The sequence below is a fragment of the Geotrypetes seraphini genome, chromosome 9 (genome assembly GCF_902459505.1).
Source record: "Geotrypetes seraphini chromosome 9, aGeoSer1.1, whole genome shotgun sequence".
In the NCBI taxonomy this organism is placed as follows: domain Eukaryota; kingdom Metazoa; phylum Chordata; class Amphibia; order Gymnophiona; family Dermophiidae; genus Geotrypetes; species Geotrypetes seraphini.
In genome coordinates, this window is record NC_047092.1 from 15,090,413 (window position 1) to 15,193,015 (window position 102,603).

A 102,603-nucleotide genomic window follows, 5' to 3' on the forward strand; every position below is an offset into this window, starting at 1 on the left:
GGTTTACAGAAAATATACATTAAGATTAGAAATAAGGTACTTGAAAAATTCCCTTACTGTCCCGAAGGCTCACAATCTAACTAAAGTACCTGGAGGGTAATAGAGAAGTGAAAAGTAGAGTTAGAGGAAAAATAAAAATAAAATAAACATTTTAACAAGACAGCATTGATCTAAATACTTTGGAAGGTAGAAGAGAGGAGAGAAAGGAATAGAAGCAGAAGGGGGAGCCGTTGAACAGTAGAATTCTGGAGAAATTTAAATGATAGAAATAGAACAAAACAAAGACAAAAGGCAAAACAATAGATAAGATTAAAGATAAATCATAAGAAAAATAAAATAAAACTTTGTCTTCAATCCACGGTTTCAGCGTCAGTGATGAAGTGGAGCAAGTAAGTTTAGGAGGAGCGATTGACGTTTCCAGAAAGGTACTGAGAACATGGGACAGTCGCAATGGAGACATGAGTTGCCATTCTATCCACAACCAATCTGGGAGTTTTCCCATGAGTTCTGGGAGGATCCAATACATACCATGACGCAAAATATAGGCTTGATGGTACCTATAAAAGTTTGGAAAATTTACCCCTCCCTCTGAAATTGATCTTTGTAAAGATACCAAAGCTACTCTCGGAGTTTTACCCAGCCAAATAAATTTTAATAGAATGCTATTTAACTTTTTATAAAAGGACCCTTGAAAATATACCGGCAACATACCCATCTGATAACAAGTCACAGGCAAAATCATCATCTTAATAGTTTGGACTCTCCCCCACCATGAAAGGTGTAACTTGAAACTTCTAAGACATTAGCAGAGAAAATAAGTTCACAATTCCAACAGAAAAATAAAAATTTTAAATGCCATGATTTATATAGGTTAAAACATCTCCTGTCCAATTGACCTGTTAAGAAATGCATCCCATAACTGCTGTGCACATCTCATTAAACCTCTATCCATTTATTGACAACAACGATCATTATGGAATACATGATGTTTAGTAATCAACATAAGTGTAAATAGAAAAAGCAGCATCTTACTTACTGCATTGAGCAGTAATGTATCTCCTCCGCATCCGTCTTCCCTAACATATGTGATGTATGACTGCATTAATATATTAGGAGTGGAAAATGATGTGTAATCATTAAAATCATTTGCTCATGACTCCCTGATCTTTTTAAAACTAATATCATTTTATAGTTCAATACTGGTCGCCATACCTCAAGAAGGACATGGCAATACTCGAGAGGGTCCAGAGGAGAGCAACGAGGATGATAAAGGGTATGGAGAACCTCTCATATGCCGAACGGTTAGACAGGCTGGGGCTCTTTACCCTGGAAAAGCGGAGACTGGGAGGGGACATGATACAGACTTATAAAATCATGAAAGGCATAGAGAAGGTGGAGAGGGACAGATTCTTTAGACTAGCAGGGACAACTAAAACAAGAGGTCATTCAGAAAAACTGAGAGGAGACAGATTCATAACGAATGCAAGAAAGTTCTTCTTCACTCAACGGGTGGTAGACACCTGGAACGCGCTTCCCGGAGAGGTGATAAGCCAGAGTACAATTCTGGGGTTCAAAAAAGGACTGGATGACTTCCTGGAAGCGAAGGGGATAACAGGGTACAGATAGAGGTTTACCTCACAGGACACTGAGCAAATAGGATATGGACTTTTTAGGTTAGGTAGGGAACATTTTCAGGTCATGGACCTGGAGGGCCGCCGCGGGAGCGGACTGCCGGGCGCGATGGGCCCCTGGTCTGACCCGGCGGAGGCAACGCTTATGTTCTTATGTTTCCCATATGCAAACACTGTCATAGCTGCGCATGCGCGGATGCGTCAATCTCTCACGCATTTGACTTGCACCCAATCCTTTTGCGCATACAATAAATAAAAGATTATTGCCAGTATTTGATAAAGCCTTTTCTCATGTACGCTGCACTCTCATATCGGCGCGACTCACATCTGGATATTTAGGATCCATAGGTCAGCACATGCATATATTGAACAACATATGCGCATGCGCAATTAAGCCCCCCCCCCACCCGCATTTACAAATGTCAGCATTTATTCAGATTTCCCATTAACTCTGTTCGTCCGCGCGGTTTTCACGTGCCCTCATTATACTAAAACCCGTCAATGGCGCGCTGGGAAACTAACCCGTCAATTGCGCGGAAAAAGTACTATAACTTTAATATGATGACACACGTCATCATTATGCACTAATGGAGACATGCAGATGTCATCACGCGTTTCAACACATATGCGCGCCATGCTAACGCTAATTGTGTTTCAATCAGAAAGATCTAAATCAGCTGGAAACGTGGGCGATAAAGTGGCAGATGAGTTTTAACATAGACAAATGCGCGGGAGGAATACAAGATGGCGGACGCTGTGTAGCTGTGCTCGGCAGGCTTAGCGTTTTTTCTTTATCTTAATAACTGGAAATAGATACTTACTTTGACGGAATGCCTCATACGAAGAGGAAGGGGAGTGTGAGAGCGGGGCACTTGCCGCTGCTCACATCGTCTCCTTCCCAGCATACAATTCAGCGGTTTTTGCAGCCGCTGAGACCAGCCGACGCCCAGATATCCCCGCGGCGGGAGAGTTCCGCGTCGGACCTGAGTGAGGGAGCACTCGGGTCTCTGGATCTGATGACATCGTTGTCTCCACCGCATCTCTCTGCGCCCCCATGTCCAGCAGAGGCGCAGAGTGTCGAGCTTGACCCCGAGGGAGAGGAGTTGGAGACCCCGGAGCAGGCAATGGGAGGAGCTACTGCCCTAGCTGGAACGCTGGGAGGAAGGGCTGCTGAAGGAGAAGGAGTACCAACAAGCACCCCAGCAGTGACACTGGAAATACTTTTGGAGGCTATCAAGAGACTGGATGTGAAGGTGGAGAAGACTGCCTCAGATGTTGAGGTAATGGTTAAGAAAATGGATAATTTTTCTGAAAGTTTGCTGAAAGTCAAGCAAGAGTGCATGGACAAAATACAAACTGAGTCAGCTTCATTGAAAAATTCAATTACCACTATTGTTAAAGAACAAAATTCCACTGCCCGTAAAATAGAAATGATCGAGAACTTTAACAGAAGATTGAACCTGAGAATTTTAAATTGCCCAAGGATTTTGGCAATATCACCTATTGAGATTTTTAAAAAATTTCTGGTAGAATGTTTGAATTATCCGCAAGATCAGATTCCGCCTCTAAATAAAGTATACTTTTTACCTACTTCAAAAAGAAATTCAGATATACCTAAAGGTGAGAATTTGGTCACTGATAAAGACTTGCAAAACCTTACGGCAATATTAGAGGAATCATCTACGGAAGTTAAAGAGAGAGGAACTTTAATTGTTAACTTTATCTTTGAACAAGATCTTAATGGAGTTATGAGGTTGTTCTTTAAAAAGTCTGGATCACTTTTTTGTGGTCAACGTTTATGGTTATATCATGATGTAACTAGAATAACCCAGGAAAGACGGAAAATATTTTTGGGCATGAGAGAAGAAACAAGGAAGCTAGGTGCTACTTTTTTGCTAGCTTATCCATGCAAATGTGTTATTAAGTTTAAAGGTCTGAAATATGTGTATTTTACACCAGATCATCTACGTTCCTTTTTAGATCTCAAAGGTTTATCTAGTGGAGGGAGTGTAGCTTAAAGGAATTGCTGGGTTGTAGCGTTTAAGCCTTTACTTTTTTGTTATATTATTGTAATATTACTCCCTATAATATCTTTGTTTTCTTTTCCTCCTCCTGATTTGAGGTCTAAGGAAGAGTTAAGTTTCATATATATATTTATTTTAAATATTGTAATGTTTAATGATGCTTTTCTTTTGGAACATGATTCTGTATTTCTAAACCAAGTAGTTATACTTGTAAAGTATGTTAAATTCAATAAAAATAAAGTTAAAAAAAAAAAAAAAAAAAACATAGACAAATGCAAGGTGATGCATCTGGGAAAGAAAAACAAAGAACGTGAATCCAAGATGTCAGGGGTGACATTAGCCAAATGCGAACAAGAAAGGGATTTGGGGGTACTGATAGACAGAACCCTAAAACCATCGGCTCAATGCGCGGTGGCGGCGAAGAAAGCAAATAGGATGTTAGGCATGATTAAGAAGGGGATCACGAGGAGGTCGGAAGATGTTATAATGCCACTTTACAGAACAATGGTCAGACCACACTTAGAATACTGTGTCCAACACTGTACTGTCTCCATACCTTATGAAGGATAAAATTCTGTTGGAGAGGGTGCAGAGGCGAGCCACGAAACTAGTCAAAGGCATGGAGAATTTAAGCTACAAGGAACGCCTCGGAAAACTGGGACTGTTCACCCTCGAAAAGAGAAGACTGCGTGGGGATCTGATAGAGACTTTTAAAATATTAAAGGGATTTGATCAAATTGACCAGGAAGCAGCATTACTGACATTTTCAGATGTGACGCGGACAAGAGGTCATAGCCTGAAACTGAGTGGCAGCAGGTTCAGGACAAATGTCAGGAAGTTCTGTTTCACATAAAGACTGGTGGGCGCTTGGAATGCTCTCCCGGAGGAGGTGGTGGCGGAGAATACTGTGCTGGGTTTCAAACGCAAGTTGGATGCACACCTCTGTGCAAATCATATCGAGGGATAAGGGAAATCCGGGTCTCCAACAAGGAGCACCTAAATGGGCCTCCGCGTGTGCGGATCGCCGGACTAGATGGACCTTGGTCTGATCCGGTGAAGGCGTTTCTTATGTTCTTAATCAAGTACTACAAAACTATATACTATAAAATTCACACGTGCTCAATTAATATGCACTACAGTGAAGTAAAATCTGTTTGACGATTAACCATATAACACGTGTTTTAGATAACCAATAGCAGCGCTGAAAAGGGGAAATCTCACGATATTAACACACCATCGGTCATGGGACTGGTATATAAGCTTTGCAAAAACGTCATAGATTCACAGAGAAGATGGCATCCTATGCGGGTTTCCGTGGGCGGAAGCCCAACTTCTCCGAGCGTGAAGTACTCATATTAACTGAGTGCTTCACGCTCAATGCGAAACTGCTTTTCCCCGTTAAGGGGAAAAGAAGAAATATTGGTGAAATGGACAGGGCCTGGGGTAAACTGGCGCACCTTTTCAACGCCCACGCTATAACACCGCGCTCCGTAAGTATTTATCAAATACATGTTGTTCATAGACAATTGCGCGCTGACAAATTGGCGCGGAGAAATTTTTATTTTTTTTTTTTTTGCGCGGAAGGCAAAAATGGATACGCATCTCATGAAATCGCCCACTGCGTCATCATGCATCTGCTGAAAAATTGCGCAGTTGATAATGGTGTCTCTCATTTACTTATTTGAGTTAAATAGCTGTATTCCAGTCGTGTTTTCAGAATTTACACAATGAATATGCTTGGAATCTATTTCCATGCACTGCTTTCAATGCATATTCATTGGTGAAATCGTGAAACCCAGATGACTGAAGTTGCCTACCCTTGCTTTAACATATCCCATATATATATACAAAGTAATACATGGAACAGCCCCCAGCTACCTAAACAACAGACTACACCGTAACCTCTCACACAGACTAAGGAGAACTCAGAGCCTATTCATTCACCCCCCTCTCAAAGGAACACGACGAAAGAAACTATACGACAGCCTTTTAGCGACACAGGCAGCAAAGATCGATACTACCATCACCAATCTACTGACCAAATCAACAGACATTAAAGTATTCCGAAAAGAAATCAAAACTCATCTCTTCAAAAAACACTTCCCATCATCATAACCTCACAAAAGTATTAGAAAATGCTCTCATGACCACCTCCATCACCACCACTAGCAACACCCTGAATCCGGACAGTATTATCTCTATTCGTCTAAACAACCTATCACTATCTACTACCTGCTATCAATTTCTCCTGGAAAAGTCCAGACTAACAATTGTAACTGGACACATTCCTGATTACATGTACTGCAATGCTACTGGAAATGTCCAGTCCTCTAACTTGTAATCCGCTTAGAACCGCAAGGCACAAGCGGAATAGAAATCACTAATGTAATGTAATGTAATATATCATGGCTCACTCGTGTCTCTCCATTATATAATAGGTTGAGGATTTGAAGAAAAAGGCCCGAGAGCTCAGGCTACATCACTCTGCATGGGTGCGGCCTGTCCGGCGCAATCTGGACAACAGGTATGTTACAGTACAATATCGGGTGGGTATAAGGTGTGCAGTCATAATATCTGTGTTGACTAATCATGTATTTTAAACATTAACAATTCTTCATATACTTCTGACACTACATGCATTTATGTCTTCAGATGCGCGTGAGGAGGAAGAGGAGGAGGAGGATCAGGAGGAGGAAGAGGAAGATACCCCTATCCCTGACCGGCCGTTCCTTATCCCCCGCAGACGCCCCACCTCCCAATCCCCTTCCACCTCTGCCCAGCCCCGTCCAACGTCCCAACCCCCTTCCACCTCCACCCAGTCTCATCCCACTTCCCCCCACCGACGCCCTAGACCACCCTCTAGGATCCCCCTAAGAAAACACCCCAAACCCTGCCCTGCCCCTTCATTCCCAATGCCGAGTTCCCCCTCCCTCCCACCCCCTAAACCCCAGTTCTGCCTTCAACTTTTCCCTGAAATTCGACCCTCTGTTATCACCTCTCCCCCAGCCCTCCCACGTACCTCCATGAGTACTGCCTCAACCCCCATCCTGGACAGATTTAGTGACCTCTCTGTCCAGTCCGGTAAGTGTTCTGATATTTTGATTCTGTAATTTTTTTATTTTAAAATCTTTTATTCATTTTTACAACGTACATCAAGTGTACAATTAATAAACACATTTAAGATTTAAGACATCACTTGAATTTTCTTAATATAATATCAAATGCTTAGGTTTATTCATATGTAGCAAAAAGAACCAAGTTTGTCTCATAGATGCTTCCACTGTACACTTTATCTGCCAAGACCATGCTGACTACGTAATTGTCTTTTCAATGTCCACCTGCTTTTCATGCTCTTTTTCATTGCAGATATATTGGCATCCCCCTCCTCTTCCCCGCCTATGTCAACATCCCCCCTCCCCATTCAAAGCCCCAACCGTTGTTCCACCTGTTTTGCCCCCCTCCGACCCTCCACCAGAGATTGTGGGACCAACCCTGCACCGGCCACCACCCCTGTTGCAGCGACCACTATTGTGGCTCACGCTGCCACAAACACAGATCCTCCGCCCAGTTCTGTAACAGCGAAGGACATTTACAAGGCGGTGGTTACCATCTTAGCAGGGGTGGAGCACATGAACAACTATGCTGAGGAGTCCGTCCGACACATCCGTGACGTGACAGGGGCACTACAGGTCTTGCTTGAAGCACTTCGTGGTGCCCCTCCCACCCCGCCCACCCCGTGAATGGCTCCCGCTGTTACCGAGGGAGCTGCACCCTCTTGTCACCACTCCTCCCTCCCCTTCTTCCCCCGCCTCACTCCCTCCCCCTCCTGCCCTCCCAGAAAAAATACAAAAAAATGACAAAAACAACTCCCTCCCCTTCTTCCCCCCCCCGCCTCACGCCCTCCCCCTCCTGCCCTCAGCCCTCCCAGAAAAAATACAAAAAAATGACAAAAACAACTCTCTTCCCTTCTTCCCCCCTTTTCATCCACCCCCCTCCACACTCCCACCCCTTCACATCCATTCCCAAGTTACCCACCCCACTCCACCTACAGTCTCCAGCATCATGACTTGCCTGCCTCCTACCGTCTCGTGGGATCTTCAGTCCTCCTGTGAGTGGCTCTCTCTCCCTCACCCTCCCTTACCCTCCCTCTCTCTCTCCTCCCTGACCGCAGTGTTTTCTTTGCCCTCCAGCCTCCTGAGTCGCAGCAGCTGTGACTACAACTTCACAATTGAATTCTCCAGCATCATGACTCGCCTGCCTCCTACCGTCTCAGCTCCCATGTCTGCACTTGGCTTGCCAGCTCTCCTTTGATGATCAGAAAAATGTGACATCATATCTATGATACTTTTAAAAAGACATTTTAATATACAGTTTATTGAAAATAAAGGACAACTGCGTCCAGGATAAATGCAAAACCTTATCATAGAAACATAGAAAGATGACGGCAGAAAAGGGCTACAGCCCATCAAGTCTGCCCACTCTACTGTCCCACCCCATTAAGTCAGAGTGCTGCTCGACCCACGTAGAGATCCCACGTGGATGTCCCATTTAGTCTTAAAGTCGAGCACGCTAGTGGCCTCGATCACCTGCACCGGTAGTTTGTTCCAGTGATCCACCACCCTTTCTGTAAAGAAATACTTCCTGGTGTCACCACCAAATCTCCCTCCTCTGAGTTTGAGCGGGTGCCCCCTTGTGACTGAAGGTCCCTTAGGAAAGAATATGTCGTTTTCCACCTGTGATGTACTTAAATGTCTCAATCATGTCACCCCTCTCCCTGCGCTCCTCCAGAGAGTAGAGCTGCAACTTGCCCAGTCTTTCCTGTGTCAACTAGGTATAATTTGTAATGCTACAAGATTGACAGCTTATCTTGTTTAGAGATGTTCTTAATAGAGTAGAACACTTATCATTCTTAATCCTTTAAGTATAAATGAAATGAAATGCATAGAGGTGATATGTTAACATCTTTCCTTTCGGGCACACACAATGTGATAGATGTATAAGGTGTACACCTGGCATAATTTTAGTCACCCATCTCCCTGTATGCCTCTTGTAAGGAGATGCGCATTTAGTTTGCTTTAAAGAAGGCTTCCTCCAAGGCAAGACAAATATTGGGATGTATCCGCAGAGGTTTCGTCAGCAGGAGACCTGAAGTTATGATGCCGTTGTACAGAGCCATGGTGAGGCCGCACTTGGAGTACTGTGTTCAGTTTTGGAGACCACACTACCGAAAGGACGTGCAAAGGATCGAGTCGGTTCAGCGAACGGCCACCAGGATGGTCATAGGGCTCAAGGATCTCCCATATGAAGAAAGACTACAGAAGTTGCGACTGTACTCACTCGAGGAAAGAAGAGAACGGGGAGATATGATCGAAACGTATAAATACATCACGGGACGCATCGAGCCAGAAGATGATATCTCCTGGCCCATGGGTCCCTCGACCACCAGAGGACATCCGCTGAAAATCAGGGGAGGGAAGTTTCACGGCGACTCCAGGAAGTACTTCTTCACCGAAAGAGTGGTAGATCATTGGAACAGACTACCACTCCAGGTGGTAAAGGCCAGCAGCGTGACGGATTTTAAGAATAAATGGGATACTCTTGTGGGATCTTTAAGGAAGTAAATTCAGGGGGGGGATACTTGGAATGGGCAGACTTGGTGGGCTGTAGCCCTTTTCTGCCGCTTTTTTCTATGTTTCTATGTTTCTAAATCCAGAAGTACTTACCATTAATAAAACAGGGGCACTGGTCTCCTGAAGTAATAGCATGTATTTAATACGTACTTCCTGAGTGCATTGAACAGGTGCGCCAGTTTGCCCCAGGCCCAGTCCATTTCACCTATATTTCTAACTTTCCTCTTGATGGGGAATAGCAGTTTAGCATTGAGCGACATGTACTCAGTTAATCAGAGTACTTCACGCTTGGAGAATTTGTGTTTGTGCACACAAAATCCATAATAGGAAGCCATCTTCTCTGTGAATCTATGACATTTTTGCAAAGGACTCGGTTAATCTAAGTACCTCCCCACCAACCACCCCTGTTTCAGCGACCACTATTGTGGCTCACCCTGCACACAGACACACACACACTGACTGAATGAGAACCAAAGAGTCCGTTTTCTCCACACTATGTCCATTTTTCAAATGTTCCTGTGCTGGCAAACTCCTGAAGTTGTAGACATAGTGGAGTTGTGATAGGACAGAGGACATTAAGGGGATTCAAAGAGGGATTGGACAAGTTCCTGAAGGATACGGGGATTGAGGAATATAGGTAAAGGTAGAGATAGGTTCATAAAAGGGTATAGATAGAAGAATAATGAGGACTGAAAGGTTTTAGTCAAAGGATCACTTACAAGTCATGGACCTGATGGGCCGCCATGTGGGTGGACTGCTGGGCGTGATGGACCCCCGGTCTGACCCAGCAGAAGCAACTTCTTATGTTCTTATGATGGGGGAACAATACTTTAGCATTGAACAAAACGTACTCTATATGGACTAGATTTATGTATGTATCTCTATATATGATCTTTTAAAGTCCATAGCCTTTTACATCTTCCAGTTCAAACACTGAAGCTCAAGGCTTACAGGAAACTTCCCTTTCTGTGAATTTAGGCTTTCGCACTAGAGTTTCATCCGCTCCCTGTCCATTTCTACAATGTTCCTGTGCTTACCCTTGCAGTCATTATATCTCTGTTGACTAAGAATTTTTTTAAGCATTAACAGGTCTTCATATACTTCTGACACAACATTTATTTCTTCAGATGAGAGTGAGGATGTGGAACAATAATTGTCTTTTCAATTTACGACTGCTTTTAGTGTTCAATTCTCCAATATTCCTGTGCTTGCCCTTGATGAGGAAAAATACTTTCTCATTGACAGAAAAGTACTCTATATGTGTATATGGACTATATTTATGTATGTATATAATATTTTCCAAGTTTCCAAGTTTATTAATACATTTGATGAGTCGCCTATTAAAATTGCTAAGCGATGTACAAAATCCAAGTAAAGAATAATAAAGAGAGACTAACATTTTAACAATATAATTACATAAAATACAGACAGGAATCGGGAGGGAAAAAAAATTAAAAGTTACAATCTTAAATTTTTGGTAGAAAAAAGGATAAAACAAAAGGTAGGGGTAATTAATACGTAAGCACAGTTAGGAACATCTCTAAAAAGATATATAAAAGTTTCAGATATTAAAAGCATCATTAAATAAACACTGAATCTCAAGCATACAGAATACTTCCCTCTTCATCATCCTATTTTTAGACCATGTAATTGTCTTTTCAATTTCAAACTTCTTATAATGAGCTTTATCATTCAATGTTATTATTTGCTGTTCACATTATGTTTACTTGTGTTCAATAATACTTACTTTGCATTTAACTTTGCCCTGGGGGACCTATGCTCACTGTATTAGGCTTTCTTCAATAATACAGTTACCCAGAAATAAAAACATTATAATACAACGATTGATTCCAGAATTTATTGTACACTCACAAACTCCAATGACATTATGAACTTTTAATGACTTTCTTCCCACTTCTACCTCTAACCCTCTGTTGTAGTTCCTTCCTATTTCTCCTACTGTAAACCGCGTCGAGCTCTACGAACGTGGAGATGATGCGGTAGACAAACCTAAGGATTAGATTAGATTAGATTATAATGACAAAGGTTGCCATTAAACAAATTGGTTATTATTATCTTTTAACATATTAAGACACTTCATAAAATCAATAACTAGAGGGCTGCAAACAAATTGTGGACAGTTTTGTTTGGGTTTTATTCGGGGGGGGGGGTGCAGTGAAGCTTGTCTTGAATCTTTGAAATCTGTTGGGCCTGAAGACAACTGAGCGTGAAGACGACAGTGTGAAGGAACTCGTAAGTTTGAACATGAATAACGATTTAAACAAACAGAGAAAAAGAGATAATGATTGTCATAAACACTTTAAAAATATATTCTGTCATGTAAAGATTATTAAGCTTTACAAAAGTTTAACAATTCATACAACAAACATATCATGCAAGACAAACAGAAATAATGAAACTTAGCATTTGACAGATGGATCAGATGAATACACACTGCAGGCGTCAGACTATGGGCATTTCATTATGACCCCAATGCAAACACCGGGAAGGGGTAAAATGCGGACCATACGGATCTGACGGACCTCACGGATCTAAAACCGCACGTCCTTAAAAATCTGAGGTCCGTGTCGCTTGTAGTTTCTGTCTCTTACAGACCTCTATGACATTTTAGCTCCGACGATCCATCTCAGCATAGGGAGGGAAAAGTATTAGGATCTGTCAGAGCCAAATTCTATATCGGGCTTAAAGGATAAGCAGAGCGCAAAACGGTAATAAAAAGATCCGGCAGACTTAAACCTATACATAAGAAGGCTTCTGCTCTGCCGCTCCAGCACTAGTCTCTGGCTCTGACAGACCTCGAAGAGATTTTTAGCGCTGACGGATCCCAATACTTTTCCCTCCCTATGCTGAGACGGATCCGTCAGCGCTCAAATCTCAATCAAGGTCTGTCAGCGACAGAAACTACAAGCGCCACGGACACAGACCGACACGGACCTCAGATTTTTAAGGCCGTACGGGTTTAGATCTGCGAGGTCCGTGAGGTCCGCGTTTTACCCCTTCCCGCAAACACCCACTATGCCCATTTACCTTCCACTATTACAGGTCTCACAGTCCCCAATTAATGTGTCTGGTAACGGGACAAAAACACCTGGGTCAAAAACTGAGAACTATCCCAAAATCTGCAGCCTGGAACTGGGTAACCTGGCCACCCTGTTACTTTGATTTATTAAACTCTTTTTCAAATATGAGGGAGGCCAAACTTCGAGTGGAAGAAACTTTGGCAAAAAACATTAAAAGAGGGGACAAGTCTTTCTTCAGGTATATTAGTGATAGGAAAAGGAACACAGACAGCATAGTACGCCTTAGAAGACCGGACGGAAACTATGCGGTGGCAGATTCCGAAAAAGCTGAAATACTAAATGAATATTTCTGCTCAGTCTTCACCTGTGAGGCACCGGGACACGGACCACAGTTGAAGGCAAAACAAATTGCAGTAGACCCGTTTCAGAATTTTGAGTTCACACCTGAATACGTCTACAGCGAGCTGACAAGGCTCAAGGAGAACAAGGCCATGGGACCGGACAATTTACACCCAAGAGTGCTTAGAGAATTGAGAGATGTTCTGGCGGAACCGTTGGCCGTGCTCTTCAATCTCTCACTAAGCACGGGGAAAGTTCCTCTGGACTGGAAAACAGCTAACATCCTTCCTCTGCATAAAAAGGGATGCAAGGCTGAGGCTGCGAACTATAGACCGGTGAGTCTCACTTCAATAGTGTGTAAACTCATGGAAACACTAATTAAGCATAAATTAGATATGATCTTGAATGAGGGGAATCTCCGGGACCCCAGTCAACATGGATTCACCGAGGGTAGGTCCTGCCAGTCCAATCTTATCAGCTTCTTTGACTGGGTAACAAGAAGGCTGGACTTGGGAGAGTCCTTGGACGTTGTATACCTTGACTTCAGCAAAGCTTTTGACAGCATCCCACCGCAGACTGCTGAACAAAATGGAATTGATGGGGTTAGGAGTAACACTAACTACATGGGTTAAAGATTGGCTAAGTGGCAGACTTCAGAGGGTGATGGTTAACGGTACCCTCTCTAAAACATCGGAAGTGACCAGCGGAGTGCCGCAGGGCTCGGTCCTGGGTCCACTTCTCTTCAACATATTCATTAGGGATTTGACTCAAGGGCTTCAAGGTAAGGTAACCTTATTCGCTGATGACGCCAAACTATGCAATATCGTAAACTGCTACAATCTACAGGATACTATGGAACAGAACCTCCATACTTTAGAAAGTTGGTCCTCTATCTGGCAGCTGGGCTTCAACGCCAAGAAATGTAAGGTCATGCATCTCGGAAATGGAAATCCATGCAGAAATTACACCTTGAATGGAGAAACTTTGACCAAGACTATGGTAGAACGAGACTTGGGAGTGTTCATCAGTGCAGACATGAAGACTGCCAATCAAGTGGAGAAGGCTTCATCTAAGGCACGGCAGATGATGGGTTGTATCAAGAGAAGTTTCGTCAACAGGAAGCCTGAGGTCATGATGCCATTGTACAGAGCCATGGTGAGACCTCATCTAGAATACTGTGTGCAATTCTGAAGGCCACATTACCGTAAAGATGTGCTCAGAATTGAGTCGGTCCAGCGGATGGCCACCAGGATGGTCTCGGGGCTAAAAGGTCTCTCGTACGAAGAAAGACTGAACAAATTGCAGCTCTATACTCTCGAGGAGCGTAGGGAGAGGGGAGACATGATTGAGACATTTAAGTATATCACGGGACGGGTCAAGGTGGAAGATGATATCTTTCTTCTCAAAGGACCCTCGAACACAAGAGGACATCCGCTCAAACTCAGGGGAGGGAAGTTTCGTGGAGACGTCAGGAAGTACTTCTTCACGGAACGAGTGATAGAGCATTGGAACAAGCTTCCAGTACAGGTGATCGAGGCCCGCAGTATCCCAGACTTCAAGAATAAATGGGATACCTATGTGGGATCACTGCGAGGGTCATACCAATGAATAGGGTCGCTAGGATATTGACTTAATAGAGCAGGTCAGTAGAGTTAAGGGGGCCAGTAGAATTATAAGGGTGGGTCAATGGTGTGGGCAGACTTGATGGGCTGTAGCCTTTATCTGCCGTCATCTTTCTATGTTTCTATGTTTCTATGACACAGGGACACAGAAACTAAATTTCACCATCCTGTCCCTATGAGTTATGTTGCTGTCCTTGTCCCTCTCCCATTCCTATCATCTCTGCTTTAACAGTGTCAGGTCAAGACCACGCCAGGACAAAGGCCGCGCGCAGACAACTGAGCGCAGCGCAGTGGCACCTGCCTAACAAAATTAATAATGCATTTTTAAGGTCTCTGACGGGGGTGTCGAGGGGAGAAAACCCCCCACTTTACTTTTTACAGATGACGCCACGTTGTGGGGACATTGGGTTTGGGGGAATGTAACTCCACACATTTTACTGAAAACTTCACTTTTTCCGTAAAAAACAGGGAAACAGTTAAGTTTCCAATATAATGAGGGAACTTACAACCATCCAAACACCACACAACACCGCCGCGATATGTATTAACTGGTATCAGGTCAAAAGCGCGCCGCGACAAAGGCGCGCCCAGACAATTGAGCGCAGTGCAGAGGCGCGCGCCGCACAAAATTACAGTTTTTAGGGCTCCAATGGGGGTTTTTGTTGGGGAACCCCCCCCAGTTTACTTAATAGACATCGCGCCGGCGTTACGGGGGGTTTGGGGGGTTGTAACCCTCCACATTTTACTGTAAACTGAACTTTTTCCCTAAAAACAGGGAAAAAGTTAAGTTTTCAGTAAAATGTGGGGCGTTACAACCCCCCACCCCCCCACAACGACCCACTACGCGGCGCAATGTCTATTAAGTAAAGTGGGGGGGTTCCCCAACAAAACCCCCCGTTGGAGCCCTAAAAACCGTAATTTAGAGTGGCGCACGCCTCCGCGCTGCGCTCAATTGTCTGGGCGTGCCTTTGTCACGGTGCGCTTTTGACCCGACACCGTCTTGCGCTCAGTTGCTGGCCCTGAGTTGTCTTGCGCTGAATTGGGTGTCAGGTCTATGAACCAGTTGGGCGTCAGGTCAAAAGCGCGCCAGGACAAAGGCGCGCCCAGACAATTGAGCGCAGTGCGCGCCGCCACGCCGCTCTAAAATTACTGTTTTTAGCGCTCCGACGGGGGGCGTGGGGGGGAACCCCCACACTTTATGTAATAGACATCGCGCCGCGTTCTGGGGGCTTTGTGGGGGGGTGGGGGGTTGTAACGCCCCACATTTTACTGAAAACTTAACTTTTTCCCTGTTTTTAGGGAAAAAGTTCAGTTTACAGTAAAATGTGGAGGGTTACAACCCCCCAAACCCCCCGTAACGCCGGCGCGATGTCTATTAAGTAAACTGGGGGGGTTCCCCACACACACCCCCATCAGAGCCCCTAAAAACTGTAATTTAGAGCGGTGCGGCGGCGCGCGCTGCACTCAATTGTCTGCGCGCGCTTTTGTCTTTCGCGCCGTTGTCTATGAACTGCTGAGTTGTCTTGCGCTGAGTTGCCTTGCGCTGAGATGTCTTGCGCTCAGTTGCTGGCGCTGAGTTGTCCTGCGCTGAATTGTCTTGCTCTCAGTTGCTGGCGCTGAGTTGTCTTGCGCTGAGTTGTCCTGCGCTGAATTGTCTTGCGCTCAGTTGCTGGCGCTGAGTTGTCTTGCGCTGAGTTGTCCCGCTCGTGCACATTTCGGAAAATAAGTTGCGCTCAATTGTCTTGCACTCAAATGTCTCACGCTCAGTTGTCTATGCGCTCACTTGTCTTAACGCTCAATTGTCTTCCGCTCATTTGTCTGCGCGCAATTGTCTATGAACCCTCTCTATCTCAGGGGTAGGGAACTCCGGTCCTCAAGAGCCGTATTCCATTCGGGTTTTCAGGATTTCCCTAATGACTATGCATGAGATCTATTTGCATGCACTGCTTTCAATGCATAGTCATTGGGGAAATCCTGAAAACCCGACTGGAATACGGCTCTCGAGGACCGGAGTTCCCTACCCCTGCTCTATCTTAACAGCATGTAGTGTGCCTTTGCCAAGTGGGAAATATGATTTAACAAAAGAGTGCTGGAAAATAAAATGCACTCTTTAGCATGCAGGCTTCTTTTTTTTTTCCCCCCCAAAAAAAGCAACATCGCAGTTGACCTTTCCCCTTTCGTTTGAATGACATCACCTGCGATCAAAGACTCCATGTCTGGGACCTTGATTCAGAGCCTGTGCCATGTCTGCGGCTCACAGATTGTATTAACGGCAACAGTGCCTGGATCGAGGGCAGCGGGGTTAGAAATGACATTAATAAGATATTTCAAAAGCTATTTCAAAAAACGTCACTTGTACCCAGGAGGCCACAGGCCTTGAGAATGGAGCCACAGTGCAGAAGACTTTGGAGTTTCAGAAGTGGTCAGGAGTTCATCATACCCTGGAGTATTATAATAATTATATTTGGATACATTAATGTAATGTCAGTCTCACTCTTCTGCTCTCAGGGCTGATATGATAGAGGTTTATAAATTAATGAGTGGAGTGGAGAGGGTAGATGTGAATCACTTGTTCACTCGTTCCAAAAATACTAGGACTAGGGGGCCATGCGATGAAGCTACTAAGTAGTAGATTTAAAACAAACTGGAGAAAATATTTCTTCACACAACATGTAATTAAACTCTGGAATTTATTGCTGGAGAATGTGGTGAAATCAGCTTCACAGGGTTTTAAAAAGGCTTGGATAACTTCCTAAAAGAGAAGTCCATAGGCCATTATTGAGATGGGGTGGGGAAATCCACTGCTTATTCCTAGGATAAGCAGCATAAAATCTATTTTACTACTTGGGATCTAGCGAGGTACTTGTGACCTGGGTTGGCCACTGTTGGAAACAGGATACTGGGCTTGATGGAACTTTGGTCTTATGTGAGTCAAGTACAGGACAATCAGGCCATTGTGACATCACTGGTGAGGTTGGCTCTTAGGCATTGGTGGAATGAAGCATTATGACATCACAATCTCAGCTCTGGAATGTTGCTACTCTTTGGGTTTCTACCAGGTTCTTGGGACCTGGGTTGGCCACTGTTGGAAACAGAATACTGGACTGGATGGACCTTTGGTCTGTATCAGTGGCGTAGCGAGGGTGAGTGGCTCCCCTCTCCCTCCTTCTTATCTGCCCCCCCCACCTTCACACGCTCCGTCCTCACCCCCTCCTGCAGCACCCATGCCGCTTTCCTACCCCCGTACCTCTGTAATGTTCCTGGCACGAGCAGCAACCCCCCCGAACCTGCTGTCAGCTCTTCCTCTGATGTCCCTTCCTGGGAGCAGGTTCAAGAAGTGACATCAGACGATTAGTTTTTACAGCAAAGCCTTTTATTCAGTTCCTCATAGGAGGCTGTTGAACAAACTTGAAAGGCTGAAGTTAGGACCCAAAGTGGTGAACTGGGTTAGAAACTGGCTGTCGGACAGACGCCAGAGGGTGGTGGTTAATGGAAGTCGCTCGGAGGAAGGAAAGGTGAGTAGTGGAGTCCCTCAGGGTTCGGTGCTGGGGCCAATCCTGTTCAATATGTTTGTGAGTGACATTGCTGAAGGGTTAGAAGGAAAAGTGTGCCTTTTTGCAGATAATACCAAGGTTTGTAACAGAGTAGACACCGAAGAGGGAGTGGAGAATATGAAAAAGGATCTGCAAAAGTTAGAGGAATGGTCTAATGCCTGGCAACTAAAATTCAATGCAAAGAAATGCAGGGTAATGCATTTGGGAATTAATAATCGGAAGGAACCGTATATGCTGGGAGGAGAGAAGCTGATATGCACGGACGGGGAGAGGGACCTTGGGGTGATAGTGTCCGAAGATCTAAAGGCGAAAAAACAGTGTGACAAGGCAGTGGCTGCTGCCAGAAGGATGCTGGGCTGTATAAAGAGAGGCGTAGTCAGTAGAAGGAAGAAGGTGTTGATGCCCCTGTACAGGTCATTGGTGAGGTCCCACTTGGAGTATTGTGTTCAGTTTTGGAGACCGTATCTGGCGAAAGACGTAAGAAGACTTGAGGCGGTCCAGAAGAGGGCGACGAAAATGATAGGAGGCTTGCGCCAGAAGACGTATGAGGAGAGACTGGAAGCCCTGAATATGTATACCCTAGAGGAAAGGAGAGACAGGGGAGATATGTTTCAGACGTTCAAATACTTGAAGGGTATTAACGTAGAACAAAATCTTTTCCAGAGAAAGGAAAATGGTAAAACCAGAGGACATAATTTGAGGTTGAGGGGTGGTAGATTCAGGGGCAAAGTTAGGAAATTCTACTTTACGGAGAGGGTAGTGGACGCTTGGAATGCGCTCCCGAGAGAGGTGGTGGAGAGTAAAACTGTGACTGAGTTCAAAGAAGAGTGGGATGAACACAGAGGATTTAGAATCAGAAAATAATATTAAATATTGAACTAAGGCCAGTACTGGGCAGACTTGCACGGTCTGTGTCTGTATATGGCTGTTTGGTGGGGGATGGGCTGGGGAGGGCTTCAATGGCTGGGTGGGTGTAGATGGGCTGGAGTGGAGTAGGTTTTAACGGAGATTTCGGCAGTTGGAACCCAAGCACAGTACCGGGTAGAGCTTTGGATTCTTGCCCAGAAATAGCTAAGAAGAAAAAATTTAAAGAAATTTAAACTGAATCAGGTTGGGCAGACTGGATGGACCATTCGGGTCTTTATCTATCGTCATCTACTATGTTACTATATTACTAGGTACGGGGGAAGGGAAGCAGTGTGGGAGCAGAGAGGTGCCTGCGCCCTCACCACCACTCCACCACCCCTTACTACACCACTGGCTGGAGCTTTATGAGGTGCTCTTGAAGATTGCCTCTGCTACCATGTTCACAGCAGGAGTGTCAGTGGTGATGGTGGCCTCAAGAGGTCAAAAAGGATTAATGGAGCAACAGAGATGCCAAGTTACCCAGGTCCAGGCTAGAGATTTTGGGGCACTCCTGGATTTCGACCAATCGCATCCTGATGCATTATGGGACTTGCAGCACTAATTTCAATGGGTGGGATGAGATACTACAAAGCCCACACTGCTTTGGGATGTAAGTTCCAAACCAGAACTGTCCCAAAATGTCTAGCCTGGACCTGGGTAATTTGGCATCTCTGGAGCAGACTCCAGGGCAGAGTTTGTTGCCTAGGTAAATTGGGAGTGAGCGAAGAAAGCGGCAATGGTATTAAGTGAGGAAGAATATGGGAAATCTGATTATGCTGCTCATCATTCACGTTGGATGCCCGGGCAGGAGAAGGCCGCAAAGCAGCCTGTCTAGATTGCTGCCAATGTTACCGTTTGTTACAAGGTATTTTGATGTAGCAGTTGGCGGGGGAGAGATGGAAGGGTCAGCGGGAGAGGGGGTGCACAGCGGGGGGGGGGAGAAGCTGCAAGGGTTCTGCTGCACAAGGGATGGGAAGGAGGGATAGAAGCTGCAAGGCTTCTGCTGCACAAGGGATGGGGAGAGGGAGGGATAGAAGCTGCAAGGATTCTGCTGCACAAGGGATGGGGGAGGGAAGGATAGAAGCTGCAAGGGTTCTGTTGCACAAGAGATGGGAGGGAGGGATAGAAGCTGCAAGGGTTCTGCTGCCCAAGGGATGGGAGGGAGGGATAGAAGCTGCAAGGGTTCTGCTGCACAAGGGATGGGAGGGAGGGATAGAAGCTTCAAGGGTTCTGCTGCACAAGGGATGGGAGGGAGGGATAGAAGCTGCAAGGGTTCTGCTGCACAAGGGATGGGAGGGAGGGATAGAAGCTGCAAGGGTTCTGCTGCACAAGGGATGGGAGGGAGGGATAGAAGCTGCAAGGGTTCTGCTGCACAAGGGATGGGGGGAGGGAGGGATAGAAGCTGCAAGGGTTCTGCTGCACAAGGGATGGGGAGGGAGGGATAGAAGCTGCAAGGGTTCTGCTGCACAAGGGATGGGAAGGAGTGATAGAAGCTGCAAGGGTTCTGCTGCACAAGGAATGGGAGGGAGGGATAGAAAGATACTGTAGAAGGGGATGGGTGAGAGGGGAGGAAAGATGCTGCAAATGTGGGGGAGAGAAAGGAAAGAGGAAGAATTAGGGTGGAGGAAAGAAAGGGAGAGATGATCATTGTATATGAAAAAAAAGACATCCCCAAAAATAAGACTTTTTGCCTTTTTTGGGCCCAAAATTAATATGACAGTGTCTTATTTTCGGGGAAACATGGTAGGTTACAATATGCCATAATAACAGTACAAGTTTTTGGGGTACAAATTTTTATCCTAACTCGACACATACTAGCTAGACCAGCTTTAAAATGAGAGAAAATTATAGCACTCCAGCATTGTAGAAAGCAATGCAAACACCCAGATAAACTTGCAGATGCAAAAGGTCTTTCTGCAGTTTGGACTACTTCTGAGGAAATAGAATTCTCCAACCCCTAGGCTCTAAAGAGCAGAAACCAAAAATGCCCCAGCCTGGCAGCTGAGTGCAGGGGAGCACTGTGGGCCCCTCGCTGCTTCACTGCCTGGCATTACAGCTTCTCCACCTCCTCCTGGCACCCTCCATTTCTCTCAGTAAGTGGGTTGTGCACCCCCCCCCCCCCCCCGGTGACGTGCCCTGCCCCTTCTCATCCTGCCTTAATGAAATCCTGTCCAAATGAAGACTCCTTGTCTGGAATGAAGATCCCACCCCGTGATCAGTCACTTTTTATATAATGCACAAGGGAGCCAGGCGTTTCCATAGAGAAAGTATCCGGAGCCCACTTTGTAGCAGTCAGAGAGAGAGAGAAAAGCACTCCCCCTTGGAGCAGCCCAAAAGTCCTGTTTCTGATGGTGCTTCTCTGGTGAAGAGCAGGCAGATCCTCAGGTTAGACTCGACAGCAGAGGTTCCTTCAGGTGAGTGGTGTGCCTTGCTGTTCTCTCTTTTACAACCGGAGTGTTTGTGCATCTCCACACCTTACACATATATACTAAAGACCTTATTAGCACAACTCGGTGGACAGACAACTTTGCATGTGTCTGTGTGTGTATACATGTATACACACATATACTTTGCATTGGAGTATATATATATATATATATATATATATATTACACAGACAACTTTGCATGTGTCTATGTAATTTATTACATAGACACATGCAAAGTTGCCTGTGTAATATATATATCCCAATGCAAAGTTCTTCCTCCTATCAGTTATGCTAAGAAGGTTTACTTATAGTATAACATGCTCTATATAACTAGATTTTCTTTCAATGACAAGACTTGTTTCTTTTAATCAAGATTTTTATGTAGGAGATAGCTAGATCCTTAGAGAGAGACATTCATTGTGAATTAAATTTTAATTTCTGAGGGTTTTTTTTTTTTTTGTAATGAACAGTTTAATTATATTGCTTGTATAGGAGGGGGTGCTGAAATGTTCTCAGCCTAACCAACCAACTTTTAATTTTGCCACTGCAGTTAAAAGGTGTGTTGCACCTATTAGGATTTGGCTGCAGGTAGACTTGCATTTTTCAGATGGTTAAGGATCTACATTTTGCTTTTCAAGGTCTCCTCGGACTTTAATTTGAAGCCTGAATTAGTCTCTGACCAGCCTTCAAAGATAAGTGAACTATTTATTAATGAATGAATGAATGATTTATGACTGTCTTCACGGAGATATGCAAATGTTTTGGGAATATTTTTCTTGTTAAACATTAAGATATTCTTAAATGATTGCTTGAATCAATTGATATTACTATTTTGGATTAGTGGATCCTCTTGATTTAATCTTTAATTTTAAGTGCCAATTTGCAGAAACAAAATTCTCTCTTTTGACATTGTTTCAGATCATTGATTGAACCAGACCCACTAGTGAAAACAAGTGGAATTGTCCAATAAAAAGGTGCACCAAATAAAGATGTCTTTCAACTCATCTGGACAATCAGGTTATTCTTTATTTGGTGCACCTTTTTATTGGACAATTCCACTTGTTTTCACTATTCTATCCCTTGTGGATTTGTTTCCCCTGTGTTTTGCGTTGAACCAGACCCACCTCATTTTTTTTTTTTTATTGGTTGAGCTGAGAACTTTTCAGTACCCCATCGTATGCATTAATACATATTTCTATCGATATAAACAGATAGATTGATAGATATAACTGCTCTGCCTTTGCATTATACATACAGACACATATAGGGGTACATCTATATATCTAAATAAATAGCTAAGAAGAAAAAAATTTAAAAATTTAAATTGAATCAGGTTGGGCAGACTGGATGGACCATTCGGGTCTTTAATCTGCCGTCATCTACTATGTTACTATGTAAATAGACAGAGATGCACACGTGTATATACAAATATGCCCGTGTTCTATGTGTTTTGAGAGAGAGAAATGATGGACAGAGTTAAACAGTGCAGATATCTAGAGAAATCCGAGAACCCTGCAATAGGTAAGACAGACTAGACGTGGAATCGACGTCTAAAAACTGCTTCATAAATATTCCCCAAAGGACCTGTTTCCCAGGTGTTTGGGGGTTTTTTTTCTTAACTTTTGCGGGAGTATTCTTGTAAGAGAGACATGGCTTTTTTGTTAACTGCCTCTGTGCTAGATTAAAAAAAAGTATAAATATCCACCTATCTATAAAACGATCTCCTGGGGCAAAACTGAAAGCTAAATAGTGCCAGACGCTGCACAGTCCTTCCAAAAACGGGTCCCCCGAGAGTTGGAAAGAGACGTAAAAGGTTTAATGAAGCAAAACGGAAGCCAGCAATTTGTGAAAGGGTCACGAGAGAAGAGAGACGCTTCTGAAAAGGAGGATTTAAAAAAACGATTTTATGCTCCTCCAAAGAGCCCTTTGTTTATCTTCCAGGGGGGGGGGAAGTCTTCCTCAGGTTGATGGAATCCCGATCTCCCCCTTCTCGTTCTCTGTATTCCCGAAACGAAAGGAGAAACGTTCCGTGGAAAATATGAAGGTGGCACTAACTAGTAAAGGAATGGACTCAGAGACAGCGAGGCAGGACATTCGTTGGAAAAAAAAAAGACTCCTTTGATTGCGGGAAAAAAAAAATAATGCCAACAGAAAGGAGATTTTGGAAGAAGACGCAACAGGTTCCAAACCACTTGGAACAACTCGGTTAGCTGGAAGTGTAAGACGCGGATCCCTCCCTGAATCGTTGCCCTGGACTTCTACCCTCGCGCGTAACTCTCTCGGCTCTTTCGTCTTACACGGCACAAAGGGTGTGCTATGTTGCAGTGAAGCAGCCGCTCTTCCAGTGAATGAGCTGTCTCTGTTTTGGTAAAGCAGTACCTCCGTCACAGCAAAGGTGTCTGTTCAGCTGAAGAGGGGGAGGGGGGAGGGTTCTGCTCTAGGGAAGGTGTCTCTCTTCTACATTTGCCTGTCTCACAGTGGCACTGTCTCTGTTCTGGTGAAGGAGTACCCTCTGTCACAGTGAAGGTGTCTTTTCCCCTGAAGGTGTCACTCTCCTAGAGCTGTCTCCATGACAGTGGAGCTGTCTCTATTCTGGTGAAGCAGTACCTCGGTCACAGCGAAGGTGTCTGTTCCCCTGAAGGTGTCACTCTCCTAGAGCTGTCTCCATGACAGTGGAGCTGTCTCTATTCTGTTGAAGCAGTACCTCTGTCACAGTGAAGGTGTCTGTTCCCCTGAAGGTGTCACTCTCCTAGAGCTGTCTCCATGACAGTGGAGCTGTCTCTATTCTGGTGAAGCAGTACCTCTGTCACAGTGAAGGTGTCTGTTCCCCTGAAGGTGTCACTCTCCTAGAGCTGTCTCCATGACAGTGGAGCTGTCTCTATTCTGGTGAAGCAATACCTCTGTCACAGTGAAGGTGTCTGTTCCCCTGAAAGTGTCACTCTCCTAGAGCTGTCTCCATGACAGTGGAGCTGTCTTTATTCTGGTGTAGCAGTACCTCTGTCACAGCGAAGGTGTCTGTTCCCCTGAAGGTGTCACTCTCCTAGAGCTGTCTCCATGACAGTGGAGCTGTCTCTATTCTGGTGAAGCAGTACCTCTGTCACAGCGAAGGTGTCTGTTCCCCTGAAGGTGTCACTCTCCTAGAGCTGTCTCCATGACAGTGGAGCTGTCTCTATTCTGGTGAAGCAGTACCTCTGTCACAGCGAAGGTGTCTGTTCCCCTGAAGGTGTCACTCTTCTAGAGCTGTCTCCATGACAGTGGAGCTGTCACTATTCTGGTGAAGCAATACCTCTGTCACAGTGAAGGTGTCACACTCCTGGAAGTGTTGGAACAATTTCCTGGAGGAAAAGCCCACAGTCTGTTATTAAGACAGATATGGGGGAAGCCACTGCTTGCCCTGGATCAGTAGCGTGGGATGTTGCTAGTGAGGATAAGTGGCGCCCGGGGCACCCCGTACCTTTTTAATTTTCCAGGTGAGAGCAACAGCACAAACTTACTTCCTGCGTCGTGTCCCTCTGACGTCACTTCTTAGGCGCTTCACCCAGAAGTGACATCATAGAGAGGCGACACTGATGCGGGCAGCAGGAAAAATTAAAGAGGTATGAGGGGAGAGAAGGGGGGATGGAGTGGGCCGGAGATGAGTACGGGGGCCTACGCCCTTTACAAAAACTGTGCCCGGGGAGGACCACACCCTCCCTTACTACACAGGTGTCGCTACTCTCTGGGATTTGGCCAGGTACGAGTGACCTGGCTTGGCCACTGTGAGGACGGGCTAGTGGGCTTGACGGACCATTGATGTGACCCAGTAAAGCTATTCTTATGTTCTTATTGAGATGGCATGGGGGGAATCCATTGCATATTCCTAGAATAAGCAGCATAAAATCTGTTTTACTACTTGGGATCTAGCGAGGTACTTGGGACCTGGATTAGCCACTTTTGGAGACAAGATACTAGACTTGATGGACCTTTGGTCTGTCCAAGTGTGGCAATTCTTATGTTCTTATGTGAGCCAAGTGTACAACAATCAAGTCATTGTGACATCACTGGTGAGGTTAGCTCTTAGGCATTGCTGGAATGAAGTATTATGACATCACAATATGAGCTCTGGAATATTATTACTCCTTGGGATCTCGCCAGGCACTTGTGACCTGGGTTGGCCCCTGTTGGAAACAGGATACTGGGCTTGAGAGACCTTTGTTATGTCTCAGTGCGGCAATTCTTATGTTCTTATGGGAGCCAAGTATAGGACAATCAAGGCATTGTGACATCACTTGGCTCTTAGGCATTGGTGGAATGAGGCATTATGACATCACAATCTCAGCTCTGGAATGTTGCTACTCTTTGAGTTTCTGTCTGGTACTTGGGACCTGGGTTGGCCACTGTTGGAAACAGGATCTTGGGCTTGATGGACCTTCAGTCTTGTTCAAGTATGGCAATTCTTATGTTCTTATGTGAGCCAAGTATAGGACAATCAAGCCATTGTGACATCACTTGGCTCTTAGGCATTGGTGGAATGAGGCATTATGACATCACAATCTCAGCTCTGGAATGTTGCTACTCTTTGAGTTTCTGTCTGGTACTTGGGACCTGGGTTGGCCACTGTTGGAAACAGGATCCTGGGCTTGATGGACCTTCAGTCTTGTTCAAGTAAGGCTATTCTTGTGATCTTATGTGTCTCAGTTTTAGTGAAGGAGTCTCTCTGTTACAGTGGAGCATCTCTTAATTAAAATAGGATACCAAGGAAGCAGAGCATGCAATCTCTCTGGTGCATATTCATTTTGGATGCCATGAAAACCTGACCTGCCTGTGGACCTCGAAGACCAAAATTGAGAAGCCCTGACTTAATGTTAATGACGCAAAAAAATCTTGTGCAGATCTACAAGAATTGCCTATCTAAATACAGTGTCTTGCTTTCAACAGTGACCAAATGTCAGCTCACATGTGCCTGGCAGAATCAGTGATGTAATGAGGGGGGGCGGTCCGCCCCGGGCGCCGTGTTGGCACCCCTCCTCTCCACCCCTGCCTCTTCCCACTTCTCCCCTCGCCTCGTGTTTGCCCCTCCCTTCCGCTGAAAGCAACAACTTTAACGCGCTCCTCGCGACCACGGCGTTTCTCCCGCCGACGTCACTTCCGGGCGCCGCGCGCAGGAAGTGTTGTCAGCGGGAAAGATGATGGGGTTGCGTCCCTGTTGCTCGCGGCAGTGATCAACTGGCGGTACGCGGGAAGGGGGCGTGCGTGTGGCAGGGGGGATCGGGGGAAGGAGGGGGGGGCAGAGATGAGGACGTGGGAGGGGCACCACCTCCCCAGGTGCCTGTCACCTTCGTTACGCCACTGGGCAGAATCCCAAGAAGGTGTTACCGACCCCAGGGGTCAGCAGCGGCTTTCCCCGGGTGTACCTTAATAACGGTTTATGGGAGTTATCTCTAGGACAGTGGTCTTGGCTAATTCATCAGCGAGGGCCATTGTGCGTCTGAAAGGGCCAGAGAGCCGACAAATATCTTCCTGCTTGGGGCCCTGATGCCTCTTCTTGGCATTCATTCCTAGCAGAACACCCGGCCATGGTCACCCAATGCACCTTATGCAAATACAGGACCACAACGAAAAGTCCTACTATACACAACTTTAGAGAATCCCAATCAATACAGCTGACGGACGTGATCAAAATACAAATCTTCCCCTATTTTCTGTTTAACCACATACCATACATTTAGAAGAAGAGAAAAACCAATACATGTATGCACACACCATTAATAATTTATTCAATCAACCTTACTTTTTATATATTATATATATATTGAATATACCACCCACTAACTTACAACAAACACCTATTTCAACAGACAACCCAGGCAAATGCCCTTGTTGCCCTGAAATAGTGGAGCTGGGGTTTGAACTGGTTCCAGTCTGGGCTCGTGGAGACTATGGGGTGGGTGCTCTGACTGCTGAGCCATGACAGGGGTCCCCTTTAGAGAATGACACCGGGGGGGGGGGGTGAAAATTTGTCCCCCTCCTCATCCTGTCCCCGCGAGCTCTATACCGGTCTTTGCCCCGTCCCTGCAAGTTCTGTCCTCATCTGCACAAGTCTCGGACACTTATGATTTTAAAGTGTTTGAGGCTGAAACCCAGGATGCCAGATGCACCCCCAGAAAAAGAGAGAGAAATGTATTACAGTACTCCCCTGAAACTCGCAGGGGTTCTGTTCCAGGAAAACCCGCAAATTTTTCAAAAACCGCAAATACGGTTTTTCAGCTGATCGAAGGCAGGAGAGGGCTGCTGGGGTGCCGGCGGGTGCTTAAATTGTACTTACGAAGTCGGGCACATTTTCTGACCGCCTCTTCCTGGTACTAAAGTCACAGTTACACCAATCAGGAGCTGCTTTGATACACCAGATAGTGTGTCAAAGCAGCTCCTGATTGGTGTAACCATGACATTAGAACCAGGAAAAAGCGATCGGAAAATACTGCGAATTACTGAGTCCGCAATTTGCGAACCGCAAATTCGCAGGGGGGAGGGAGGGGGTGTACTGCACTTCCTGAACAGTGCAAAATATAGACAGCAGATTTAAATTTGACATATTTCAATCACTGAATTGAAAATAGAATCATTTTTCTTACCTCTGGTGATTTTATTTTTCTAATCACCTTTTCCCAGGCTCTGGCTCTTAAATGTTTCCAGGACCTTCTTATCCATTTGCTGGGTTTTCTCCTTCACTTTGTGTCCTACATCCTGGCATTAACATTCAACTTTCCTCCATTTTTTTTGCTTCCTTCTCAATCTGTCTACTTTTCCATGTCTTCCCCTTCTCTCCGTCCATGTGCACCATCTCCTCCCTCTCTCTGCCCTTCCCCTCCTCTCCATGTGCACCATCTCCTCCCTCTCTCTGTCCTTCCCCTCTTCTCCATGTACACCATCTCCTCCGTCTCTCTGCCCTTCCCCTCATCTCCATGTACACCATCTCCTCCCTCTCTCTGCCCTTCCCCTCCTCTCCATGTACACCATCTCCTCTCTCTCTCTGCCCTTCCACTCTTCTCCATGTGCACCATCTCCTCCCTCTCTCTGCTCTTCCCCTCCTCTCCATGTGCACCATCGCCTCCCTCTCTCTGCCCTCCCCTTCTTCTTCCCTCCCTCCTCCCCTCCCCCCCTCAGGATCCAGCACTTTTTGTTTCCAGTGTTGCAGTCCTGCACTCTTCAAGCCATGGGCAGTGTGAATGAAGTAAACATGCTACCTTCAGCGGCTCCAGAAGCTTTCCCTCTGCTAGAGCTTTCTATCGCGGGGACAGGAAGCCGTGGTAGAGAGAAAGCTTCTGGGCCGCTGAAAGCAGCCTGTTTACTTCATTCACGCTATTCTTTAGGATTCTGAATGGAATATTGCTACTCCTTGGGTTTTTGGCCAACGAGAGAAGACAGTGGAGAGGGGGCGGGATTGGAGGTAGAGCTTGGGGGCGTGGACTGGGTGGGCCTAATCTAGGCTGCCTAACCATGCCATACTCTCACTTAGAAATCCAACGTCCTTGTCCCAAGCTTTCTTGAATTCAAATATGCTTGGAAGGCTGTGGAAAAAAGTATTTTCTGAAGTTACTTCTGAATCTGTCCCCTTTCACCTTCATCCTATGCCGCCTCATTGCAGAGTTTCCTTTCAATCGAAAAAGACTCATCTCACGCGCATTTATGCCACCTAGGTATTTAAACATCTTTATCATATCTCTCCTCTCCCGCCTTTCCTCAAAAGTATACAGATTGAGTTCTTTAAGTCTGTCCCCATAAGATTTATGACAAAGACCACGCACCATTTTAGTAGCCTTCTTCTGGACCAACTCCATCCTGTTTATATCTTTTTGAAGGTGCGACCTCCAGAATTGTACACAATATTCTAATTGAGGTCTCACCAGAGTCTTATACAGGGACATCAATACCTTCTTTTTCCTACTGGCCCTTCCTCTCCCTATGCACCCAAGCATCCTTCTAGCTTTTGTCTCAGCACCCTGAGGTTATGGGTTCATACCCTGCACTGCTCCCTGTGACCCTGGGCAAGTCACTTAATCCTTCACTGTCCCAGGTTCATTAGATAGATTGTGAGCCGAAAGGGACAGATAGGGAAAATGCTTGAAGTACCTGTATGTAAACTGCTTTGAGTGTGGATGTAAAACTATGAAAAGGCAGTATATAAGTCCCAGTCCCTTTCCTTACCCCCTTTTCAACCTGTTTGGCCACCTTAAGATCATCACATACTACCGCACCAAAGTCAAGCTCCTCTTTCATACATAAAAATTCTTCACCCCCCTAAACTGTATCATTCCCTCGTTTTTGCAGCCCAAATGCCTGGCCTTGCATTTCTTAGTACGCTCAGATTGCGGGCTCTCCAGGGACAGAAAACAGTGGCGTGGCAAGGGTTAGAGGCAAAAATAATAGGGAGTGAGGAAAATGCTCTCAAAAATATATACAGAAGTGAGAGGTCAAAGTCAATGAGAGGCAGCCAGGGCGTTATGAACTATTCTGTAAAACCCTGTAAACCCCATTCCCCTGCCACTCGCGCGTGCGGCCCGCTTCTCGTTCCCCTTACCTTTTTAACTTCTCCGCATGCAAGCAGCATGCCCGCGTCGGTGTCGGCTCGCTCGGTGTCGGCGCAGGACCCGGAAGTGACATCATAGAGAATGCTGATGCAGGCGGCCGTGTTGCTTTTGCCGGAGAAGTAAAAAAGGAACGGGGGTGCGTGCGCACGGCAGGGGGAGGGGCAGGGGGGTGGAGAGGAGGAGGAATGCTGGCGCTCCTAGCAAGATGGCACCCAGGGCGGGACACCCCGCCCCCCTTACAATGCCACTGGTAGAACAATATCTACTACACCTGTATGTCCACCTCTTTGGTGGCTTTCAGACAGTATATAAAAAAAGCATTACTGTGAATGGAAATGCTCAGTATTTTTATTCTGTCTTCATGTTCATCTCATACACTTTTGAATTCCATCATTGTTTTTGACCTCTTTACAGAATAGTTCATAATGCCGAGATCTGCACTTCACTTTAGGTCCGAGGCCAGCGCAAGCAGTGGGTGGAAGATGCTGTCTGCGCCACTGATCATTTCAAGAAATACCTATTAACTTCAAGAAGCCTTCAACTGCACTTATCCTTTTTTATCACCACATAATAAATATATTTATATCACACTGATTTAAGTAACAAATTACCAAACCACACACTCTGTGAACAGATCACACCACACAACTGTTTTCTTTCTAAAATAGCTCAACGGGAATACCCCCATTAGGCCAGAAAACCTGGACTGGAGCAAAGACTTTTCCCGTTTCAGTTCCTTTCAACATCACATTGTCCCGTTTTAAAAATGATCCCACGTTCTCTTGCTGTGTTGCAAATTGTTACCACCGTCTCATGTTGCTCGACTCCAACGATTATAGTTTGTGCTTTCTGGTATCACCGCTAGAGTCTACTATCATGTAGCTTGGTCGGCCCAACACAGAGCTGTGTTTTGCTGGATCAGCATCTTCAGGAGCTGCGACTGCTTCATAAGAACAGCCGCTGCTGGGTCAGACCAGTGGTCCATCATGCCTAGAAATCTGCTCCCGCGGCGCCCCTAAATCAAAGACCAGTGTCCTAACTGAGACCAGCCCTACCTACTTACGTTCCGGTTCAGCAGGAACTTGTCTAACTTTGTCTTGAATCCCTGGAGGATGTTTTCCCCTATAACAGCCTCCGGAAGGGCGTTCCAGTTTTCTACCACTCTCTGGGTGAAGAAGAACTTCCTTACGTTTGTACGGAATCTATCCCCTTTTAACTTTAGAGATTGGCCTCTCATTCTCCCTACCTTGGAGAAGGTGAACAACCTGTCTTTATCTACTAAGTCTATTCCCTTCATTATCTTGAATATTTCAATCATGTCCCCTCTTAGTCTCCTCTTTTCAAGGGAGAAGAGGCCCAGTTTCTCTAATCTCTCGCTCTACGCCAACTCCTCCAGCCCCTTAACCATTTTAGTCACTCTGCTCTGGACCCTATAGAGTAGTACAATGTCCTTCTTCATGTACGTTGACCAGTGCTGGACGCAGTACTCCAGGTGAAGGTGCACCATGGCCCGGTACAGCGGCATGATAACCTTCTCCGACTTGAATCCCTGGAGGGTGTTTTCCTCTATAACAGCCTCCGGAAGAGCGTTCCAGTTTTCTACCACTCTCTGGGTGAAGAAGAACTTCCTTATGTTCGCACGGAATCTATCCACTTTTAACTGAGTTATTTCACCACTTATCATAGTTCATTTTATCATTTCAAGAGGTATACAGGGCAGGGAGGGGGGGTGAAGGGGTGCACAAGTGACGGGAGAGAGTGGGGGGAGGCATCCAAGCAGCAGGAAAGAGTGGTGAGGCACACAGTACGGCAATGCAAGGTGCTCCTGTGCCAGACACCAACCTCTCGGTACGCCACTGAGTTCTAGAGTTCATAGATGAAAGTGCGCGGGACAGTCGCGTGCGCGGACAAACCCGCCAAAACAAATGTGCACAGGATATCAGCGCGCCAGATTAAAAGGTAAGTTTAAAGTGCTCGAGGGGGGCTGGGGGGAACCCCCCCAGTTTACTTAGAACAGTTGCCGCTGCCGTTGGGGAGTTGGGCCCCCACTCCCCATTACAGAGGAAAGTGTAATTTTTCCCAGTGTTTTAATGAAAAATTACAGTTTCCTCTCTAAGTGTGTGTGTGTGGGTTCCTCCCCCCCCCCCCCATGGCATCGGCAACTGTTCTAAGTAAAGTGGGGGTGGGGGGTCCCCCAGCCCCTCTCCCCCACGGAGCGCTTTAAACTTACCTTTTAATCCAGTGCGCTGATGTCCTGCACACATTTGTCTTAGCGGGTTTGTCGGCGCACAATTGTCCGGCACGCTTTATTCCCGTCTCCGAGTTCTACAGCCTCTCTGTTCTTGGAAGAGGTTTATTTTTTTATAGCAAGATAATAAATGAGGATAAAGAAATATGTATTTTGCCTTTTCCACTTTGAATTCAGCAAGGCCCTTTTAAACTAAAATGCCCAGATTTCTGTATAAGTGATAATTGGTAGCTAAGGAGTATTTTGCATTTATGTAGTATGTGAGGATCTTTCGAGGATTTTTGATTATTATATTTTGTATTATATTTATATTGCTTTGATCATTCAGTAATTAATAAATACTACTACTTTTCATTTCTATAGACGTACACAGCACTGTAAATTAAATAAGAGACAATCCCTTCTCAATAGAGCTTACAATCTAATAAATAAAATGTTACGTACCTTGAATAGATTTTTAGTCTTTAGACAAATGATCTAAAAATCTCAGATTAAACTGAAAAAAACCCTCTCCCCTTTTACAAAACCGCAATAGCGAGGTTTTTTTTTTTTAGCACAGGCTGGCACACTGAATGCTCTATGCCAGGGGTGTCCAACCTGCGGCCCAAGGGCTGCATGTGGCCCGGTGAAGTATTTTGTGCGGCCCCGGTCAAGGGCGATACAGTGTTTTCCTCTGCTGCTCCTGGGTGTTTACCGTCTTGCCGGCTCCCACTTCTGTCTTGTTGCAGCGTTTGCGCATTTGTGTGGCCCCAGAAATTTTTTTTCAGCCAATGCGGCCCAGTGAAGCCAAAAGGTTGGACACCCCTTCTCTACGCTGCTCCCAATGCTCATAGAGTTCCATGAGCGTCGGGAGTAGCGCAGAGCATTCAGCACGCCGGCCTGCACTAAAAATGAGGGTTGAGAGCAGCGCAGAACATTCAGTGTGCCGGCCTGCGCTAAAAAACACTATTGTGGTTTTGTAAAAAAAAAAAAAAAAAAAGGGGGGGGGGAGGGGTAAATGATTATTTCGTTGCATTTATAACATCATGCTGTGCTCAATGTTGCCCACTAGATGTCACCATCTAAACATAAAATACTATATTGGTAAGTTCATATCAGCTTTTATTAATTTGCATTTATTCAACTTTCAAACATCTATTGTATGTAAAAAGAGCAGCAGCGTAGTAAAATCTTGCACTGAGCATGGCCCTCAAGCAGCAGTGCCAAGTTACCCAGATCTACCAGGGGGGTTTTAAACTGGGATATTTGCATTGTGGGATTTGCGGTGTTAATTTCCATCAATTGAAAAGGTAGAATAAGTCCCTAATTGAAATGAGTTGAATTTCAGTGGGTCGAATCAGGAACGTCCAATACCGCACTGTGGTGGAGCAGAAGTTTCCAGAGGTGCCAAGTAACCCAGCTTCAGGCTGGAGACATGTTGGCTAGTCCTGGTTTTAAACTTCTATCCCAAAGCAGTGTGGGCTTTGTAATACTTTATCCTGCCTATTGAACATTGCTGAAAGTCCTATAATGTACCAGAATGGGTGGTCTGAAATCCAGGACTGTCCCCAAATCTCCAGTCTGGAACTGGGTATCTTAGAATCTCTGAGCTCCAAGTCAAAGACTGGAACCTAAATAAGATGGGAACTCTGCATGTGGGCCTTACTCAATAAAGAGTTTTCTCTCAGGTAATGAGAGGAGAAAAGAAGCACTTTCTGAATAAACCCTGCAGAATCCAGGATCTTCTCCTTTGCAGGAGTATTTCATAGGCAGTGCTTCCAAATGAGTTTCCTATCCCATGTTTACTTTCTCCCTTTCTCTTCCTGTTGTGAGGTGCAGCGTGGAAGCATGCCTCCTGTCAGACTCCTACTCTTCCTGCTCCTTCTGGCTACCGCTAGAGCCAGTCTCCCTTACAAGCTCTACAAAGCTCCATCTATCTTCAGTTGCATCAATGAGGCTCTGGCCGAGGCCAAGAAAAGGGTCCTGGAGGAGAATGCCCTACCTGCCAAGAGGAGCTTCGACTACCTGCCCAGCGAGGGCCTCCCTTCCAACGAGGAGGAGGAGGAGGAGGAAGAGGAAGAGGAGAAGGAGAAACGGACATTCCCCGCAGCCCGCTACAAGTACCTCTCGCAGGCCCAGCTGAAGGGGAAGGTGTACCAGAACAAGGCCAAAAGTGACCGGAGGACCAAATTCACGCTGTCCCTGGATGTGCCAACCAACCTCATGAACATCCTTTTCAACATCGCCAAGGCCAAGAACTTGAGGGCAAAGGCCGCCGCCAATGCCCATCTAATGGCACATATTGGCCGGAGGAAGTGAGGCGGGGAGGTAGTGGTACTGGTGGGCATGAGACTGGTGTACAGCAAAATGTCTTGTAATCCTTCTAGGTCAGGGAGTTCATTTTCTTGTACAATAAATAGCTGTTTGCTGAGTCCTTTAAAAGCTGCATAATATAAAATTTCTCTGCTGTCTGTCTGTCTGGCTAGCGCGCTCACTTGCTAAAAAGAAAACAGATTTCCCCTTCCACACCTATACAAATTCATATGTGAACACAAACGTGTGTGTACATACGCAGAGAAAGAAATGTCAGAATCTGTGCATATGAACACAGACATACTGAAATACCCACATACACTTAGTACATATGTACATAAGGAGAACCCGGGTTCAAAACAGTTTTATTGTGAACGTGAGAAAAAACAAAAGCGAGAAACAGAACAAGAACAAAGGAATCAACATCCAACAATACTCAATGTTCAGAAACAATACAAAGAGCTAATCCAACCGCCCCCCCCAAAAAAACAACTATCTTTCCGGGGTCCCCCACCAGCAAAATACAGAAACGACCAAAAGGTCTCTCAAAAGCCAAAGGCCCATACTCTTGTGGCCCATGGGCTACATCTAGAGGAAACCGCACCCCCCCCAAAAAAAAAAGGAGATAGGCAGTGACTGACCAGGGGAGCAAGCACAGTGAACACTAGGAAAGCTAAGCAAGAGAATTCAAAAGGAGGCTACGACCTCTAGGAGGTAGAGAATCCAAATAGGCTCCCCAAATTTGTAGGTAGGTGCGCCGCCGTCGAGGGCGACCAGACGCCTCACGAGCCGGTGTTAAAATGATTTCCAGAGCTGAAGAGAGTTGGATCCAGAAAATCTGTGGGTTGTTCGACAGTGAGGGTACATTTACCCCCACGGAGAAAAGGCGTTTCTGGGGGTCAAGGAAGGACATGGACCATAGGTAGTGGAATGCTTTTTTGTTTTGGGGGGGGGGGACCCAAAGGCTCCACCCAGCAGGACCTGCAGCACATCTCTCTACAGCTCCCAACTCCCCCCACCCATTTCCTCCAAGTCGCTGTGTTTAAGACTTCGGACAGCCAACGTGCAGCGTCAACAAGCAGACATGCCCTGGAAGTGTTCCTTCTGCAGTGACACTGGTTGATGCTGCGCGGTGGCTGTCCAAAGACTTAAAATTACAGCGACCGTCAGGAGGTAGGTGGGGGGAGTCGAGCCACCCATAACCAACTCCTCCAACCGCCAATTTTTGGGGAGGCCACAGCCCCCGGGGCCTCCCCCATTCCGACGCCCATGACGTGGACGTGCACAGATGGAGTCTTCAACATTTCAGTTACACACACCAGAGAAAGGGAACAGTAGAATACATGTCATCTCTCCTTACAATATCTGGATAAATCTGTAGCTAATATATTGTGTTGTAACTTCTCTGAACTCTGTTTAATGGCCAGTTGCACACATCTGATTTTATTTTAGTACACATTTAAAGGTAAGTAACTCAGAAATCTTAACAGATGTAGGGTCCCATATCTGTTGAAAGCTATCTTTCTTTTACTGCAAGGCATAGGTTAACTTTTCCATTGTATTAACAGTCCGAGACTCTGTTTAACCACTCTAGACAGGACTGGGACACAACTTCCTTCCAATATTTTGCTAAACCACACAGGGCTACTAACAAAAGGCACTGTACAAGCTTATCTGTATGTGTAGGAGATCACCACAACCCCTCTCCACCTACTATATGAGTGATATACGCCGGCAATTGTTAGAATTGTCCTTAGAGGAGATTATCAACCTAATGTGTCCTTTTCAAGCCAGATTCTACCTATATGAAAAGCATGTACCAAGTCTGTACCTTCTGCTTTGAAAGTTGGTAAGCAGTCTAGATCTGAAGCTCTGCCCCTTTGGTAGCACTTTGATGATGTTGTCTGGTCTTTCATCAGCTGGTTGATGGGATGAAGACACAACTTTGGTGTCAGGAGTGGTCATCTCTGGACCAATCTCTGCCTCAAAGTCAGGATCTGTTGTATCAAAAGAGTTCTTCATAACTGAAGATGTGTGGCTAGGGTTACAGACATCCAGATTTCTCCAGACATGTTCTCCTTTTGAGGACATGTCCAGGGGTACGGATGGCTTTTTAAAATCTGGCACTTTGTATGATGTATTGGGTGCCTCTCGCTTCATTACAAGGTGTTTAGTTGGGCACCAGATTCTGTGCTTGAAATGAAACATTTCTCTTAGTGAGCTTTCCTGGACTGAGACTTGGAGGCAGTGCTAGCACAGTATCTCTCAACTTGTAGTGTGCCATGAGACATTCCAGAATTTTACTTTAGTTTTTAAAATTCACTTCATAAGTATGTACTAGAACAGACAAGGGCAACTCTGGTTCTCGAGGGCCGTAATCCAATCGGGTTTTCAGGATTTCCTCAATGAATATGCATGAGATCTATTTACATGCACTGCTTTCAATGCATATTCATTAGGGAAATTCTGAAAAACTGATTGGAATACGGCCCTCGAGGACCGGAGTTGCCTACCCCTGTACTAGAATAAATGACATGCAGGTTGCATACACAAGAGTTTGTCAATGTTATGAGCAACTGCATACAGTAAAGATGCAACTGCCCATTCTTTGGCTGTGATTGGTCCTTGAAAACTAGCAGCGAGTCATTTTGGTTTTATTTTTTATACAGTAATTATCCTAACTTGAGCAATGAATTAATCAAGTCTTTGTTACCGTTTGGAATGGATCTTTTTATCTTGGCAAACTTTGACTTTCAGCTCTGACAGAAATTGAATCGAAAATAAGAGAACGGATGCAGATAGTGGCTGAGACTATGGCGCAGCATTTTAAGTTAATTTGCACTATTCAATCTACTTTAGTTTGACCTTTGTTACAATTACTCTTACATAGCTTAAAGAACTTCAAATAAATAACTCTCAATTTTAATTTTTTTGTTGGTTTTATGCAATTTTAGAATTTCAGTTATAATGTGCTGCAAAAAACATTTGCTCCATTTAGGGCTCCTTTTACAATGCTGCGATAGTGTTTTTTAGCCCGTGCGTAATTATAGCACGCACTAAACCCACGCTACCCGGCTAGAACTAACACCAGCTCAATGCTGGTGTTAGCGTCTAGCATGCGTGCTAAAACTGCTAACGCAGCTTTGTAAAAGGAGCCCTTAGTGTGGAGGAGCTAAAAAAAAAAAGTCTGAGACACTGCGCTAGCACTGTAACGGCATTTTGTTTCCACGGCGTGCTTCCTCTATATTGCACTCTACTGCAATGTCTGGTATTTATAGCCCACTGAAATGTAAGGAGATTTAATTTATTACTCTCTCTGTAGGGGGGAGTAGAGGAGGAGGAAGCAGAGGGGGGTCTAAGCCTGTGACGGGAACAGAAGCAAGTTTATTAGGTTTTTATATACCGCCTATCAAGGTTATCTAAGTGGTTTTGCAATCAGGTACTTGAGCATTTTCCCTATCTGTCCTGGTGGGCTCACAATCTATCTAGCCAGTTAATTTATTCACAATAATAGCCGAATTGGGTACATAAGCTCCCTATTCTGAGGCTCTTTACCCCCTACAGCAGGGGTGTCAAAGTTCCTCCTCGAGGGCCGCAATCCAGTCGGGTTTTCAGGATTTCCCCAATGAATATGCATGAGATCTATTTGCATGCACTGCTTTCATTGTATGCTAATAGATCTCATGCATATTCATTGGGGAAATCCTGAAAACCCGACTGGATTGCGGCCCTCGAGGAGGGACTTTGACACCCCTGCCCTAGAGATTAATAAATTAAATCTCCTTGCACTTAATTTCCTTCACCAGTAAGGGGGGGGGGTTGTGTAGTTTTTGACACTTTAAACGAGGTAAACAGTTGTTTGTGTGGTATTTATAGTCTCCATAGGCGTCTGTAGGTAGGATATGTGGCCCCATTATTCCACACCATAGAACAGTGGTTCCCAACCCTGTCCTGGAGGACCACCAGGCCAATCGGGTTTTCAGGATAGCCCTAATGAATATGCATGAGAGAGATTTGCATATAATGAAGGTGACAGGCATGCAAATCTGCTCCATGCTTCATTAGGGTTATCCTGAAAACCCGATTGGCCTGGTGGTCCTCCAGGACAGGGTTGGGAACCACTGCCATAGAAGTCGCATAAATGCACAGGATTTAGCCTCTTTATTGACTTTCATATTTCACTTCTGAGACCTCCTGGTTACCAATTGTCTCTCAGAGGTCTTTAAAACGCAGAGAAACATCAACCACTGACCACCTCAGCAATGGAACCGTTTTGCATTACTAAGAAATCATGAGCTGCTAAGTAACCTGCAGAAAGCCGAAGTGCGGTCATTGGCTGCGGTCATTGGTTGAGACCACGCCGATAGGCGTGGTTTTCGCCAGCGGCAGTCAATGATTGGACTGTGAGATGGAAGGGGGCGGGATCTCCACGAGGAAAGGCGTGGTTTTTGCCAGCGGCAGTCAATGGTTGGACTGTGAGATGAAGGGGGGCGGGATCTCCACGAGGAAAGGTGTGGTTTTCGCCAGCGGCAGTCAATGGTTGGACTGTGAGATGGAAGGGGGCGGGATCTCTAGGAGGAAAGGTGTGGTTTTCGCCAGCGGCAGTCAATGGTTGGACTGTGAGATGGATGGTTGGACTGTGAGATGGAAGGGGGCGGGATCTCCACGAGGAAAGGCGTGGTTTTTGCCAGCGGCAGTCAATGGTTGGACTGTGAGATGGAGGGGGGCGGGATCTCCACGAGGAAAGATGTGGTTTTCGCCTGCGGCAATCAACGACTGTGAGATGAAGGGGGGCGGGATCTCCAGGAGGAAAGGTGTGGTTTTCGCCAGCGGTAGTCAATGGTTGGACTGTGAGATGGAGGGGGCGGGATCTCCACGAGGAAAGGTGTGATTTTCGCCAGCGGCAGTCAATAGTTGGACTGTGAGATGGGGGCGGGGTCTCCTCGAGAAAAGGTGTGGTTTTCGCCTGCGGCATTCAATAGTTGGACTGTGAGATGGGGGCGGGGTCTCCACGAGAAAAGGTGTGGTTTTCGCTAGCGGCAGTCAATGGTTGGACTGTGAGAGGGGAAGGGGCGGCCTCCTCGTATGAGAAGATGAGGGCTTCCGCAAGTTCACACACAGTGATTGGGCCGTGTGGCGGAAAGGCGCTTGTTTCCGGTAAATGACTAAAGCCAGCGATTGGGCCGCGTGATGAAAGGGGTGGGATTTCCGGCGAGTGACGTTTGCGTCGCCGGAGTGGAGGAGGGGGGGTCTTCTCTTCCTTCTTGAGGCGCTGCGGGGTGGGAGCCAGAGATGATCAAGAAATTTGACAAGAAGGACGAGGAGTCCGGTAGGTCTGTGTTGGGGGGCGGGGCCCGAGTAGGCCGCCAAGCCTCGACCTGTCCTGCACGCGCAGCCCGACGGGGCAGGGAGGAATGCGGCGGCTGATGCCCGGAGGAGCTGGCCTGGGCTTGGCTGTTGCGCGGGTGGCCGAGGTTTGTGTAGAGCGGTGGGCTCAAACTCGCGGTACTATTTTGAGGCCCTCGGTACGTTTATAATAATAATAATTATTATTATTATTTATTTTCTTGTATACCGTCCTGACAATAGTTCCAGGCGGTTCACAACAGTATAATTAAAAAAACATTTCAGTTAATAAATTCCGTCACTTACACATTTCTATGGGCAGAATTATACATCATGGTTAAAATACAATTTCTGACATACAGTAATTAATATCTCAATTAATACAACCTAGTTAAAAGAAAAGGTTACAGGCACAACCTAATAAAAATCATTTAAAAAAAAAGCTTATGCTAAAAATCATCATTCTTGTTTATCAAATAAATGTGTTTTTAGTAATTTCCTAAATATAGGGTAAGAGTGAGCCTGAGCAATCAGTGGACTTATCCAAGAATTCACTTTCCCGGCCTGATTTTCTAACGTCCTATCAAAGAATATTTTATAGCGACATGCCCTTGGGGTAGGGAAAATGAACATCCCCGAATTTCTGGTATACTTCGTTGATTTAAACAATTTCAAATATGGTACTAAATATGGAGACTATGAGCTCCTTTTACGAAGGCGCGTTAGCGGGTTTAACACGCGTGACTTTTCATCACACGCTAACCCCTGCGCTAGCCGAAAAACTACCGCCAGCTTAAAAGGAGGCGGTAGCGGCTAGCGCGCGGTATTACGCGCATTAAACTGCTAACGTGCCTTCGTAAAAGGAGCCCTATGTTTATCAGAATCACAAAAGTAAAATAAAACAGTTTCTTGATCATCTGTCTCTTTAGCTATAAATTACAATATTATTATTAAGACTTAGCCAAAAGGAAAGATTTATAAACTACAGTATAAAGAGTTTTACCTCATGCAAAATTGTCATTTCTTTAATAAGACATTAAGGGCTCCTGTTACGAAGCCGCGTTAGCGGTTTAACGTGCGTAATAGCACATGCTAATTTGCCGGCCATGCTCCTCTTGAGCAGGCGGTAGTTTTTTGGCTAGCGCGGCTTTGTAAAAGGAGCCCTAACTCTTTTTTTTCTGAGGCCCTCCAAGTACCTAGAAATCCAAAATGTGGCCCTGCAAAGGGTTTGAGTTGGAGACCCCTGATCTAGAGGCACTCTGGGATCTTGTGGCTAATTTTGGTAAAGCCATAAATCCCCTTTTTCATTGTATAGAAGGGAAACTGATTGAGCACACAAGAGACTTGAAAGAAATTAAGACAGAATTGATTGGCTCTAAATCCAGCATTCAGAAAGTTGAATAAGATCTAATTTCCTCCAAACAGATTCAAGAGACCTTAATTAAAGACAATATAAATCTTAGGAGGAAAGTTGAAACTTTAGAAAACAAAGCATGGATTGGTAAAATTTTCCTAAGGTCGCTATGGTGACTCCTAGAGAAATGATCAAAAGATACTTAAAGGAAGTTTTGGGAGTCTCGGAGGAACTTTTACCTCCACTCTCTCAGGCTTACTACCTACCTTCTAGTAATCAAGCTCAACATCAAAGTCTAGCAATCATGAAGCAGATAAAGAAATTGCGACCCCAGCAACATTAATAATATCAGTAGCTCTTCAACCAGATAAGGCATGGATTCTGAGTTTATTCTTTAAGAATAGGCAAAAAATACAGATGTTTCCCGATTTATCACATGAGGCGCAGAAGCGTAAGCGTGATTTTCTTCTACTTAAGCCAGGAGTCTTAGCTTTGGGGGCTACTTTTTACTTGCAGCATCCCTTTAAGTGTATTGTGTATCACCAAGCGAATAAGTATGTCTTCTTTGAACTGTTTCAATTAACTACCTTCTTGTCACTCTCCCGGTTGGATAAAGAAAAATCTTAAGCTCACTAGATTGTTATACATTTTACTCTCGGCTTTAAGTCTTAATTTCTAATTGTATTTTCTTAGGTTTCTCGCCAAGTGTTTAAATCTTGGATCCAACTTGAGGACTTGAGTAAAATTAAACCTGTGCTATTGTTTTCTTTATTGTTAAATTGCCGACTTTATTGGAATGTTGGAGAATGTTCTAGGTTTAATTTCTTTCTGTACAAGTTTAATGCTTGATATTTAAGTTGAAAGCTATAAATACATTTAAAAAAAAAAAAAAAGTGTCATCTTTCATTGAGACTATGTGGAAAAATATGGACTATGTGGATATGTTCAGTTGCTCACAGTTACTTTTTTTAAAGCCGTTTTGCCTTTAATTTTTGATATACCCTCGTATCTCCTCTTGCATCCATGTCACCATTGAATAGGATTTCTTCCAGTGCTGGACATGAGTGTTTACATGCCTATCTGTCCTTGATATTCTCTGTTTTTGTGTTATATAGGTAGTGGCTCCAATCCGTTTCAGCACTTGGAGAAAAGCACGGTCCTTCAAGAGGTAGGAATTAAAATGCAGTGGCGGTTCATTGGTCTTCTAGAAATATTTGAATTGATTGGATGGTGTTCCATCTTTCTATTTTATGTTTATTCCGTCTTTCCAAAGTTTTGCGTTAAAGGCAGCTAACAGCATCTGTTCAGATTTGATTTTGAACCAGTCATAGATCTGAGCAAATTACATTTCTAAATACCATGTAGAAAATAACCTAATGCAAAACTGTACTAGGAAATTCTGGAAAAAAAAAAGAAAGTCGAGCAGTCTTGTGTGAAAAATGTATGTAATCCAATTGATGTTTGTTCAGAGTTAAAGTAAAAATCGTACAATTTACAACACAGTGCATGGTGTAGCTTTCCATGGACTGGTGCCACTGTGAAAAAAGACACTTCTTAATCTGCTTACAAAAAAAGATAGTATTTCAAATTACAATCAAGCAAACCTCCAGAACGGCAGCATTAAGGGGAAAAACAATTATTAGGAAACTAACATGATATGAATACAGCAAAAGCCCCTGGAATTGTAGACCCAAGACAGCAGAGAGAGAAACAGAATAGAAAGGAAATCTACTTGTAAGCTACATTTCAGGAAAAAAAAAACTAATACTATGTTCATAAGTTCACAATTACAACTTAATAGATCTCATCTAAATGGGCCAGAATGTCCGAGAAAGAGACAAAAATCATTCCATTGTTCAGCAGAAAGATAATGTCTAATATTTGACTCCCAGAGATTTTGTAACTTCTGTTTTTTTGCAATTGTTTATTTATGACAAGAAAAAAACAGCACAGCAAAACATCAGGAAAATCCAACAACAGTACAGGCAGGCAATCTGCAGAACAACAAAACCCCTGATGTCACCCCGCCCCACCCCCTCCCAACCCCAAAATCTGGAGGTAGCTTTACCAAGATGCAAGGCTTCTAATGTTGTTTTGAATAATTCAGGTGATAAAGAAGAACAGTTTATATATAATTCTTTCACTTATAAGAATTGAGTTGTAAAAATTGAAAATGCTGGGACGAAAGAAGAGAATATTTGTTGCACAACTTTTCAAGAACTAATTAAGTTGGTATTGGTGAGGTCTTCTAATTTACTTTATTCCGACAGGCCAATGAATAGTTTTACAACCAAACTAATAACCCACAAGGGTGCATGAATTGACTTAATAATAGGATAAGAGAGAACTTTATCTAACTAATGGACAGCCGCTAGGGAGTCATGTACAATATCAAAATAATCCAGAAGATATGACTTTATAGTGCCAATTTGTATTTGAGTGGGATAGGTTAATTAAGTTTTTGTTCTGATCATGATTCCACAACCTACCATGTTGCCGTGCGTAAAAGCAAAGCTTGACTGATTGAAAGTAGAAAATTTAGAGCAATGGTTCTTAAGCCTGTCCTGGGGGACTCCCAACCAGTCGGGTTTTCAAGATATCCCTAATGAATATGCATGAGGCAGATTTACATGCCTATCACCTCCTATTATATGTAAACCTGCCTCGTGCATATTCATTGGGAATATCTTGAAAATTCAACTGGCTGGGGATCCCTCAGGACAGGCTTAAGAACCACTGCTTTAGGGCATTTAACTTATGGAGTGCTAGGGTGGATTCGATTTAAATCAGTGTTTCTCAACTCGGTCCTGGAACACCCCCTTGCCAGTCAGGTATTCAGGATATCCACTATGAACATTCATAAACTTGATTTACATACATTGCCTCCATCACATGCAAATTTCTTTCATTTATATTCATTGTGGATATCCTGACTGGCAAGGAGGTACTAGTCCCCAGGACTATTTTGAGATACACTGGCCTAGTTTTTGGATATTTTAATATTCTAGTGAAACTGAATACCAGACCCATTTTTGACATCTGAAGATCCTGTCTTTCTCTGTATTAAATCTCCTCCCTCCAAACTACCTTCTCTTGTCCAGCAAGAGTACATGATGTAGAGGACATCGTATCATGTATAGAACAAGTCTTTGATTGGCTCAGCTAGGAACACAAATTCTGCTGGCATGAAAGATGGGCGCATGGACAGTGCATGAGGAATGGTCCTTACCAATAGGATCACTGAGCTGCCCAGATGGTAATTGTCATTAGCTTGGCATAGGAGTGCTTGTCCTGTAGATAACATAACGAGGCCTAAGGCCTTGTAGATGGCCCTCCTTATCAAAGCTGGTACTGCTGACAACTTAGAAGATGGTCAGCAAGATTACCACATACCAGTGTCAATGTGTAAATCTCACTCTAGGTTTCACACCAGAGAGAGAGACAACACAGATGTTCTAAGAATGTCCATGTTCAGTGATTTAAAGTGTGGATGTTTCAAAGGTTGTGGGTTACCTTCTCGTTATAATAAAGCCTGCATCGATAACATCAGACTTTGCAGACTTTTTTTGTTTTGGATTTTTATTCTTTTGTGGATTCAAGGGGTCAACTCTTTGGTTGCCGGAAGCCTTTTAATAGCCATTACAGTATTGTCCTTAAAAGATGGCTCCTGGTTTAGTCAGTTTGGTTCACAGGCCTCAGTTAAGCAATGCAGGCCTTATGCATACAAAGGCATGGGCGGTATATCCCACTATAATGCCAAGTTCATGGCTTTTGTAAGTTGGCACACCTAAGTAACACCAAGCACTGCATGCAATTTAGTATTCTATAAGGCAGGGTCTCTCAAACTGTGTGCCATGGCACAGTGCCCAATGAAATTCCAGGTGTGCCATGAGAGATTCCAGAATTTTACTTTATTTTTAAAAATTCCCTTCATAAGTATATACTGGAATAGATGACATGCAAAAGTCCATCAATGTTATGAGCATCTGAGTGCATAAGGATACAGTTGCCCAGACAAACATCATTCTTTGGTGTGATTGGTCCTTGAAAACTAACGGCAAGTCATTTTAAATTTTTCATGCAGAAGTTGTTCTAACTTGAGCAACAAAGTAATCAAGGCTTTGTTACCGTTTGGATCTTCTTATCTTTGCAAACTTGGATTTTCAGCTGACAGAAATTAAACCAAAAAAAAGAGAACTGCAGATGGTGGATGATGAAATGTGTGTTTTTTTTTGTTGACTATTGAGCCGCATTTTGAGTTAATTTGCACTCAAAAACAAGCACATCCATTGCATTGATTAGCAGTTCTATTCTGTCTACTTTAGTTTGACCATTGTTACAATTACCCATACATAGATTAAAGAACTTTAAATAACTCTCAAATTTAACTGTTTGTTGGTTTTCCAATTTTATCATTTCAATTATAATGTGCCGCAAAAAACATTTGCTCCGTTTAGTGTGCCAGAGTTAAAGTTTGAGAGACACTGCTATAGGTGATACATTCATATCCTTCCCCTGCTTCACTGACTTGTATACCCCTTGCAATGCTCTCTTATAGAACTACCGTGTTTTTCTGAAAATAAGACCTACCCCAAAAATAAGCCCTAGTCGAAGCACTGGATTCGCAGACAGCAGCACTTCCCTTCCCCCCGTGCACTCTCCCCCCGCTGACCCTTCCATCTCTCCCTCCCCACGCCGACTGCGAGATTGACATACCATTACCTTCTTCCAAACAATAGCGTCACAGCAGCAATCTAAATGTTCTGCTTCGTGCCTTCTCCCGGGGCATTTCTCTGCCGCATCACTGATGATGTCATCAGCAATGCCTTGGAGGTAGAAGGCCCGAAGCAGCCCATTTAGATTGCTGCCGTGACGCTGCCGTTTGGAAGAAGGTAATGGTATGTCGGTCTCGCGGTCGGCGTGGGGAGGGAGAGCTGGAAGGGTCGGCGGGAGATAGAAAGATGCTGTGGGTTTAGGATTGGTCATTGGTTCCCTAAAAATAAGATCTACAGTGTTCCCCCGGTCGTTCGCGGTCCCGGTCATTCGTGGTATTTTCCGACCGCGAACCGCCAACAAGAAGAGGGCAGCGGGAGAGGCAGGAGAGAGCAGCCGGAGTGCTGCAAGTGCAGGAAATCACTCACGGTATGCTCCGACCGCCTCTTCCTGCACTAAGTCGGGCCTTATCCAATCAGGAGCTGCTTTGACACGCAGCTCCTGATTGGATAAGGCCCGACTTAGTGCAGGAAGAGGCGGTCGGAGCATACCGCGAGTGATTTCCTGCACTCGTGGCGCTACGGCTGCTCTCCCGCTGCCCTCTTCAGTCTCCCCCATGAAAAACCGTATTCGTGGTTTTTCAAGATTCGCGGGGGTTCCTGGAATGGAAGAAGAGGTGGTGGAGACGGAGACTGTGTCTGAATTCAAGAAATTCTGTGATTCTAAAGTGTGAACCCAAGACCAGATGATTCATGAAGTATATACAACCTCAAAAGTTCTTAAGATCTTCATTCATCCCCTGTGACTTAATTATTACTTATATAGAAATTAATAACTTAGCTTTTTTTTCTTTTTCTTTATGTCTTTGTCTGTTTTTGTATATATATGTTTTTTTCAACTGCTTTCAGCTTTCTCTAGCGGTCAGCATAAATCGCTCCCCTGCCGACGCGTTTCGCCTATCTTTGTCAAAGCAAGGGGTCTGTTTCATTAAATGCTCCCTACTTTACTAGTAGTACTTTACTACTTTACTAGGCTTCTTAGAAGCCGCTGACTAGTAAAGTAGGGAGCATTTAATGAATCAGACCCCATGCCTTGACAAAGATAGGCGAAACGCGTCGGCAGGGGAGCGATTTATGCTGACCGCTAGAGAAACCTGAAAGCAGTTGAAAAAAACATATATATACAAAAACAGACAAAGACATAAAGAAAAAAAAGCTAAGTTATTAATTTCTATATAAGTAATAATTAAGTCACAGGGGATGAATGAAGATCTTAAGAACTTTTGAGGTTGTATATACTTCAAGAGATCTTTCTGACACCCCATAAAACAGTATATTTCACATCACTGGATTTTTGGTGTTTAGTGAATTCAAGAAAGCCTGGAATAGGCACATGGGATTACTTAGAGCAGGGGTGGGCAACTCCGGTCCTCGAGGGCCGGAATCCAGTCGGGTTTTCAGGATTTCCCCAATGAATATGCATTGAAAGCAGTGCATGCAAATAGATCTCATGCATATTCATTGGGGGAAATCCTGAAAACCTGATTGGATTCTGGCCCTCAAGGACCGGAGTTGCCCACCCCTGACTTAGAGAGAGGAAAAGATAATGGTTACTTCGGGTGGGCCATTTGGCCCTTATCTGCCATACTGTTCCTATATTTCTGTGTATTGATACCTAAATTCCTTACCGATTAGAAAAGAACAGTGGCTAATGTGATCTGCTTAGATCAGGGGTAGGGAACGCCGGTCCTCGAGAGCCGTATTCTAGTCGGGTTTTCAGGATTTCCCCAATGAATATGCATGAGATCTATTTGCATGCACTGCTTTCAATATTCATATTCATTGGGGGAAATCCTGAAAACCCGACTGGAATACGGCTCTCGAGGACCGGAGTTCCCTACCCCTGGCTTAGATCTAAGGAAGCGAACACTTGGGCTCACTGCAACAGTATTTCTCTTAGCCCTCTACTGGAGCCAGGCACCTGAAGTAGGTTGAACGCGATGGATTTCTGTTCTCCTGCCTTAACTTTCTCTAATATATGAAAACATTCAGTCAGTTGTGAAAAAACAGAAATGCAATTTGACTAATAAGATTGCCGAGCTGAATTTTCTTCTCAATTGCAGGTTAATGTTATGATTTCTGGATTGCAGCCCATCTCCGTGTTCCTAATGATTCCTGATAGTTTGCTTAAGTCCCAGTCTGTAGATGAAATGGTTAGTTAGTAATGGTCGGATTTTCATTGCAGGCTCGTATCTTCAACGAGACTCCCATTAATCCCAGGAGATGTCTACATATTCTGACAAAGATTCTGTACTTACTGAACCAGGTAATACCAGACACGTTCGAGATAAACGTGCTTGCGATTTATTATAATGTGATTTTTGAACAAAGCTGAAGAAACCAAGCGCAGGAGAATCAACATGGAGCCATAAAGGTTAAATAAGATAAGAGGTTTGCGATCTATTGTCACCTGTGTACTGATCCACCAGCCCTCATTGTCTGAAGATTAAGAAAGCGTGTTTATATTTTTAAAAAAAAGAAAAAAAGTCTAATATAATATGGCTACACCATTCTTTTTGTGGGTGGCCAAAAGTGCCTATCCGTGATCTTACCAGTTTAATGGTGAATAGACTAAATGGGTTTCTTGTAAATATACTACTATATATTAGATAGATTGTGAGCCCACTGCTTGAGTACCTGAATAAATGGTGACCCGTCAAAAGCGAACCGGACATTGGCGCATCGACAATCCCATGGTGACATTTGTGCGCTGCTTCTGCCGGTTTCAGGCCTTCAAGTTTGCACTCTGAGGGGGCAGTCCTGGCACACCCATTGCGGGGGGGGGGTGGGGGTTACCCCCCCCCCCCCACTACACTGAAAACTCCAGTTCTCCTTTCTTCGGGAGTTTTCAGTGTAGTGGGGGGGGGTTCCCCCAAACCACCCCCACCCCCATCAGGAGTGCCAAGACTTCTAAGTGTATTGGGGGGTTCCCCCACACCCCCCCCCCTCAGAGTGCAAACCCGAAGGCCTGAAGCCGGCAGAAGCGGCAGCGCGCATTAGTCCTGCACACAACTGCCGCCATGGGTTTCTCGACGCGCCAGTGTCCAGCGCGCTTCAGTTTTAGTACCCAATAAATTCATGTAAAATGTTCTGAGCTCCCCTGGGAGAATGGTATAGAACAGGGGTGTCAAAGTCCCTCCTCGAGGGCCGGAATCCAGTCGGGTTTTCTGGATTTCCCCAATGAATATGCATTGAAAGCAGTGCATGCAAATAGATCTCATGCAGATTCATTGGGGAAATCCTGAAAACCCGACTGGATTCTGGCCCTCGAGGACCGACTTTGACACCTGTGGTATAGAAAATTGAATGAATTAATATATGATTACATACTCTAGAGTCAAAAGGCATTTCATATCAATCTGCCCAATGCGTGAGTGCTGCAAGTGGTACCTCCTTTGGCTGAAAACCAAAAGGAATTGACCCCAAAATATCCACAAAGAAGAAAATCCAGAGAAAACCAAAAAAACTCTGGAGTGATGATGTTCCTAAATGGACTTTATTTGAAAGTGTCAAAGTTCCAAAGGTCCACTGAAATCATCCACATAAAATAATTTCATCCACATAAAAGCCTTAAAGGACTAGTCCGCTAGGGATACAGGACCCAACACGGTCCGCGTTTCGACAAAAAGTCTTCTTCAGTCTCACTTCCGGCTCACCCATGTATTCACCTTTATAGGACCCCCAGAGATCCCTGAAGAAGACTTTTTGTCGAAACACGGACCGTGTTAGGTCCTGTATCCCTAGCGGACTAGGTCCTTTAAGGCTTTATGTGGCTGATTTATTTTTATAGATGAATTTATTTTATGTGGATAATTTCAGTGTACCTTTGGAACTTTGACACTTTCAACTAAAGTCCATTTAGGAACATCGTCACTCCACAGAGTTTTTTTGGTTTTCTCTGGACCTCCTTTTGGTGTCAATAGCTGAACAACTTCTGTAATGCCAGTGGCTCTTTGAAGATGCATATGATGTTAACTGCAGTCATCATTCATGCCGAGTAGAATTATCTGTATCTCGCATTTAAGCTTCTTCAATTGATCTCTCGTATCCAAAAAATTGCTTACAATGAGCTAGCGTCTGCTTTTTGAGATCAGATACAAATAGCTTTAGCTCTGGCCGTCTGAAGGATTTCTGTTGATATCTGAGGTCTTGGGAACCATGCATTCTGTTTGTGATGCAACAGAGCCTGAATCTCGAAGGTACTTACTAGCAACCGGCCTGGCAGACACAGTATTAGTCCTTCAAAGAAGGTATTGGGATTTGCACCCTTAAACGCTTCTATTAAAGATTCTCATATTCTTGCTGCACTGTTTGGATGGTTTTCATAGTGCGGTGTTCAGCCTTCAGCTGTTACTCATGCATCTGTACTTTTCTCTCCTAAGATATCAGCTCAAGTTAGAGAGTAATTTGATTTCAATCTGGGCCATTTTAAGTTCCATACATGTGTCTGTATCTTTAGTGAGGTCCTTAGATTGAATTTCCAGAAGCAGGGTTTGGCATGGAGATATCCTATTTACCTGCCATCATCTTACAGAGAGACGAGGGGTTTGGCTTTGGTTTTTTTACCCCCTGGCTGGCAGAGATTTTAAAGTTCAGCTTAGTACGTAAACTTTGGCACAGCTGAATCAGAAAAGCAGGGTATGTTTAATTGATGGATACCAGCAAACCAGGCAACAGAAAATTAGATAAAATTGACTGGGGCTGGGAATGCTGAAGTCTAGGCCATCAAATGATCCCTCCCCCACCCTGGTTTTCCATTCATTTCAATTTGATGTGATTATATTCGTAGTATAATATTTGATGAATAGCACTGGAACCATGTTTTTCCCTAGAGATCCCCAGGTGTTTGATCTGGACCCGTCTCCTTTCCTAAGTGGGATTTAATTTATAGCAGGGGTGTCAAAGTCCCTCCTCGAGAGCCACAATCCAGTTGGGTTTTCAGGATTTCCCCAATGAATATGCATGAAATCTATTTGCATGCACTGCCTTCATTGTATGCTAATAGATCTCATACATATTCATTGTGGAAATATTGAAAACTCGACTGGATTGCGGCCCTGATTTATAGGGAAAAGTTTACTTTTGCTTTATTATAGAAATACTGAGGCGTAGATAACTAATGTAATGCACTATACTCCTAGATATGGCAGAGTTCAAAAAACCATTGTACTCGCTCTGTCTGCTTTTAGATGGGCATAACCCATGCATTCTTTGAGTTCTGCCAGAGTAGTCTGGAAAGAAAATGATCAGGTAAGACCAAATGTTTCCTTCTATAAAACTGAAAACGACTTCTTTGCATTATGATGATGATGTGAGCAGAGTGTGGGTTATATTTTGACTAGTTATGGAGGCTGCTGTGTTTTTACCCTCAGGGTGAACATTTTGGAACCACTGAAGCCACGGAGGCCTTCTTTGCAATGACTCGCTTATTCCAGTCTAATGACGTAAGCTTTCCATTGTAGCAGAAATTCTAGCTTTGTAGATGCCGTGTTGCTGATTAAGATGTCTGCTCTGGTTTTATAGGACTAGAAGCTCATGATGTGCTGTGTAAAACGAAGACAGAAGAACACTACGCCTTAGGGAACAGATAGTGAGAGAAAAAAGGCAAGGGAGGTGTCTTTATTTGAAATGGTGATTTTAAATGTTTTATGTGTTATACATTTCTCAATAGTGTCCCCTGAGGAAAGTGGGTTTTTTACATGCCGAGACAAGAATCATTGTTGGGACCACCGTTTCAAATAAAGACTTTATTATTTGGTTGAAAAGATACCTCCCTTGCCTTTTTTTGTCTGACCAAGTGTGTAAAAGAACAGATTTCCTACAAGAAGTGCCTTTGGGCCAAAAGTTAGTCTAGGCCAAAAGTTAGTCTATTGACTGCCCATCTGCAGATCTAGGGTTTTTCGGCACTGATTTTTCCTTACCATTTAATAGTGAAGGGTATCGGTCTTGCAGTGGGGATTTGGAAGGGCAGAAATTTTGAAAATGAAGTAAGTTTCAGCTGTAATGGAATACAAGCTTGCTAAGTCAGCTGACTGTGAAGTGATGATAGGCCACACGGAAAGCCTACGTAACACCTTTACCGAAGCTCATGTATTGTAACACCATTACAGTAGCTCATGTAAACCTCTCAGAATTGACTTTCCAGTCATTAGTAGCAGTGTAGAAGCTTTCAATAAACTAATCAAAAGAAACCTCAAAGCTCCCGGGAGGGTCAACTTGATTTTCACAAACCAATCCCAGTCCTATCAAGTTAGAAAAAAACTCCAAAAATCTGGATAAAAACCAACTGCTAAAAAAAAAATTAGAACTGTAAAATTTGTCCTCAGTATTTGATATTTCCAAAAATGGCAATGAATTCAATAAAGGATTAAATCATCTGTGGAGAGGAAGGACCTGAGACCATGTCTTTGTATCACGTACCAGCCAATGGCCGTTCAGTCGATACAGATTGTGGTTTTAATCACTGGTCCTCCTCCACCACCTCGTGCAAATCATCAATGTATTTAAATAATTGTGTAAAAATCACAATCTATCTATAATTTTCATATTTAAATACTGAAAAAATGTGCAAAAAGCCACTTATCTTGGTGGTAACAGATCATTTCAGGAAATGAATTCATTTCCATTTTTGGAAATATCAAATACTGAGGACACATTTTACATTTAAAATTGAAGTTTGAATTCCATTTTTGTTTTGGATTGTGGAATTTGGAACATTGCTTTTCTGTTCTGAAACCTATACTAGGACAGGACTAGTGTGTGAAAATTGCTCGACATTCTCAGGAGTTGTTTAGTTCTGGTATAGCAGTGTATCGCAAACTGTGTGCCGCGGCAGATTCCAAGTGTGCCGCGAGGCGCCGGCTGACTGCTTACGGGATGTGCCTCTTGTGGTGAGAGGCACCTCCTGTAGGCTGTCACACAGTGCTGGCATCTCTCGTCTGTCAGTAACCCGTACCGGCGTAGAAATAGGGTCGGGACCGCACCCGGAGGGCCTCCACGCACGTGTGAATGTCGACTTGATGTCACCCCGTCAACGTCCACACACTTCCAGATACCCTCTAGTGTTCCGCAGGATCAAAAGGTTTGCAGGACACGGCTATAGGCTTTCTGTGTATCACATCATCATTTCACAATTTGCTGACTTTTGTGTGAAGTTTGAAGTGACAGGTTGAAAAAGCTGGGGCTATTCTCCCTGGAAAAGCGGAGACTTAGAGGAGACATGATAGAAACCTTCAAAATCCTGAAGGGCATAGAAAAGATAGACAGGGACAGATTCTTCACACTGGGGAACCACAAGTACAAGGGGGCACTCGGAGAAATTAAAAGGGGGCAGGTTTAGAACAAACGCTAGGAAGTTCTTTTTCACCCAGAGGGTGGTGGACACATGGAACGCGCTTCCGGAGGCCGTGATAGGCCAGAGCACGTTACAGGGCTTCAAAGAAGGTTTGGATAGGTTCCTAGAGGATAAGGGGATTGAGGGGTACAGATAGGAGTTGAGGTAGGTTATAGGAATAGTCAGGGACCATTGCACAGGTGATGGGCCTGGAGGGCCACCGCGGGGGCGGACCGCTGGGCGGGATGGACCTCTGGTCTGACCCAGCGGAGGCAAATTCTTATGTTCTTATGTTTGTTTTTTGTATTGATTATATATTTTTTGTAGTACTAATGGCATAAAATGTGTTACAAAGATAGAACATATCACTGGCATTTTTCTGTGTGAGCCCTGCTGTACACAAAGGATGTATGAGATGAGGCTAGGTGATGTTGCTTAGAAGTCCATTTCCATTGTTTCCTATCCTTTCCACAGCAAACCCTGAGAAGAATGTGCTACCTGACCATCAAGGAAATGGCAAACATCTCTGAGGATGTCATTATTGTCACCAGCAGGTACTGCAACTGTCGTGAGGCGGGTTAAGAAGCAGGAAAGCAAACATTTATTGCTTATGGCAGCTTAATCTTACAGTATCATTCTTCTCCGGACACTAATGAAATTAACCTTCCACTAATTGAATTTTCAGCCTGACCAAAGACATGACTGGGAAAGAAGACGTTTATCGAGGCCCGGCCATCCGAGCGCTCTGCAGGATCACTGACGTAAGCTGGCAGTGCCCTTTCCGTTGTTTTGCAAGTTGCGCTTGCATTTTCAGGAGGCTTTGCTGCGTGCTAGACTAAGAGCTCTTTGTGGAGATGCTGCTCTTACGGTTGAGATGGGGAGAATCAGCAGTGCACTTGGAGGACGTGAGAAGTAATAAGGCACCCTAGTAAATGACAGCAGATAAAGACCCGAATGGTCCATCCAGTCTTCTGAATAGTTAACATGTATTTTAGATTCATGATTAAATGAAATTGTTTTTTATCTTTGATATTTTGGGGCCATAGACCGTAAAAGTCTGCCTGATACTGTCCTTAGGTTGCAACTAGAGAATGACACGGGGACAAATTTTTTTCTCGTCCCTGCCCCATTCCTGCAAGCTCCATCCTCGTCTGCACAAGCCTCAAACACTTTTTTAAGTTCAAAAAGTTTTATTGATTTTATAAAAGATGAAATACAAAGCCAACAATATGCGTGCTCCAACAAGGAGCACATTATAACAATGTCATTAACAAATGTGAAGTGCATCCACAGTGGAATAATGGTCATAAATGATTGAATGCATCAGAAATAAAATAGAAGTTGAGAAGACATTAGTTCAGGAAAAGGAAATAAGACATAATAGGTGCAAGTTCTAACAATGTACCAGAGTAATCAGTTTAAATGATCCAAGCATAAAATAAAGAAATTGACATAAACAATATTAAATGAAACATGGTAAAACCAGAGAGGTGCCTGAAATGAAAAGACTAAGGGTGAGGCAAGATACAAATTATACTAATGAGTGCAGTAGTCAAGGGTCTGATTTACAATATTCAAGCAAGGGGGACCAAATTTTTGCATAAGAGGACTTTAAAATCATAAGTGTTCAAGGCTTGTGCGGTTAAGGCAGAGCTTACAGGAATGAGACAGGGACCGTGATGAAACTCGCGGGGATGGGGAAATCGAGTTCCTGCAAGGACGGGAAAAATTTGTCCCCGTGTCATTCTCTAGTTGCAACTACTGGAGCTGCCATCGAAGATCACTCCAGCCCATCCAAACTTTCGCATGGTTTGCAGGATACAGACCCCCCACCCCCTAAAAGTCTGCCCAGCAAGTCTGTTTATTAGAACTTACTGTACCATTTTGGCTGCCAAGAAGAGCTAGGCGGTTTACAGACTCGCAATGTAAATGAAAACCAACTAGAGCAGGGGTCTCAAAGTCCCTCCTCAAGGGCCGCAATCCAATCGGGTTTTCAGGATTTCCCCAATGAATATGCATTGAAAGCGGTGCATGCACATAGATCTCATGCAGATTCATTGGGGAAATCCTGAAAACCCGACTGGATTGCGGCCCTCAAGGAGGGACTTTGAGACCCCTGATTTATAGGGACTAGACTGCAGACATGGGAAACTCCGGTCCTTGAGGGCCAAATCCAGTCTGGTTTTCAGGATTTCACCAATGAATATGCATTGAAAGCGGTGCATGCACATAGATCTCATGCATATTCATTGGGGAAATCCTGAAAACCCGACTGGATTGTGGCCCTCGAGGAGGGACTTTGAGGCCCCTGAACTAGAGTTATATTGATAGGAAAGATTAACCGACATTTCACCCTGGGGATGGGGTGTTATTTATGCTGAAAATATGGGTTAGAAATATAGAAGATGTCAGCATGAAGTTATCATGAGTCCACCTGGTGATGTGTCAAAACCGCACGAGACAATCGCATGCAGATAAAGCCGGGCCAACAATTGCGCCCAGGACATCAGCGCGCCAGATTTAAACTGAATTTGAAAGTGCTCCGAGGGGGGTTTTTTTTTTTAGGGGGGGAGGGGGTGTACATTACAGAGTGGGGGTGAGGGGGGTGGTGTACATTACAGAGGAAACTTAACTTTTTCCTTCCTCTATAATAGGGGTTCCCCCCCCCCAACGGCAGTGCCAACACTACTAAGTTAAGTATGGTGGTTCCCCTCAAAAAAACTTCCCTCGGAGTGCTTTCAAATTCAGTTTAAATCTGGCGCACTGAAGCCTGCGCGCGATTTTTGGCCCGGCTTTGTGTGCGATTGTCTGTGCCTGCTACTTTGCTGTCATAGATCTTATGAAATCTGTGGTTTTCTTTCTCCCTTCTCCACTAGTCTCTTCACACCCCATGCGCACTTTAATTATTTCACTGTTATGGTTTCTGTAATGAAGGGTATAAATAAATATTGAAATGTTTTAAGCTACTAAAAATGTAAATAGTTAAGCATTTGAATGTTAAGGGTGAAGATAAACGTGTCAAATCTCCCACTACTCTTCCCTCACCAATTTCCATAGGGGACCATGCTACAGGCCATTGAGAGGTACATGAAACAAGCCATTGTGGACAAAGTGCCCAGTGTGTCCAGCTCTGCTTTGGTGTCATCCCTGGTAAGTGAACACCTGGTCAGGGAGACTTCAACTAGTACAGCCTAACCCACGGGGACCCCCCTCTAGCCAACGGGACTCCCACGGGGATGGAAGGCTTTGGAAGCAGGGTTCGTCCATATAATATAATGGACACGTCAGCCTTAGTAAAAGAGGGAGTTTATAAGTTAATTACCTGAACAGAAAACAAAAAAAGGGTTCCACCAAAGAGATTCCACAAGGAAAACATCAGCGCAAACACAAAAGAAACTGTGGAATTGATGATCCTGACAGAAGTAATTGCTGCTTTTTTTTTTTTTTAAATATCATGTTTATTGAGACAAGAAACGCATGGACAGGTATTTACAGAAATGGTACTACTAGAAGGCAATACAGATGAGTAAGAAAACATATCAAGATGTCATTGTATCTATGTACATGATGAGCTGAGCCACAGAGCAGTAGGGCAATAGGTCTACCCAAACAAATGCTTTATAGGCAGGTCAGGGTCAAATTCAGAAAAATAACAGCGTTCAAGTAGCGTAGACAGTAGCATGAAAGTAATGCTCAACACCCCAGCTAAAAGCAAACAGTTAGCTGTATGGATAAACAGTGAGCCGTCCAGCTTTCCTCTCTCAAAATTTCCATTAGAGAACAACAACATCAGCAACAACAGGGATCCCCAAACGATCCACTACAGTCGTACATCAATCATACCCCACTCAAAGTAATTGCTGCTTTTTATGGGGACGGGCGGGGATGGAGGTAATTCCTTGCGGGGATGGGTAGGGATGAAGAGGATCCTGACGGGGACGGGTGGGGACAGAGAGGATCCTGGCGGGGATGGGTGGGATTTCTGTCCCCGCGCAACTCTACTCGACACTGGCAATGTTTCGGCGTCTGTGCCTTTTTCAAGAGTCTGACTTGAGTGATCTTGAATTTTGCTCCTGACACTAATCTTCATTTTTGCTCTCAACTGACATAATAATAATATAACAGTTTATATACCGCAGGACCGTGAAGTTCTATGCGGTTTACAATAATTAAAAGATGTTACAGATTGAGTGGATTTAACAATGTTCTGCCGGTTAACATTGATTGAAAGATGCTACAAACTGAGTGGATTTAACAAAGTTAAAAACTAGCGATTAACTGCTCTAGGATCAGTTATTGTGGAATGAGGTTAGTTGCCTAAGTACTCTTGAAAAAGGCACAGATGCTGAAACACTGCCAGTGTCGAGCCCATGCAGCATATTCATCAATAAAGTGATTTTTTGAACTGATCTATTCATATCCTGCCCTCATGACTCCCCCGTTGTGTGGTTTCATCTCGTTGTTGAGGCCTGTCCTTGGCTTCCGATCCAGTGAATGTGAGGCCATTAGTGCCACACTTGCTAAGATGGCTTCACCTGGGGACTCAGAATATTAAATTGATGTGATTTTTTTTTTTAATGGATACATCTCACAGCTTTTTTTAATATTATAAGAATCCTTTTTTTTATTATTATTATTATTATTTAGGATTCCTTTTACAAAGCTGTGGTAGCGATATTGCCATGGTAAATGCACCAAAGCCAATTAATTTCCTATGGACTTTGGCGTATTTACCGTGGCAGCATCACTACCACAGCTTTGTAAAAGGGGCCCTTAAAATTTTGTGCTGTCCTTGCAGAGTAGGACAATTGAATCACAGCCTTCAGGATCTCCATAACTCGAGCTGGAAGAATAGGTTCACTGTGTTTGCAGAATTCTTTAAATCAATTTGTTAATTCTAATGCTGAACTGATGCATATGGGTTAGTGTTTTGGTTTTGTTTTTTTAACACCAAGTACTGCTGTAAGTTTGAACAACATGGAATTAAAGGAGTTGGGGATTGGGGATTGAGCTCGTCTTTAAGTTTTCATGACTCTGTGTTAGCCTAATGGATTTCACATTCCCCTTGGGCTCAACTGATGCTTTCTTTACAGCATATGATGAAGATTAGTTATGATGTGGTGAAACGCTGGATCAATGAAGCCCAAGAAGCGGCGACTAGTGATAATATAATGGTTCAGGTATGCGTCTGGCCTTTTACACCTACCCAGGCCTGCAGGGAAAGAAAAGTGAAGCTTCCTCTTAATGTTTTCCAATTTCCCTTCATTTGCTTCTGTCCTTGCACACCAAGGGGGTAATTCTATAATGAGGGGGGCCAAGATTTAGACACCAAAAACATGTAAATAATTCAAATAACTGGTATTTACACACACACACATGTGCATATAATATCCCAGCGATGCTCTGGTCACGATACAGCTATTACATAACATACCATAACTTTATTCTTCTGTACCGCCATAACCAAGCGATTTCTGGGCGGTTTACACAGAAGAGGGCTGGACAATAAGCGAAATACAACAAGTTTCTTACATATACATAGTGTTAAAAGTTTGCTGACAATAGTACCCACAGTTAGGAAATAAATTTGTCAAACAGTGCTGACTTAATGCCTTTTCGAAATGCACCATAAGGCATAACTCCACCAATGCATTTGCCCAGCCAGGACTGTTGCTTACACATCAAATCCTAATGATAAATACAGTTTCCTTCCAAATATTTTTTTATGATAACTCGTAAGATCTTCAGATGTGCTTCTCACGAGCTGTGTGTGTTGTGCTACATAAGACTTTAAGTAGAGAATGACACGGTGACAAAATTCATCACCTTTCCCGTCCCCGCGAATAACCGCGGGAAATAATCCCATGTCATTTTTTAGTGTCTGTTTCAACCTCAGTCCTTCTACACCAGCGTTCTTCAAAGCAAAGCTTGAGGGTCAGTGGCTTTGCCCATTCATACTCTGATTTTCTTCGTTGCCCTCACCTCTACATCCAAACCAAAGAAATTGACCCTGAGATATCTACAGAGAAAAAATTCCAGAAGAAACCAAAAAAACACTATGGAGTGACAATGTTCCTGAAATGGACTTTATTGAAAATTTAAAAATTCCACAGGTCAATATAACCAATCCACATAAAAACCTTAAGGATCTAATCCGCCGAGAGCATGGGACCCAACACGGTCTGTGTTTCGACAAGATAGTCTTCTTCGGAGGCCCCTGATACGTGGAATAAACAGTCCAAAAAAAATACAAATGCGTGGAACTCTGCAGAGAATGCGCTGCATAAATCAAGAGCAATAAAGTCCATTTCAGGAACATTGTCACTCCACAGTGTTTTTTGGTTTCCTCACCCCTACATGCCATGTACGTGAACTTCAAGCTCCTGTGCCAGATCCTATCATGACAGCCCGTAGTGCTTCAAATTCATCCCAAATTCCTACTCTCGGAATTCCGCCTCAGCCAATCCATAGACTGCCTAAAGAAACAGCTCTTCACACCTTGGACTGCAAACGTGCTCTGGCATACTACCCGGCCCACACTAAACCACATAGGTTCTCACCTTTGATCCTAATAGGCTAGGAGTTGCTGTTTCCAAGAGAACCATCTCTACTTGGCTAGTGGACTGTATCTCCTTCATGTACCCTCAGCCTGGGCTGATACTGCAAGGCTGTGTTACAGCCCATAATAAATGGGCTATGGCTGCCTCAATAGCTCATTTTTTGGCTCTGCATCTATTGAAGAAATCTGCAAAACAGCTACTTAGGCCTCAATCCATACGTTTGCTTCTCATTACAGTTAGAACACAACTTCAGAAAAGACAGTCTGTTTAGGCAAGCAGTTCTGGAGAATTTATTTTCTACGTAAAGCTAATTTTCCCTCCAACCCTGTAGGGTTTCGTGAGGCTCCTATATATTCAATGTTTAATCTCTTCCAGAGACATGATCCTGGCTTCATGGGAGTCCCACATGTAAGAATATTATGCCTTCTTGTCCTTGGAGAAAACAAAAATACTTACTTATAGCAGGTGTTTTCCAAGAACCGCAGGCATATATTCTCACAACCTGCCCACCTCCTCTGGTTGGCTGCTTAGCTTTGTTACTGAACTGATGGTCTTGCGAGCTGACGTTGGTCAGGAAAGCGGTATGGGCACTGAGTTCCGTGGTTGATGTCACCCACATGTGAGGAATATATGTTGTCGGTTCTCGGAGAACACCTGCTACAATTAAGTATCTTTGCTTTAGCGATGTCTAAGGAAAACATTTGCCTGGCAGGTCCACAATAGTGTTGCTTGAGGCTATCAATCGAGCATTACCTGGAGATAAGTGACACGGTCATTAAATCTACATCAGGCTGGCTTAATTTTCTTGCCTTGTCTTTGGAACAGTATCACGCCTTGGGTCTGCTGTACTACCTACGTAAGAACGATCGACTGGCAGTTTCCAAGATGCTGAATAAATTCACTAAGTGTGGACTGAAGTCACCGTTTGCATACTGCATGTTGATCCGCATTGCTAGTCGACTTCTGGAAGAGGTTGATGAGGGGTAAGTAGCAGTAGGGAACGTTGCCTCCTCTGCTAGATTTCTCTTAGGTAAGCTTAGACTTATCTTGTTTTAACTAGCAAAGCTCTAAAAGTGTGTATCTGAAAACCTAGAGTTAGTAATAATCCTGAGGTAATGGACTCTGCTGATCTCCCTATTCCTGTTACCAGAACAAGTCCTAAAGGAACTATGAAACTTAGGGTTACTTAAGGTTTGGGGGAAATGTGCGCAGTCACTGGCAGGCCTATAAGAAAGCAAATGCAAGGCCTGAGTGGATTGCTCTGTATGTTGTCCCTTAAGGCCAGCATTTGTTTTTAGCCTGTTTACTAGTGACCTGGATTGGCCACCTTGAGAAAGGGCTACTGGGCTTGATGGCCCATTGGTCTGACCCAGTAAGGTTATTCTTATGTTCTTAAATCCCTGGCATGCTTGTAAATTCCATTCAAGGCAAGCAAAAAGTTTAGATGCCAACCCATTCTTGGAGGCCCATTGAACTTTATTTTTGTTGAGCTTGTAAATTCTATTCCTTATCTTCCCTTCCGTTTAGTGAGATATATATATATATGTGTGTATGTGTATATATGTATATATCTATATCTATATATATATATATATATATATATATATATATATCTATATCTATATATATATATATATATATTACATTCTTCTGAGAACCACTGGTTTGATGATGTCACCCTTGTATAGCTAACCTTGTATAGCTAACCAGCATTCTCAGTTTTCACCAGCTGTAGACAGTTAGACCTGTGCAGTTTGTGTCCGAGCCAACCACCAGATGGTTCTCCAGGCTAATCAAGAGTTCTAGCTGTTGGAGTATCCCTTTGTAGCAAGAGAACTTGGAATAGCTAAAGCTGGTCAGGAAGCTCAAATCATGCTTTTATGATGGAGGGTCACACTTTGTTTTGGGAGGGAAAGGGGTCCAGTTGACTGCTGTTCATCCTTTCCTCCTCTACTCTTGGGAGGGGACCAAGAATGGATGTGGTACAGGCAGCTATATACATATACTATACATAAATAAAGTTGGGGGGGAATAGCCAGGAGAACAGAAATGGGGAAGGGGGGATTCAGCATAACAGTGGTCAGTACCAAATCAAGAATACCATGGAAATCTGCTAAGGCTGAGCACATACTTTGGCAGTGAGTTCCCCGCTCAGCGTGACAGGCCACTGTTGCATTTGTGAGGAGGAAAGATTGGTTGACCTCTCGGGGGCTGCTGGTGAAGGACTTGGAAGTCCAAAGTGCTGAGACTTCCAGAAGCTACACTGTGAGAATTTGGTCATAACTCTTCCTCTTCTTCTAGAGGAATGCTTTTGAAAGAACCCAGAAATATCACCCAGGGAATTTGACTGTATCCCAGCAGAATGCATTCCTGTGTAGGGGACAGTCCTTTTAGAGAAGCTGAAGAAGAGGTAGAGAGAGCTTCTGGGTCTTTGGCAGGAGCCCACAGTGAGAATTTGGGGGCCCATACTTTGGAGCAGCCACTTGGAAAACACCTGATGCTTTTTTTACTAGAAGTGAGCACATATCAAGTTTCAAGTTTATTAATTCTTTTGATTAATCGCTTAATCATAGTTCTAAGCGATGAACAATTTAAAATACATTCAATGGGAAACAATACAATACAAACTTTGAACAATACAGTAAGGTTAAAAATTAACTTATCATATTCATAGCATAAGGTTAAATAGGGGATGTGAAATACAATTTAATATAGAAAAGCAGAACAAAAAAGGAAAGGTACACGAGGGAAAAAAATAAAAGCATATTAATAGAATAAAATCAATGGCCTGGGTGTTAAAAGATTAAATATCAAAGGCATCTTTAAAAAGAAATGTTTTTAAATTACTTTTGAATTTTCCCAGGTCCTGCTCCTTTCGTAAATAAATTGGAAGAGCGTTCCAAGTCTGTGGAGCGGTTACTGAAAAAATAAACTGTCGTCTTGTGTTGATAATTTTAAGTGAAGGAATAGTTAATAAATTTATCAACTTAGACCAATTTATCAACTTAGACCAATGGGTCTTGAGGCCATCTAAGAAGGATAGGCTCTAGAGTTAGTGTAACTTCTCTAGACGTTTTTATGTTAAAAATGGTGGCAGTTTAGGAGACTAGATTGCCTGGCATGTTCAGAAATGGTTGTCTTGGTCATTCCAAAAGAATGGGGAATCAAGAGAAACTCCATTTATTTTGTTCCAATTTATCCAGTTCCAGACAAAACAGATCAACAAAGCATTGCGGGTCCTGAGGTTTTGGATGGAAACCCTTTGGTCAGTGGTGATGGTAGTGGTATTTTGACTTCCTTAGATCCACCAGAAGCATATTTACATATCCCTAAATGGTCAGTTTACCAGAAGTTCCTGCTGATCGTAATTCTGGGACAGCACTTTCAGTTCTAAGCCCTGCCATTGAGGTTGGACACAGCATCGAGAGCATTCTTTAAAGTAAGAGCATAAGAATTGCCACTACTGGGTCAGACCAGTGGTCTATCGTGCCTAGCAGTCCGCTCCTGCGGCGGCCCCCAGGTCAAAGACTAGAGCCCTAATTGAGATCAACCCTACCTGCGTACGTTCTGGTTCAGGAGGAACTTGTCTAACTTTGTCTTGAATCCCTCCGGAAGAGCGTTCCAGTTTTCCATCACTCTCTATGGGTGAAAAAGAACTTTCTTACATTTGTACGGAATCTATCTTCTTTTAACTTTAGAGAGTGCCCTCTCGTTCTTCCTAGCTTGGAGAGGGTGAACAACCTGTCTTTATCTACAAGGTCTATTCCCTTCATTATCTTGAATGTTTCTATCATGTCCTCTCTCAGTCTGGCCCAGTTTCTCTAATCTCTCACTATACGGCAACTCCTACAGCCCCTTAACCATTTTAGTCGCTCTTCTCTGGACCCTTTCGAGTAGTACCATGACCTTCTTCATGTACGGCGACCAGTGCTGGACGCAGTATTCCAGGTGAGGGCGTACCATGGCCTGGTACAGAGGCATGAAAACCTTCTCTGATCTGTTTGTGATCCCGTTCTTAATTATTCTTAGCATTCTGTTCGCCCTCTTCGCTGCCGCCACGCATTGCACGGATGGCTTCATCGTTTTGTCAACCACTACTCCCAAGTCTCTTTCCTGGGGGGTCTCTCTCAAGTACCACCCCTGACATCCTTTATTCGTGTATAAGATTTTTGTTACCAACATGCATCACCTTACACTTATCCACGTTAAACCTCATTTGATAGTAGTGGTGGTTGCACTCTGGTAGAAAGGCAATTTGGTGTGCCCATATCTAGATAACTGGTTGATAAGTGCAAAGTCATACCAAGGTGTCAATGGCTCAAGGTAGTTCTACAGATTGGGTTGTGTCATCATTTTCGCCAAGAGCAAGCTGATTCTGACCCAGTCTCTAGAATACTTGGGAGCATTATTCAATACCTGAAATGGAAAGGCATTTTAAACCAAGGACATAATTACGAAGCTGAAGATGCCAATTTGAGATCTGCTGAAGGCAATTCAGCCCAGAGAATGGGATTACCTTCTGGTTCTGGAATTGATGGTGACAGCTTTGGATCTTGGTTCATGCATCCAGCGTGTGAGGAGCAATCTCTGTAGGAATCAGTTCAATCTCAAGATCTTTGGGAGAGGCTGCTCTTTCAGGGAGGAGGCAATGTCCAGCCTGCTATGGTTGAAGGAGGAAAATCTAATGAAGGGAGTGGAATTGGAGACTCCAGACTGGATTCAGGTCACTGAGCTTGAACAATTGGGGAGCCTATTGTCTGGTGGAAATGGCTCAGAGATAATGGTTCTCAGAGAAAGTGACATAGTTTGTCAATCAATTAGAAATGAAAGCAGTTCATCTAGCATTTCTACTTTGATTCCTTGCCTTATAGTAACTTCTAACAAATAACAAGAAGCAGACAAGTGGCAGAAGAAGGGAGTTCTCTATATGTCGGGTAGAAGGGCACCTGGCAGATCTGTCAGCAGTCCAATTAGCTGGAGTAGAAAACGTTCAGGCAGATTTTCTGAGCAGAAACACATAATCTTTATTTTGTTCAATGACTCCAGATAGGATGAAGCAGTTTCTAAAGCATTAGTAGCCTGGTGTTTTTAAGGAACCAATTATGTCGGCATACATTGCTCAGGGTCATGTGGCGTCCCTAAGTCTCCACCAGGGCCCAGTTGGCTTCCTGGAAAAACATAGTCTGGTTCCTCTGCAAGAAATGTATAAGGCAGCCACATGAAGCAAACCTTTGGAGCAAGAGTGCTGGAGGCTAACTTGTTAAGGTCCCTCCCTCATTGATCACTGCTTTGGTATTTCTCGCACATCAGAACTGAAGGAACAACAAAGAAAGAAAAATTGGAATTTAAGGTTCTTAATTTTCTTTGAGTCCCCCCCCCCCTCCAGTCCAGTCTAGAATCTACTTCTAGCAATTTCATTAACTGGCAGTTCAGAATGTTTTGCTGGAAGTTCTTCGAGTGACGAATCCAATAAGCTCCTGCTTCCCTAGTTCCTTTTGGGTTGGTTTTGTGAGTCGAGTTCCATCTCGGTTAGTAGTTATTCCAGTACTCTCTTGGTGCATATTAGGGGTTTTAGTTTTAGATACTTCAAATACTTGAAGGGTATTAACGTAGAACAAAATCTTTTCCAGAGAAATGAAAATAGTAAAACCAGAGGATATAATTTGAGGTTGAGGGGTGGTAGACTCAAGAGCAATGTTAGGAAATTCTACTTTATGGAGAGTGTGGTGGATGCCTGGAATGCGCTTCCGACAGAGGTGGTGGAGAGGAAAACGGTGACTGAGTACAAAGAAGCATGGAATGAACACAGAGGATCTAGAATCAGAAAATAATATTAAATATTGAACTAAGGCCAGTACTGGGCAGACTTGTACCGTCTGTGTCTGTATATGGCCGTTTGGGGGAGGATGGGCTGGAGAGGGCTTCAGTGGCTGGGAGGGTGTAGATGGGCTGGAGTAGGTTTTGACGGAGATTTCAGCAGTTGGAACCCAAGCACAGTACCGGATAGAGCTTTGGATTCTTGCCCAGAAATAGTTAAGAAGAAAAATTTAAATTGAATCAGGTTGGGCAGACTGGATGGACCCTTCGGGTCTTTATCTGCCATCATCTACTATGTTACAATAAGTTATTAGATCTTCTTTAATAGAAATACTAGTTAGCTGCTTATTTGTTAACTGCACAAGACTCTGTTTTGAAATGAAGTCATCAAACTAGTGGTTCTCAATTTCCATCTGATTGCGGAGGAGTGTAAACTTGTGCACCTGGACTGGACAGGAGGGACTCAAGGAAATAAAATTAGCAGGTAAGCCCTAATTTCTCCTTAGGGATGACAGAAATATCACCATGTGGCAGGGCAGAAATACTTGTTCAGTCTGCAATGTGCCAACTTGCTTCAAATACTCCTGTATCCCAAGACAACAAACAGGGGACCTCAATACTCCACTGTGCAATCAGAGAAACCACAAAACAAAGAACCAGCAAACAAAAACCGGTTAAGTGGAGTAGATATTCTGGAAACATCCAGATTTATTGCTATTTCTTAGATTTGTTAATCACTTTGTATTAAGATTAAGCGATTCATCAAAATAAAACTTGAAACATAAAATCATATACATAAAACATCTCATCTACTTGGGCACCAACTTGCTACACCATCTGCCAGCAGAATTGTCATATTGCATCTTTGGATTTTGTCTGCTACGATTTCAGACGCAAAAGTGGACTCGTATGTTCAGACATTTACGTCATTTTATAGACTGGAATCAACTTAGAACCCTTAGGTCGCCATTGTCAGGTGTATTTGCTTCTATTATTTTTATAGGCTTTTACTGTTTTATGTATTTGATTTTATGGTATCAATAAATCTGGGTGTTTCCAATACATCTACTCTACTTTACCGGTTTTTGTTTGCCGGTTCTTTGTTTTGTGGTTTCTCCGAGACACAAACACAATGGTGCTCTTCCTCAGGTGACTGCTAGGTGGCACAGTGAGCAGCAGTGGCAGGAATGGAATATAGAGCCAAACAATGGGCCATTGAACCGAGCCATAAAGCCACATGTGAGCTGATTGGTTTCCCCATTAAGCTTAAGTTCTATCTCAGGAGCTTTCCCAGTAGCATCTATCTTCTCCTCTTGAGATAAAGCAAACTCTTTCTTTGCCAGGCATGATAGTCCTTTATTTGACTTCATTGAGAGCTGCCTCCGAAATAAACACGAAATGGTCATCTATGAAGCTGCATCTGCCATCATCCACCTTCCAAATTGTACAGCTAGGGAACTGGCACCTGCTGTCTCAGGTCAGTGATAGGGGAGGGGGCTGTGGTAGCTTAGCTGCGGTTAATGAGGTGAAGGTGTAATGGGTGGTTGTGGGGGGAGGAGAAGCTGTAACATGACTTGTAATGGAGAGGGGGGAGAAGTTTGTACAGGATAAGATATCAAACTTCCAGAAGAATCAAGTGTTACTACTTATAACTCTTTACTTGGGCCATCTAAGAGAATTAGAGGTCTCATGAAGTTTCAAGCCATCTCCACCACCATTATGAAGCAAGACTGGGGTCTCTGAATCCATAGCCATAGTTTGTTTTTCTCTCGAGTACAGAACTTTCATAGGATGACCCAGCAGCATCATGGGTCAACCTTGAGAATTAGTAGAATTTATTAATACATTATAAGCCACTGGGATGCAAACACTGTGGCTTTCTATTTAGAGCTGATGAAGGTAGGATTAAAATTAGAATAATTTCTTCAGACTTGTTCACATTCATTAACCCGATAGAATGAACAATTGTGAGATATTTTATACCAATTTTATTTCTATGTATCATTACATTACATTAAAATACATTTCTAGACTGCAATACCTTTCAGATCTATGCGGTTTACATCATCAAGAGACAGTACATCACAGTGAAATACAAGAGAAATATCATCTTCCTTACTTTCCTAAGATATCTCGTTTTCCTACATGAAAGATTAAGAGAAAGATTTGTGGTTTGCCCATGTGTAATGTGAAGCACAGATCTCTCTTTGGATATCATGAATCACTGGCTGCCCTTGGAGGACTTGGAGAAAAAGATGACAAAGCTTAAAGGCTACCAGTGTCAATGGTGAAGGCTAGTACTTGAGTTTCTGGGGAATGATTTGGTGGCAAGGGAGTTGAAAGTTCAGGTAAAAAACAAACAAACATGGGTGGCTGAGGAACAGGAGATGAGTGGGTGTACAAATGTATACACGTATCTACTCAAAATGGAAGCCTCTCAACAGAGCAGAAGATGGGATGGGCCAAGTTGGTCGTCTTTCTGCCATCCGTTGCTAGATTATCTTGCATTTTTTCCTGTAAATATTTACTATAACTGATGAGTCCTTAAGAAACAGACAATCCTTGAAGGAAGGGCCCTCAGACAGAGCTACAGATTCTGGGATTTGAACCATGGTGCACTGGGAAAGGCTGTGTAGGCTATACATTAAGATGGTTTTCTCTGTAAGAGCTGACGTTATTTTTGCTCTTGTTTTGTTCTCAGTGTTGCAGCTTTTCTGTAGTTCTCCCAAACCTGCGTTGAGGTATGCAGCTGTAAGGACCCTAAACAAGGTGAGAGCTCTGTTTTATAAGCAAAGGTGATGAGGCTGATCATCAGAACCCATCAGAAAGGTTTTGCCATTGAGTTAAAATAGTGCAGTTGCCATGTTAGCTTTCTGGCATTGGAAAATTGTTTTTGGGGGGTTAATGAATGCGATCCACCTAAAACTCTGCAAAAATGTATTTCCTTGATGCAAATAGAACTGAAAACCCCTTATTTTTTGACCCTGGGGACAAATTTTTCCCCATCCCTGCGGGAACTCATTTTCCCATCCCGGCAAGTTCTTTCCAAGTTTTAGTTACTTGATATACCGTCTATCCAGAGTATCCTGTCCCCTGCCTGAGTTTTGTCGCTGCCCCATTCCTGTAAGCTCCATCTTCATCTGCGCAAGCCTCAAAACGCTTTAAAATCATAAGTATTTGAGGCTTGTGCGGTTAAGGCAGAGCTTACAGGAATGGGGCAGCGACAAAACTCACAGGGAGGGGGAAATTGAGTTCCTGTGGGGACGAGGAAAAATTTGTCCCCGTGTCATTCTCTATCCTGGGGAAGCACCAATTGTTTCAAAAATAACCTCCTAAAATTCCAAACTTTGAACACTTAAAATCTGAAGCCCTGTATGTGTATTGCTACAACAAAGGGAACTTTTAAGGATGAAAATGCCACTCTAGGATCGTTCCGTAGTTAACTAACACCCGTCTGATTCTCTCCCTCCAAGGTGGCAATGAAGCATCCGTCAGCAGTCACTGCTTGCAACCTGGATCTGGAAAATTTAATCACCGACTCTAACCGCAGTATCGCTACCCTGGCTATCACCACGCTGCTAAAGACAGGCAGCGAGAGCAGCGTGGACCGACTCATGAAACAGATTTCTTCCTTTGTATCAGAAATATCGGACGAGTTCAAAGTAAGAGCTGTGTCCTAGCAAAGCATTCTTTTCAGTAAGCGCCTTCCAAACACTGCCCCAATCCCGGTTCACTAACTGCAGTGACAAAATCCCGAAAAAACCCCCAAGATTTTCTTGGTAAGTCCCAATAACAAGATCGTGAACACCTCCTTGAGACTAAATGGATCAGACTACCCAATTAGTCACACAACCAAAATCCTTGGCATCACCCTGGACCGAAGCCTGACGTTTGAAGATCACACTAATGCTCAAGTCAAAAAATGCTTTCTCACTCTATGGAAACTTCATACCATTAAACAATACTTTGATTTATTTTCCTTTCGACTGCTGGTTCAATCCCTGATCTTAAGTACATTAGACCAGTGTTTTTCAACCTTTTTTGGGCAAAGGCACACTTGTTTCATGAAAAAAATCACGAGGCACACCACCATTAGAAAATGTTAAAAAATTTAACTCTGTGCCTATATTGACTACAGTATATATAAAGTAATTCTCTTGAATAGGAATCAAATAAACACAAAGAAAGTATTTTATAATGCTGCCACCGCCAACAACACCGTTGGCGGCGGTGGCACTCAAGTGGCTAAAGAGCCGCAGTTTGCCGGCCTAGGGACAACACTGGAGGGTGGCCAGCTGTGCACCCCCTTGGGACGTAAACCCGGGGTGGGGCAGACTGCCCCCCCCCCACCCTGGTATGCCACTATCTATACCTCACTCCCTCCCTATGACCAAAAATTCTCCTTTCTTCTATTCCCCTTGTACACAACCATCTCTTTCCCTCCCTTCCTCTCTCCAAAGTCCATGCCTTCTGTGTCCAAACACTCATTCCCTCCCTTCCTCTCTCCAAAGTCCATGCCTTCTGTGTCCAAACACTCATTCCCTCCCTTCCTCTCTCCCAAGTCCATTTCTTCTGTGTCCAAAAACGCATTCCCTCCCCCACCTCAGCATCTCTTTCCCTCCCTTCCTCTCTCCCAAGTCCATTTTTTCTGTGTCCAAAAACGCATTCCCTCCCCCACCTCAGCATCTCTTTCTCTCCCTTCCTCTCTCCCAAGTTCATGCCTTGTGTCCAAATCGCACTCCCTCCCCCCTTTTGTGTTTCGTGTTTGCCTCCCAGCCCATCTTTGCAGCTTTCTCAGCGAAACGAAGCTCAAGCCGCGAGGCTTGTCTTCTGCTTCCTGCCGCGCACAAATAGCCGAACGGAAGTATTCTCCGACGTCAGCGCTGACGTCGGAGGGCAGGCTTTGCTTAAGCCCTCCCTCCGACGTCAGCGCTGACATCGGGGAACGCTTGCGATCGGCTATATGTTAGCTGCAGGGCAGGCAGGAACAGAAGACGAGCCTCCCGGCTCGAGATGTATTGAACTCCGCGGGTCCCCCGTCCAGCTCTCTCCTGTCCACGTGGGGCGGATCGCCCCTCTCCCTAGACTGGTGGTACTGCCCTGATGGCGGCCCTGACCGTACGGCACACCAGGCAACATCTCGCGGCACACTAGTGTGCCGCGGAACAGCGGTTGAAAAACACTGCATTAGACTACTGCAACATTATGTATTTGGGATCTCTCAAAAAAACCATCAAACGACTGAGAGTCGTTTGAAGATCACACTAATGCTCAAGTCAAAAAATGCTTTCTCACTCTATGGAAACTTCATACCATTAAACAATACTTTGATTTATTTTCCTTTCGACTGCTGGTTCAATCCCTGATCTTAAGTACATTAGACTACTGCAACATTATGTATTTGGGATCTCTCAAAAAAACCATCAAACGACTGAGAGTCGTCCAAAATGCTGCAGTCCGTCTCATTTATGGCCTCAAGAAATCAGTTCAAAAATTATGTGAAACACACTAAAACACCTGATGTTAACATGCTTCTGTTTAAGAATGATAACAGTAAAAATTCCCTTCAAAGAGACAGGATCTCAAGTGTGTGCGGTTAAGACCTTAGAGCTAATCATAAGGAATAACCCATACGCAAACTATCATTGGTCCTTTTCGTCTCAATGGGAATACTGTTTTAGAGATTTTTAAATATGTATATTTGGAAAATATTTTCCATTAAAGAGTTTCTTTCTTTCAAACTTTAGTTGCAGAATACTCAAAATAATTGTTGTTCTATGTTAGTTCAGTTTTCATTATCAATCAATCTTGAATTAAAACATTACTTAGCTTGGGTGAAGATTCTCTACCCAGCCAAATCGATCCGGAGACAATATTACGACGGAAGATCTCTGTTTCGCCCTAAAGTCATTAGTTAGAGCTTCTTCAGGGAATTGATGCTTTATGATTGTCTCTTTGAAGGGAATTTTTACTGTTATCACTCTTAAACAGAAGCGTGTTAACATCAGGTGCTCAAGAAATCAGACCATGTAAGCCCATATTACAGAAAACTACACTGGCTGCCTGTGGAAGCAAGAGTCATTTTTAAGTTTGCTTGCCTTTGCTTCAAAACCATGACAGGTTCATCCCCAACCTATCTGTCTCACCTATTCGAATTCCCAGGCACAACTAATACACGTAGTACCTACTTGTTCGCCTTTCCATCCCTAAAGGGCTGCACCTACAAGAGATACCTCGACAGAACGCTATCATTCCAAGCAGGCAAATGGAACAAATGTCTAACCAACTTCATCTCAAACGCACTCTCTTACCAAACGTTTAGAAAGTCAATAAAAACGTATCTATTTGACAAATTTCTCTGACCCCCACCTCAACCTGATGTACTTCTTTTTTTTTTTTTTTTTTTAATCTTTATTCCTTTTTATTTCTTTCAACAAGTGTACAGTATTATTACAATTAATTTACATAACACACTTGGCATTCTTAAACAATATTATTATACATGTTTTTATTCCCCCCCCCCACCTCCCACCCTTTTCCATATCAATAAAATATTCCTTCCAAATTTATATATAATTATACATCCCTTTACATCAGATTAATGCATCTCAATGGCCACGTATTTGGTCTTGAAGAATTAAAGGTACGATGTCAGCATCTATTAGGCAAACATGGTTCTTTTTGTTGCATAGAGCATTCTGAACCCCTACTAGATTACAAAAATTAGATTGCTCTAAGTCTAATAGATGCTGGCATTGTAAAATTGAAGTTGGAACTCTAGACCATCTTTTATTTTATTGTCCATGTATTCAGGCATTTTGGATATCAATATGGGATCAAGTTAATATGTTGATGGAGAGTCATGTGGCTTTATCCTATGACACAGTGATTTTTGGAATGTGTATGAGGGCCAAATGCCAAATATCTGCAGCAAACAATAAATTATTGTTGATTCTTACGGGAGTGGGAATTCAACAGATAACAACTAATTGGAAAGACTGTTCTAGATTGAATTGTAATTTTTGGTGGAACTCAGTTTGTCATATGTATAAGATGGAAAGATTTTTTGCGATACAGAGGGGGTATTTTAAAAGATTTCAAGAGGTGTGGAGGCCATTAATTGAATATTATAACGAGTAAAGTTTATTCTTTTTCTTTAGAGGATAATATATAGAAATGGGATGGGATGGGAGGGATAGGGAGGGAAAAATATTGGAAAGATGTTATGAAAAATAAGGAGATATATGTAATAGGATGAGATATTTATTGTTGTGCATTACTGGGTATAATAAAATGTTTAAAGTGTTTGAGGAAGAAGGATGGGGGGAAGGACAGATTTCATGTCAGATTAATTGTATTATCAACCTGATGTACTTCTAATACACATCCAGATAAACCTGTCTAAACTTAACAAGCCAATGTAAATCGGTCTGTATACAGTCTCTTCCCTTGTAAACCGCGTTTGTGGTATGGCGGTATATAAAAATAAAGTTATTATTATTATTAAATGAATACACCTTGCTGAGCAGGAAGTAGGAGCTTGCCCTCCTTTTCAGTTTGGACGGCAACTTCAGCGTTTGGAGCCTAGGATGATGCCAGGTGGACTTTGCAGCCTGTTTTACAGGTGTGTCAGAGAAGAGACAAGTTAATTTGATCATGAATTTTTGAGGGGCAGATGGGATGGGGCCATTCAGGTCTTTATCTGCCATCATTTACTATGTTACTGGGCAGTAGGAAGGCCTTTTGAGTTCTGGTGGGTGGGAAGGAGAATAGATAGAGGCTTCCATTTTACAGTGGAAGGGAATTGGAAGGTAGGAGTTTAGAGACCATCAGAAAGGGCTGGAAAGGTAACGGGGTTTAAGTTCAAGAAGACCTAATTGAGCATGGTATATCAAGCCAAAAGTTAATGTGAACTTTCAGTTGCAAACCTTAATAGGTTCAGCTGAAATTTCTCCTAAAATTTAACTGGTTATCTTGCCAGCTGAGTGGCATTTTAAAACTCGATCTCTCTGAAGCTGGTACATGATGGGAAATAGGGTTTGTTTTGTTTGGGGAGTTTTTTTGCTTATGGTGTGCGGTATTAATGTTGGATACTGGGCTGTTTGTGCAGGTGGTGGTGGTTCAAGCAATCAGCGCATTGTGCCAGAAGTACCCCAGGAAACACAGCGTCCTGATGACCTTCCTCTCAAACATGCTGCGGGATGATGTGAGTAGAAAGAGGCTTTGACTACCCCTGCATAGAGGGAATGGAGGGTTAAGAAATCCTGTAAGAACAGCACAGCAGGTGATGCCAAGATCATTTCAAATGGAAAACTGGTTGAATAATCCTTAAAGATCTCAGTATGTATAGAGGAAAGGCGGGAGAGGGGAGATTTGATAGAGATGTTTAAATACCTACGTAGCGTAAATGCCCATGAGGTGAGTCTCTTTCATTTGAAAGGAAGCTCCGGAATGAGAGGGCATAGGATGAAGTTAAGAGGTGATAGGCTCAGGAATAATCTAAGGAAATACTTTTTTTTACAGAAAGGGTGGTAGAAGCGTGGAACAGTCTCCTTGTAGAGGTGGTGGAGACACTGTGTCTGAATTCAAGAAAGGGTGGGACAGGCACATGGGATCTCTTAGGGAGAGGAGGGAAAAGTGGATGCTGTGGATGGGCCATTTTGCCTTTATCTGCTGTCATGTTTCTGTGACCCTTGTTGCCATATGGCAACGTTAAAATTAAGCATTTATAGGCACAGAAGGGTTAAAGCAAACATATATCGTTCACGGTGCTTATAGTTTTATTCTGAAGGGTGTCTTGGAATTTATTGCAAGAAAAAGGGGCTGTTTTGAATAGAAAGCTCTTGATCTGTTTGATTTTTACTGATCTTTTCATTTACACTTCCCCCTCCGTATTCACGATTTTAAACCAAAAAATGCATTTTCATTTTTCAGGCTATTTTAAGCCCTGTAAGCCCCCCCTTAAGCCTTACCTGTTGGTCTAGTGGGTTTTCAGGGCAGGAGCGATCTTCCCACGCTCCTGCCCCGTGCAGATCGCTCACAGGAAATGGCTGCCTTGAGCTCCCGTCGTCTCTCGAGCCATTTCCTGTGAGCGATCTGCACGGGGCAGGAGCGTGGGAAGATCGCTCCTGCCCTGAAAACCCACTAGACCACCAGGTAAGGCTTAAGGGGGGGGGGGCTTACAGGGCTTAAAATAGCTGCGGGGGTTAGGGGCAGAACCGGCCCGAATATTATTTGCGGTTTTTAAATATTCGCGGGCCGGCTCTGCCCTTAACCATCGCGAATATGGAGGGGGAAGTATATTTCATCTTTAACAATAAAAGTGAAGTTTACAGTGTAGCAATGTTAGTAGAATGAGCCAACCTGGATTGTTTCAATCTGCATATTTTGCTGGCTGTTGCACAGTGGGAAATGACAGTGACAGAGGTAGGAGAAGAAAATGCTGAGTTAAGATCTAGTTTGCATTATTGTGCATATTGTGAGAGGACCAAACAAAAAAAACACCCTGCTTTATTAAAGCTCTGGAATCTTCTATTTTATGTTCTTCCATCCTGATTAAGCTACAAGTGATTCCAGTGCTCCATTTTATGCTTTGGATGCATTTTACTGAGGCAGTATAGTAAATGCCAAATAATCAATACACTGGTTGGAACATATTTTTCAGTGCATTGACAGAAAGGCTAAAGTGGCTCTTTAGCTTGGAGAAGAGACAGCTCAGGGGTGATATGAGGTCTATAATGGAAAGGGTAGATGTGAATCGCTCATTTACTCCTTCCAAAAATTATAGGGGCTACTAAGTAGTAGATTTAAAATAAACCGGAGAAAATATTTCTTCACATGATGTGTAATTAACTCTGGAATTCATTGCTGGAGAATATGTTGAAATTAGTTAGCTTAGCGGGGTTTAAAAAAGGTTTGGATAATTTCCTAAAAGAAGTCCATAGGTCATTATTGAGATGGCTTGGGGAAATCCACTGCTTATTCTTAGGATAAGCAGCATAAAATCTGTTTCACTACTTGGGATCTAGCTAGGTTATTGGGACCTGGGTTAGCCACTGTTGGAAACAGGATACTGGACTTGATGGACCTTTGGTCTGTCCCAGTACAGCAATTCTTACGTTCTTAATGCCAAACACTGTAAGAATTTAAATATTAAATGTATGTGCTTTGGGTCATGGGTAGCCAGTGCAAAGTTTTCAGTACTGGTCTTATGTACTTACAAATGGAAATCTCTGCCATCAAATGAACTGCTGAGTTTTGAGCTATGTAGATGCACCAGTTGGCCCTTTGATGGTCAGACTTATAATGAATTATAATACGGGCTTGGCTTAACTATTAGGCAGATTAGGTAGTCTTCCAGAGAGACAGTCTTGGGGGGGGGAGAGAGGGAGTAGATGTAGTCAAAACAGAACAAGAAATCCTTTCAGCCTCGCACTCAAACTTTTGATATTTAAAATCAACAATTATGACATTCCAAGGCCATCTCCAGAATAGTCCTGTAAATAGACATAACTGGCCATCTTAAGTGTTAAATTGTTTGTATGTGTATAGAGTGTGTGTATTTAGATATAGATACAAATTACACAATCTTCTCTCTCTTTTTAGTAATAAAGGTATCGTATTTTTCGATCCATAAGATGCACCTGACCATAAGATGCCCCCTAGATTTAGAGGAGGAAAACAAGAAAAAGCCCATAAATTCTGTACTAATATATACCAAGCTCTATACCCCCTCTGGTGGTCTAGTGGGTAGGACAGGGTACAGGGCAGGTCTAAGTGGTAGCCAGTCCTAGCCCCACCCCCTGGCACCTTTAAATTGTGGTGGTCCAGCGGTGTATCGGCAGGAGTGAGCTTTCCGTACTCCTGCCCCTCCCTCGCTGGACGGCTGCCTCCTGAGTCCTCATTATCTCGGGTCCAGCGGCACACAAGGCAGGCGCGAGCTTTACGCGCTCCAGCCTGAGCCTGCGCCGCTCCCTGAATAGCTGCTGTCAGTTATTGGGAGGGGAGCAAACAGTGGCTCAAGTGGTCCCAAGTCCTACAGAACCTGGGCTGGATAGTGAATTTTCGAGAAAGCCAACTGGTTCCTTCCCAATTCCTAGAATATCTGGGGGTACTATTTAACACAGCAGAGAGACTGGTCTTTGGTCTTCACTGCTCATGAGACTCAGACAATTGGCCTTATGTTAAGGATTCCCCTTGTCCCCTTCGTTTCTTTTCCATTCCCTTTTTTTTTTTATATCATGCAGTGTATCTACCCACTCCCCTTATGTAGCATGTTTTGTCTGTATTGACCATGTCTGTTTTTCTCATTTTATATTTTATAATCTTTGTTTAATTGTAAACCTATTTGCATTCAAAAGCGGTATTTCAAGACTAATTAGACTTGAACTCAGGATGAGGAGAAGGGCTTGGGGATGCTACAGCTCCAGTAATGTGCTGCATCTGCCCTTCACTTTCCTAGGGTGGGTTTGAGTACAAGCGAGCCATTGTAGATTGCATTATTGGCATCATTGAGGAGAACCCCGAGAGCAAAGAGTCGGGTCTGGCTCACCTCTGCGAGTTCATTGAGGACTGTGAACACACTGTGCTGGCTACCAAGATCCTGCATCTGCTGGGCCGAGAGGGGCCAAGGACCCCATTGCCTTCCAAATACATCCGGTTCATCTTCAACAGAGTGGTGCTGGAGAATGAGGCTGTCAGGGCGGGTAAGTAGTCCTTCTAGAACGTTCTGCTCAGCATGCAGGTGCTTCATCAGATCTAGAGATGAGGGAGAAGATAGGGATTCTGTTGCCCAGAATTTAGAAGCCTTACCTAAGGAGGAGGACAGGACTTTACTTTGCAGCTTCCAGGAGCTTTATTGGGCTTAAGCAGTTAAAGGCATAGTCTTCAGTGACACTTGGATAACAGTAGAAACAGACGGCAGATAAGGGCCACGGCCCATCAAGTCTGCCCACCCCAATCTTTCTCTGTGAAGAGATCCCACGTGACGATCCCATTTTGTCTTATCCAGGACTCAAGCAGCCGGCAAAAAAAAAAAAAAATTGTCCTCCTTCCAGCCCTAGAAGTGGCAGCGGTCCTAATCCGACAACCCCGCCCCCTCCTTCCCTCACCCAAAATAGACAGCAGTCCTGACTCGACAACCCCCCTCCTCCTTCCTCACCTTCCCAAAGAAGCAGCGGCAGCAGGTTAGCAGAGGCAGTGCTGTAAACAGGCTGTTTGCGGCTAGCCCCGGCAGGGCCTTTCTTCTGCCATGTCACTTCCGACATGACAAAGGAAAGGCCCTGTTTACAGCACTGCTGCTGCTTCGGGTAAGTGAGGGGGGTCCAGGAGGTCAGACCCATGTGGAGGGAGGGGGTGCACCAGAAGTGTGTGTGTGGGAGGGGGTCTAGCAGTTTGAAGGGGAGGGGAAATGGATGGATGCTGGACCCATAAGTTGGGGGAGGAGGAGGAGAGAAAGTGACCCAGACCAGAAAGGAGGGTGGGAAGGGAGGAACAGATGTTCAACCTACAAGTGGGATGGAATAAGCTGGGAAGGGAGACAAAACTATTTTATAGTAACTCTCAAGCAACCAGAAACTACAGTTATCCGGCATCTACCAATCCCCAGGGGTGCTGGATAACTGAGAGTTTACTGTATTTTGGTGCAGCAGGTTGTATATATGTGCAAAGTCACCTAAGCTTATTTTTGTGTTTTCCAGCTGCGGTTAGTGCATTGGCCAAGTTTGGTGCCCAAAATGAGAGCCTTCTTCCCAGTGTACTTGTCCTGTTACAGAGGTAGGCTAGTGGACTAACTAAGGCGGTTTTCTGTTTGTTGGCAAAGGCAACATGAGAACATTGAGTGCTGTAGCCTGATAGGCCAGGGGTGGGCAAGTCCTCAAGAGCCACAACCCAGCCAGGTTTTTAAGATGTCCGCAAGGAATACTCGTATGCATGAGATTGATTTAGATTTACTGCTTCCATTTTATGCAAATAGTTCACATACATACATACTCGCAAAGAAATCAAAACCCACCTATTCAAAAAATTTATACAGATGGCTTAACCCTAACCTGGACCCCCCTCAGCGCAACTCCCCCTTCACCAGTTCCCTTCTCTTCAAAGCCTCAAGCATGTCAACTGCTTCCCTAATTGTATATATACTGGACCTGCTCTATTTCCTATTTGTACAGCATCTTGAAATATACTGTAACTTCTCCTGGAAATGTCCAGAATTCTCTCTGTAAATATCCTGGAAATTTCCAGTTGTCTCGTTTGTAATCCGCCCAGAACTGCAAGGTTGAGGCGGAGTAGAAATCAGTAATGTAATGTAATACTCATGGTGGAAATCTTGTAACACGACTGGATTGCCTGAAAACCCACTAGATTACCAGGTAAGGCTTAAGGGGGGGGCTTACAGGGCTAAAAAATAGCCAGGGGAAGCGGGCTATTATTGGTGGGTTTTCCATATTCGTGGGCTGGCTCTGCTCCTAACCCCCGCGAATACGGAGGGGGAAGTGTATTCTACTGGTACTCAGTAAAGATTTTGCACAAAAGGTGTGATGTGGTCATGTTACTTACAACCTTCTGTCAATTTTGCTACAGCATTTTGAATCAGCTGGAGCTGGTGCAAACCCCTTATAGTCAGAGCAGTGTAGAGTGCATTATAGTAGTCCAGTAATGTGTGTCTGCTGTCCTCTCTTCAACGTACTTTAACCCAGCTAGGATTTGCTCCCTTACACAGATGCATGATGGATAGTGATGATGAGGTGCGAGACCGGGCAACCTTCTACCTGAACGTGCTGAAAGAGCGACAAGTGGTTCTGAATGCCAACTATATATTCAATGGTGAGTTATGAAGGAGAAACAATATGCTTACCTCCACCTATATTTTTGCAGAGGGCTTCCTAGAGTGAGTTTAGGCTGGGAAAGGCATGATTTTGGCTAAGTACCAGCATTAAATGCAAGCGTTAATCTCTGTGGGTATCTTTTTCTTGGGCAGTTTTCAAACATGATATATGTTCATATATTTCCTTTTGAGAAGTGGTGCAGAAGCTGTAGCTAACAGTACCCACAGGCTTTGCATCGCAGGATTTTTATTTCTCTCTAACTGGGTTACATCCCTCTTTTCCACTTCTTTCCCTTGCAGGTTTTTTTTTTTTTTGTGGGTGGGGTTTTTTTTTTTGGACTAGGTCATTTCCTTCTTAAATCATTTCCATATTTCTTTATTTCACTAATTACCTTTGCATTTTTGAAATTTGTTATAATAATAATAATAACTTTATTTTTGTATACCGCAGTACCAGAATAGTTCAGAGTGGTTTACATGACAAGAGACTGTACATCTACAGCAAAATTTACAAATAAGTCAATCAATCAATATAACTTAGCAAGTCGGGAGCAGGCAATAAGGAGATAGAGAGGTTATAAACTAGTCAATCGGCGTGGCTTAGGGAGTCGGGTGCAGGTAGGGAGGAGGCAGGTAGGTGGGAGGTACAAGGCATAGTTAAAAGTAGAGTTACAAGGAGGGCGGGAGTCAGAGATATTTGTCAAAGAGATAAGTTTTGATTGACTTCCTGAAAGTTTGGTATGAGGGAGAATTAGAGATGAGTGGATAGACATTTATTCCATTTGCATGCCTGGAACGCCAGGGATCTGTCAAGGAATCTCTTGTAGATGCAGCACTTTAGGGATGGGAAGGCAAACAAGTGGTGCTGAGATCTGAGTGGATAAAACGTATTTAGCATAAGTAAATAATGATTATGTATGAAGCCAAAAGACTTGTAGAAGGATGAAAGATCTTTTAAAATGGAATCATTTTCTCCTCTCCATTAGAGCTGTTCAATCAGGGGAAATGTACCTAGTGTGTGTCATTCTGCAGCGAAAGGTAAGACGAAGGGGTCCTTTTATTAAGGTGTGCATTTAGCGTTCCTTAATAAAAGGAACCCTATGTATCTTAATAAAAAATTCAGCCCGCGACTTAGCCTATGTGTTAGATTGAGTTTGACACCCTTGTTGTAAAGGTTCAAGTCTTTTATCTGCATGAAGAAGAGAATTCCCCCGTTCTGTGTGACTAACCTCAGCAGATCTTCAGTCCTGCTCCAACTGCTCACCAGCATGTCCTCCTCTGCTGAATGTCTGTTGTTCCTTCTGCCACTCTCCATATTTGCTTTCTAGCTTTGACCGTGTCCATCCTTGGGCTGGAAAAAGCTTTGCATCATTACACTCTGGAGCCATCCGAGAAACCCTTTGACATGAAGACAGTGCCACTGGCCACAGCTCCCTTCTTTGAACAGAAACCAGGTAACCAGGACCTTGTTGATGAATCACTTTTCCCAACTTTAATTCTTACATGTGGATTGGGGGGGGAGGGGGGTTGGATTTCTATTAATAATATATATGAATGATAAGATATTATATTCATGTGGTATATTTTTTGTTGTATATGGAAGTGGGAGGGGGTGGGGGTTATATCTTTTTGTTGTGTGATATGGTAGATTTTCAAGTGATATTGTATTCTAATTGTTTGATATTTACTGTACACTTGTGAATTATAAAATGAATAAAGAATTAAAAAAAAAAAATTCTCAAGGCAAATCTGTCGAAGCAAGACATGAGGGACTTTGTGACATACTGTACACTTCACCTCATGGCATTGATAAACAACACTTTTCCCCCTGCCCTCATTCCTTCTTCACATAGTGCAGTGAGCAACGAGAATCCACTGTGACTCTCAGGCTATTGCATGAACTATTACATTTTTAGTTAGCCCTGATGTAGCTGAGGATTTTGCTCTCTGTGGTTTTGAGACTGGAAGAGCATTTTGCTAAGACTTTGGATTTCAAGTTTATTTAAAAATTTGATTAAATCGCATTTTCAGAATCTAAAAACGATGTAGAATAAAAATGGGGAAGACAGACAAATTGTTTTGGAGAACGAGAGGGCACTCTCTAAAGTTACAAGGGGATAGATTCCGTAGAAACGTAAGGAAGTTCTTCACCCAGAGAGTGGTAGAAAGCTGGGACGCTCTTCCGGAGGCTATTATAGGGGAAAACACCCTCCAGGGATTCAAGACAAAGTAGATAAGACAGGTTGTTCACCCTCTCCAAGGTAGAGAAAACGAGAGGGCACTCTCTAAAGTTAAAAGGGGATAGATTCTGTACAAATGTAAGGAAGTTCTTCACCCAGAGAGTGGTAGAAAGCTGGAACGCTCTTCCGGATGCTGTTATAGGGGAAAACACCCTCCAGGGATTCAAGACAAAGTTAGACAAGTTCCTGCTAAACTGGAACGTACGCAGGTGAGGCTGAACTCATTTAGAGCACTGGTCTTTGACCTGGGGGCTGCCGCGTGAGCGGACGGCTGGGCACGATGGACCACTGGTCTGACCCAGCAGCGGCAATTCTTATGTTCTTATGACTGACCTGGACACGGGTAGACTTCAAAATCACTGAGCTCTGGAACAACCTTACCTCCCCTCTTCGAAACTTGAGCTCTCTCCAAGTTTTCCGCAAACATCTGAAAACCTGGCTTTTCTCAAAAAATGTAAGTCTCCCTCCAACTTAGGAATCCAGGAAACTCTTATATCTTGGCATCCCAAGTCCTCTAAATTTTCTTCTCACTTCTACCTCTAACCCTCTGTTGTAGTTCCTTCCTATTTCTCCTACTGTAAACCGCGTCGAGCTCTACGAACGTGGAGATGATGCGGTAGACAAACCTAAGGATTAGATTAGATTAGACTGTAAAACAAAAGGAAAATAGGAAGAACTACAATCAAAATAGGAGAGAGAAGGAAAAAATATAAGGATTAAAACATATCAATAAGCGAAAGCCTTGCAAGAATTGAGATTAAAGCAAATTAAACTCAGAAGGCTTATGATTCGACAGCATCCCTAAACAGGTAGCTTTTTAATTTCCCTTTGAATTTATCTAGGAATTTTTCTTCCCTCACCTGAGACGGTAATAGATTCTAAATTTGAGGGGCTGTGACCGAAAAGAGGGTGTTATGCCTAGTAAGAAGGTTTTTATCCTCCGATCTTAGGGCTCCTTTTACTACGCCATGTTAGGGCTTTAACACGCGGAATAGCGCGCGCTAAATTGCCACCCGTGCTAGACCTTAACGCCAGCATTGAGCTGGCGTTAGTTCTAGCCGCGTAGCGCGGGTTTAGCGCACGCTAAAATGCGTGCACTAAAAACGCTAACGTGGCTTAATAAAAGAAGCCCTTAGTATACAAAAGGGATTATTAGGGTCGAGGGAGACGGAGGCCATCGCCTGTCCCTTCTGAACGGCGCTCGCCTTTCTCTTATTGGGCTGACAAATGCTTGCTCTGTCCACAGAAATTGCACCCGTTGCCAGTAAACAGCCTGAGAAGATAGCCCTGACGCGGCAGGACATATTCCAAGGTGAGAGGAGGCATTACAATAATCTGTATCATTTCAGTCTCTGTTTTCCTTCTAGAACAGTGTCTCGCAAACTTTCGAGCCGGCAGCACAATAAATCCAGTGCCCCGGCCGGAAGGCATCCGGAAGAGCGCTGAGGCCCATCTGGCCGCGACCTGCTTTGGTTGAGGGATCCGGGAGAGGAGGAGAGACGCCGGCCAGGAGGAGAGTCATCTGCTCTGGCTGTCTTCCTACAGGACATAGAAACATAGAAAATGACGGCAGAAAAGGGCCACGGCCCATCAAGTCTGCCCACTCTAATGACCCCCCCCCCCCAAGAGATCCCACATGCCTATCCCATTTTTTTCTTAAAATCTGGCACGCTGCTGGCTTCAATTACCTGCAGTGGAAGATCATTCCAATGATCAACCACCCTTTCGGTGAAGAAATGCTTTTTGGTGTCGCCATGAAGTTTCCCACCCCTGATTTTCAGCAGATGCCCTCTTGTGGCCGTGGGTCCTTTAAGAAAAAAGATATCATCTTCCACCTCGATACGGCCCGTGATATATTTGAACGTCTCAATCATGTCTCCCCTCTCTACGTTCTCGAGTGAGTATAGCTGCAATTTACTCAGCCGTTCCTCATATGGGAGATCCTTGAGTCCTGAGACCAGCCTGGTGGCCATTCGCTGAACCGAATCAGCTCTCAGCACATCTTTTTGGTAATGTGGCCTCCTGAATTGTACACAATTGTACGCAAAAGGCGCGTCCTGTAGGCAGGCAGCCAGCATGAACGACTCTCCTCGCCAATGTGTCCACAGCACACCAGAAATCTCAGGAGACGCACAGTTTGCGATACACTGTTCTAGGACACTGGTGTGGTATCTGCCAGGTGAGAAAGCTGCTGGTCTCAGGGTGCTGATTGTCTTCCACACATCTATCACTGAATGAAGTGCCAGCTCTGCGGATTTCATTGAGTAGTGTAATGGATTTTACGAACTGAATTCTAACCCTCTGGTTGTGGATAGGATGGCTTCTCCAGCGTGGTTTTATAAATTCCATGCTGTAGTTTCCTTTCTAAGGAGGTGTGGTATTTTCTTCTTCTTTTTTTAATTGAATTTTTCAGTTGTTACAATCAAAGAAAATGGATGTTGCCTAAAAAACCCCAAACCCTACAAAAGCAATTCTTATAATATCTCCATCAAGTCTTCGTCAACGGAGAAGTTCTGAAGTTAAGTAACTGCTATGAAGTAGAGAAAAACATGGTGACTGTTACTCACAGGTAGCCGCAGGTAACCTGCCGAAATGGTGGAAAAAAATACCCCTGGTCATCACAGGTACAAGGCCATTCACCGCTTCGTGGAGCGGTGAATGGCCTTGTCCCCGCAGTAAAGTATATGCTGTGTTGCTTTCCCTTCCCATCCCTCCTAGTCAGCAGCCCTCCTCGCGATTGAAACACTTGCTCCCTCCCGCCGCTGGCAAAAGAAACCCCCCAAAAAACATCCAGGCATCTCTTCCCCTCATCTAGCTACCTCCCTCCCCTCCCAGGCGCTCTTCAGAATGTTCTTCCTCCGAGGCGTCTGGATGCAGAACTGCTCCCACAAGTCCCACAGCCTCTCCTCTGATGCACTTCCTGTTTCCACCTGGTCAGCTTGCAAAGGAAAATAATGAAAAAGCAAATTTAAGGATATAAATTTAAATAGTGTTGTACATTTACTCAATATTCTTATAAAGAGGTGTAGTATTTTCAGCAGCTTAGCAAACAAATCAGCGAAGGAGACAAAGAAAAATACACCTATGGTGTTCCAACAATGAGTTTTCAAAGCTTTCCACATTACAAAACTAATTTCTAAGGTCAGTTCTCAGTAGGCAAATTTAAACCAGCTGCACTATGCTTGGTGTAGCATCATAATGCCAGCTAAGGCCCTGCAGCATTCTTCAGGGCAACATTCATTCACAGCCTCCCCAATCTGCATACTCTGCCTATTCTCTCTATATATACATAACCAGAAGCTTGGCTGGACAGTTTTCTTTGTTCATTTTTAAGTTTTCTAGATTTTTTTTTTTTTTTGCTAGATCAGTTCAGACAAGTGTATTCTCTGTTTCCAGCAAATGGTGGTGTGTTGGTCTGGTCAAACAGCATCTGCTATCATCTGCTGGAGACAGAGAATACACTCACCAGTACCGGATTTAGCAGAATTCAAGGAAAGGGAAATAAACAGGTAAATGCAAAGTGATGCACATTGGGAAGAATAACCTGAATCAGTTACCGGATGCTAGGGGCCACCTTGGGGACTAGTGCCCAAGAAAAGGATCTGGGTATCATTGTAGACAATACGATGAAACCTTCTTCTCATTCTTTAGCACTCTCCAGACCAGTAGAGGTTAACTTTACGATTGGGTATATATCTAATCATGACCAGCAGGTGGAGACTGAAAACAAAACTTTGGGACAGTATATCCTAGCCCCTCCTCTCTATTTCCCTCAGTCTTCTTTCAGTCTCCAGCAGGTGTTGAGTGATCTGTACCCATCTCCCTTGGTAGGGCTGTTGGAATTTGTTTAGAGGTTTATTGTCCCTGTTTTTAGCCGGACGGAGCTTGGACGGACTCTGTTTGGGGGTTCGTCCGACCTCGGGGGTGTCAAACCCGGCGGGTCACGAGCGGGGTCCCTCCCCCCACTTCCTCCACCTCCCCACATTTTTTTAGAGGAGCCTCAGCAGTAAGCCTTGCCCCCTAAGTCAAGCAAGGCATATTGCTTCGAGAGCCTGTGGAGTCTGTTCTGTAAAAAAAAAAAAAAAAAAAAAAAAAATCCTGAGGTAGTGCTGGTCTGGAGGGTTGTTTCCCTTTAAGAAAACTGTATTTTACTGTATTTTTTCATGTAACCAGCACTTTTTTATAGCTAGGTCGCGTCTGGAGCAATTGTGCCCTTCTCCGGGGGAGTAGGCCACAATTTTAGTCCAGCCGCGAGGCACTCGCGGCCGGCCTGAACTCGGCGGTTTGGGTCGGTGAGGTGGTGGAGCTCCGTCGGCAGCGGCTGCAGGCGCCCAGAGCTCCCCGCCGATGGTGCCTCGCGAGTCGGCAGGGAACGGTGGAGAAGCCCGGTCTTCTCCGTCCGCCCACGGAGGGATTCCCCGAGCCGCCGACGGTCGGGTTTTAGAGGATTCCCTCTCAGCTGATATTTTGACAGCTGATGCCGGCTTGCCTGTTTTAGCGGCTGAGACTATTCAGGTCTCTCAGCCGCTGCAGGCTGTGGAGGGAGCTGTTTTGGCGGGAAAGACGCCATCTTCTCTGTCTGGCCCCTCCATTTTGTCTTCCACCTCAGGTGACCTTCCCCCTGTTTTGTCTAAGCAGGGGCAGGTTTCTGCTGGGTCCCCTGCTGTGGCAGGGAGTCCCTTGGGACCCTCGGGGGGTTTTTCCCCTGATTTTTTCTTTTCATTATGCAAAGCCTATTTTCAGGCGGCTGGGGGTCCCGGTTGCGCCCAGGGGGTCTCGGGGGGTGGGGTTTCCTCCGCGCTCCCTGCGGCTTTGCCTCTCTCGTCTGACGTGACGTCCCCTCCGCCGCCTCTCTTGTCCAAGCGTCCGCGGGTGTCGTGGGACGAGGATTTGTGGTCGGAGGAACGTGTCGGTCTGGAGGAGGACCTGGACCCTTCTGAGGAATTCCAGGACCCTCTGGAGGGGACGGAAGCTGGCGGCGGGTTGTCGGGTTTCCCGTTCTCCAGTGACGAGGCGTCCGTGGTGCGCCTTTTTCAGAGAGATGAGCTGCCTGACCTTATTCAACAGGTTTCTTCGGCTTTGCGTTTTGAGGACGCGCCGCCGGAGACTCCGCGTGTGGGGGACCCTCTGTTACGAGGGATCCGTTCCGTTTCCCGCTCTTTTCCTATGCATCAGGATATTCGGGATATTATTCTTGAGCAGTGGAAAACGCCGGAGACGCCGTTTCGGCTGGCGCGCAGCATGGCTCGCCTGTATCCCATTCCTGAAGGGGATCGGGCTACGTTAGCTTCGCCAGTCGTGGATGCGGTGGTCTCGGCTATTTCCAAGCGGCATACCGTGCCTGTTGAGGGCGGTTCTGCCTTGCGGGACTCTGAGGAGCGCAAATTGGAGACCATCCTTAAGCAAAATTTTCAAGTCTCTGCCTTTGGGGTCCAGGCGGCTATTTGTGGGGGACTGGTCGCTCGCGCCGTGTTTCGGTGGGCGGAGCGGGTCTTGGATCGAGAGTCTGACGACTGGTCTCTGGTGGATCAGGAGGTAGCGAAGATTGAGATGGCTGCCTCATTCCTCTCGGATGCTCTGTATGACTTGGTGCGGATCTCGGCTAAGTCCATGGCTTTTGGCGTGGCCGCAAGGCGTGTGTTGTGGCTGCGCGCTTGGGCGGCGGATGCGGCGTCCAAAGCTAAGCTTACTAAATTTCCCTTTCGGGGGTCGTTTTTATTTGGAGAGGACTTGGATAAGTTGATTCAGACTCTGTCGGACTCGAAAGTTCCCCGTTTGCCGGAGGACCGTGCCCGCCCGGCGTCTCGGGGTGGTGCGGCCCGGGGGCGTTTGCGGGAATTTCGCAAGTATCGCCCTGGGCGTGGGGCTGCTTCTTTCCAGTCTCCGGGGTTTTCCCGGGGTCGGTTCTTCCAGCGCATGCAGCCTTTTCGGGGGGCCCGTCGGGGGGCAGGGAACCCCTCCGCCGGTTCCCCCGCTTCCCGTCCTGCACAATGACGCCTTGCCGGCGCCCCCCTTGGTTCCGGTGGGGGCCCGGCTGCGCGACTTTTTTCCCAAATGGGCCGAGATCACGTCCGATCAGTGGGTCCTGGAGGTGGTGCGGGACGGTTATGCCCTGGAGTTCGCCCGCTCTCTGCCGGATTTTTTCCTTGCTTCTCCGTGTCAGACTCCGGGGAAGACGCAGGCTTTTCGCCAGACCCTTCAGCGCTTGCTAGATCTCAGGGCAGTGGTTCCAGTGCCCCCCCTGGAGTGGGGCACGGGCAGGTACTCCATTTACTTTGTGGTGCCCAAGAAGGAGGGGACTTTTCGGCCCATCCTCGATTTGAAAGGGGTCAACAGGGCTCTCAAGGTTCCCTCTTTCCGTATGGAAACGCTGCGGTCGGTCATTCTGGCGGTTCAGCCGGGGGAGTTTCTCCTTCTCTCGATCTGACGGAGGCCTACTTGCATGTTCCTATTCGGACCTCTCATCAGCGTTTCCTGCGCTTTGCGATCTTGGGTCGGCACTATCAGTTCTGTGCGCTTCCCTTTGGGCTGGCCACGGCTCCCCGGACGTTCACCAAGGTGATGGTGGTCGTCGCGGCAGCCTTGCGGTCGGAGGGCATTCTGGTACACCCCTACCTGGACGACTGGTTAATTCGGGCCAAGTCGTTGCAGGAAAGCTCCTGGGTTACGACTCGGGTGGTGGAGTTTCTCCGGTCGCTGGGCTGGGTGGTCAACCTTTCCAAGAGTCGGTTGGTTCCGGCTCAGCGTCTGGAGTACCTCGGGGTGCTGTTCGACACCTCCTTGGGGAAGGTCTTCCTCCCAGAGGCCCGGGTGAGCAAATTGCAGTCTCAGATTCGCCTGCTTTTGGCGTCCCGGTGTCCTCGGGCGCGAGATTTCCTCCAGGTCCTGGGGTCGATGGCGGCGTCCCTGGACGTGGTGAGGTGGGCGCGGGCCCACATGCGTCCTCTCCAGTATGCTCTGCTCCGGAGGTGGTCTCCCCAGAGGCACGGGATGGATGTTCCGGTTCCCCTGCGAGGCTTGGCGCGCTGCAGTCTGCGTTGGTGGCTCCGGACCCCTCACCTAGTTCAGGGGGTGGGTCTGGATCTTCCGCAGTGGACGGTGCTCCTTACGGATGCGAGTCTCCTGGGTTGGGGGGCCCAGTGTCTGGGTCACTCTGCTCAGGGAACCTGGTCCACGGAGGAGGCCTCCTGGTCGATCAACGTGTTGGAGACCAGGGCGGTCCGGCTGGCGCTGTTGGCTTTCCACTCCCTTTTGTTGGGCAAGTCGGTCAGAGTCCTGTCGGACAATGCCACGGCGGTGGCTTATGTCAATCGTCAGGGGGGCACCAAGAGCACTCTGGTGGCGCAGGAGGCGGCTCGGCTCATGGTTTGGGCGGAGTCGCATCTTCTGGACCTCTCGGCCTCTCACATTGCCGGGGTAGAAAACGTTCAGGCGGACTTCCTCAGTCGTCACTTCTTGGATCCGGGAGAGTGGTGTCTCGGCGCCGAGGCGTTTCAGTTGCTAGTGCGTGCTTGGGGGCAGCCCCTGATGGATCTGATGGCTACAAGTGGCAACGCCAAAGTACCCCGCTTCTTCAGTCGTCGCAGGGACGGTCTGGCCGAGGGTCTGGATGCTCTGGTCCAACCGTGGCCAACGGAGGGGCTGTTGTATGTGTTCCCTCCTTGGCCATTAGTGGGCAGAGTACTGCTTCGCATTGTTCGCCATCCGGGGCTGGTGGTCTTGGTGGCTCCGGATTGGCCTCGTCGTCCGTGGTATGCGGATCTGGTGAGGCATCTGGTGGCGGATCCTCTTCCTCTGCCTCTCGAGTGCGATCTTCTGACGCAGGGTCCCATTCCCATGTTCGACCCGTCTCCCTTTTGTCTTACGGCTTGGCTCTTGAAAGGGGCCGCCTGAGTAAGAAGGGATATTCCGACAAGGTGATCTCTACACTTTTGGGGTCCCGGAGGCTTTCTACCTCTCGGGCTTATGTACGGGTTTGGCGTCTTTTTGAGGAATGGTGCCGAGCGCGGGGAGTGGTCTCCTTTCGCGCTTCTCTGCCTAACATTCTAGAGTTTTTGCAGGATGGCCTGGATAGGGGCCTGGCCTGGTCTTCTCTTCGGGTTCATCTGGCGGCCCTGTCGGCTTTTCGGGGGCTGGTGACAGGTCAGCGTTTGTCAGCCATTCCTGATGTGATTCGCTTTCTTAGGGCGGCCAAGTTGCTCAGGCCTCCCATAAGGCCCTCGATTCCCTCTTGGGATCTCAATCTGGTTCTCTCTGTTCTAGTGCGCCCTCCTTTCCAGCCGTTGGATGGCTGTTCGTTGAAGGACCTTACGCTGAAGTCGGTCTTTTTGGTGGCCATTACTTCCGCTAGACGGGTGTCGGAGCTACAGGCTTTCTCTTGTAGGGCTCCCTTCCTGGAGTTTTCGAAGGAGCGGGTTGTTTTGCGGCCTGTTCCTTCCTTTCTGCCGAAGGTAGTTTCTCCTTTTCATGTCAATCAATCGGTGGTCCTCCCGGTCTTGGGTAGTCGGGAGGGTTCTTCTGAGCAACGACAGCTGCGCAAGTTGGATGTCGGTCGGGTCCTCCATGCTTATGTGCAGCGGACCCGGGATTTTCGGAGCTCCGATCATCTCTTTGTGCTTCTGACGGGTCCTCGTCGGGGGGCTGGCGCTTCTAAGGCTACTATTGCGCGTTGGATCAAGGAGATGATTGCTTCCGCTTATCTTCTGAGTCAGAAGCCGGTTCCGGAGTTTCTCAAGGCTCATTCCACTAGGGGTCAGGCGGCTTCTTGGGCTGAGTCGTCGCTCGTGCCTCCGGTGGATATTTGTAAGGCTGCGGTTTGGTCCTCCTTGCATTCATTTGTTCGGCATTATCGGGTAGATGTTCAGGCGCGTCGGGACGCGGTGTTCGGTGAGCGTGTTCTGGTATCGGCCCTTCGGGGGTCCCGCCCGTGAGAGGGACTGCTTTGGTACGTCCCAATCGTAAAGTTAACCTCTACTGGTCTGGAGAGTGCTAAAGAAGGAGAAATTAGGTTCTTACCTGCTAATTTACTTTCTTTTAGCTTCTCCAGACCAGTAGAGGTCCCCACCCTGTCTGTTGTTGTTGTTGTTGGGGCTGTTGCGCGGGCAGTTTTTGGTTTTTGCTGCGGGTTCTAGTATTTTTCTAGGGCCGGGGAGAATTGAAGAACAGCGGCTGTGGCTCGGCTGGCTTAGCTGGCGAGCTGTGGGGACCTTCTTCCTTCGGGAATTTCTCCTCTGCATTTTCCAACAGCATTTTTTGGGTATGTTATTTGTTACTCCTTTCGGAGTATTGTTTTTTCTCTCTGTTGTTTTCCAGTTCTTGGTTCTGCTTGGCTATTCGGCAGACTGAGGGAAATAGAGAGGAGGGGCTAGGATATACTGTCCCAAAGTTTTGTTTTCAGTCTCCACCTGCTGGTCATGATTAGATATATACCCAATCGTAAAGTTAACCTCTACTGGTCTGGAGAAGCTAAAAGAAAGTAAATTAGCAGGTAAGAACCTAATTTCTCCATGTGTGGCGGCGTCCAAAAAAGCAAACAGGATGCTGGGAATGATTAAAAAAGGGATAGTTAACAAGACTAAGACTGTCATAATGCCACTGTTCTCTCCATGGTGTGACCTCACCTGGAGTATTGCGTTCAAATCTGGTCTCCTTATCTCAAGAAAATTATAGTAGCGCTAGAAAAGGTTCAAAGAAGAGCAACCAAGATGATAAAGGGGATGGAACTCCTCTCGTATGAGGAAAGACTTAAGGGCCTGTTTAACAAAGCCGCATGGCAACAGCCCCGAAGCCCTTTAAATCTCTACGGGCTTCGGGGCTATTACCACGCAGCAGCCGCTAGCGCAGCTTTGTAAAACAGGCCCTAAAACGCTTAGGGCTCTTCAGCTTGGAAAAGAGACGGCTGAGGGGAGATATGATTGAAGGCTACAAAATCCGGTGTGGAGTAAAACGGGTACAAGTGGATCGATTTTTCACTCCGTCAAAAATGACAAAGACTAGGGGACATTCGATGAAGTTACAGGAAAATACTTTTAAAACCAATAGGAGGAAATTTTTTTTCACTCAGAGAATAGTTAAGCTCTGGAACGCGTTGCCAGAGGATGTGGTAAGAGCGGATAGCGTAACTGGTTTTAAGAAAGGTTCCTGGAGGAAAAGTCCATAGTCTGTTATTGAGAAAGACATGGGGAAAGCCATTGCTTGCCCTGGATCGGTAGCATGGAATATTGCTACACCTTGGGTTTTGGCCAGGTACTAGTGACCTGGATCGGCCACCGTGAGAACGGGCTACTGGGCTTGATGGACCATTGCCACCATAGCTATAATAAAATTTAATTAGACAAAACAACCCATTGAAGAACTCACAGCATGCAGAGTTGTACAACTGCAGAAAATGTAGCTTATCAATTTTACACTTGTCTTGTGTGTCACTGCAGAGCAATTGGCCACCATTCCAGAGTTTAGGAACTTGGGACCATTATTCAAGTCGTCTGAGCCCATCCAGCTGACAGAAGCCGAGACGGAATATTTTGTTCTTTGCATTAAGCACATCTTCACGGACCACATAGTTTTCCAGGTAAGGCCACAAGAGTCCTAAGGGGGGTCGGGCAGTGGTTGGGATTGCTGGCCTGCATGTATGCATGATGCAGATTCTTAGCTTGTAAGGGGAGCAGTACCGTGCAGAGCAGTGGAGGGGGTAGTTTAGGACAAACTTCTGAATCGCACATCCCACTAACTGATAAAAGATGGGTAGCATAGGAAAGCCTGGGGGAAAATTAACGTTTCAGCTTAAATCCAAATTGATGCTGTATCCATATTCTGGGTAGCCCATAAAGGGGATGGGATCTAATGTACCACATTTCTATAGTTACAATCAAAGCAGTTTACATTATATGCAGGTACTTACTTTGGCCTAGATTCACTAAACTTACCGTTCGTGTACCGATGGTTTTGCGATTGTTCCCCGACCCGATTCACTAAACAGCTGTGCGATCAAGATCCGATCCGCACATGCAAATGAGGGGAAATTGCCTTCATTAAGCAGAAGAAGAAACCCCGATTGGGGTTGCCGATCTGAAATGAAGCGACTACTGAGGACCTGTTGCTTACTGCCCTCGCCGACTCTCCTGCTCTCCGCCACCCTGAAATCCCGGTAAACAACCCTCAAAATAAAAAAAGAAAATTGTCCATTACTCCCCATATATTCTGCAAAAAGAGCATTGCAGTGCGAGCCTGTGGTTTTAACCCGCGGGTAAAAAGCATGTTCCGTTCCATTCTGGCTGCTCAATTTGAAATGATTCCAATGTTCACTCATGGGGCCAGTGAGGCAGCCACCCCTCCCCCTTTGTTTTGACCTCACTTGTGCAGAGAGCAAGCGCAGGTGCGGATCGCATCTACAGCCAATCAGGATGGTCTGCGCATGCGTCACGATCGCTCTGCAGCGATCCTTGGGGGGGGGGGGGTTGAGTCCGATCAGATAATTTGCACGAGGACTCGGTAGTAAATCAGTCGCACGGCAGAACTCGGCCACAAAACGCCCAACAACGATCCAGACCAGTGAGTTTAGTGAATCTAGCCCTTTGTATCTGGGGCAACAGAGGGTTAAAGACTTGCCCAGAGTCACCAGGAGCTGCAGTGGGAATTCTGAAACCGTTGCTCTAACCACTAGGCGACTACTCCAGAATTTACTGTGCTGCTTTGCTGGCATTTACACCTTCTGGATCTTTCATTCATAGTGGCTATAAGTCTGAGTAACATACAGTGGTGCCTCACACAACGAACTTAATTCGTTCCAGGAGCAAGTTTGTTATGCGAAAAGTTCGTTATGTGAAACGCGTTTTCCCATAACAATATATGTTAAAAAAAATAATTTGTTCTGTAGCATAAAATATGCTAAGATGACATAAAAAAAGATAAATTTATCTTGTTAGAGCTGGTGTTAGACACAACTGGGGACTGCAAAGTCCAGGCAGAGGCTTACGGCTCTCTTTGACCAGGGGGGACAGTTGCCCTAGTTGCACTACCCTAACCCTATTCCTGCTATGTGTGACTGTGGTATTCTGTTAGCATGATATTTCTGTGTAGCATTCTATAATAATTTGGCTTATTCAATTTTCTTGATAGTAGAGGGGATATATGTGAAGGGGAGGGGAGACAGGGGTTTTGTTGATCCTTGCTGTGTATTATAATCACCCCCCACATACTCCCCAGTACCTTTTTTAATTCCTCCCATCTTTCCCAGCCAGTGGCGTACAGGCCAGAAGCGCAGAGATCAGGAGCAATTCCTCTGCACGCCTGTGTGGGCCCATGCCGATCTCCGAATGGCTGCAGTTAGTTCTTGTGAGTCCCGCGAGAGCTGGCTGCAGCCATTCAGAGATCAGCGCAGGCCCAGGCAGTAGCACAGAAGGCTTGCTCTTGATCTCTGCGCTTCTGGCTGGGAAATTTGCTAGACCACCAGTTACGAGTGAGCGGGTGAGATTAAAGTTGCAGCAGTGGTGGCTTTTTTAAAAAAATATGTGGCGGCGGGGGGAGGTTTAAAAATATGCGGTGGCGGCAGAGGCTTAAAAATATGCAGCAGCGGCGGCAGGGGGGTTTAAAATATGTAGCGCCACTGCACAGGGAGCCAGGCGGAGAGAGGGCAGTTAAGCGCAGTGCCTGCGCGGAAGGATGCAGCTCGGGCGACTTCGTTGTGTGAAACGAAGTTCGTTGTAGGAAGCAAGACCTGAAGTTCGTTGTGCACAGCGTTCGCTGTGCGAGGCGTCCGTTATGCGAGGCACCACTGTACATTATGTTAGTGTGGAGAGGAAAACTCATGAGTGCTGCCTTTTCTCTCTCAACAGTTCGACTGCACAAATACGTTGAATGACCAGTTATTAGAACGGGTCACAGTGCAGATGGAGGCGTCGGATGCCTATGAAGTTATCCAGTACGTGGCAGCCCCCAGCCTCTCTTACAACCAGCCAGGGATGTGTTACACACTCGTCAGACTGCCCAAGGATGATCCCACCGCAGGTGCCTTTTACAGGAGAGCTGCTGTGAATTCACTCGGTATCATGTCCGTGGTGGAAGGCAACAGTACCTAGGCGATGCCTTCAACATGATTTCCCTTTCAGGCCAATGAACAGGCGTTCAGTCCTGGCTGCATCCATACCTTTCAATACCGCAGCCTGCACTAAAAATGATAAACAAGGAAGATTCAGATAGTGGCTGTGAACAAGGAAATGTGTGTAAATATGTTGTTTGTAAGCAGGTTTGGGTGCTTCTGAACTTAGAGAATAACACGGGAACAAATTTGTCCCCAGAGGAACTCAATTTTCCTGTCCCATGCCGAGTTTTGTCGCTGCCCCTGTCCTTGCCCCATTCCTGTAAGCTCTGACTTAACCACACAAGCCTCGGACACTTACGATTTTAAAGTATTTGAGGCTTGTGCGGATGAGAACGGAGCTTAGGCATTGGTGGAATGAGGCATTATGACATCACAATCTCAGCTCTAGAATGTTGCTACTGAGGATTTCAAAGTGTTTGAGGCTTGTGCAGATGAGGATGCAGCTTGCAGGGACAGGAAAAGAACTTGCTGGGATGGAAAAATGAGTTCCTTCGGGGAGTGGGAAAAATTTGTCCCCAAACCATTCTCTATCTGTACTGTTCCTCCTCAAGGAGGTAGAAATAGAGCATCAACAGCAGAAATATTAACGTAGCCTGGGTTCACTTGCTCATTTTATGTTGGAGGGGTGAGATTTGTTTATACTTCATAAACCTATGAAGAAAGCCCATGGCACTGGCATGGCATCTGCTAACAAGCATACGTGGAGAGCCCATGCCATTGGCAACCTTTCTGCTGACTAGGATGTGCAAAGAGCCCAGGATAATGACATCCCATCACTGATTTGAGTCTTCCTTCTCAGTGTCCTGCACATTTAACTGTACTATGAAGTTTGTGGTGCGAGACTGTGACCCGAGCACTGGGCTGCCGGATGACGATGGATACGATGATGAATACGTGGTGAGTTCTTGTTCTCTCTCCCTTTTGCTTTACTGTGTTCTCAGTGTTGGTCGTTGAGGTCTTAGCAGGTTCAGACTTTTGTCTACCGTGTAAATATTTGATCCGTGTGCAGCTTTCCTCCTGAATAAATGAACTACTTTTTTATACATATTGTATTTCCATTTTGCTTTCCATTTATTTTAGTGCTGTGTAAACCACTTTGACCTACTTGTTGGAAGAACGTGGTATAGTAAGCTCGAAATGATTGATGGAAATGCAAAGCAGACCTGTGTGAGGGCTTGAGGTCTGCATTTAAGAATCACAGTCTCAGTAACTTGATGTATCTTGCTCCGTCACCAGCAGGATCCAGCTTCCGTATGGCACTGAAGAATCCTACCTATTGCATCTCACTACAGTAGCATCTGGTACATTTTCCCTCTAGGGCCCCAGAGTGCTGTGCAGCAGCGTAGCCGCTATCCTGCAGCTCACCAGGGCAGTCTTGGGCACTGTAGAATCTGCTCTGCATGGTGCAGCTGCTTTCTGCAGGTCATCTGCATGATGCCAGGGACTTCTGGAGTAGAGAATGACACGGGGACAAATTTTTTTCCCTCCCCGTGGGAACTCATTTTCCCATCCTCGTGAGTTCTTTTCCTGCTCCATCTTCATCTGCACAAGCCTCAAATGCTTTAAAATCCTAAGTACCAACATTCTAGAGCTCAGACTGTGATGTCATAATGCCTCTTTCCACCAGTGCCTAAACTCTGTCCTCATCTGCACAAGCCTCAAACACTTTAAAATCCAGTAGCAACATTCTAGAGCTCAGATTGTGATGTCATAATGCCTCTTTCCACCAATGCCTAAGCTCCGTCCTCATCTGCAAAAGCTTCAAACGCTTTAAAATCCTAAGTACCAACATTCTAGAGCTCAGACTGTGATGTCATAATGCCTCTTTCCACCAATGCCTAAGCTCCGTCCTCATCTGCACAAGCCTCAAACACTTTAAAATCCAGTAGCAACATTCTAGAGCTCAGATTGTGATGTCATAATGCCTCTTTCCACCAATGCCTAAGCTCCGTCCTCATCTGCAAAAGCTTCAAACGCTTTAAAATCCTAAGTACCAACATTCTAGAGCTCAGACTGTGATGTCATAATGCCTCTTTCCACCAATGCCTAAGCTCCGTCCTCATCTGCACAAGCTTCAAACGCTTTAAAATCATAAGTGTTCGAGCCTTGTGCGGTTAAGGCTGAGCTTACAGGAATGGGGCAGGGACTGTGCCAAAACTTGCAGGGACGGGGAAAAATTTGTCCCCGTGTCATGCTCTATTGAGACCTCTGCTTGCATCCTGCCCTGGAATCTCGTATAATACTGCTATCCATCTAAGAGTTATGGAGACCCACAACCTGACTCCATTTGCAGGAGGATAGCAGGTAGTGGTATATGATCAAGTCTCTTCTGTGGTCTTTGCACATCTGGTGCTATTCTTTCCCACCAGGATGAACCTTTACCTAATTTTAACTTTTATTAATAAATTGCCTGGAGCGTTGTATTCATTTAAATGCAAGATGATATATAAGCAGATTTATTCATAAGTTATTTTTTATATATCACACACACAAAATACCTGCACAAATATGTAATTTGTTGTTTTGTTTTTTTTTAAAGATGGGCTGATGTTTGCTTTGTAGCAGTCTGTAAATGGGGAGCTCTTCCTGGGGAGGGGGGGTGCTTTTTAGACTGACTTAAATGTTATATTTTCTGTAGTCTTGGCTCATGCTCCAGAGCAAACCTGCTTTCTGAAGATTTCTTTTCCCCGTGTACAGCTAAAATGAGCAAAATTCCCCCATGTATATATTCATGTTCAAGTGCCTCTTGTTTACAGGTGTCTTCTGAGTCTTCCATTGCTGTTCATACTCAAATAGGAAAGTGGAGTGTCGACGTACGAAGTTTTCCACATAACTGATGCAAATTAAAATCTCCCTCTTCCCCTGTTCCTTTATCAGCTGGAGGACCTGGAGGTGACTCTGGGTGACCATGTGCAGAAAGTTCTGAAGCCCAGCTTTGCAGCAGCCTGGGAGGAGATAGGAGATGAGTTTGAGAAGGAGGAGACCTTTGCTCTCAGTTCTGTTAAAACACTGGAAGGTAGGGCTCTCCATTTGTTTTCCGGGTCGAAGAGAACCCAGCCTCTCATTGACGAGCACACTGATTGGAATCTGCCCTTTTATAGCAGTGTGGTGCTAAGAGCTCCCTCCTGTGGCGTGGAGGGGAATATATTGTAACTCTAGATCAGATGTTCACAACTGTACTCGGAACACAGCTAGCTAGTCAGATTTTCAGGGTACCCAAAATGAATATGCATGAGATAGATGTGCATGCAGATTTGTCGGTATCCTGAAAACCTGACTCGCTGGGTGTGTGCCAAGGACTGGATTGAGAACCCCGGCTCTAGATCTTCAGGCATCTCTGATGTGGTACATATGGCCACTGATCACTCCTTCCCTATGTTCTCTCAGGGCTAGTATTCACAGTTTCTGCTACCCATCACCACTTCTAGCTTATATATATGGTGCCTGTATAGCATTCCCCAGACATGGGCAACTCTGGTCCTCGAGGGCCGGAATCCAATTGGGTTTTCAGGATTTCCCCAATGAATATGCATGAGATCTATTTGCATGCACTGCTTTCAATGCATAGTCATTGGGGAAATCCTGAAAACCCGATTGGATTACGGCCTTCGAGGACCGGAGTTGCCCATGTCTAGCATACATACATACTTTCAGCTGTCTTAAGGAAGTGGTGTCAGAACCATTGCTGGAGGTTAATTGTTCTGTCAAGAAAACAACCTGAATGAAGGTAATGTAGTATTTGACATGTCTGTGCCTTTACTTCCCTGAACCTGTTCTTCGCTACATACAGAGGCCGTGAGTAACATCATCAAGTTTCTGGGATTGCAGCCGTGTGAAAGGTCAGATAAAGTGGCCGAGAACAAAAACTCCCACACGCTCTATCTTGCTGGTAAGTACGCAGTGTCCTTGCCTGCTTTATCTGCAAACAATTGCTTTTTTTAAATCTCATTCGTATGTAGGGAAAGTGGTCCCACATTATCCTAGGAAAAGCCAGCATCCGCTCCTGCTGCATGGGGCTATCTGCAGGAACCAGAGTAAGACTGGATTAGGGCATTAGCACAAAACAGTTAGAAAAGGGTTGACCTGGCCTGTTCTGGCTCCTTCGTCTTTTTGAACGAGCTGGGCGCGTCTCGCAGTCCTAGAGCCATCTTGAGAGGAGTTAGTTCCACTATCGACATTTTACAAAAGTGTGGAGATTATTAAATAACAAATGAATCTCCTGAAGTAGCCTGTTTTGGAGAAACAGAAAGACTTTTCTGTTGGGAAGAGTAGCCAGATATCAGATGTTTGTTAAAGCACCTTAAGATAAGTGAATTTTTCTACATCTGATATTGTCGTTCTTTGGTTTGTCTGTAAGAACCTTTTGAGACTGAGCTGATACCCTCATTACTGTTTTAGATTGGGCTTCTATTCACCCTTTTTGATACACGAGATTAACTGTATGCTGAAAATATAAATCCTTTTGGACATGATTGAAATGAAAGTATATATGTTTGTACGGAGTTTTTTCACAAACCAGTGATGATGCAAGCGGTTTAAGGTACTTGTGTAGTCCCGACTGCTTGCAGGTGAGGTTTGTTTTTCTCCGTTTTTTGTAATTATTATTTTATATACAAAATTGTGTTATGTCTGTATTTTTTCTGATGTGGTATGAATGAAACCCTTCCACTAAACTTAATATACAATACGTTTTGGATTGGATTATTTTCGGTTCTCTTCTCGCACAGGTGTGTATCGTGGAGGTTATGATGTGCTGGTGCGGTCCCGGCTTGCTCTGGCAGACGGCGTTACCATGCAGGTGACTGTCAGAAGTAAAGATGAAACGCCCGTGGATGTCATTCTCGCCTCTGTTGGTTAAATCGCCTCCAGTTCAAGACCAGGAGACAATGTTCCTGTCCTTCCAAAGAGAGGGAAAAAAATGACCAGATACGTTGCTACCTTGTGACAGATTCAGGAAAATGGACATGTGCTATGATCAATAGGCTTCAGAAAGACTGTTCAAAATGCATTTGGCCGAGGGTCAAGGCTAACAATTCTCAAGTCAGTGGTAGGTAACTTAGAGATTTCTGTTTAAGTACCTTCCCCCCCCCCCCCCATTTTTTTTCAAATATAGATGGGAGAACAGAAAGTTACTGCTTGTTGAGTGATTAAGCTCCCGTTACATTTCCAGGTTCTTTTAATAGTGTTCCCGAATTTAGGTGGCCTTTTCCTAAAGATTAGTGCATGTTATCTGCGCAGGGCCCATACGTAGGACCGAAATTGGTCTTATGGCAAATAACGAGCTAATCATTAGTAAAAGGCCCCATTAAATGCTGAAAAGAAATACTCGACTGCACAGTTTTTGTCAAATTTCATTTTTATTGGCAGAAAACATTCCAGTTTCATTATTCACAACTTCAGTAGTTTAATTAAAAAACAATTCTTCTTAAAAAAAGTCACGTACTTGCTTTGTTTCCTATTTTTGCTGAAGTGATAAATCGGTTACTTCCAGAGCAGTAGCGGGAAAGTTAAAAGGAGGGTGTGCGGCTGCTGCTTCCCTGACCCTTGCTTTTGGTTAGAATTCCTGTACCAGAAAAGGGATACCCAGAGTGACTAGAGAATACAACCCATTGACCCTTGATCTCTACCTTCAGTTCTCGATCAGTTAATAGTATACTGTAGCGAGGGGGGGGGGGTGAAGGGAAAAAAGGCACACTGGCAATACCTGCAGAACAGTGATGACAGGAGAGTGTCGGCAAGCTGAAAATTTGAAAGCTGGCTGTAATGGCATAGTAAGGGTGAGCGGCACCCTCCCCCACCCCTTTTTTAATTTTTCCAGCGTGAGTCATGTGCCTTTGTCATTACTTCCTAGGTAGTAAAAAAAGGTATGGGGAAAGGTGGGGGGGGGGCACGCCCTTAGCAAGATGGCATCTGGGGCAGACCATCCCCCCCATTCTTATACTGTGCCACTGCCTGGCTCCAAACAATGGAGAAATTTGCATACTTTTGTTTGGAACTTGCTACAGGTGTAAAATAGTCATGAACTTCTGCACCTCCTTGTGGAAAATTAAGGGAGGAGGAAGGAGTTGCATAGTTTTAAAAAAATTAGGAGCCCTATGCAGCATTTTCAATTCTTGCCCAAAACATTCCCCTCTGAGCACATCCTACAAGATGTGGCTTAGACAGAAGAAATATAATAACATAGTAAATGACAACAGATAAAGACCTGAACGGCCCGTCCTGTCTGCCTATTACACTTCTCCCTCCGAATCCATGGGGGTTAGGGGCAGAGCCGGCCTGCGAATATTAAAAAAACTGCAAATAATATTCGGGCTGGCTCTGACCCCCCCCCCCCCCTAAGCCTTACCTGGTGGTCTAGCAGGTTTTTGGGACAGGAGCGATCTTCCTACACTCCTGCCCCGTGCAGATCACTCATAGGAAAGGGCTGTCCTGAGCTCCCATCGTAGTCTCGAGAGACTATGGGAGCTCACGGCAGCCATTTCCTGTGAGTGATCTGCAGAGGGCAGGAACAAAAACTCGCTAGACCACCAGGTAAGGCTTAAGGGGGGTCTAACAGGGCTTAAAAATAGCCTGAAAAATGAAAATGGATCTAAAAATAAAATCGTGAATAACCGAATCCATGGATGCTGAAACTGCGGGTTCGAAGGGAGAAGTGTAGTTATATCCATTGCAGGCCACATTTACACACGGTATTACTAGAACTACACTTTCGGCATACACTGACTAGCATTTATACATCCTCAAAAGCAGAGTATAGCGGATCTAACCTCCTTCCTGTACAAGCCCCTGAGAGATCATTTGTTGCTGCAAGGGGCTACAGAGCTTCTAGTGCTTTTTTTAAACAATCATTTATATTTTAATAACACTTAATATATCATCAAATTTTAACTTGCATCAAATAACCCCCCTCCCTTATATCCAACAGTTATTCATAAGCAAAAGAAATCATAAAATATTCCCATCTCCCCACCCCGGATGTGTATGAAACAAAGGGAAAAAATAATATTTATTCTATACAGTAATTTCAATCTTTACATTATCTTGTTAATGGCTCCCAAATAACCTGAAATTTTTTAAGATGTCCCTGCTGTATAGCAATTATCTTTTCTATTTTGAATATATGACATAAAGAGTTCCACCAAAAGCTGTAATTCAGCCTCTTCCAATTTTTCCAATTATTTGTAATCTGTTATATGGCAATCCCTGTCATAATGAGTAGAAGCCTATTGTTATTAGAGGATATTTGCCCTCATTGACATGCCAAACAATATGGTGTCATAGGATAATGCCACTGGATTTTCTAACAAATTATTTATTTGACCCCATATTGAATTCCAAAAAGCAAGAATTAATGGACAATAGAATAACAAATGAACTAATGTCCCAGCTTCAAGATGACAGTGCCAGTATCTATTAGATTTAGAGCTATCTAACTTCTGTAACCGATCCGGGGTTCAAAAAGCTCTTGTCTCATAGATGCAGACACTATACATCTCATCCTCCAAGCCTAAATACGTAGCCATTGAGATGCAGTAATTTGATGCTTGATCTCAATGCTCCAAATGTCCTGAAGACCAGTTTTTGGTTTCTTATTTAAAAATCCAGATATTAATTTATACCACTGAGCGACCTGTTGTCCCAGGAAGTCCACCTGAAAGCATAAGAGTGGCAAACTATACTGATTACTGAGATTTTTCCATTCAGGGAACCCAGCCTGAATGGCCTGCTTCAACTGCAACCATCTCTAATTTTGTGATTTATTAAGAGCAAATTTGTGTTGCAACTGTGAAACATCAAGCAGCTTACCATCTGAAATAACATCATCCAAAGTACGTATACCCGCTTGCATCCAATACTTCCAGATGACCTTAAATCCGCTTCTAGTGCTTTTGAGTCAGGTTTTCTTCTTCACTACCTTCTGACACTTCTACAAAATGCCACACTTGCTGCTTGATCTCATTCAAAACGAGTGAAC

General features: G+C 44.7%; 2 protein-coding genes across 3 annotated transcripts; both read left to right on the plus strand.

Annotated features, from left to right (window-relative positions):
- The first annotated feature begins 33,817 nt into the window (after nt 1-33,817).
- On the plus strand, nt 33,818-34,360 carry UCN3 (urocortin 3). Its single transcript, XM_033958024.1, has one exon. It carries the CDS (start codon nt 33,818-33,820, stop codon nt 34,286-34,288), a length of 471 nt encoding a protein of 156 aa, XP_033813915.1. The 3' UTR covers nt 34,289-34,360.
- A 5,000-nt stretch (nt 34,361-39,360) lies between these two features.
- Nucleotides 39,361-100,218, plus strand: COPG2 (COPI coat complex subunit gamma 2). 2 transcript variants are annotated; one of them, XM_033958599.1, is made up of 24 exons: nt 39,361-39,439; nt 42,098-42,150; nt 47,940-48,020; nt 51,127-51,198; nt 53,562-53,641; nt 53,773-53,848; nt 56,145-56,237; nt 58,181-58,267; nt 60,473-60,630; nt 66,808-66,941; nt 68,166-68,233; nt 68,938-69,126; nt 73,575-73,670; nt 76,926-77,169; nt 78,163-78,238; nt 79,185-79,288; nt 80,618-80,743; nt 82,776-82,841; nt 91,960-92,099; nt 94,363-94,534; nt 95,428-95,525; nt 97,506-97,644; nt 98,419-98,517; nt 99,356-100,218. In XM_033958599.1, exons 1-24 carry the CDS (start codon nt 39,376-39,378, stop codon nt 99,484-99,486), a joined length of 2,646 nt encoding a protein of 881 aa, XP_033814490.1. In that variant the 5' UTR covers nt 39,361-39,375; the 3' UTR covers nt 99,487-100,218. The 2 variants fall into 2 exon arrangements, with proteins under 2 accessions (XP_033814490.1, XP_033814492.1); XM_033958601.1 differs by lacking the exon at nt 39,361-39,439 and adding an exon at nt 39,498-39,611.
- Nucleotides 100,219-102,603: the final 2,385 nt, after the last annotated feature.

Coding starts and splice junctions, on each gene's coding strand:
- COPG2 (XM_033958599.1), top strand. CDS start 39,376: ATGAGGGCTTCCGCAAGTTCACACACAGTGATTGGGCCGTGTGGCGGA. Junction 51,199..53,561: donor GCTTATTCCAGTCTAATGAC/GTAAGCTTTCCA, acceptor TCCTTTCCACAG/CAAACCCTGAGAAGAATGTG. Junction 53,642..53,772: donor GTCATTATTGTCACCAGCAG/GTACTGCAACTG, acceptor TTGAATTTTCAG/CCTGACCAAAGACATGACTG.
- UCN3 (XM_033958024.1), top strand. CDS start 33,818: ATGCCTCCTGTCAGACTCCTACTCTTCCTGCTCCTTCTGGCTACCGCT.